Source organism: Plectropomus leopardus, chromosome 9 (assembly GCF_008729295.1).
Source record: "Plectropomus leopardus isolate mb chromosome 9, YSFRI_Pleo_2.0, whole genome shotgun sequence".
Taxonomy (NCBI): domain Eukaryota; kingdom Metazoa; phylum Chordata; class Actinopteri; order Perciformes; family Serranidae; genus Plectropomus; species Plectropomus leopardus.
In genome coordinates this window covers 4,852,854-4,997,032 of record NC_056471.1, presented here as the reverse complement: position 1 = coordinate 4,997,032, position 144,179 = coordinate 4,852,854, and the positions used below count along the sequence as shown (strand labels likewise).

The 144,179-nt window shown below is 39.5% G+C and overlaps 4 protein-coding genes across 4 annotated transcripts in view; all 4 read right to left on the bottom strand.

The window, feature by feature from the left end:
- Positions 1-33,847, bottom strand: part of aff2 (AF4/FMR2 family, member 2) — a 192,820-nt gene extending 158,973 nt beyond the window's left edge. Inside the window, 1 exon segment of the mRNA XM_042493782.1 lies at positions 33,782-33,847. Coding sequence (XP_042349716.1) covers positions 33,782-33,784 — 3 coding nt within the window. The 5' untranslated portion in view covers positions 33,785-33,847.
- Positions 33,848-45,149: 11,302 nt separating this feature from the next.
- On the bottom strand, positions 45,150-70,558 carry fmr1 (FMRP translational regulator 1). The gene is made up of 15 exons (XM_042492764.1): positions 70,126-70,558; positions 64,776-64,828; positions 64,572-64,665; positions 63,881-63,952; positions 62,839-62,987; positions 62,467-62,560; positions 60,986-61,102; positions 60,601-60,771; positions 60,314-60,392; positions 60,062-60,189; positions 59,799-59,885; positions 58,507-58,744; positions 57,317-57,511; positions 56,241-56,320; positions 45,150-55,248 (listed from the first exon to the last, which is right to left on the bottom strand). Exons 1-15 carry the CDS (start codon positions 70,174-70,176, stop codon positions 55,045-55,047), a joined length of 1,812 nt encoding a protein of 603 aa, XP_042348698.1. The 5' UTR covers positions 70,177-70,558; the 3' UTR covers positions 45,150-55,044.
- A 6,724-nt stretch (positions 70,559-77,282) lies between these two features.
- Positions 77,283-92,347, bottom strand: rab33a (RAB33A, member RAS oncogene family). Its single transcript, XM_042493361.1, has 5 exons — positions 92,155-92,347; positions 88,077-88,641; positions 81,925-82,065; positions 79,381-79,461; positions 77,283-79,286 (listed from the first exon to the last, which is right to left on the bottom strand). Exons 2-5 carry the CDS (start codon positions 88,476-88,478, stop codon positions 79,062-79,064), a joined length of 849 nt encoding a protein of 282 aa, XP_042349295.1. The 5' UTR covers positions 88,479-88,641; positions 92,155-92,347; the 3' UTR covers positions 77,283-79,061.
- A 1,908-nt stretch (positions 92,348-94,255) lies between these two features.
- si:ch211-159i8.4 (matrix-remodeling-associated protein 5) lies at positions 94,256-136,144 on the bottom strand. The gene is given in 19 exon segments (XM_042494001.1): positions 94,256-95,860; positions 96,389-97,535; positions 101,398-101,478; positions 101,827-101,858; positions 101,861-101,951; positions 102,068-102,301; positions 102,303-102,351; positions 104,303-104,474; positions 104,584-105,102; positions 105,350-105,550; positions 105,680-105,965; positions 106,079-106,347; positions 109,875-113,027; positions 115,663-115,814; positions 116,166-116,404; positions 118,076-118,205; positions 125,679-125,815; positions 127,994-128,116; positions 135,974-136,144. Coding segments are annotated over 18 exon segments (7,530 nt in total). The 5' UTR covers positions 128,078-128,116; positions 135,974-136,144; the 3' UTR covers positions 94,256-95,306.
- Between the last annotated feature and the right edge of the window lie 8,035 nt (positions 136,145-144,179).

Genomic DNA, 144,179 nt, shown 5'->3' with positions numbered 1-144,179 from the left:
TGTGCGTGCGTGCATGTGTGTGTCTGCAAAAGATAATACAATTTTTGGGACTCGGCAGCAGTACCTCTTCTTCTATGTTGCTATGGTAACAAGCTCCGGACCAGAGAGTGAGAGCGAGAAAGATGGATAGAGAGACCCCCAAGGACACACACACACAGACACACACACACACACACACACACACACACACACACACACACACACACACATGCACACACTGCATACATGCCTCCACACCACCTTCTCCTCGCTCTCTCTCTGTCTCAGACAAAGGCTTTTCCAGCCAATTATCCGGCCCCAGCACATGAAGGGTTAACAGCTGCTCAGTGTCTGTACCACAGAGATTTTACCTCGAGCCATTTGGTCTTGGCTGTAATCGCCGCACACTATTCTGCAGCGTTACATGTATGCCAACTATGTGAAATAGCATTCTCTCATTGTGGGAAATTGCAATAACAGCGTCCCAGCACACACATTACATGCCAGCAGAGTGACACAGTCTGAGTAACCGAGCAGCAGCTGACCACGCTGAGGCTGACCACGCTCACTGGACCTACAGTGACAATAAGCCATTAATGTCATTTTACTTATGTGATTAGTATATCCTCAGTGAGCCAAAATCAATATATCACTATTTTATCTCATATATATATAAATATATACATACACATTTTAGAATCAATTAGTCATAAAGTCGGTCTGAATCAATAGATCTGTGCTTATTTACAATGACTAAGAATCAAACAATTTTAGCATCACATTTCCTCAGATTTGGTAGATATGTGTTTATGTGTTGTTAACTCTTTAAAAGCTCCTGAGGAAATTGGATTTTATATTTAAAAAAAAAGAAAGAAAGAAAAGGGAAGGAAAAACAAATAACCAAAGCAAGGAAATGACCTGAAAAAAGTAATAAATGCGACTTATAATTTTGTAACATACTTTTAAATGTTATTAGAATACTAAATACAGTTTTTCCCTAGCTCTTCCCTTTTTCACCTTGACATTTTTCCAACACTTTTTAAAAATAATCTAAATCCACTTATCTCCTGTAATTTCGGTAACATTTATTGCCAAGTTGCTCATTGCTTTTTTATGTTTTTGAAAGAAATCGCACCAAATTGTGCAGGCTTCAAAGGTTTTAATACCTGTAAACGGCGTCTGAAAGCAGCACAAGAGAAGTTTAAAATGGTTAAGTTAGCAAACTTTTTTTTTTCTTTTAAATTAATTGCACATCCAGCACACATGGAGCTCCATCAGCAAATGGAATTGTGTTTCTGGCAAAAAAGAGCTTTGTCATTTTAACAGTCTTTCTCCTTTTAGCTCCTTTTTGGTCTCAACCAACTCCAGAGGTAAAATATATCTTTCTCTGAGCTGATAAATGTTCACTATCAATTTGCCAAAGTTTTGTCTGCTGTTTGGTGCTAGACAGGAAGTGTAGAGCTGCAGCCAGGGAAGTAGTTGATGAGTTACTTTGCACGGCAACCTTTATCCTTGAGGTATCACAAGATCCTGGGAAAATCACAGGATCACCATTTCCTGTGAAAATCTTGTCAGGCTTCAGATAAGGTGTTCATGACCAAATCAATCAGTGTCCTGTGAGCAGGTGTTGTTTAGCTGTGTGAGACGGATATTTGTGATCCGATCTCCTAGGATAGCGAAGGAATGATCCGCCCTGATGATTGGCTAGTACTGGTTGCCTTTGTCGGTTGTTGGTAAGGTTTAGTCAAAAGGTGTGGGATTGGTTAAGGTTATGGTAATAATGTCAGGATAAGCCAATCAGAGACAGAGTAAGGCGGGCCATTCATTTGCTGTCCTAGGAAATGTAAATTTGCGCTCAAGACAACACAAAGAGGCTTCTGTTCAAAACAACAACGGCGACTCCTGGCAGCATTGATGCTGCATTAACATCAGTTATTTCAGAACTTATTTACAAGAGAGGAAAGAACAGTATTGAGCGCTTTTCTTGATGGAAAATATGTTTTCACTTTTTTCCAAACTGGCCTGTGATAGATGGTGATGGACAGATGCATCCGATCATGTGCCAAGTATTTTTTGAAAGTGCCTGCCCTTTTCCAAACTGTTTCCAACAACAGTTTCTCAGATGCAACAAAACAGTGTGAAAATAAATAAGGCAGTGAAAATAAAGTTGTGGGCCGTAAAAACCAAAACAAGGAAGGACGCCAAAACGCTCCATGGAACAGATCATTCTCTGTGGGTACGTCATAATGAACACATTACACATTGTCATTTCATACATTGTTTATAATGATGATAATAATAATAATAATAATAATAGTAAACATAAATGCAACTTTAAATTGATTGTTTTGCATTTTATTTTCAGTTGTTAAAAATGTGGTTATTTAATCTCACTTTGACTACTTGCTCAGATCACAGAAAATATTTGGTTAAATTGAATAAAATCCCATTGCATATTTAAATTTAAGAAAACTGAATTGTAAGGTCACACACTTACAGTACAAAGTAGTGAGAACCTTAAAAGCAGTCTAGATCGAAATATTTACCAGGCGGCAGAATACAAAAATGCTGTTTCATTGTTGTTGCAGACTTTTGTCCAGATTTGTCGACCTTGGAGAAAGCAAAGCCTCCCATTTTCAGGTGGATAACTCAAAATAGAAGAGTGAGAAAGTATGAGTGCACTGGGAAAAGGAAGAGACGCTGAGTACACTCACATCCACAAAATAGTCCAGTTTTTGCCCTTATTTTGAAAAGGACAACATTCCTATTGTAATGAAAATAAAATTTTCCGTAATTTTCTGTTTATCATCTCATGCTGGAGCTGCATGTCATTTTGCTTCCTTGCATCAAAATAGGATGTTTGGACTTGTTGGACTTCCTCTTTCCTTCCTTCACCTTCTTAATAAGATTAATGCTGCAAAAAATTGTGGATATCCAAAAACCTGTTTATATCTAAGACTTTCATGAAGTTAAACAGCAGGTGTGTTTCTGTGAAATGTGGGCTTTTTTTGTCTAACCTGCATCTCTACGCAACAGTTTTGCAAACTGTTGGCGATTTTGTTTGTGTACAACGCATCCATGACAACGCACCGCACCAACCGTAAACAGACAATAGGCTGTGTGTTGCGAACTGCAGAGAAAATCCCAGTCAGGACAAATATTCTGAATTGCCTGTAAACATGCCCAAATCATGCTTCTAAAACCTGGGAGATTTAGGGATTTAGTTCTGTCAAAAACTTGAGAAGGCAATGTGAAATTTAAAAGAAAATGACCTAGAAATTAGCAATCAAAACAAGACAAAACAAAAACAAAAATTCTGAATAATTTTAAGTAAAGTTCTCTGTACATTTATTTTTTTCCTAGTTTTAAAAAATTCACTCGCAGTTCTTGCCAAGTTGCTCATTGCATTTTCCCCCATGTTTAAAAAAAAAAAATGTAATTTGCAATTTGCTTTAGGAAAAGCATCTGAATGCAGCACAAGGAGAGTGATGTCTATCCAGGTTGTAAGGGGTAAATTGGAAAATGTTAAACTCAGAGAACAGCCTGATTTGGAATATTCAAATATGCTGTTTATATGACCCTCATCAAATTCAGAATATCGTCATATTCGGAATAATATAGGCATATTGATGTGCATGTAACCATCTTACAGAGAGGCAGGGCTGAAGTCTACACAGAGAAAAGGCATTTTTGAACACATAAACCTCAGTAAAGACCAGAGCAGACAGACTGACCAGCTGGCTGCTGAGAGCCTGATACAGACAGCTGTCAGGGATCTCTTGTGAGCACTTTAATCGCTTACTGCAGGTGTATGGAAATCCTCAGTCATCTATCTTACGTCTGAGGAGCACTGCGGCCTGTTGGCGCTAACTTCAGGCGTTACCAACTTCTTTGAGAGAGTACAACACAAAGCCGGCGGCTCCACTTCGGTGTGCTTACATGTAAGGTGGTGAGGGTGATCCACGTATCATCGCCCTGCTTATTCACACAAATAGAAGCAGAGCCAGGGTGGTATTTGTTGACTTCTCAAGTGGACTCAAAACGCAGTATTGTCCGTCTCGTGGGCCACAAGCTGCTTAGGCTGAATGTAAACCCTCAGCTGATCCGCTGAATGCTGTCTTTCCTAATAGCAGGTCAGAGTCAGTGGACACAAGCCCTGAGGGTTCTGTATTATCAGCAGCGCTGTTTACTTTGCATACAGATGACTGCAGGAGAACAGGCCCTGATATGTTCTCTCTGAAACACTCTGATGACACCGTAATCCGGCCGCGTTTAAGAGGCTCCTGAGTGCCGCCGGTGCTTTAGCTTCCTGGAGGAAAAGCAATCACCTTGCTATGAGAGCATCCAAAACAACAGGGATGGTTATAGACTTCCCGTGTAACCTAACACCCCCATCAAATCTGACAGCGGATAGCCGAACCATCGAGCAGGTGGATGAGTGTAAGCACTTGAGCACTATGACCGGCCACAGGCTTCATTTTTAAGAGCAATGACGAGCAGATCCTCTCAGGATGTCAGAAGAGGCTCTTGTTGAGAAAATGCAGGTGTCTGCATTTGCAAAAGTCCGTGACACAGGCCCTTTTTTTTTTCTTTTTTACAGATGTTTTACTGAACTGGTGTCGAGGTTTGACATCATTGTCTGGTTTGGATCTCTGTCTGAACCCCAAACAAGACTGTTAGTGGAAAAATCATCAGCCAAAATCTGCCAGACCTCACAGCCGTTTACGAAGAATGATTCTTCGGAAAGACTGAACAATACCTGCAGACTCAAACCTCACACTGAGTATGAGCCGCAGCCAGTGGAGCATGTCTTCAGCTCTCTGGATTTCACAACTTGTGTCAGGAATAGACTTTAGAACATTTTGAGATGATCACTTCTGATTGTTAGAAAAATATTCTGAAGACCACCTCTCTACATATAAAAAAAGGAAAAAAATGGGGAAAAAATAAATTGGGCTATAAATATGTGTTGCTGTTAATGTTGTGATGACTTTCAGTTGTGCCTGAAGCTTGTACCTTTTCCTCAGGAAATATTCTTTGAGCTTCCCAACACATCCCGACTGCTTTGTGTTTAAGTGTCTCTGGAGCTTCTGTGGTTTTTAGCACCTCATTTGACAGGATTTCACCACATTCTACACTTCTGCTCCACATCACTGTCTACCAGTATGAATCCAAATTTAATGTAATCAGGGACATATTTCCTCAATGCACGCTTTGGAGCCTTTACTGGCACAGGTTTTTTTTTCCTACATTACTTTTTAATGTCAAAACCTGATCCATTTTGTGTGACTGCATTTTAGGCAACACTAGCTAGCTAACAAAGGCAAAACATGTTTGTCTAATATAGATAGACTGATGGACTAATAAAAAGGTACTAAACCTGCTTTGCTTGGAGGCCAGTTTTGCAACAGATTTTCTGAATTTTTTAGGATTTTAGGACTTTTTGTTTCTAGGATCTTAGGATATTTCTAGGATTTTATGACATTTCTATGATTTTCAGATATATTTAGGATTTTAGGATGTTTCTAGGTTTTTATGACATTTCTAGGATTTAAGGACATTTTTAGGATTTTTCGGACATTTCTAGGATTTTCGGACATTTCTAGGATTTAAGGGCATTTCTTGGTTTTTTGTCATTTCTAGGATTTTATGACATTTCTAGGATTTTAGGACATTTATAGGATTTTCGGATATATTTAGGATTTTAGGATGTTTCTAGGATTTTATGACATTTCTAGGATTATAGGACGTTTCTAGGATTTAAGGACATTTCTAAGATTTCAGGACGTTTCTAGGATTTCAGGACGTATCTAGGATTTCAGGATGTTTCTAGGATTTTAGGACATTAAGGGCTTAGCTAGGACCTCTGTTGGGGGATGCAGATGATCCTCCACTGGCACTTTGACCAACAAGCTCTATTGGGATGTTTTATGCACTCTGGCAGCTTATGGATACCAAAAGTAGAAAAACAATTCTCAGTGTGAATCACTCTTTATTCACTGTGAATTAGTAAAAGTTTGTGGGGGGGGAGGCCAGATTGGGCCCATGGGCTGTAAGTTGAGTATCACTGGGCTATTGTGTTGTGATTGCGTGGTGATATTCAGATGTAACTGGTTTAAATTATACATCTTAATTTGAAAATTGTAATACTATTAAGACTTATTACTATTAAGTCTTAAGCAAACCCACACTGACACAAAGAGAACATGTAAACTCCGCACAGAAGGGCGCCCCCACCCAAGGCCCAAACCACAGTGCTAACCACTACACCACTGTGCCGCCTAAAAAATGTAACTAGTTCAAATGAACTTGTCTGCCCTCCCACATAGTCAACCATATCTTAAACGTGCTTAGAAAATGTTCATTTATGGTCCCTACGCAGCCTCACTTCAGTGAACTACTGTACAGTATATCCACCTCTCTGTATTCATCAGACAACATCTGCAAGGACTTTCACAGCTCCCTCTATGAGCTCATACACACAAAACACATTGCATAAAGATGAGCTGTTAAGTTTATAGAGCTCTGCTAGAGAGATCCAGTATTATGACAAAGCTCTACTGCAATCTCTTTCATCAGTTACAACTAAAAAGAAGAGAAGTGCTAATACAGTAGCAATGACATATGTGTGCAGCAATGTGTTGGAAAAAACTCTAATCATTTAAATCTGTTGTACAATAGGTTCTTTCTGATTTTAGACTTTTCCCACACAATCCAGGATTAGCAGACGAGTACCTCAGTATAAGGCTCAAAATGTTTTCTTATTTGCCTGAAGAATATTTTTGAAAAATGTAAAAAAAATATTGAGCTTTGAAGATGAGTCTGAAAATATGAGGTGAACACACACAAACTCAGATATGGGCTTCATCTCATCGAACCATTTAAATGACGAATCTCGGAGGAGTAAACATCCTCCCTTTCTGTCTTTGTCTGTCTGGCGGAGCTGTACCTGGGGGCTCCAGGAAAGGGCTTGACAGGACAGCCGTTGTTTTCTAGGTCAGTTCTTCCTGCATGGCAGACCATCAAGGCCACCCACGTACCTGGTCGCTGCACCGGGGATGTGATGTTTTGAGGGGCCTCGTTCTTCAGCAGATTCAGACAGACAGGGACTTTGTGTTCTGTCAGTGTGAAAACGTCAGGCGGGACCTGGAATCTGTTTTTAGTTGTTATCCCTTCGCAAGCACAGGCTGGCTCATGGTTATGTGGCGCTGCAGACTAACACAGCCAGCTCCAGAGGAGAAAAAACACACACTAGAGTGGAGTCAGACTGAAAGATCAGTTTGTCAATACACTGGGCAGACTATGTCCTGTATTACAAGATAGATATTGTCCAGTTAGTGTGAGCCCTCTCAAATGATGAATTAATTGTATTGATTCAACATATAAAGGGATGATCTTAATCTTGAAGGAAAAGTACAAGATTTTAGGACCTACGCCCATTTTCTTTTCTTGTTGAGAGTTAGCTGAGAGGACTGATACCAATCAAAAGTCTGAATGATAAAATGAAGCTGAAGCCAGAAGACCATTAGCTTAGTTAGTATTTGCACAATTAAAAGGCTGCAAATCAATCAATGTGCTCCAATCCCCTTTTCCCCTTGAAAGTTTGCTGTCCTTGAGCTGAGAGGCATTGGATTCAGCTGCAAGATGAGAAATGAAGAACCCATTAAGGAAGCTTAAAGGGACAGTTCCCCCTAAAAATGACATTTCAATCACTATCTACGCACCCTACAAGTCGGGTGAAGTTTTATAGTTCACAAAACACTGCTGTAGGTTCAGGGGGAAAACCCGTTGCACTCGTCTCCCAAACACTTGAAACAAATGGTGACCAGGATTCAATCATTTACATAATGAAAGCACAAAATATCTCCATACTGCTTGTCCAAAGTAATCCAAATGTCCTGAAGCCCCAATGTGCCAAGTTGTTTTGAAAACGACATTGGCATCATATTTTTAGTCTTGTTGTAGCCTGTAGCTCCTAGTGTTCAGCTGTATTCACATATATGCACTCGCGCAAGACCATCGAGAGCTCACGGTATCTGCACGCCAGTGTTCACATGCTATCCTGAAGCAATATCGATATTATATTGATATATGGTCAAAAACAGTGATATTTGATTTTCTCCATATAACCAAGCCCTAAGACTGCGTACTTCATAAGATGGAACCTAAATCCCACGGCATGATATATCTTTACATTCTCCATTGTATTTCATGAAAATATTTAATAAAAAGACACTGTATCTTCTATGGTTGTATTTCAGTGATCCAAGATTTCTGCTGAAACACTGAAGTGATCTTAAGTGCAGCTTAAGAAATCTATTTTCAATGGTATACAACCCATTCATTCATACATTTATTCATTCATTGTCCGTAACCGCTTGTCCTCAGAACCTGTCCAGCATGTCTTTGGAATGCGGGAGAAAGCCGGAGACCCCAGAGAGAACCCATGCAGGCACAGGGAGAATATGAAAACTCCGCACAGTAGGGCCCCCGCCCATGGACTGAACCTCGTTTCAACCTGGGATTGAACCGGTGACCTTCTTGCTGTGAGGCAACAGTGATTGTATATAGCCCAAAAGCATACATTTACTAATTTTCCTTCAAGGACTTGACAATACTGTATACAAAGATGGACGACATGACAGTCACCCAAAGTGTATTAATCTCCCCCTGGTGTCTGGCTGCAGTAAATGACTCCATCATACATTTTTTCCCCAAAGATCTTTGTTTTTAAAAGTTTGGTTTTAATGAGTAATACAATTATACTAAAGGGGGCTTTTCTGCCATGACTGTTAAGCTGTGACAGCCAATCGATGTATTCGCATCGCTCACGATTGGTCGGACAGGTGTTTTGCCAGGAACGCCCCCACTGCGGATATCACTACTGCGCACAATCAGGCTCTCAATAACATCACCCTCGTAGGATGGCAACATCTGTATCTCAGATTACCTAACTTGAGCATGGGGGGGTAAGTGGGCCATCTTCATATACAGTCAAAGTACAGCACGAAACACCCTCGTTTCCGCGCCCTAGACCCTCGTTTCAGATAAGGAAAACCTCCTTCAACAAAGCTGAAGAAAGTTAATACCAGATGTGGTCGCTTAAAATTTCTGAGTTAAATTTACGCTACTGATACTGAAAATTGTCACAAATTATTACTCCTCTGCAGCTTCATATCATCAGTGTAAATATCACTCAGACTACTACTCGAGAAGCCAGTCAACAAGTGAGCAGGCAAGTTGCGAGTATCCCACACATCTCAAAGGTTACTGAAAGGCATCAAAGCAGCCGTGAATCAGGCAGCTGCTAAACAACAACCTTGGCCTTTATAAGGAACCAGCCACAGGTCTCTCAGTGATGGGAGAGTAAGTGGAACTAGAGAAGAAGTGGGACTGATGGCCATTTTGTGAAAATGAAGCATTCACAAATCAGATTTTTTTTTCTCAGCTACAAAAAACATGAGAGCACAAAATTTAAGTTACAATCCACATATCAAAACAGAGCATCAATGACAAAAAAAATGTTCATTTCTTGTGTAAAATTGCCAATAGTCCCTCAGTCAAATCATTTGTAACACTATCTAAAAAAGGTTGGCTGACTTTTTAGGGCTCACTTAGTACTTTTGAAAAAGATAAAGAAAAAAACCTCCAGAAAGTAATTACATTTGGATTCTCAGCACAGTGCTGTGTAACATTTTAGCGATCTCTTTTTAGTCTCTAGAAATAGGAAAGTTGAAAATTATCTCTGACAAAAATAACTAAAGCATGATATTATAAAATAAATGAGGAAAATATTACAAATCCCCATGAAGCCAAAAGACTTGAGTCTAAAGGATTTAGTTTGATAACATGGTGATTAAACTGAGAGAACAAGAGTGATAAAAGAGGAAAACCTGAGAGAGAAAGAATAAGACACAAGAATGAAAACAGTGGGGGAGAAAGGACAGCGTTAACAGCATACAGAGAGATGCCAGGCATTACTTGTTTATGTGAGAACTTGCGGGAGGTGGTATGTATGTTAGGCTTAGTGTTTATGTGTTGTTATTTACAGTAGCATTAACAATTTGACCTGGTTTCCTCCTTTCTTTCTTTTGAGGTTCAAGCCCCGCAGGGTCTGAGACTCGATTGTTTTTGCTCAGGTTTCTTATCCCTATTATTCTCCTCCTGCTGTTTCACAATGTCCCCCTGGGAGCCTGCAGACTTGTGTATAACCACATATCTAATGATGTGCAAATGCTTCAAAACAAATGTTGCTCCTATTTGCCAAATGGTGGCGCTAAAAATAACACAACCATTAATGTGTACTACTGCAATCAATATTTTATGGTTTTATCTTAAAGTCTATACTTTATTATTATGGTTACAGTGTCTCAAAATGATGTGCTAGTGATGACTGATTTATATTCAATGACTTCACCCCCTGGTTTGTGAATTCACTGTTAAAGTTTCAAGTTTAGCATTTTTTTTTAAAAAATTGGGGGTGTTTTGTGTGGACAGCCTTAATTATGCGTAACTTTAATCCTTAATAAAACTTAAATGGGTGAGTTAAATTGCATTTAACATGGTGGTCTATAGGGATTGACTCTGTTTTGGAGCTAGCCTCAAGTGGCTATTGGAGGAACTGCAATTTCTGACACTTTCACATTGGCTTCATTTTTACTAATTTTATTTCCACGAATTCTAATAATTTAGTATCATTATATTCTTTGAGAAATTAGGGGCAGGGTGAGGCAGATTTTCTCTTAGTAAATCCAAGGGTAGGGTGAGTTGGGTCAATTTTTTTAAGAATTGAAACTTTAGTTACAGCCCCTCTCCCAATTGCTAATAATTTTTGTACACCCCCTTAGGCTAAAGTTTGATAGGCATACACTGTGCCAGCAGGTTGTCTTTGTTAAGGATTTCTAAAAAGGCTTGAGGAATGAAGAGAACCCAGTATCATACAAGAAAATTACCTTTTTTTTTTAAATTATTTAATTGCATAAACATTGTAATTTTGTGTAACAAATGTCCTCCCCTAAGATGTGTTTTCTTACTTTGCCATGCACTAAAATTATACTCCAAAAAATCAATCCTCTTGGGGTGTTATTTTCAATAAGTTAACAAAATAGTATATTGCAGTTATTCTTAATAGAATTTATTTCATCAAGACCAAACTCATCTCAAGAGAATGAGTAAGACAAATGCTTTATAATTATTTTAAGAGGAGGAAGAAAACACACAAAAGCATAAAAGATTTCTTTTCCAGTCGTCTATTGACTATCGCACTACAAGCAACATGAGGGGGGAATAATGATGAGAACATCAAAGAGATGATTTGAAAGACAAACTAAGAAACACCAGTGGAGAGATGTGGGACTGCGGGCAACAGTAAACACAAACAGTAGGACCAACCGAGCGCACAAATGTGTGTGTCCAGTGAGTGTGTGTGTATTGACACAGACCCATCTCTTCTTATCCTGTTGTGTGTGTGAGTGTGTGTATACTCAAACACATACTATACGCTCGAAGATGACTCAAACTGGGAATAAGGAATTGTTCTCCCCAAAATGCATCAGATCCAGTTCCCAAGAGCTGAAAAATGCCCTGAGACTACTTTAAAAAAATCACACTGATGAATCATGCTTCACTTGACTTCATCTGTCATCATTTGTGTGTGCGAGCCAAACTTAATGAAACTAAAACACAGCAGACCATCAGATACACAAAACAACACCTCAGGATCAATACACATTTAGACAGCCACTACGTGGTTACAGATGCGCATACACAGACACACATAATGCAAATGTGCGCACACACACGGTTGAACACGAGCCAGACTCACACACACACTTAGCGTATTGATTGAGCTCCCTGTTAGCCATTTTCTCCACTAGCTGTACGGGCAGAGTGAAGGCTTACAGCTTGCAGTCTGGCCTCACCAAACCACTGCCATCTATCTACAGGTTAATGAGGCTCAAATAAGTTTTTTTCTTTTTTCTACTGTGCTTAGCAGTAGTGGAGTCAGGATTACACATGATTATAAATGATACACCTGGCTGCCTAGGATGTTGCAACAATATGTACAGTATTTTAAAATGGTCAGTCCTCACTGAGAAACACAGAATGGAGGAGTAACATGTGAAGTAACTATTCTAATTACCTCATCAGAATGATGAAACTTATTACATTTATTTACTTTTGTAAGAAATGTTTTAAAAGGGGTGATAGAGCTGCAAAGACCTAAAAACTTAAGTGCATAAATGATGTGCTCAGATTTGTCTCAATGGCTTTGCTGACCCACATGGTCCAAAAATACACCAAAAGAGGCATTCCTGCACAGCAAAACGATGTAAAACAATTATTGTTTTAACATATAAACTTTTTACTTAAAATATAAATTGTTTTAAATAAGTAACCCCATAATTTTTCTCATTAACTGCCCTGCAGGGAAAAAAACTGTTAGAAAACAGCTTATGCTGATAGCTGGTTTTAGTTGGTCTTAGCTGGTCTTAGACTGTCTTAGATGGTCCCGACCCAGTTCATGCTGGTCTTTGATGGTTTAGCTGAGTGGGCCACCAGCCAGAGGTACTGGTGTGACCAGCCTGTCAAGCTGCACACATTTATCTTTATGCATATCCCCTGACAGTAGACTTAACTGATGTATGCCTTTTGCTTTTCATACTTCCCCCTCATTACACTGTTTGTCTCCATACTTAAGGACGTTGATTTGGTTCCAATGTTAGAGGAGCTTCAATGCATAAACCAGCTGGAGAGACCATCTCAAGCTAGTATGACCAGCTAAACCATCAAAAATTGTGCAAAAACATACCTTATGCTGGTCAAACAGCTTAACCATCTTAAGTTGGTCAAGCTATTTTATTCAGCGTGCAACTGATTACAGTAACATTTATCTTGTAATTTAATTGATCCCCAACACTGCATGTAATACTAGTGTTGATGTGCCCGAGAAGCAACAGCAGTTTCTATGAGGATTTGTGCATTTGTGTCGTGGGCATGCTCGGAGGTCTTGACTGGATTCGGAGAATTCGGGGGTTGAGAAAGGATGGATACGTAGTATTGATGCTGGCGGAGCGTGTAAAAACAATTTATCTGCAACAAATGTTCATGCTATCCGCTGCAAGCTGTTTCCTAATGTCAAATGTACAAAACAAATGAGATCTTCTTTCCTTTTTAAGAGTAGATACAGGACCTCAAGAGCAAATTCCACCGAGGAGGAGATGTTAGAGGTCAACTTTTAAAGCGAATGCTAATGGCTATCACACAGACGCCCCGTGAACCCAGCATGGGAGTCTGCCAAAGACTCCGAGACTTTAAGACCACAGCCTGGGAACCACTCGACTGGTGCACACACACAAAAACACACAGAGACATACTGCTGAAGCAAGAGAAGCTGAGAGAGATGGGGATACGCAAGCTCCCACATTCACACAGAAAATAGATCTTTGTGTCCTGCTGGCTTTCAGACAGACAAATTGTCTGTCTCTAGATAATGGAGTCTCAGAAGTGAGGATGAGGAGTTGTGCTGAAATTCATCTATTCATAAAAAATAAGACAGACAGAGAGAGAAGATGTGGAAGAAGTCAGAATGAAATAGGAGAGAGTGAAGAAGACATCTCGACAGTAATAGAGATAGGAGGGCCTCAGACAGAGAGGGGGCATGTTAATTAGGGAGTAGGTTGATAACAAATGTATTAGCGGGCCTCTGAAGGAAGGCAGAGGAGAGGAAGAGGGGTGAGAGAGATAGGAAAAGGTTAACAGAAAGAGGAAAGAGAGGGGAGACACTGCAGAAGAAGGTAGAGAGAGACACAGGATAATTATGAAGTGGTTGATAAAGAGGTAATAAATGTCCAGGAGTGACAGAGACAGAGGAGCAGTGGAGGAGAAAATGAGGACTGGGATCCTTTTGATAATAAACTTTAAGCATCGAATAAAAAGTTATTAACACTTTTATTTATTAACTTTGGGGAGCGACACTTGAGTGGTGATGTTGTAAGATTGGAAATGATGAAATAAGGGAAGAAGCAATTTTTGGTTCTAAAAACGTTCTGAGGATGGTACAATGCAACCTATGCAATGTTTTAGTAACGTTTTTAGCAGAAGCTTTCTTTTAGTTCCCAATTTAAAAAATGTTTTTTTAATTATTGACATACATTACATTTTCATTTAAAAAAATTGTAAGGACCATTATTATTATTATTATTATTATTATTATTATTTTGGTTATTTCAAATAAATTACTTTCTATTACTTCATTGAAAAATCCACAAATGTTTTAAAATCTAAAATTAATTCTGATACACAGCTTTCTCTAGAGAATGTTACAATGGCACTGCATTGTATCTAAATTCTTAATACACATAAAAAATAAGGTGTAAAAATGCATACCATAACTTTCACAATCACAATTTGAACATGTAGTATGGAAATATGTTGAGATAGTTCAGCACAGTCTCCAATTGGAAGTCTTTCAGTTCCAGCATCATGAAACAATTTCTACCAACACACCATGCATTGCCATAATGCGCCACAAAAGATCGATATTTTATAAAAAAGTACACTTTTGTGCACTTACTGTGAGACGTTAATCCAATACTATGCTTTATTCATTTAAGACATTTCCTGCAAGAAGTTAAATCTAAATATTAATATTTCTGTTCATTCCCAAGTCCCAAACCGTTTAACTACTAATCCCTGTGGCTCTTCCCTTCTCTGGATAGCCCAGGGGACGCACAGACATCCGCACACACTAAGCTGGTCTTTGGGGAGCCGGGTCCTCTCCTTCAGGGGAAATAAAAACCACTGAAATGTCTTCATTTCACCACTTAGTAGTTTGCTGAGTGTAGTGAGAATAGAGAAACAATAGGCTGGATCATTATAGTGAAAATATGCATTACCTTATCATCTTCCACTTCATACTAATGTATTGTAACATACTGTAGGTGTTGCAGCATCTTGCAAATTTTAGAGTTCATGAGGTTTTTTTTTCTCTATCTTTGGCTTTTCCCATGGATCAGCTGTCAGTCAAACAGCTTCTGCACTGTACTTTCCAGACATCACCTGCCAATCAAAACTTGTGTGTGTGGTCTTTTTATTCAGTTTTCTCTATTGGTGGAGTTTGAATTGCTGTAGTTGGCGCTCTTTTCTTTGTGCAGCCATGCAGCTCATGCTAATCTTCTCTTTAAGACAAACTAATGGCAGACATTAAACATAACTTGGATTTGCAAAGAAATTTGTCGAACAGCTTTCTCGTATTTTGCGTCCCGGTGATTGAATAACCTTCAGGACGTACTACAGCTTAAGGGCATCGTCACACATAACCGAATACAAGCGAGTAACTATTGCCTGCCGAGGTGACATTTGTTTGTATTTTTCATGATCAATATCGCACAATGTCTAATACTGAACACGGCAACAATCAATATCTCCTCCGCTCATACTCCTTTGTTTTTTGCTATGGCTGCGACTTTGCTGGTTAAATTTCACCAAAGTGCAAATCCCCATGATGGAAATAGGCAAACTGCCACCAGAAGTTTGAATGAAATAAAAAGTGAACAGGAGGTAAATATTTGCCAATGTTATGCACACGTGTGACCATGCCCTATTGTTTTTACCTCCTAGGGAGAGTTCTTTAACTAGCTACGTGGTGCTTGGTGATCTACCAGTACATGGTTACTTCCTTTTGTGCGCTGATACCAAGCAGCAACCTCTGCAACTAAAAACTGAAGCCAACAAAGAAGTGCCAAAAACTACTTAGAGCCACTTGAAGCTGTCTCCAAAGGCGGATCAATCCGCACAGACCCCCACTTTTGTTCTCAAACTAATTTTCCATTCATGACAATTGTATGGGGGGTGAATCTTGAAACTTTTTCAATAAACTCCTTTGTTTACATTTTATCAAGATTTAAAATTATGCATAATTAAAGGTGCGCAGCTTTGAGTGACAGACTGTGCTGAGAGTGTCGCTACATCGATTATTCTTCCAGTCTGTGGGTGATACAGGGGTATATGTGGTGCTATACATTTCTGACAGAGACAAGAGGAAAATATTTATTTTTTAATTTGGGTTGAACTGGCCCTTTAAAATGCTTTTTTAAATTTCCCTTGTCTGTTTTTTTTTTTTTTTTTAATATTTTTTAATATATTTTTTAATTCTTCTTTTCTGTAATGGTGTGCTATCTTGGCCAGAACTCTCTTGAAAAAAAAAAAGATTTTAATCCCAAGGGACTTCCTGGTCAAATAAAGGTTAAATAAGTGAATAAATAAAATCACTTCCTGAGCTCTGCAGGAGTTTCCCCTGAAAAGACAGACCTGCATGACATCAAGCATTTACAGCAGCAAATAATAAAGCTTTAATAAACTGAAGGCCACTTTTAAAAGCTGCTTTGTAAAGAGAATAATAAATCATACGATTGTGCAAATATGCTGCTGATAATTACCAGAAATTGTGATTTTACTTTTTAAAAATGATCAAGTTAACGTCCCCACAGCGGTGAGCTGAAGCAGTTGACTTTGCAGTGTACAGTCCTAACTGTGCTCAAAAATTAAAACATCAAGATGTTGCGGTAAAACATCTCTCTATGGAGAGCAGGACAGAGCGGTCCCATGTCAAAAATGCAGGTGTTGTGCTTTGATAAGAGCATCATTAGGCAGTGTGTTAGCAAATGTCTTCGGGGTTCTCGTGTTAACACTGTAGACCAATTACAGTCAAACACACGCACTCTCTCTCCATCCCTCTCTCTTCTTTTACTCTCTGCGTTTCTCCGAGGTCTCGCTGCCTCTTTCTACCCGCTGTAAATAATGTAATTTGTCACAGACAGGCCTCCATGTAGGAGATGACCTTTCGAAACCTCACAGTAAATTGGCCACGGCTAGAAAAGCTACGTCATTAGCCCTCTCTGTCTCCGTCTCTGTCTCGCTCACACTTCCTCTCACGTCTCCCTGCTTTCAAATTCAGTTTTATTATTTCTGTTTAATTTTAAATTCAGTGTTTAATCTACTGTCCTGTGAGGCTAACTAGCTCTATAGCTCCGTCTCTTTCTGTCTCTCACTGTGCTGCAGTCACACGCACACGCACAGAATCGTAAAGCCTTAACCTTTCATTTAATGGGGGTTTTGATTAGCTGATGTGACCAAAGTGTTTTCATTGAAACACTCTCAAGCACTTCGCGCTCTGTATTAAGTCCGTCCTTGTGATATTTATGTAAGCCGATCATTTATTTATTTATTTTATTTCTGCAGAATTTATCCATTTTGTCTTGTGTCAGTTTGTTGACTCTGTATCCATCTACACATTAAATCGTGTAAAGCCCAGTTTGCACAGGACCAGAATTACCTGGGGACTTCTAGTCATTTTTAATAATTGCTATGTCTGTAATTTTTAAAGTAATAATTCCAAAATATCTACCATATTTCACTAAACACAGAGGTTATGCGATAATATTATTCCCTTGTGAATCGGCACCTCAGTGATTCAGGGTCGTATTTGTAAGTTTTTTGTTTTTTTTACGTGCCTCATTTCTGTTTCTTTCCCAATTGGGAAGTATAGAGTCTGCATTGGCAATTATAAATTAAAGTTTGACAATATTTTAGGTGCAAGGAGCTCATCACACTACACAGCATGGAGACCCGTTTGCAGAAACACCACACTCAAAGCTCACTTTTAGAAAAAAAAAGAAGAAGAAAATGATTAACATTACATCACTGTGAGCTGTACTATGTATTATTTCTGTGCTAGTAGAGTGGAGCTCCTGATGCAACATATCTGGGTAGGGCTGTGTATTATTTAAAATAATTAAGATACCAGTGCCAGCACCAATACTTGTAAAATGATATAAAAAAATAGAGTCCTTCATTCAGTACCCATAGCCAAATGGAGTGGCATGAAGTATAGTCATACTTTTGAATATTTTTGTGGTGAAATGACACGTTGAACTGCAAACTCAATCAATCAAATCAATCAAATACATCACACTCAGCCTCACCACAGCTGCTGCTGAGGGAGTGCTGTTAGAATCACGCAGCTTATGTTACCTATCAATGTATAAATGAAGAAAAGGGGTGAGTATGAGTTCAGCGTCCCAGCATTTTAATTTAATATTTAGAATTTGTAAATTTTATCACAACCTTGAAAATTGTCAAGGTCTGGAGATTTACAGAAGACTTTAAAAAGTCACTACACTGGGACAGCTCACTGTTGGATAGCACAAAAGGTAAATTACAATTAAATTCAAGGTGTCATGTCAGAATATTTAAATGAATTATGATGAATTTTAGAAATACTCATATGCCCAACACTTTGGGGGGCATTTTTTTGGGTATCCTAATTTCAACATGTAGGTCTAAATTCAGTTTTAAATATAATGAGATTTATAAGAAACAACCCTTTAAAAAAAAAAAAAACTCCTGATGTAATTTTTACAGTAACTGTAGAGCATAAACTCCCTCTAGGTTGCTGAAACTTTTCCAGAAATGTATCAGATACAAACATGGAGGACACGACTTCAGTGCCCTCAGTGTTCGCTCTGCCTGTGGTGCCTGCCCTGTGCAAGCTGTGTGTAAAATTATGCGTGACTTATCAGAGGTCTGAGTGTGTGGCTCTGCCAACAGGCTGCTGGGATGAAACACGGAGGATGCAATAATTTATTTAAAAAATAATATCATTATTATTGCAGATGCGGGTTTACAAATGTGGACTTGCGCAGACACATCACAGCATCTTTGTGTTTTTAGTTGTTTTTTTTTTTTTTACCATAATGATGGTGGACAGAATGAACCTGCTAAAACATTTGAGTTCAGAAGGCTAAAACATCCTTCTATCAGACAGCGAGACAGGCTTCCAATGTGTCTGTGTAAAGCGGGAATCAAGTCGGCTTAATGCCACCTTAAAATACTCACACACACACACACACACACACACATATACAGATACAGTCACAAAGTGGGTATCAGCAATATCAACTGCCAACTAAAGCATAGAGTAGCGAACTACTAGAGCACTGAGTTCAAGGCAGGGTGTGTGTGTGTGTGTGTGTGTGTGTGTGTGTGTCTGCATGTGTGCATGTCAAAGAAAGAAAGAGAGAGAGTGTGTGTGTGTCCGTGTGTGTGTCTGTGTGCATGCGTTATCATTCCTCAGCACCATGCTCCTCTTGGCAGATGGCTCTGCCAACCTCGGGGGCCTGGGGTGTGTGTGTGTGTCTGTATGCGAGTGTGTGTGTGTGTATGTGTTGTGTATTGTCTTGGTATCTTGGGGGGGCACGAGGGCAGAAGCTACCTGGTGTTGACTGCCAAGACTCTCGCTCTCCTGAGCTCTCTCTTTCTCTAAACCCTCCAACACACACACACACACACACACACACACACACACACACACACACACACTCACACACTCACACACTCACACACTCTCCTGCTGATATGCCTTGCCCAGTCACGACTTTTATTATGTACAAGACTGAATTTTGTTTTTTTAATATAGTGCAAAGTAAAAACTCTTTGAAAGCTACTGTAATAAAGACTATCATTGCGATTATTATTTGGATTATAGAGCTTATTATTTTTGCGTGTAGTATTAGGAGAGATTGAGTGAATACCTCAGTGTTATCACAGAGAATCACATCATAAACATCATCATGACAATGCTGCGGTCTGAGTTAGTGTTACAGAACAAACACTGTACTCCACTAACTAAATACTAATCAAAATTCCAAAACAAAATTATGGAACTCTACTTCAAGCAAATACTTGATTAACTAATTAAACTTAATTAGTTTTAACAACAAATTAGAGAATGTAATTCCAAGCAAGCTCTTCATTAACTAATTTGACCCATTCCTAATTCAGCTCTCACAGCGATGAATGGATATTATCAGAGGCAAACAGTTTACTAGTGAAATTAATTCATTACCCAAAAAAAAGACACATTTCATATTACCATGCACTACATATTGCAATGAGCACCAATTTCCAGCTACTGTATGCTGATACATATCCGATGGATGTTCCAATTTCTTGTAATTTTCACATCATTTTCTCTGTGGGCTTAAAACTCAGCTCGCCCTCCCCCTTATCTCTCCGCTGTGTTTTCTCTGATAAAGAAAACGACCCCAAAAGTAATCTTTAAAAAAAAGACAAAAAAAGCACTCTGGAACAATAACTACACAGATAAATATGAGTATTAAAAGGTGGGAAACTCTGCCAATATTAGAACAGCAGCTACAACAGTGATCTGATCCCATGGGGGAGATCCGGTGCACTTATGCGCGCTATTCTGCTTTATAGTCTAATTAGTAGTTACAAGGCTTTTAGTCACATCTATTGACAAAGCTATGGCATTTTTGCACACCATTAACTGAAAATAATATCTGCACACAGTGCAACAAGCTCCATCTTGTATTTGGTGCTCTGACAGCTCACATGTGAACTGTTTTAAGCAGCCTCTGATGTGGGGAACACTCACATCTCCTCCATAAGTCTTTTTTAATAAAGATATTGCAGCTCAGAGAGGCATACCTCAGTATAAGTACTTGAGCTGCACTCATGAGTGACTTTTTATTGCACCTCATTGAGCCACTGAGTGCCTGTTGGGTCTTGTCATGGTGATTTGCTGTGTGTGAATGCTCTTTTTCTTTTTCAACTTCATTATGTTTTTGAATTTTTAAGACATTACTAATAAAAAAGCACATGAGCAAAATCCCCTATTTTTCCATTGATGATAAAAGATGGAGAATTTGTAATTGTCTCGCTGGAAATTTGTTATTTTTAGTCCAAAACTTACATAGTAATCTTGTTTATTTAAAGATTTAATGCAAATTCTTCTCCAAGTCAATAAACACAGTAGAAGTTTGAGGTCTGGGGATAATGACGTTATGGCTAATAGGCATATTGCCCTTTGCTGAACCCTACGGCCTTTTGGCTAATTATCCATGACGTGCAGGCGGAGAGTGGAGTGTGCAATAATCATGGGAGCCTAAAAACATATATCCTGTGATATCCTCAGCCAGTGCTAGCATTTATTGTTGCAAATAATAAATACATCTGAGAACCGGTTCCAATCAATCCTTTCAATTCTGAGCAAAATGGCTTGATTTCTTTAAAAAAAAAAAACGTTGAGAAGGCAACAAGCAATTTAAGAAGAAATTACCCAGAAAAAAGCAAGAAATTAGTAAAGAAGTACAAGAAAATTACCTGATAATTATTTTTAAAAAGAAAAAGGAAAGAAAAATACAAACAAACCAAAAAAAAAAAGATCAAAAGACAAAGAAAATAAACAGGGAAATAACCTAAAAAAAAAAAGAGTTGTTTAAAAATCCTAAAAACTGTGTAAAATATTTTTAAATATATAAATGATAACTATAAATTCAGCTCTCTGGAAATCTTTCCCCTAACTTAAAAAAAACCCAATTCAAAATCTAATCTAGTTGCCCATTGCCTTTTTTTCCCCATGTTTTAAAAAGAAACCAAACCAATTTGCCGAGGCTTCAAAGGTTTAAATACTTGTTAAAGACATCTGAGTGCAGCACAAGAAGGTGATCCAGGTTTCAAAGGGTTTAATATTAGTAGACAATCACAAAACTTGCTGCTGCATTATTACTATAAATGAACTTTACATAAAACAATCATTTTGACTGGGTATCTAAAAATTTCCAAGCCTTGTGGCATGTTGATTTTCACTTTTTGGTGATGGCAGTAGGATACTTCAGCTAAAACAATAAGGGTATAACACCAAAAATGGTTGTAGGATGTTGCATCTTATTGGGAACTAGTTCCAAACTGTCCAGTCCATCAGAATTGTACGCCACCGAGCTTTATTATTTCTTTAATCAACAGCAGCATGTTTTTCCCTTACAGCTTTGCAGTAGGCCTTGGCAATATGGTAAATGTAATATTTTTGACCAAGTACCTTGTTATCCATAGTGATTAGCAATATTTTTGATAAAAAGGCATCAGTTATGTGGATAAAATGACTAAGATGATAAATCTATGGCAAATTAAAAAATAGTCTGATAAGTTCTGAAAATTACATCACTTTCTTGTAATGTAGATCTGGGTTGTATGACTTATAAATAATATTAGGTTTTTTTAAGGCTATTTTGTGAAACAGGATATATCTCGATATTTCAAAATCTCCTCTAAACTACTGTTTAGACTACTAAAGTACTAAACTACTATATCAACAACTGTTATACTAAAGTTAGGCAAAATTAAGTAGTGTTATTAAAAGTTAAATGATGTACTGTTAGAAAAAAAATAAAGTAGGGTTAAATAAAGGTAAATAAAGTACTGTTATAGTATATGCTGACTTTTTAAGTACACGGAAAATAATTGATCAGGATAACAAAAAAATCTTACTGATAAACAGATCAATTACCATCTCTATTTATGTGACTGAGAGACTACAAACATGTTCACATGTTAAAGAATGTCAACATTCAGGGCTAAAGGAGCAAAGGAGGTGTTTGGTCCAATCAGTTTCTTTCAGATCAGGTTACCAGAGTTCCTCCTTCTGTAGACCGGGTAAGATTACATTAAACAGGAGCAGGTAAATCACACCTGTGCCCTTGTCCAGTGATGATTAGATTTCATCATTTCCCCGAAAAGGAGCACAAAACACTTGACAAGGTGAAGTCGATGCTCTGGGAACGCGGCATGTAACAGAACATATGCGTTACTATATCCTGCTGAGGTGCAAATTATGGCTGATGGAGCCTCCAAGACCTTCGACACCCCTGAAGAAGTCGCAACATTCAAATCTTCCTTGGAATAGACAGATGGCCGACAGCATGTTTCTGGACATTTCCAACTCGATACATCTTGAATAGTTTATTCCTTAATGCAATTTCTTTGTTTACATGCTCAGCACACTTCTACTCTTGGCTTGGAATTACTGCATGACTTTGAAACGTATCGAACCATGTGCTGAGGTGTAATATCACAACATGTTTGTGTTGGTGTCAAACATTATAAACCATAATATATGTCAGGTTGTTTTTGCAGCCAAGAGCTACCATATGCTTCCTTAATTTGATCAAAAATAATGTAGGATGCTTTTTAAGCCTTAGGGACTTTGGGGGCACAATTTATGCACTTTGCATTCTTCATTTTTGATAATTTTGACTGTGTTCATGCGTATGGCATCAGTTTTGACCACATTGAGAATTTTTGTTTAATGTTGTAATTTCCAGCTCAGCTCCTACAATAATTCCAAAATACACTGTTGAAACAAAACTGTTGCATTCATACTGTTAAGTGCAAAAAATGCTTAATGCATGTATAAAAACATGCATTGTATTATTCTTGGGTATCATTCTGGGCTTTTATCTTGGAATTTGTCATTTTTACTATTTTCCACCTTATTTGCATGTAGTATATTGAAAGGAATTAATTTTTTAAAAACATAAAGGCACCATTACAAAAACCTAGCATTTAAAGGGTTAAAATCCTAAAAATTAATGAATATTTGATATTTATAATTAAAACTGATGTTGGTTGAAAAAATAGACTCAATGAAAGTAGAAAATCATATTAATGTATGATGTTTTTTAAAGCTTGATTTTGAAAAGCGCATTTTGTGCGTGGAGCGATATGAGTTAAAGCATGCCCTAAGGGTTAATGAAACTCTACTGAAAGTTCAGTCAGGAAGACTATTTTTTGCATGCTTAGCTATTTCTCATACCATGTGCCATTCACTCCTTGCATGCATGCTCATAATTTCTCGCGGTCATTGTCGGGGCTGTCAATTGAGACACCAGCTGCTGTGTCAGCTGATCACAGTTAACTGTAGCACAGTGACACAGCTTCTCGGTCAGTCTTTCATTTTACTGCTATTTGTTTTACATATGGTTCTCTTCTTGCCTGTAGTTCTTAATGCAGCGGTTGTGTGCACCCTCCGCCTCCCCATCACGGCCAAGTCTTCACAGTTTGATCAACCTCGTTAGTCATCAGTCTCACAGTCATCAGCCACCACCACCAGTGTCTGGACTCCCTCTCCAAGTAGTCCAGGCACCAAAGACTCTGTCAAATTTTAATCATCACATCATCAGCAAATCTGCACACCTGTAATCTGCACTAAGCAATTATCTTTACTTCATTCACCTGTCTTATCTGAAATATCCCTTGAGCCTCATTCCCACTGCACAAAAACCCCGCCAACACCGGCTTACATCTGGCTTTTTAATGCAATGAGAACGTGTATGATCACCATTCACACCTGGGTCAAATGACTGCAGAAGTCACAGGTTTTTATCACCTCTGGCTCTGATCAGCAATCCCTGACTCCTTAACCAGCAAGATGCAAAGACGCACCATGATTAATTACCGCTCATACTCCTAAGCAGTGCTACCCTGCACCTGTCCTACTGCCTGTCCGTGACATCCCACAGACACATCAACAAAACAACCCATACACACACAAAAGCTGACAGAAAAGCAGACTCGTGCACTGCAGCGGTGTGTTCACTGGCAGACGGAATGCAGCCACTTACCCATATTTAGCGGGTTTACCCGTGTTTGATAAACTCGCTTGCATGCACTAACTTTGGTGGGAAAGGGGTATTATACAAGGTCATCATACATCTGAGGAAGAAATGTAAAAAAAAAAAAAAAAAAAAAAAGATTTTCCTCACTTTGTCTATGAATACTGTGATAAACCAAGAAAATATCAGACAAAACTTTTGTCAAAAGGTTCAGTTTTTAGTGTTTCATGAGTTGAATTAGTTCAGGATGTTGAAAGTCCGTTCTGATAATACTGATATTTCAGTCTCCTTTTTATTCATATTTATTTTCCTCTGTAACAAAAGAATGTTGCCTCAGAGTTAATAGAGACCATCATTGCTGGATTAGCTCTAGCATCCACTTTTAAGGAGCAATTTTCAAAGCTTAATTACTATTGATGAAGCTATAGAAAACATACAGAGAAGGAAAGCCCCTGGACCAGATGAGCGTCGCAGTAGCTTTGATAAAGAGTTTATTGAAATTATATGTATTATAACTCATTTCGTCTCATCTTTAAGGGATGCTAATATTTCTTTTTCCTGCTTTTTCCCAGTGTCAGAAAAGATGGTGTCATGCAGGCCAACTGCTTCCATGTGAACTGAAGGTGGGAGGAGGAGGGGGGCCGCCCTCTCCTTACATCTCGGTTGGGCAGAATTTCACTGATAAAGATAAATGTTCTGCTGAGGATTTTATATCCCATCCAGATGGCTGATATTTTATTTTCTTATAAGACACTTGAGAAACCGAACAGATGGCTCAACTCTTTATATGTGGCAAGTGCAAACCTTAAAATGTCTTTTCTCCAACTCAGCCCTAAACAGGGGTCTGAGTTTACACAATAATAAAGTTTTAACAGTTGACCTGTGTCTAAAACCAGATCTGCAACAACCTTTTTTTATACCTTAATTATGGAAAATGACGTAAAAGTGTGGTCGATTAAGGTTTTTGTGTGATGTGATAATATAAATGGATTGTGTGCTGAATAATTAGCTCAAAGGCTGCTTAATTATGACTTCTTAAGATTCTTGAAATTGAGGCATTTTATTATCTCCCGTACTACTTTGATGACTGACAGCGCTGTTTCTATCGTTATTCTGCTTCAAGTGTTTCTATAGATATCTCCTGCTAAGGATAGTAAAAAAGATGTGGTAGATGCAGCTGTCAGCAGTTAAGCGTTCGCGACACGTGAAAGATATCAGTAAGAATGAACGTACTGCATGTAATCGTGCTAAAACAGTTCAGCTGAGAATTACTAACATCCCTCACATCTCCTCTTGAGATATGGTGGGCGCTTTTTTTTTTAATCCTAATATGTCACAGATGTGGTACTTGAACTTGTTGTTTACAGCCTTGTGTCATGTTGCAGTGATGCTGGATCTAAATCCTAAAAAGAAACTGAGAAAACATTTTAAGTTGATTTGGGTATTCTGTGTCGTTATTACGTCCCTGTTAAAAGGTATAAACAGCTGGAACGACATCTGTATAATATTACATCCTCTGCAGGAGAAATTCAGTCTGTAGTGGATCACTGACAAGTCCTCGCAATTACTCCTTGGCCCAGAGTTGAATAAATACTTCTGGAAAACATCAAATCCACGTGAAACCGGAGACTTTTTAAAAATCTGGAAACACTTTCTCAAAGCAGCTCCAATCAATATTTTTTATATCAACAAAGGATTAAACTGGCTGTGTTTAAAATTGTTAAATATATGACAAACCAAGAGAGAGTTATCACCAAGCTCTGCTTTTTCCTTCAGCTCTGCACAGCTTTTTAGTATCTTTGAGTTTATTGAGTTTGTTTTACTTTGTTGTTTAAGTTTGGTCTCACAGCTCTCATCAGCTTTGTTTTTAACCGCAGCAGCAGGGTGAAACATCAGGAAATAGGTTCCAGGGCACAGATATGCAAAAGGCCCCCTCAACTCTCTGACATGAAAGCAAGACACACACTTTATAGTTGTTTAGCCTCCTTTTCCCATTGTTTTGCTTTTTTTTAAAATTACTTTTCCACATTGTTACATGTCCTTTTTGCAATTATTTTGTGTCTTTTTTTTGGTCTTTTTGTCCCTTTTTGCAGATTTTTTGCATGTCTTTGTAGTTCCTTTGCAGCTCTTTGTGGTCATTTTGAATCTGTTCCCAGTCAATATGTATTATTTTGAGTGACATTTTGCAGGTGAGGGCCATGGGGCTCCCCCTTACACTACAGGCCCCTGTACCTCTGCCCAATGTACCTGCCCAGCACCAAACCAAAAGACAGAGTTGGCAGCTTCATGGTGGACATAGCTGAGCTTTTCGCAGCTATAAAGCTAAAAACACGTTCAGTCGGAGGAGATCAAAAGTAGAGCAGTGTGAATGTTGGACATTCATCAGCATATGTTAATTTGGCAACATCTCTGCCTTTTTTCCTTTAAAGATGACAACATATTGGCATTTACACCTTGCTGTAGTGCCCCCAAGTGGCCAAAAGTCAACTAATGTAATTAAATAGTAAACTATGAACTGTCTTTACAAACGCATTTTTCTATATTAGTGCTGAAGCAATGAGTTAGTTAATAGATAGGTCAATAAAGAAAATTAATCTCCAACAATTCTGGTAAACTGTTAATCAATTAAGTGTTTTATCATGCAAAAATGTATAAAACACTGGCAGGTTCATGTATAGAAAAAATTATTACTTGCAATCCTACCTCTAATTTGATTTTTTCTCTTGTTGGATTTATTTATTTGCCACTGACTTTAAAAAACACAAATTTATAAATTTGTTTTTTGGAAAACATTGAGAATGTGTGTCCTTCTAATTACTACTTTTTTAATCTCCATTTTGTAACAGCTGACAGAATTTGTTGTTGGTGTGAATATTTGAATTTGTTTGTAATTATTGGTATACATTTGTCTTTGAGTTATGGTTATGTGGCATTAGTTTTTTTATAAATACTATAGTACAAACTAAGTACAAATGGAACTCACCGGATGGATGTTTATTTTTTCAGGTTTCAGAACCACGGACAGCGACTGCTTCCTCCCAGATGGACTCTGGGTGATCTCACTGGTTTTCCCAGCTTCTTCTCTCTGGTTCACACCTGCTGACAGAGCTCTCATTTTACAGCCCTGAGGGATAATTGTCCCACCAGTATGGGATAAAGAAGGATTTCTTCCAGAAAGAAAGCTTCCTTTACTGTTATCTGCCGTTAGTTTTTGAGCATTTGTTTGTGAATTCTTGGCAGTTTGGGATGAGACACAGCTTCCTTTCACAGCCTCTGAGCTGCTGGTGATGCTGGTGTGAAGTATCATCAAGAGGAGCTGGTTTGGCAAGCCGAGACCCATCACACGGCACGGATGGAAATTTCAGCGTGATGAATGATTTTGTGCGTATTGAGCTTGCACGTGTGACTGAGCTGATTGAGAGCTTGGGAGGATTGACGGGCAGATGGAATATTGGACTGTGAGATTGAACATTGAATGCATTGACTGCAAATTGACTCTGTCACCACTTTCTTTTTTTCGTGCATACCCTGTCTTCTTCACTTGTGTGCTTATCTCTAGTTTTTTTATGGTCTGGAAACAGCATTATGACTGCAACTGCACAACACTCCAATTTTTACATTTTAAAGCAGCATAAAAATAAACAAAATAATTTGAACAATTTAAAGCTCCAGTCATAATAATAATAATAATAATATTAATAATAATCAGAGTGTCTTCCTACATATGTGAACTTTTAAGCTCCAAAAACACGCAGCTGGAATCTCAGAATTCTATGCTGACGGTATGTGTAATCAATTCCCTAATTAACTACTTAAACGGTTCAACCAATCACCATCAGTGTCAATTAACAGTCAAAGCGATCTCCCCCAGATTCCACTGCCATGATTAGCCGGCTACATGATGGGCAATTACAGCGAGCAGTGCACAACATTCAATGCAGGCCCTATTACAATTATACAAAGCCTTCAGATCTCCAAGCGAGAGAATGAAACAAGGAGCGAGATGGGAGGAGGAGGAGGGAGAAAGAGCAACAAAGAGGAGAAGAGATGAAAGGGTATTTCTTCAGGAGGAGGAGGAGGAGGAGACCTACAGTGTTGGATTCGTTCAGATTTAACAAAGGCGTGGGGAGCTTCAAGATTGTTTTCTCTCTCTCGCTTTTTTTTTTCCCTGAAAGGGAAAATCCACTGTCAAACAGGAGCCGCACATCAATGGCAAGTGACAGACTTTTAACTCCAATCTGACTGATTTTCATGGTTTCTATTGAAGGTGTGTGTCAGCTTTTATGCCTGTAAAAACCATTGTAAAATCTGAGGGAAAAGAGGGTCCATTTGAAAATAACGTTTCTTTTTCCCCCAGTGGAGGTGTTCTCCTCCTCACAATCTTGGACAGTTGAGTCCATTTTAACATTTATTAGTGCTGATATGGCAGCTATATCAAAGCAGCTTTTCCTCAGTGGCTAGTAAAAGACGCTGGTTAGGCTGCGGTTTGGAGCAGCAACATCGTGTGCAAGACTGGCTCCATTCCCAACCAAATACATGTCATCATGTTTTCTCTGGCCTGGAGCGTGCAGGAATTTGTATTTGTCTGATTTAAGGGGTTAGTTTGCTTGAAATGAACTATTTTGTACAATTAGACCACGTTTAAAGGCAGCAGTGCTAATACCTGCTCAGAATGGTTTAAAGATGCTGCTGTCACATCCTCCTCTGGCTGCATTCTGCTCCTTCACATCTTTCCTTAGTCTTTGTAGTCTCAGCACAATGCACTGAATAAACGGGGTTAACAGTTCACACTTTCAGACCTTGAAAGCTTTTATGGTGTGGCACTTGTTTGCACATATGAAACATGGTGGAGGGAGTTGAGAGAGGAAGGTAATAAAAAAGGTTTTGTAAGGTCAAAGCCAACTTTGCCCACCTGCCAACTTTCAGCACATCCAGCCCGATCTTACTCCAAACTCAACAAAAACAGTCGTTTTGGCAGTGATGTCGGCGTCAGACAGCAATGCCCATGCCCAAGCGTGTCTGAGGAAGGGTTTGGGCTTTGACTTTATTTGTATTTTTGCACCTGTTTTTGTTTTGTCCAGCACCTAGTCTTTACTGCTTTTGGATGTGCACAATGCTAAAACTTTTTTCTAACTGATGCAAAGAGACACATTTTGTAGCAGTATGACACACAAGCTGTGGCTGCAGTTTGTAACACCACTGGCAATAACATGAAGAGCTAGAGAATCCCTATTGAGGAGCGTTTAGGGGTTGGTGGATGGGTCCAACAACCCCGGACTTTCACCTGGGAGCACATTGTGCTCTTCCCGTGTGACTGCTTAGCCAAAATACAATGTTTTTTTGGTGGATGGGTCCAACAACCCCGGACTTTCACCTGGGAGCACATTGTGCTCTTCCCGTGTGACTGCTTAGCCAAAATACAATGTTTTTTTTTTTTTCAAAACCTAACCACATTACACAACAATGTAAAAAAGGCTATGTCCTTGACATAGCTGCAGCAGGTTTGACTCCAAATTGCTGCCCTTTGCTGCATGTCATGCCCTCTCTTTCAGCCTTTCATGCTTCACCTGTACTATTTAATAAAGGCAAAAGCCAAAAATACTGAAAAAAAGCAGCGTTTCACCTAAGTTGTGTATTCTGAAAAATAATGTAACTAAAAAAAAAAGCATTTCCTGTGAAAATGTAAGTGTATTTTGAAAAACCAAAATGCATAACAAGCATAAATTGTACAATTGAACATTGTTGTCCCAAAACCCACAACAAACACAGGTGGGTTCCCTGCCTGTCATTTTTAGACGTGAAGGTTCAATGACAAGCACTGAATTGAGAACGCAGAAATCTGGGATGAGAATGCACCTCTGCATACTTGTTAAACTATTAATTTAAAAGCAAACATTCAGAGAAAAAGGAGCATAATTCTCTGCAGCGCAACAGGTTTTCTTTCTTTTCTGTATTTTTTCACAGATATTAAAGAGATTGTTACCATGAAATAACAGCATGGGAAAATCTCTAAAAATTTTACAATAAAGTATATGCCATCATATTGTCCAATTCTACATAAACACAGATTTTTGAGCAAGTGCACAGAGCAGCAATTTCCCTGCTAAGGACCGTCTGAAGTGGTGCATCTGAGTGAACTTGTCTTCACTGGCTGAGGACATCTACAGGAAACTGACAATAAGAGTCCAGACCCTGCTTCATTATGCCCGACCATGAACACGCAATCAAATGTCAAGGAGCATCTTCTAATCAGGTTTCACCTTTCAGTGCATCAGCAGCTCCGCTTATTGTTGTTTTTTTTCAATCAGCTGTTTTTGGCACGTTCCTGCAGTGTTTTCTTTTCTGTAATGAGCACTTTTTTTTCTTTTTTTTTTTTACGCGTGAGCCTAATTTCCCATCAGGATCCACTGACAGCGGCGGCGTGATGGAGTGGTGGCGGGGAGGGGGCGTTACATGTGTAGACACCCTGAGCTTGCTGTTGAGCCCTGAGCGGCTCCACTCCAGCAGCGGGGGGTTAAGTACCTTGCTCCAGGGCCTTTCCGTGGTGGCTGCTGAGGGACAGCAGCGTGTGTGTCACTTTCCTCGCTCACATTCTTTCCCCGCTGGAATACAGATTCAAAACAGCAGGACAGTTGCCAAGTTATTGTGCTCCCACAACAATACATAGTTGAAGTGGAGAGGCTGACTATTATACAGTGTATATACTGTACCTCTTACAGCCATTTGTAGGATTTTAGCACTTTGTGAAACAGCCCAGAAATACATTCTATACAATATTTATCCAGCACAAAAACCCTGCAGTCAAACATGTCTCATGACACATGCATTTTTTCAGTTTTCTGACAATGCATGAACTTCATATCACCTTTTATACCCAAAATATATCCCACACAATATTTGTCCTGCCTGTAGAAATTTTTAATAAAATATGCCCCCTTTTTTATCATGAAACACTGCAGAGGCATATTCTTATTTCTATTCATCCCAAAGGAATTTCCTAACCACGGATACACTCCCCATCTCCTTATATCACACTCCTGCACAGAGCGGGACGGCTGCAGCTCAGCAGGTAGAACGGGCCGTCCACTAATTTCAGGGTTGGCTGTAAGTGGGCGAAATTGTAAAGGGCTTTGGATAAAAGCTCTATATAATTGCAGTCCACACAGTAGCCTAAACTGGGAGCTGGCCAGTGCAACCAGGGTCCAAGCTGTCAAGCTGTTCAACATTTTCAAACAGTCCCTCGGTTACTTTTTATACATCTGATTTCTCTGCAAATCAGTGTCGTAATAAATTTAAAACCATGCAGAGAAATAGAATTATTTCACTTCTGTCAGCTGGCGGCTTGTCTGTACATCGTTTAGTCCTCCCGGGGTTAAAAGACTTCAACAGCACTTCTCAGCAAATGTGAGGCTTCTTATGTCCTCTGCTGCATGTACCATTACCTCACTGAGGAGAGTAATGTTTGGCAATGCAGCATTATACAACACAAATCAGGGCTGCAACTGACAAATATTTGTATTGCAAATTATTGCCCTACATGAGGGCTGGGGGATATGGAGAGCATCAAAATCACAATATTGTTCTTACCAAATAATCGTATAGCAAGAACAGCCTGGTAAATTTAGAAATTACACCACATGACTGTAATGCAGCCTTTAAATCCAGGAAAAGATGTTTACAAAATTATGATACTGAAATCTAAGATGATATATCCCAATATAGATATTGTATCAAAATATACCCAACGCACACTGAATTTTTGATACTGATGGTGTAATTGATATTTGGGAGTTTAAAAAAAATAAATCCGATAACAATATATGGGCTGAATTTTAATTTTGTTTTTGTTTACATTAACATATAACATAAAGAAACAGTCTTGATGCAAATCTGCTATTTTTTTCCAATGTGATAAAGATATACTGAGCAGAGATTTTACAGCGTAAAAATCTGCTTGTCAGTGCCCTCTTGTGGACAAACCATGTAAACAGGAGACTGAGGTATTTATCGGCCAACATACAGATACTGATATGTTTTCATATATATCGGCCATCGCATTAACCAAGTGTCCAAGGTGACATCTCTAAATGTCCAGATTTGTCCAACTGACAAACTAAAACATAAATATTTCATATCCAATATAAAACAGAGGAAAGCTGCAATTCCTCCCATCGGAAAAGAGAGAACCAGAGAATTTTTTAGTGTTAACCTTCACAGACAAGGATTATCAGTATAGCTGCTGATTCATTTTCAAACAATTGATTTGCCCACAATTTGTTTCAGATCTATGGATCAACAAAGAAGTCACTCTACTAACTCCATATCAGCCAGCACATGACGGCAGCATGTGAGACTGCATATACAGACCATTGTAGCACATTTAATGAAAAATGAAAACATTATTGTATATACAGCCTTCTACTGTGAAATGGAAGGTTTGCAGCAACACTGCGGCTACCCTTCTGTCCAAATGCTAGTTCTGGGAAAATGAAAAAATAATGCCTGATGATGTAAAATCATACAGCAGCCTATTGTTTATCTGAACTGCTGTTTTGGCTGGAAAAAAAATTACAGTGTTTTACTGTACTTTGGAAAAAGGTATGTTGGAACATGTTTGTATTTTTACAGCAAATTGTTACTTAATTTCTAGTATTTATAAACTAAGCAGCTTCATTGCTTCAACACACATCTAGGCTCCACGGACATCCCAGAATCATCACAATCCAACTTCACTCCTTCACAATGAGTCCATGTCTCTGTGTGCCCCCAAAAAACACACCAACCACCACCTCTGCTGCAGGTGGAGGCTATAAACTCAGCTGAACTCTGTTTACCAACACATTTTCTTAGTAGCTTTTTTGTAGGAGAATGAAATAAACTGGCATCAAAGTGTCAAACTTAGCGTGTTACCCAACATTTATTCACATTGTCTGCTGTCTGACTCCATCCCTGCTGCTCCCTCTGTCACCGCTCTGTCTGTCACACAACCTCTCACATCCTCATCAAACATTCCTCAATATCACAATGAGACTGTAAAAAAAAGCCGGTGTGTGTTTGCGTGTGTGTGTGTGTGTGTGTGTGTGCGGGCTACGTGTGCCTCCCGGTTCGTCTCAAGCAGCAGCAGCAACAACGGCAGCTTTACGGTGACAAAGAGAAAGACGGTTTGCACGATTTCACTTTCTCTCCATCTCCAAACAAACAAACAAACAAAAAAACGCAATTTCACTCTTGGTTTTATAACCAGAGCGTTCGTGCCGTGACCGCTCACCCCCTTTAAAACAGTCCACATGAAACACGTCAGAGAATAAAGCAGTGTGTGCAGGACTTACCATGGTTGTTCAAGCTCCCAGTCTCTGAAAAAGTCGAATTCAAAGAGATCCATAGCCGCTCCGGCTGCTGCCGCCGCCGCTGCCGCCGCCGCTGCCGCTGCTGCTGCTGCTGGTGGTGGTGGTTAAAATCCAAAGCTGGTGCTACGTGGTTCTACATAGGCTACTGATACTGAGTGTGTGAGTGTGAGTGTGTGTGTGTGTGTGTGTGTGTGAGTGTGTGTCAGAGAGGAGGGAGAGTAGACACAAGCGGCTGCCGCTGCCAGGAAGCTGCTACGTGGTCGAGGCAAGCTGACAGGCAGGCAGGCAGAGGTGGAGGGAGGGAGAGAGCGCGCGCGCGCGCGCACGCACGCACGCACACACACACACTCACACACACACACACACACACGCGCGAACACCGAGGAAGGCAAGTCACACTGAGATATATTCACTGCAAACATTTTTTTTCTCCATAACTAGCAAAGCTATATTCATACTGCAAGGATCTTACAAAAATATAAACCTCGTCTTAGCAGCTGAAAAATGATTTTGTTTAAACGTGCACTAATGTTTGGTGTGTAGGAAACCACGTGTTACAGTCAGTCACATATACACTTATGATATGTCATCTCACTATCACCGCTGATGCAAAAAGAATCTCACTATCCATAAAATTTGATTTTTTTCCTTTTTGGCACCTAATCATATTCTGCAAAGGTGCACTTACTCACTGAGTCATGACAATTCTTTGTTCAGTCACAGGTTTTGTAGTAGATGTAAGGCCATGCAGGGCCGTAAACAGGATTTCAGAAAGCCAAAGGGCTCATTTTGGTTCCTCTAGCCCAAATGTGGTCACTTCTGGCTCCAAAAATCAAAGATGGCGACAGCCAAAATGTGGGACTCCAGGCTTCCATATATAACATATTTTTTTCAAAATCCCATTAATCACTGGCCAACTTGTCTGTTTTTAAGAGGCTTTACCAGGCTGAGTTTTTAAGCTAGAGTGATAGTACTGTTATCACATAAAACTAAAATACCTGAGGAATTCTGTGGTACTCTGTCATGCTCACTTCTCAGCAAGGGGCCAAATAACACTCCAAAATTAGGCTAAATTTTAGCAGTGGAAAAATGGCTATTTCACGGGGGTCCTTTGGCTACTGACTTCTGAATGAAAATGGGTTTTATGGGTACCCATGAGTCTCTCCTTTACAGACACACCCACTTAATGTTAGTCACATACAGTTTTTTCCGTCATTTTAATCCTAGTCAAGACAATCTGGTAAGAATAGCTTTACCCTGTCAATATGGACTGTTTTGTAATGCAAAATAATGGAAGTGAAATCATGTGACTGAAAAGTGCGATTAATCGCAATTTAAAAAAAAAAAAAGTTTGACAGACCTAGAAAACACACAAACCCGTTTCAAACATTGTTAACGCCACTGCATTCATACTTCCATGCAACCTTTATGAAAGCATAAATACGCTATATTATGCTTCAGCAACAACGTTGGGGGATGAGACAATGTTATGAACAGTAACTGCCATTCGAGCGCAATGCAGAGCTGCAGCAATAAGATAGCTAATGGAATATGCACAGAAATTTAAATGCGCTATCATGCGCTCGCCGCTGGATCGATTACCACAACAACAAACAGAAAATCTTGGATTACAAACCCTACAGAGGGAGCGTGACTTCATTCTCTGAGGCCTCATTTAAAAAACTGTGAAGAGTCCACACCAGTTTTTTCCATATGTTCAAATGAGAACATTTACAAACAGCAAAAAAAAAAGTGATTTGTAAAACCTTGCGTACACCTGCCAATGCACAGTTTTCCCTTTCTTTAAATGTCTGCATGTGGATCAGCCTCATACCTCGCCCTCTACACGCCCACATTCAGCCATAAATGGTCAATGCAAAGTGCCTCATGCACACTGATGCATAGAAATGAGGCTGCTGATCAATGCTTGTTTACAATGAATCACAGACACGAATGTCGTCGCAGTATTTACACATTAACAGCAGTCACTTAACAAGCTACCAAAATGATTGCCATTTCAGTTTGATAGGTGAACACAATTTATTTCAGTTTTCTTGTGATAAACTTTGTTGGAGTTTAGTTTGGACCTCATGTGGAGGATATAGAGTGTAATGATTGCGAGAGCGCTGTCACTAGCTTTATTTCCAGACTTAATTTACACAGTCCATATGTGCAGGTGATGAGGATGTTCATCAGGTGACTAGAGAATGCGGAGTGTTTGTGCCAGCCACCGTCATGTCTCCAGTGTGTTGTGTTTGCGCAGTCGTGTTCACTGCAGCGATTCTACACACAAAAAGTATCTGAAATCAAAATACTTGGTGTTACATGCACAGTATTAGAATATTGAAGACTGCTGATGCTCTGTTCTGAAAATTATTTTATGCTAGTTGATTTTATCTTGAATTTCTACATCCAGTGATGGTAATTTAATCAGGTCCGTGGTTGAGGTGAAAAGGACTCAAAATGGCAACCCAGGTTTGCCTTAGTCCTGCCCCCTGCCATATTCTGGCATCATCCTGGCATTTCAACAGCTGTGCGTAACACAACTGACTACGGCTGTCAGCATCACACAGTGCAGCCCTCTTCTCTGTGAAACAGCGCTGATGAAATATTGAGGAGAAATTGAGATTTGAGTTGGCTAACAGTTTTCACATTTGAAAGGTGCTTATTGGCGCTTTAGGCCAGCTTCTCTTGGCGTTCTCACTCAAATGTCAGCCTGTTTTCATTCCAAACTCATAAAACAGTGTCACTTTGTCAGTTCTTTTGGTGTAAGAGTGCAACGCTAAAAGGCACCTTCCAAGCGTGCGTAAAACGCAGCTATATGGCATCAATGGAGAATGCAGTGTGAGTATACAACGGCTGATGGCCAGACGTCACCTGCCGTGTCCGCCTGATACACGCATGGGTGGCATCACGAACGCTGCCAGTAACGGCGTAATACAAGGAGCGTGATGGCGTCTATAGGACAGGTGAGAGGGGAGGTGGGTGAGTCGAACAAACCCTGTCTTTGATGCGGGAGAGTTATGTTTGCTCCATGTGTGCATGTGATGCTTTCCCACCCATGTGACTCCTTCCCCAAATCCTAATTAACCGTGACTTTATTGCCTAATCTAAAACATCCAAGCCAGCATGTGTGTTGTTGACATCCTGATATTGGTTGCCATGTGCTGCTGTTCTGTAAACATAATCACGTACAATATGATCCCACCACGTGCTTGTATTGACATCACGGTAGCAGCATCCCAGAACGTAAACAGCAGACGCAGAAGTATACCTCAAACATAATATTCAGACACATAAGTATATTGACAAAACTGTGATATGACAAGTTGGGAAGAGAATGTGTTGCTAATGTCCTCACCATACATTCCACCCCAACATTTCCCTGTTGTTTGATTATTTAAAATGTCAAAAATAAATAAAATAAATTAATTAATTTTGCAATGGGAAGATCCATCACTGTGAGTAAGAAGCATCATCAAATGGATAATGATTCCTCCTTCAATTTATTCAATCTGGCTTCAATTTACCACCGTGCCATCTATGTCGCCAATTTCCCCTGAATCCAAAAAGTTTGTACACATGAGTCAGTGTTTCCATACAGATGCACATATTCTCTTGTCAAGTTTATTTTTATAGATCCCAACTTCTGCGTGTGAAGAGGTGTACGCCTTTCAGGTCTCGTTTTGTGCGTACGTAGTTTACTGCTACATCAGTGCTCTGAATATCATATGGAGCTCCTTTCAAGTGTTAAACCCACAAAGTCACAGATACAATACTATGGACCCTTTGTTCCTGGTGTAAAGTCGTACCATTTCTGGTGTTTGTCAAGTTGAATGAATGCAAAGTGTAGACTGTAAACCACAGAATTCTGTATAAGAAGAAAAAAGAATTGGCAATAATAATTCCTTTTTAATCAGTTTTAATCACAAAGTAAGTCTGCAGTACAGGAAAACAACCCATTCTGAGGAGTTTAGTTCCGACAAAGGGGCATTTTTCCATAGACAGAAAATGACTCATCGAAAGTGAAGCAAGAGCAAAGAGTAACCACACATGGGATTACAGCAGCCCGGGTTTACTGGACTGAACTGGCTGTATTTTGGCCTTACCAAGTCTCCTGTAGGCAAATGGCAAACATGATGCCATTGTTCTCTAGTCATACATTTAAAACATTTTTTTTTACTGGATTATGAATGTTGTGCACATTTGTCGAACTATTGTTCAGTACTGTGAGGTTGCAGTTTGAACTTTTTTGGTGCAAGTTCATCTTTCTAGTCAGTAGGTCCACTGAATCAGTGCTGTCACACAAAAACGTACCTTTAGTTTATAGGACACAACAGTTCAGTACAGCTTCGTTTTATTTTTAGGTCATCAGTTAAGTTGGGTATGATAACGCTGTGCTCCACAAAGTAATTGCTGAGGTCCCAAAACACAGCGATATTACTAAAGAAAATTGTCCTCAACTGTTGCACCACAGAACGATGAGTGCACACAAGTTAAATGGGTCAAAGTTCACAGAGGACGTCGGGCTGAAAGCTGTTGTGTATGTTTACAGTGGAAACTTTCTCAGCAGTTACATGAGATGAGAATATGTGTTATAATAACTGTTAGAACATCTTGCCCCAAAATAAAACCCAACAAACCATAGTTTCCTTTAAGATATATTTTTGAATGAAATCAAATATTGTCTATGTATTTTTTGTGCGATTTGTATAATGCAGAGAGTGTATTTTCAAATATTTGCTTTTTACCTATATATACACCTTGCTCTTTGTCATGTTTTGCCATTTTGGTGAACGTTCACCACTCTCATCATGGTTTACCTTCAACCAGCACTGCTTTGCATGCACTTCATGTTGTTTGTGTGCTTAATTTTCATGATAGTTTTTAATTTCTTTTAAGTACATGCACCTGATACTTCATAAATGTATTTAAACTATATGTTAAAGGGTGACCTGTGAGAATCACTGAGCCTGCACAGTTAAGAGGGAACTGTCAGTGCTTGGTAATTTTCTGCATTACAGAATGACACTGTAAATGTTTTGGGTTTTTTTTTATTTTAGGTGTTAACCAGGGAAGCTCCAGTCAGGCAATGTTAAAATGCTGCTTGTTTTGACCAATAAAGTTCAGGAGCTAAACATAAAATGATGATGATGTGTCCACCAGAGTATCCCTCCACTGGAGAAAATGCATGTGACAACAAAGGTGTCCTTTGACAAGAGAAAACTTGCACCCTCCAGTAGAGAAAACCCAATTCAGTGCCCTATAGTGTGTTCTTCCAGTGAAGAAAACATGATTAATCGCGCTCTAGGGTGTCCTTTCAGTAGAAAAACGCACTGAAGTACCACCAAGGGTATCCTGATACTAGAGAAAACCTGTGCCTCTTACAGTTTTCCTTCCAGTAGAGAATACCCAGTGAAGTGCCTTCCAGGGTGTCCTTCAAGTGGAGAAAACATGATGAAAAGCCCTATATAGTGTCCATCCAGTAGAGAACACGCAATGAAGTGCCTTATAAGGTGTTCTTCCAGTGGAAAAAATGTGGTGGAGTGCCATCTAGGGTGTCCTTTCAGTAGAGAAAACACTGTGATGTGCTCTCTAGAGTGTGTTTTCAATGTAGTTAAGTACCCTCTGTGGTTTCCTTCCAGTGGAGAAAACTGTGATGAAGTGCTCTATAGGGTGTCTTCCAGTGGAGAAAACATGATGAGGTATCTAGGATGTCCTTCCAGTAGAGAAAATGTTTAGTTCCCTTTAGGATGTCCCTCCACTGGTGAAAACATGATTAAATGCTCTACCGGCTGCCCTTACAGTGGACAAGAAATGATAAAGTACAAACTTGATGTCTTTCCAGTAGAGACAACATGGTGAAGTGCCCTCTGGGGTGTCCCTCCAGTGGAGAAAATGTAATGAAGTACCCTGTTGAGTGTCCTTCCAGTGGAGAAAACATGATGGACTGCTCTCTAAGACTTAAAATTTAGAAAAAATTAAGAAAATATACTTCAGTGCCATGTAGGCAGGCCTGCATACTAGATGTTTTATTATTTTGCCCCTGCCCCTCAGACAGCCTGAGTCCACCAGTGATTTGCACACAGTTGCTCCTGCAATCTGGTGCCACTAGTACAAAGTTGCCTTGTGTAACTTCTGTGAAAAGAGTCTTCTGCAGAGACAAATCAAAGCAGGATGCTAGTACTAACAAATGTTCACCAAACATTTTACTCTGCACAGTTCTCAGTGCAGGTGGTCTTTGAACCAAACAAAAGTTTGTCACCCGCTTTTGTATCTTTATCCGACCACTTCACCTTTGTGTGAGATCAGCCGAAGTAGCAGCGTGTTAATAACAGTTTAGCAGCCCGCCATCCTCACTCTCTATCATACACTTGCTGCAACACATGCCCAGCGGCACGTTTTACTGTTTACGCCTCGCTATGAATAATGATTGACCAGATGGTTGAAACTTCTCGCTCAGCATGTGCTGTAGCTGTTACTGTGGTGCCTTTGTGACATCACTGTCTTCTCCTTTAAAAAGTCCTCCCACGCAGAAGGCCGCGTGTTTTTACTCGTGATGAGAGAACGCGAGAAGTCCAAATGTATCGGAAGTAATATTTTGAAGATATACTGCAGGCGGTGTGTGTGTGTGTGTGTGTGTGTGTGTGTGCTTGTATCTTTGTTTTGGATGGTGTGTCTCTGTCTGTGTGTGTGTGTGTGTGTGTGTGTGTGTGTGTGTGTGAGAGTATTTTGGTCTGGTCTGGGGCAACATGCCAGCACTACTCTGCATCACACTCCGCAAGTACAAACAGCAGCCTCAGATGAAGAGAGGAGAAGAGAGGAGAGTTAACCATAGAGCATGATGGGAATAAAACACTGCCTGCCATAAGCAATATTGTCTGAAAGTGCTGTTTCATGACCTTGATCAATTCCAGCCATTTCAAACTCACAAATCAATACTCCAGACGTCTCCGGACCTTAAAAACACCACATCAAAATTCAAACAATTTTCAAGGATTTTAAGCACCTGCAGGAACACTGGTTTTGTGTGCGTGTGTGTGGTTTTCTGTGTGTGTGTGTGTGTGTGTGTGTGTGTGTGTGTGTGTGTGTAAGAAAGGCTGTCCAAAACTAGGTCAGACACTGAGAGACAGAGAATGACTGGAGAGAGGGAGAGAAAAGGAAAGATGTGGCAGAATTTTAAAAAGCAATTGTAGGATGAGTCGATGGAGAATGAGATGACAAAAAAAGATAGAGAGGCATTAAGATAAAACACAATTAAGGGCAAATACACAGAGAGCTACACACATAAATTAAATTTCAATTCATTACACGGCCCTTACTGCGACCCAAGTAGCTGTTTGTTCAGAGATTTTTCTCTTTTTTCTGTTGGTGTCTTTTGCAGTATTCTTAAAGCTGTGCCAGTAATTTATATTTAAATGGTGACACAGAGAGTTAGAGTTCTCACACAGACAGAGAGCCCAAAAGAAATACAAACTGATAGAATAGTCAGGAAGGACAAAGTTCTCAGCTTTTAGCTCATTATACTTGCTGTGTATCTTGCACAAGTTGAGAAGTGCATGTCATGAATTTTCAATAGGAGCCCAGGCTCTCTGATGCTCCTCTCTGTGGTTCATGAGGCAGCAGTGAATCCACACAGTGCCACAGCTCCCCCATGTGGCTAACAGTAAGTTTTACACTCTGAAAACAAACGAATATTTTTTTCTTTTTTTTTTTATCAAACCTTTGGAAAAATCTTTGACATAACCTTTAGCGAACTTGCTGAAAATCAGCAGTCTAACTCCACAGATCATTTTACAGCAAAACACTGATTTACAGAAGTTGTTACTGTAGATAGATGCATTTTCTCTCAAACTTTAGAACATGAGGCCTCCCTGAGAAGTGAGTTACCTGATCTCCCCCGTTTTCCCTTTAAATCTTTCAACTTATTTTGGGGGAAATTTATTACAAGTAAAAAAGTTTAAATCAAAGGGCACTAAAATATCTCATTCAAATCATTTTACTTTATAAAAATACAGACCTATATCAGCTTTCTGTCGCAGTTCCCAGACAAAGAACCCCAAGAGCTTGACTCATTAACAAAGCAGGGAGTCTTTACTGAGCAAAAAATACAAGGACACAAAATGATCAAGCAAGGTAACAAGGGTTGCGCTGAGGCAGAATCTAAAAATGCACGCAGCGCTGAAATCAAGTTTAGAAATCACGAGGCAGATAAAAAATAAAAATACTGGAACACTGAGGTACGGGGAACAAAGACAATCTGTCAGAGCTGAAGTGGACCAGTAGATATACTAAAGAGCTAATGGCTGAATGAGGAATAAGGGAGTGAATCTACTGATGAGGGCAGACAGTGGGAGTGGCAGAGTTATAATTCAATGTGCAAACAAAACAAGTGAATAAATGAATTATAAATAAAGTGTAATTAAAAACCAGAAAACCTGACAGAATGACCTATGCCACATTTAACTATTTAACCAGGAGGTTGTCCATTCAGGTAGATTTCTGTACCTGACAGAATAACCTACATCAAATTTAACTACATCTATACAGGAAGTAGTACATTCTGATAGATATTTGGACCTGCCAGAATGACCTACTTCAGCTGACAGAATTACCTCTGTCACATTTAACTATATTAATACAGGAAGCAGTGCATTCTGATAGATTTTTTACCTGGCAGAATGACCTATGCCACATTTAACTTCACCTATACAGGTTTCAGGGATTGAGACTAAATAGGTTAATAAGTTTCAAGAAGTAGGACTCAAACTGCACATATGGCAGAATGGTAGAGCGATCACTTGCCATGTACCATGCCATGAGCTTCTTTGCTTTGCATTTTTCAAAACAAATACTGCTTTGCTGAAAAAGTAAAAAAGCTTCTACAATTACTAAATTAGCATTTAGAACACTTATTATGCTGTCAACTCAAATAATGTAGAAATGATTTCAAGAGTTTTCCTTTGGTCCAATTTCAGAAATAAGGCAGCAGGAGACATTGGCCTTGGTTTGATTGTCACTGCTAATAGAGTGATATTTTATCCTGAGCATCCTTGTGGTCATTTCACTAATGGACCAAACATGCTGATCCTGTTCAAGGCCACAATGCTTTGGCACACAAGGTTGCAATAAGGGGAACAGAGGTGTGTCCTTGAATCAGCCATGGAAGGTAGAAACCCCTGAGGTCCTACTGACCATCCCAAGTGCCACCAAAAAATTACAGTATGGTTGGCTATAATGGACATGTTTCAAGCAAGACATTCAAGATATCACTTTTATGTCTTCCCCCGTTTTCCAAAGCTACTCTCCAATACACACTTATTGCTGTGTTCCAGAGCAACAAGGGCTCTTAAAATGTGATTGTTCGTTCTAGGTGACTGGATGAATGATACTTACAGAAATGCATTCAAGTTTTCTTAATGTTCCCTGAACGTTCTTCCTAAAGTTTGGGCAACATTCTCTATAAACATCAAAACATGTGTTTTCTAAAAGAACATTCTATGATCTGTCACCTCTTAACATCACCAAAACATCTTCAGAAGGTTGCAACATTACGTCTTAGTAAACATTTAACCTTACAGGGACATTATTTGAAATGACAAATGTTCTCTGTACATACGATTAAAATAGTTTCCTTAAAACATTATTACAACTTGAAAGAAACGTTAGCCAATGTTGTGGGAACGTTCCCTGCTAGTTGGGTTTGCGCGGCGCAAATGGCTGAGCATGACCAACAATCAACAACACTGATTAAAGACGCACGCTGCACGTAAATACGCACAAACCGACGCAACAGCATTAACAGCAGCGCTGCCTAAAGGTGTACAAATAGGCCCAAATAAACAACAACTGACCAGCATGACCAGTAACACTGCTTAAAGCGACACAATCAAACAGCAGCATGGCCCAAACCATTGTCTACAGGCACATTAATGCGCACCAAAAATCACAACAGCTTTGTTTACACTCGCCCAACCAGCTGACCACAGGCACACAAATACACACAATACAGAGAAAGCACACTATAATGTACAACAACGAAAGGAAGACGCCAGATAAACATGAAAACAGAGGACTCACCCTCTCAGTCAGAGCTGCTCTGCTCCTTGTTGACTAATGAAGCTGGAAACGCCGTTTTCCCGTAAAATTGAATCTCCTCAACACACAGTCCTTCCTCTCATCCTCGCACTTTTGGTTTTAGTCCTTTTAAAAACTGAGTTGAATTAGCTTTGCGCGGATAAAACATACTCCATAGGTGACCGCTAGCACCTGCAACTTCTCGGCTAGCTGTATCCTTGGTTTTCGTACATCCATTTTTTATTTAAAACAGAATACTGCCACTGCAAGTTTCTCTTTTGTTTGTTTACATAGCTGCTCCCGTTTCTACCTTTTCGAAAACTTGAATGTTCGCTGGCCGCGCGCAGAGCGTAGGCAGATGGACGATATGACAGCTCCCCCAAAGTGTAACTTTTCAATCTCGATCGCTCGATCGGCCCCTGGTGTCTGACTCCAGTACAGGTCGCCTACTAAAAAATAAAAGTAAAGTAAATAAAATTTTCCCCAAAACGATTTCTGTCACTGAAGGTAGTTCTCATCACCCTGATGTTTGTTCAAGTGTTTGTTTCTATAAGTTCAGTTTTAATGAGTTATTAAATTATACAAAAGGGGGCTTTTCTGCCATGATTGACAGCTATGACAGCCAATTCATGCGCTCACATTTAATGGTGCTGTTCAGCTCAGTAAAATATTATCTATAAACAGAAAAAAAAGAAAATAAATATATATATACACATATACAGAAATATATATATATATATATATATATATATATATATATATATATATATATATATATATGTATGTATGTATGTATATATATATATGTGTGTGTGTATATATATATATATATATATATATATATATATAATATATATATATCTATATATATACTTTGAGCACCACAAGCCAAGTGCCATCTAGTTCCATTATACTTGAGAAAAGGCAGACATCTCTACTCTATATATCTCTAACAATTGGCAACTCACACCAAAACAGTCTAGACAAAACAACAGGTGAGAGAAAAAATATGTATTTTCGATTACTACTATTAGTTGAACAGTCCGGTTAAGGATGAGTAAGGTCAAGGCTAGAAAAGGGGGTCATCTATCAGATTTATGTCACTATACCCTAATGCCCACTGCAGGAAGTACTGATAGGTCAAAACACCATTTAAGTTGAATACTGGGCCTCTGTTAGCAATGCTCATTCAACTTTTGACATATTCTACTGGTTATTGATACCTGATGGTGAAATCCGACAATTCATTAAATGCAAAGACCAGTCGGAGCGAACGGAGGAAGATCGACCTTTATTTATTGAAACTGCTTGCATACAAAATATATTGCACTATAACCAGACATGTCAACCCAAACATCTTAAATGCTAGTAGTATGTACAAAAGGAAAAAAAAATGCCCAAAAGTGCACACGAGGTTTACAGCTTTTTTGACTACCCTGGTTTAAGTATCTACAGATTCTCTGCATGTCTTCACTTTCTGGCACTATACTGTTAAACAGCCCACAACGTGTCTAGTTAGTATTTGTTAATGTTATATACATTCTGCTCATGTTGCAACCCCAACTGGACAAAAGGCTTAGTGAGGAAGGGATGCAAAATGGTCACATGGGACTCTTACATTTAGAAGGATTGGGACTCTCCAATTCAAATTCTTGTGCTGTCTGCATTATCGCTGTATGTTTGACATACACAGTATCTTCTGGGATATCAAGTCAAAATCAAGGATGGTGGCAAAGTTGCACCTACAGTTAGGCCATCTGACCATATTAGCAAGAAAAACACAACACAGTGTTGTTGTTTAAAGAGTAAAAATTGGTCTATTCAGTCAAATGCCTTGTTCAAATTTGAGCATTCCTTGGGGCAGATTAAGAATGATCAACATTCAAGCAAAATGCATATCACTAGCATTCCCCTTCTGCAACCCACTGGATCATGGGTAAAAGATACACTCTGTTCACCAGAACATTAGAACAGCACACAATCACAACAACCAGATATCAAGAAAACCTACTATCCCTTATTTTGCTGGAAAACACCCTTAGTAATAAACATATCATAAGAAAAACAGTGAACAATCCTACAACTATCATTGTCAATTGACATGAAAGTTTTCATTATGTGAACAGCTGCCAAAACATATGACTGTGAGTTAACAGTGAATCATTATTTTAAAGAAGCATCGCTCATTCAAAATTCACCTTAAAGTATTGAATGGTTTTGGTAGTGCTGTTACACTTAATCGGTACCAAATTATATGTTACTGTTCTAATGTACTGGAGACAGAGGACTGTGTTTAAGGACAGTATCATGCCAAAACAAACACAAGATAGTGCAACTGAGTAGCATCTGAAGAACAGTACACCTGCAAAAAGTGGATGTCCTCAGCAGTGTTCTTCATAGTGCCATTGGGTATCCCATATGACACCTTATATTGTCAGGATGAGTCAAAATGTACACAGCACAATCCTGGGAATTAAATGTGCACATGCTGTTTCTTGTCGTAAACTTTGATTTGGGATCCCAAATGGTGTTGTCGGTGTATGTTTCCTCGCCAACTTTCCATATAACATTTGCAATGTTTTTAGAAAGCTAGAAACCAGACTACAGACGCTACATTGACTTTTCTGTCATGATCTCTACCATAATCATATTAATGTTAGTTGTTTCCATGGCAGGCCTCTGGAAAACAGCAGGATTTGATAATCATGTCATAACCAGTCAGTTACAGGAGACTCAATTAAAATCCCCATTGTAGAAATGCTTCATTAGCACCAGTTCTTCATTGACCCCAACTGGTCAGCATGCAACACTCCTCCCTTATCTTTTTTCAATTTACATTTTCCACTATTGTACAAGTCTTGTCCTAGCATTACAGCTTGTTAGTAATCCCGATAAAAATCAAACCAAAGCATGAAAAAATCCATTAAACTGCTTCTGTTGGTTCAAAACCAGCTGTTAAACAAGTCTCGCATACACTCTAAACCTGGTGTTTGGAGGCACAATAAAATACACCAACAAGCAGGTTGAAGCAGCCACAAATGCAAAGAAATTCATTGTCTCTGGTGTGACACAACAGAGCCGATGTTGAGGGTTGAACCTCTGTAGACTCAGCAGTAGCTCTAAGGTCTGTAACACCTTCCCAATGCTTAAACTTGCATGTGGTTCTTTTTGTCAATTCAAGAGGAACCCGCTTTTGGGACGCAAGTCTCACCACCAGCACCTCGTTGGCTTAACCTTATGAAAATTTTATACTAGTCAAAAAGAGTAATAAAATGTTAATGTCATTATCACAGGTCTGTCATTATCTAGACCTGTGATGACTTAAGGAAAAAACAAGCTGGGTCTCTATACATGAGAGATGACAAGTCCAGGGAATGACCAAATGTACAAGACACCTTTGTACCCCAAAATTAAAGAGAAAATCCACCATAAAACATTATTCACTTAAGTTACTTCAGTTACTGTAAGAGGCTAACCTTCCCCAAAGCTGTAGTGTGTTACATGCAAGAGGAATGACCAATACATGCTTTCTTATTGATGTTTAAAGAATTGTTACTTTAGAATATACAGAGTTAGAGGTCAAAATGGATACCACTTTAGTGTCTGAGTGTAACAGGGTGCCAGGAGAATGAGTTTCCAACCGAAACTTAAAAGAAAACATGTTGACTCAAAGTCCACTTACTAGCTTATTTTTTAGAGCTTTCAACTGTACCACATGATCTTCCTCTACATGACCTAAGCAAGCCCCCAGGAGGCTATAAGCCAATCTGACATAGTGGACAAACCGTTAAATTACAACTTCTGGGTCTGTCAGGTGATGAACTGGCTCTGTAAGATTTTCCTCATATCCCAAATTATGAATAATATAATATGGTAATCAGTGGATACATTTTTGAGCCCACCCAAAATGACTCGTTTCATTATTGGGATTTGATCCATTCAGTCCAATAACAATTTAGTGAAGGGATAAACTGAAAGTTGGCTACTTTTATGAGCCCAACAATGCAGAAGACCTGAGAAATTTTATACCTGGGACGTCAAAAATTTTTGGCTTCATGCGCCATTGAGCAACTCTTACTACAATGAACGCTACCTTGCCTCCAAAGCTGTATCCAATTGTCTTTATACATCCATGCACCTATGAACAGAACATGTGATAGGGTTGTGTTTCATGACCAAAGATTTCACGACAGATCATGAGATGTGTTTGAAAGCGCTTGAGAAGGTTAGTAAGTGAACTGCTGAGTGCATTTTTCTGGGCTGTCCCCAACTTAGAATTAAATGCCAGTCAAATTGGATTTGGCTATTCAATATGATTAGGATTTGTTTTGTTTTCATACAATATTTTAAAGTTTGAACGGGCTCCGTTGGATGTTCAGTGTGACAGCGGCATTCATGTAATATAGTAAAAGCTAACGGTAGTAACATCGGATCGGAAATGTGTAACAACATTTTTTATGACACTAGATAGCAAAAATTAAAGCCAGAGGCTGTGTCGTATTAAGCTGTCGTCAGCTGTAAATTCACCACTTCTGAGCAGGACCGTCCTCTATACTCCTCTGTGTCACTGCCTGCATGTCCACTGTAGACTGTATCAAAGAGCAGTGTAAAAGTCAAGAGCACTCACTTCGCAGCAAAATCTGGTGACTGAAATGTCCCCCAAAGTACACTGCACAGCACCCTGACTAGGAAAAAAACAAAAACTACTGTGCATAACCCGATGCAAAAATTAGTGAGTTTTCATTCATGAATTTAGTTTTAGGGTGGATTTTCCTTGTCAAATATAAAACAAACTCCTCCTCTGTCAGTAATGTCACACTACGTTTTAAGTTCTGCAGCACTATGGACATTTCATTATTAATGACAGCTGTGTGTGACTCAACCCTGCTATAGAGGATACTATTTTTTTTCACACATCATTTAGTTTATTATCAAGAGCTCTAGCATCTGACTGATATTAAACAGCAAAAAAAAAAAGAAGAAAATATCAGGATAAGTGCACATTTGAAACAATAGTACAAATCTTTTCTCAGACAAATAATGACATCATTATATACAGTATGCCACCCGCCCTTCTTTTTTCCACCACTTTTTTTTTTAAACAATACAAAGCAACTCCATACTGTTGATGCTCTATTGACAATATAGAGGTTAACTTTTGAGACATTTGTCGATGCACTGCAGAGAATGCTTATCGGAGTAAAAACGCAACATGGCTGCAGCATGAACGGCAAGTGAAAGCAAAGGTCCTAACAGATCTGTGAGAGAGAAATGGACACCAATAATACTTTTCAGAAAAGAAAAAGATGAACTTTAAAAAAAAAAGCCTGTTTCGTGATTCAATACTCATGTTACATAACTGTTTCTTGTGACATTTTCTAAAAGGTAAAAGTTCCCCATGTGTCACTGACTGAGTTGATGGTTGTCAGAACTCATCACTGGCTACTCCAACTGAACTCAGGTCAAGGAGAAATGGGACAAAGTAACACTGATAAAAAAAACCCCAAAAACTAAACTGCCTTTCTAAAACACGTGTCCGAACCTACTGAAAGTCTCTAACGTCCATAATAAAGATGTACATGCATTGCAAGACTAGAAAGGTACACTGATCTCTGGTAAAAGATAAGACCTGGCTCAACCTCTGACAACTTTTTGGTTACTTCATTAGTTACGTTCCGAGAGAAAAAAGAGAGACAGGTAATTAAGTTACCCTGGATCACATCATTTTGCATCTCGAGGTAAAATTTTAAGAGGGGGTTTGTGTGGAGAAATGGCGGCCTTTGACTTTGGAACTGAGCCAAAGTAGCCACTTAAGGTCTTGAACTGCATTGGTCTACAAAAGTAACTGAATCCACTTCACAGATCAGTTGAACCAGGTCAGAAGCTACGGGCTTATGTTAATCGACTGTACAAGGATACAACACCCTTTGAGTGTTTTAAAAGGATCAGGTGGTTAAAGCAGGTAGTGTCCTGGTGCAATTAACACCCACCCTTTGAGTTTAAAGGAAGCTCAGAAATGCTCGGCTTTGCCAGCAACGACCCGCAGTGAATCAATGATGCCACGGCAGGAAGTAGCCATCTTTACACATCTGGTCCGTTATGAACGTCTCATCATCCCTGATTTACATGTCTAGGTTGTGATACTAGCCACAATTGAAAGGCACATGTCACATAAAATATGGTGAGGTTTCTCTGCGCATTTGCAGCTTTCTAGCCAATAATTCAGCGTACATTATGCATAAATATGTATAACTGTTTCTACCACATCATCTGATGAAAATGGGGAACACTCACTGTTTTGAAGTCTAGTATTTTTTTGTGTCTGTCTGGTTAAAAGTTGATTTTTGTTTTGTAAAGTAATATGCTGTGCCCATGAGCTAACATGCTTTTTAAGAGGAATAGTTCAACATTTTGGGGAAATTCGCTTTCTCATAGACATTCAATGAGAAGATCGATACGACTCTCATTTTTATGTGTAAACAATGTGGTATCAATCTGGAAATACACAATAATATTGGCACGTCATTGGTATCAGCAGATAATGGCTTTAAAATGAAATATCAGAATCTGCTAACATGCTGATTTCTGCCGATAACACCAATTTTTTTTTTAATTGACAAAGAGAACATGTAGGAAACATCAGCCCTAAGTTGAAGTATTTTTCTTATTTTGCACAATCAATGAATATTACATACACTGAAAAGCATTGTATTTTACGTCTTTATCTGAGTATGCAAAGTATGATCTTAATTCAATTACAGAAGAGACCTGATGATCATGAACATTAGGTGGGAAAAAAAGTGGATGTATTGATATCTGTATCAGCCAATGAGTTATATGGAGGATATTGGCAAAAAATCCAACAGTGCGTTGGATTCAATCTTCTCATCTAACTTTTTGCAAGAATACGAAAAAGTGTATTTCCAAAAATTTCAAAATAAACCTTTGAGAGCACCACAAAGAGGAAAGTTAAATTTAAAGGCCAACTTTACAAGGTTACTCTTAAACAAGTCCTGTATTGATTCAATGCGTAGATTTAACCTAGTCCTACTAGTCCAATTATTGTGCTGGATACTTAAGAGTCCTTTTTTTTTTTTTAACGCAAAGACAATAAGCCCACGTATGCACAGAGAAACTTCAAGATTTTTTTTGCTTTACTTTTTGTTTTACAGTGACTTTCTCACATTTCCCAACAGTTCTTTTAAAATTCTTACTAATGCTATTATCAATCTCACTTCAATAAACCCACAAGAACTTTCTACACTAACCCGTCCAAGTTACTGCACTCAGTTTGAATCTAGGGTGCAATTTGGGACAAATGAGAGTGTACATGATCTTCAAAGGCCTTTGTGCCACCTTAAGTGTTTTCTATATATTTTGATGGTGATGATGATGATAAAACACGAGGTTGGAACCTTGAGATGAAGAGCTTGAAGTCAACATGTTTTGTCTGATGTCCCTTTTATGTCAGAACACCTGTGCTGTCACTTTCAGCTATTAGGTGATGAGCGTCTCTTATTGTTTGACTCTGCGTTGGTGTGTCACAGAGGCAGAGGACTTTGGAACAGTCAAAGACTGGATCTGTACATCGTACACCATTGGGCCTCCCCAAAATCATACTTAAAAATGTATATAAGGTCAGAGAATCACCCATGCAAGAAACATTTATGTCCTAAAAAACAGACAGAAGGGGTGTTACGGTGGGTTTAGACATACAGAATAAAAAAAAGTTTGATCTGTTCAGAGCAGTCAGGTGCTTTTCATGGATCAAATTCACAGAAATGGAGAAGCATACATCCAAGGCACTAATTTTAGCGGCAGACTGGACTTGTGGATGAAAACCTCTAACCTGATTTTATACTCTGGCTTAGAGTGGTTTCACTAAACCTCGATTTTACTTTTATTTTCTCAGGTGACATGCACAGTCCTGCTATTTAAAAGCAAAAACCAGAGCAATGCACAATTCAAATCATGCATATTAAAAAATGCATTGCACCCTTCATGGATGGTTGCAGAACAAGACCTGGAATTGTATTTTAATAAAGATTACAACTTGATCTAATAAAGTACGTTTAAGGTTAGAAGTTTGACATCGTCATCTTCCCTACCACTTAAAAAATGCAGCCATCAGGAAATAACAAAAATCTATAAGATTAATATAAAAAATGTAATATGGGCCCAGAATAAGTTGGAAAACCAGGAAGAATAAAACTTACAGCAAATTTTTATTTTGTCAAGATATAACTCAACGAAAGGTTTCTTTTACAGTAATACTTCAAACAGGTTTCCTAACTGCAAAACAAAAAAAAGGTTAAATACAAAGGTTTTTATAAATTAAAGAAGAGCTCATGTGATCAGGCGACGGGAGTTCTACATTCACAATGTAGCCGTCTTGATCCTCATCAGGTTTGTCTGAAAGCAAAAGTTAACCGTACTAATTTCCCTGGTGTCCATCCAAGAATGTTTTGTTCCATTTGAGTGGAATTAGCCAGAGTAAGTGTATCTTACAGCCTGAGCCCTCACTGTGAAATATCCCACTGCAGAGGTTAAAAGGCTCTCATTGGTCAGGTGCAGGTGTGGGATCCTGACAGCTCTTTAACCAATGAGATGAATGACTATTGGGAGAATAATTTAGTCAAGGCTTGAGCCACTTTTTCTTTTGTATTGTGAATATACAGGTTTTACTTGTCTCTGGCCATTGTGTCCTAAATTTAAAATATCAGTGTTGAGATTTACAGTAGCTACTAAGTTTTTGGTGTGATTTCACAAAGTGTCAAGGCCAATCCACACAAAACACACATCATCCCAAGACTCCTATGTCATTTTTTCCCATCTGGTGCCCTGTGAGCAGTGATGTTCCCACAGACGGCTGACAGAATCACACAAAACTGCTTTTTATATGTTCTGTACAAATGATCAGTATCTGTAATGCTCATTGTGAGCTTTCTGGCATCACCATGGAAAGACAAAATATGTGTGTGGAACCAGAGCCAATGAACTGATGAATAAGAAATACTTTTTAATTTAATACTTTAATTTTCATGCTGCCCATGTAAAGGTCCAGTGTGTAGGATTTAGTGTCATCTAGTGGTGGGGTTGCAGATTACAGCCAACTGAAACTTCGCCTGTGTCAAATGTGTAGAAATACGATGGACGATGCGAAAACGTGAATGGCCTTGTCTGGAGGCAGTGTTTGGTTTGTCTCTTTTGGGATACTGTAGAAATAACATGGTGGACTTCGTGGAAGAGGACCACTCCGTATAAAGATATAAATGACTCATTCTAAGTAGGGATGCACCATAATATCAACATGTAATCGGTATCGGCAGATACTGGCTTTAAAATTAAACATCAGAATCGGACAACATGCTGATTTCTGCTGATATAACAAACCTATATATTGCTTTTTTGATTTATAGAGAACATGTACAAAAAACCAACCCTAAGTTTAAGAATTACATACAATGAATATTACATACATTGAAAAGCACTGTATTTTAAGTCTCCATCTGCCTGTGGGCCACCACAAGAGTATGCATAATTTGATGTCAATTCCACTACAGAAGAGACTCGATGATCTCTAAAATTAGGTGGTTAAAAAGTGCATATTCAGTTGACATCGCTATTGTTTATCAGTAAATTTAGTTGTTATATCTCAGCATATCGGATATTGGCAAAAAAATCCTATATCCTGCATCCCCAATTTTAAGCTAACAAAAACACGATTCTTAGTTCTAGTGAAAGTTATGAATATTTAATTCCATTTCTACATATTTATCCCTCTAAATCCTACAAACTGGACTTTCACTGACTGATTTCGTAGAGTAAATTTCTGATATTAGTCAGCCCGCTGAAGACAGTTAAGCCGGTCGCTTTAACAGACAGATGGTTCTGAGTGCAGAGATGGTTGTTGGGGTTTGAATGGATTTAATGCTTCAGTTGTGCTTATGCACTGTTCAAGTCTTGCATTTAATGTGAATTCCAAGTCACTGTTGGCCTAGTCGTGTGTCCTGGTCTGTTCATTTTGGATAAGTGCATGTTGTTTTGTCCCGTGTAAAGACTCTTAGGAGTGCCTCAGATTTATGTTTCCCCATTGGTATGTCTAATACGCCGTCGAATTCATGCTTGGTCTGACGGTCCAAAAGACTGAGGGAATTTTACATTATTTTGGCAACAGGAAACAAAATACAGATGACTTAAATCATGAGATACATAATCGTTGGCAATTTAGTTTCCCATGCATACCTGTTTGCATTTCACCCAAAAATGTGGACCCAAATCCAGGTTTTACTTTCTCACACATCAATATGCTGAGAAGGATTCAAATTACTATCCAAAAAAAAAAAAAACCCAAAACACCTCCTCTCAGCCTGAAAGCTCTGTGTGTTTCCTAAACAGACTTGAAAAAGATGTTTGTTTGTTTGAACTGAGCTCAAAAGTCTCTCTGGAGATGCACCTGAAAGATGCTAAATTACTCACTATGGTTACAGTATATTATAAATGTAATGTTGTGTTGCCGCTGACACCCAAGTGTTGAATTTTGGAACTTTAGAACACCAAAATAAATTCTCAACCTGTGGGGAAACAATGACCCCCAAAAACCGTGCACGATCAGGTCTCTACAATAAACACCTGCAGTAAAAATATGTTTTAGGTTTAGCAGGAGGAGGGAGGGGACTCATATTTCATCCTGCTGACTGAAGTGGTTTAACATCTCTTTTTCCTTGTCAACCAGTAATTCCCTTGATTTCATTTTTTCTGGTGTGATAAAGTCCAAATGAGTCAGTGGGAAAAAAAAAAGAAACCCTCAAATTATTTGCCTTTGATGGGATGGGGAGCATGTTTGGGGTTTATGCCGCTGTGAGAGATGAGCTTTAGTCAAATCCCTCCTCTTCTTTTCCTTTTGTCCAAAAATGTTCTTTTATCTGTCACTCCAGAAAAGAACAGAGGATCAAACCAGACCAGTCTGCTCAAAGAGCTTAACAGAGCCGACCAGCAGGTGCCAGATTGCCTCTGGTCTATGACTTCACTACGGTAAACTCTTCCTTGCTGATGGAATATGTGTATTCATGACAAAGACAGAAAGAAAAAAAGCGAGAGAGACTCTACGATGGTTTATGACGAGTTGCCTGTGTGTGTCTACGTGAGAAGGTCCTCCAGTGGCGGGTCTACGACACTCCGTTCACCAGCGGAGGAGCGTCCTGTTTGTCCTTCTTCATCCCTCGGTCTCTGATGGGTCTCTGGTGGTGATGGCGAGACGGGCCCTCACCGCCGGCGCTGACGCCACCCTGGGATGAGGAAGGCCCTCCTCCTCCTCCTCGTCCGCCCGAGGAGTGCTGCACGCTACGCTCGTTGTTACCATCCACACGGATCTGTGGAAGAAAAGAAGTGAGTAGAGTGTGGTTCCAAACCTCACAGCTGTGAATGGAGACATAATATGATCAGATACTTGACCACTGATGAATTGAAAATAGAGTGTAAACTGACTCAGCTGTCATTATAGTATTGCATCTCACATGTATTTTGATTATTCATGTGTTGCACTGATGCTGAAAACCTCGTGAGCCCTTTGGCACGCTACTCGAGTAGCAAAATTGAAACTACTCTTTCACTGTCTACATCCTTTATTCACTGAACCCTGTTAACCCTTTGAAAACTGAACAAATTGGCTTGATTTCTTTCAAAAGCATGGAAAGAAGGTAATGAGCAACCTAACAATAGTGGAAAGCCGTGGGAACAGAGGTCCGTGGAAGCTTTATACATCTCTCTTATATATTCAGTCTGTCGTTGACACTCGGTGCAGACTACTTTGGATCGATGTTTCAGTGCTGCTTAGGTGAAGATTAAGGATAATTAGTGGCGGTGCATCGTTGCATCGCGCCCGTTAAGGAGCTGAAATTACCCAATCACCTGGGCGCTGTGTTCCTATCAAGGCTGATTGGAGCCGGAGGCAATTAAAACCCGTGTCCACTGCAGAGTCACTTGATATGGGTGTGAATGCCAATCGTACATATTCTCACTGCATTAAAAAGCCAGATGTTAGCAGCTGTAAGCAGGTTTTCTGTGCAGTGGGAAAGAGGCTTAAGGTTATGAGTTCGAGTGCTTGCTGGTGCACAGGAAACATGCTAATGCCTACTTAGGCATTGTGCTGTGTGGATTAGAAACTTTTAAAATGTTATTTTGAATTCTCATTTGTATTCAGTTATTTTTTTTCCTTCCTCCTCCTCAAACTGCCATACCTGATTCACTGCTGTGATTCAGTTTAAAATCAGGCGGCTAAGAGTAATGTTGAGATGTGTCCTAGATAGTGTTAAGATTTTAACAACTGAAAGAATCATTTCAGTGGTGGATGTGTGTATGTCACCTGTAGAGTGTCCTCTTGCGCTCTTGTCTTGGGGTCTCTGACATGACGAGGTCTCGGCTCACTCCACTGCATGTCGTCACCTAAACCATGACAGAAAAATCCTGAGTCTCAGCTTAAAGGTGTCATGTTCGTTCCCATCACCTCGCGGATGATAAAAAGGTGAAACAAACCGCAAATAAAAACAAAACACTCCCTGTCACTGTCATGCTGCTTAAAACCTTCAAAAGCCCCGACAGTCTGAGGCAGCAGATCGCTCACAGGTAGCATCGTACGGACTGGGTTTCACATCAGGGGAAATTAGTTTTTCAATATAAATGTGGATCTTCTTGAACAGCAGACTCAAAATGAGAATTTACGAGCAAAGGGAGCCTGCAGGGATCTCATTATTCATTCCAATTCTTCTGCCTATAAACTAATAAAAAGCATCTCAAACTGTTATATCTTTCAAGTCACTTAACATTTATTTCTCAGTTATGTCTTTTTTTAAATAACAAAAAAGAAAAAAAGATCATCTCCGTTCGTTATCTTCAAAATTATCTTCATCTCCAGTTAAGTTAACCCTTTGATACCTAGAGTGACATTGCTTTTCTTGTGCTGCTTTCAGATGCCTTTCACAAGTATTTAACCCTTTGAAACATGAGCATATTGGTGCGACATCTTTTGGAAACATGGGAAAACGTCAATGAGCAAATTGGTAAGAAGTGATCCAAAAATTGCAAGAAAGGAGTTTTAAAATAGCTATGCCTAAGTATAGCTATGCCGAAAAAGAAAAAAAAAGGGAAAAACTAAATAATGATCTTAATTACACATCTAAGTTTATGTTACAGAATTATTAATTTCTTGCTAATTTTTGGGTCACTTCTTTTGCTGCTCATTGCCTTCTTCCCATGTTTTTGAAAGAAATCAAGCCAATTTGCTTAGGTTTCAAAGAGTTAAATGGTAGAAAAACGACGTTTAAGTTTATCAAGCACTGACGAGCATTTTGTCGATATCTGACCCTCGTCTTCTCTGTTGAGGACAATCCTAAAGAATCACTTCAGAAACATCAATGACAGCCAATGATAATTACTGCCTACCTTTATACCCTCCTCTTCCTCTTCCTCCTCGTCCCCGCGGCCCCCCTCCGCCAGCTCTCTTCCTCCCATCTGTCCGTCTGGGCAGGGTCCCGCCTCCCGTCATCAGCTCCTCGGTGGGGGCCAGCGACCAATCGCTGAGCTCGTCTCTGTGGTCTGACTCTGTCTCTGAAGCGTTGGATGCCTCCGAGTTGGTGCCTGCGAGGGACAAAGTGCACGAGCCAAACCTCATTTAAACTGCAGCAGAAGGACAATGTTGAATTAATGTTTGAATAAGTGTTTTTTGTTTTAGAACAAAGTCTCCGCCTAAGAGGAGAAACTCTCCATTCAGTGCTGTAGCTTTATTCTAGCTGGATGTTTCATGTGCTTTCCATTGAAATAGCAGAAACACTTACTTCAGCCTTAAATGGGGCCACAGGGCACAGAAACTGAGGTAATTACCTTTCATCAAATATGGCTGAAAATAACCTTAATCTAAAACAGAGAATCAGCTCTTTGCTAAGTCATTGTGCCTTTAACATCCAAACCTATGAGACACACTTACACTGTGAGCAAACTGCAACTGCCAAACACTTGAGATGAGTGTTTTATATTAAAGCTTCAGCTCATTTAGTTTACCTTTCATGTGTGCAAGTGCAGTGCTTGAAAACCAGACATAAATATAACTCATTTAACCCTTTGAAATGTGAGCAAATTGGCTTGATTTCTTTCCAAAAATCAGCAGGAAATTTGTGAAATGTTGCAAGAAAATTATCTGAAAATAGAAATAAATAAATAAATAAATAAACACAAAAAGCAAAAACAGAACAAAAACAGGAAATGACTTGAAAAGGTGCTAAAATAGAATAAAAAATATTATATAATAAATATATTTTCTGTTATCTAATTTTAAATACCCTAAAAGAATAATTATATATAGTTTTTTTTTAATCTTTAAAAATAAATACAACTTTTTTTTTGTTTTAGGTAATTTCCTTTTCCCCTTCAATTTTTATTTTTTTGCCATTTGCGGGACATTTCACCCTAAGTTGCTGACTACTTGATACTTGACTACCTGATTCAAAGGTTTAAATACTTGCAAAAGGCTACTTAACGATGTACAAGAAAACTGATGTCCGTCCAGATTTTGAAGGGTTAAACACATTTGAATGAATTTGCTTGTTCTTTATCAAGGTGTAGTGATTTTCTCATACCTGAGGCAAAAGCTGCACCTCCTCCTCTTCGCCCTCTGCCTCTTCCTCCCCCTCCTCCGTAGGGCTTCCCTCCTCCTCCGCCTGCTCCTCTCCCCATCCCCAGCCCCATGCCGTTATCGAACACGTAGGTTTTGTCTTTAAGGGTTCGGGGGCCCGTCCCTCCTCCTCCACCTCCCCCTCCTATCTGCCTCAGCTGCTCGTCGATCTGAAGACGCTCCAGACGCAGCTGATCCACCTCCTGCGGACACGAAGAATGAAGAAAACGTGAAACTGAGTACGTCTACACACAGACTATTAGCCTGGTTTTAATCTGACTGTTGCATCCTGGGAGGAAGGAGTGAGGACTCATCTCTTGTAAAACCATCAGCTGATCATCTTAAATTCAGTAGTCAAAATTTCCCAATTACAATTTTGTTCATCTCATATAAATAAAATTAAAATGGTTGAACTGCAGCAGTAGTTTAGTTTAAGTAACTTGCAGAAGTTGAACACTGAACATAAGTGGTTCAAAGGTTTAAAAAAAGATTTAGATTAAATAGACAATGCTGGATTGAAATTACATGTTAAAGTTTGGATTTTTTGAAGTGGGGTTTTCTAGGATACTTATCCATGGACACTTCATTATATACAGTAGATGTCAGTCCGCATGCACCCACTTTGGAGAAGCAGGCTGGAGTCTGACACGGAAGCTAAGCAATGTACTGCTGTGGAGGGGATTCAGCAACACAATGTATTTTTATGTACACAATGTATATTCTACAAAACAGTTTACTTGGTGAACCGATATCAAATATTCATCTTCATAAAAGTCAAGTGGGTTGAGTCTGTCTCTCAAATGACTTTGAGGAACTTCATTATTTTGCTCAATCCATCTCAAAAAGGCAGCCATTGTCAAAGTTAACCTCCTCAGCTGTAGGTTTTAAGTTAACCCTGGATTACAGTTTAAAGAGTTTAGAGTTTTGGTACAACAGACTATATCTAAACTAGGTTTAGAGTAACCAAGAGCCTCGTGGGATGGGTAATGCTGTAATCTGCCTCCGTGCTGAGATCTTCTTTATACATAAATGCTCTACACGGCTCATTGTAACCTCATGAAAGCACTATTCTTTGTTTCAGTAAATTATTCATTAATGAAAACACAACTATGAATATTCCATTTCTGCCAATAGATCCCCCTGAATCCTACACACTGGACCTTTAAAATATTGACGTGTTAAATCACACACAAAGAGATTGGTCTAAAATGAAAACTGTTGATAAAAGATGTTATTATTTCTGGTGATTATACATACTTTAAGATAGTTGAGGTGATAGTCCAGCAGTACTGTAGCATTGGAGATGCTTTCCTTGGTCCCCACAAATACAAACGGCACCATTCCCTGTGAGAGAGGTTCAGAGAGAAAGTTCAAATTCAATTCTTTTGTCTTGCACCTGATCTATTCTCAAATCAGAGGTCAATGACTCAGGGGGATGATGGCTGAAAAAACAAAAAGACGCTGTTAGCTGTTTGTTGTGTTAAGTAGGTAGAGTTGTTGATCTTTTCTTTCCCACTGACCTCGTCTGCTGCTGCCGCTGCTGCTGCTGTGGGCTTTTTGTCATTCTCAGGCTCAATGCGAACCCGAACCACGCCAGACTTGTCAACCACTTCCTGGATCAGTTTGCCGTTTTTGCCAATTACCTTCCCTATAAAGGCAAAGACATCATCAGTCACACTCTGCTCGAGCTTTGAAGTTAAACAGTTATTTCCTAAATAAAGTCAAACCATTGCATTGAAAAACCTCATTTGTCAGCCGATGGATTTTCTCACCTACTAAGTTCCGGGGAACTTTGATAACGTCTTCAGAGAACTCCAGGAAACTCCTTGCTATACGGACAGCATCCTGGTCCTTAGACAAACAACAAGCATAAAACAAAAAAAAAAAATCTCTACCTCACCTCACTCAAGATCAGCTTTATTATAACAATATTACTAAAAGGAAGCTTTGGAACATGTTTTTACAGACCAAAGGCAAACATCTCCACACTCAGGTCTGTATATTAAATCCAGGCACCAGATGGATGTCAGTTCATCTATGTAACATCCAGACATCCTACCTCTCCATATATGTGAAAGGTGCAGGTCTCCTCGTCCAGGTCTATGTTAGTGACTCCGGGAACTTTACGCGCTTGCTGTATGTTGGCCCCGTGAGTACCGATGGCCAGACCCATCAGATCATCCCGAACCGCAAACTGCTCATGAAACCGTGACGCCAGCTGTCTGGAACTCTGTAGAAACAAACAGAATAAACATGAACAAAAACATTATAACTGAATAAGTAGGAGTTAAGTGATTACTGATCCTGAATCCTGTAATAAAGCTATTCTCACTTTTAAAAGCAATAAGATCAAATTATACACAAATATTTGAAGTTCCAGTTGTCCCTAAGCCTCATTTTTATAGTGCATGTGTGTGTGTGAGTGAGTGTGTGTAAATATCTACCTCCAGTTGTCTGTTGGCCTCTTCGTTCCTCAGAATGAGTGACAGTTTGGTGCGGAGGCTCCTGAAGTGCATGTCACTCATCATATTGGCCCGCTTTGTAGTGACCTCATTCACAGACTGCCAGAACATTAACAGGTTTATTTACACAAAGTTGCTGACTTTGAAATTTTAATTGATATAGTTTAAAGTCAAACTGCAGGGTGTCCCAATCAGACTGTATCAATGACAGTAAAGATTTAGACTATGTGTATAAAAAGTACTTGAAACAATGGTCAGACAAATTTTGTCTTGAAGTTCTTAAAGCTACAACTGGTAACTTAAAAAAACAAACAAAAATGTGGTCATATTTTCTCAATCGGTCACTGTATCCTGACAGTAGTACATGAAACAGTCCTTGAAAAAAGTCATGTTTCTCCTCATAGTACTGCAAATGGCATTGACAATATTCCACCACACCTGAATGGGATTGAAAACTCACTAAAGCAGGTGTCAATCCTAGCTCATGAACTGCAGTCAAACTGTCAAAGTAGGCAGTGCTGACCAAATACGAATCAAGATTCTGTTACTGCATTGCCTTTTTTCTCACCTCAAGTGTTTTCAGAAACATATTTTAGTGTACTGTTCAGCTGTTGGAGTAAACGTTCTCATTTAAAAATATAAACAATAACAAAGGCATAACACGTAAATCTCAGTCATTTACTGTCTCAGTTATATGACAGCAGACACGACCTTTCCCTCATGCGGCCCAAGGTCACGTCTTTCCTGCTTTACGTTTTACAGTGACCTTATTTTGGGGTTGTTACTACCTCTTGTCCTGGCTCATAGGAGAGCCCACTCTGCCCCCCGTTTCCACGATCAGATGTTACATACAGAATGGCGAGGCAGCACAACAGTGTGATATTACCGCCTTGAATAAGCAGTGTAAAAGCGGCTGTCTCATGTACTTTTTTTTTTTTTTAAAGATTATTTTTATGGGGTATTTTCTCTTTATTATATAGGATAGTTTGAGAGAGACAGGAAAGGTGGAACAGAGAAGGCGGAACGACACGCAGTAAAGGGCCACAGGCTGGACTTGGGAACCTGGGAAGCTGCAGGAGCCTGGGGCATATGGGGCACACACTCTACCCTGTGAGCTAGAGGCCGCTCTGGTCTCATGTACTATTGTCAGGATAGTGACAGACTGAGAAAATATTACAAAAGTCGATTTTTTTAAATTAAAAGTTACTCCCTAGTTGACTGACATTACTGAAAGCTGAATTAGAGGCCTAACCTCTACTTGGTTGTTTTTCAAAAGCCGTGGTAGACTTTAACAAATGCCATTAGAATCACTACAATGAGACAGAGGAACGCTTTTTTTTTTCACAAATTATTTGTCTCATGTACTACTGTCAGGATATAGTGATAGTTTCAGCAACTACAACAAAATGTATTTTTTTTAAGTTATTAATTACAGTTTCAAGATAAAAAATATTTCAACTAACCAAAATGACCAGCTGCTTTTTCTCAGAGTCGTAGGTGACACTGAATGCTCCGACAGCCTTTTTAAAGTCCTTGTGTGCCGATTCCTTGGAGCACCTGTCAACACAGAGGAACACAAATAATTCATGTCATCTTAATTCATGTCCCTAAATAATTCAGTAATCATTACTGATTATGCTCTTGAAATGGCAAACTTTGAAATGTCGTGGTGTTTTTGCTCCCTCACCCCCACCCATCATCTTTGCTTCACTTTCAGCTTGTAGAGTCAATAAAAGTCAATGAGCACAAAACCTGTTGGAATTAATCTCACCACAAGCTATGTCACATGTCCTAAGGTGTATTTGCTGGGTATAAAAGCACCACATCAAACTTACATCTGCCGTAGATCCTCGGGTACATCTAGTCTGATCTTGATGAAGGTGGTTTTGGTGGCTGGCTTGTTCGGGTTGACCGGCCGTAACCGCTCCAGCGTCACTATCTCATTTAATGTAGCGTCACACGCAGCGTACTCTATTACGTAAAACTAGAGACACAGAGAGACGTGGATAATGTCAGGGTTGGAAAAAAATATGCCTAACAACTGTGTATCAGCACATACAATATGAACATCAGTTTCCACAACATAATTAAAACTTTCTGGAAAGAATGAGGGTAAAAAAAACAAAGAGAAAAGGAGACAGAGGAAGAGAGCTGGAGGCAAAAAAGACAGCAGATGAGATAATGTGTGAAATCAGGGCAGAGAAAAAAAATGGGGAATAGAAGAGAGAAAAAAATGCTCACAGCATTGAGACATGTCTGACAGGTTAGCCTAAATTTAAACTTCCAATCGCTTGCTCAGAAGTTATTTGGATCCTGATGACAGCATCTACACTGAGTCACTTCAAGAACTTTCAAAGACATTTATAAAAGGTGATCTGCTCTTTATGAATGCACACTTTTGGAATATTGGTAAAAAATTAACAATCAATTAGTCTATTAATTGCTATTTTAAAAAAAACCAAAAACATGTAAACAGAATCAAACAACACCAAATGGGTATGGGTTCTTTCCCTCAATCAAAGCTCACAGAAACATAAGGTTCAAGGCAGATTTATTTGTCATTTTTCTTAAATGTGGTTTAAGAAGAAATTAAATGAAAATATTAAATCAAATCAGAAATTAAGCAATTAAAATCAGAAATTAAATTTATTATATTGCATATACTTTGACAGAATAGCATGGCCTAGTGATCTATTCAATTTCACATGCTCCATTAATTTCTTAACCAACTGTTGATTAATTGTTGTCATCCCTAAAATCTATTTGTATTTTCACGTTGTCACAGTGCTACTTGCTGCTGTTTTGATTTAGCTGATCTTGATACCCAGCCCTAAGTTATAGGCTGATACTATGACGCAGACTTAGAAAGAGCCCTACCTCTCCTTTGACCATGCGAACTTTGGCCAGCCACCATCCACATGGCTCCTTGTCATTAGCCCTGGAATATACCTGGCAACACACACACACACACACAGAAATAAAAAGCAAATCCGAAAATTCAGTGCATAGTTTAAATGAAACAAGCTTATTTCTAATTCAATCCTTTTTGAAAGGAGACTTTTAGCACCTCTGAGGCCAGGACTTCAGAGGCCACGTAAATCAGATCAGTAAAAAAAGCCCTTGATCGGCCCCTATACTGATCTTTCAGATTGAATCAGGACATACATAATTATTTTGAAATGAATACATGCTTTTTCTATGACCATTTTTGAGGTAGAAAAACATCAAAATACTCAACACACATGGTCTGTTTTCTTATGATTCCACCATTTTTCCTTAGAACCACATGTTTTCATTGTAATTTAACAAAAACAAAAAAAGGAGGAGACAGTGACAGCCTTTTTTTGGCTGGAACCATATAATCAACAAAAAAAACCCTAAGTTCATTAACTCTTTATTCCCAATTCCAAATGTTTTTCTGTGAAAATCACTGAAATGAAAAACAATGAGTGCCTAAATAATGTGGAGAATTTTACTCTACTGCATTTCTCCTAACGGGACTGTCTCTGCTTTCCACATCTGATGTTGATGTTCTGAAACTTCTGTGAGAGTACTGCATCAGTCTCACCTCCACCTCATCGCTCTCATTGATCTCCTTGCAGAACCCTGTTGGAGGAGGAAAACGCACATCCTGGAATGGGATTTGACGCTCCGGCTGCCAGCTGGAACACACAGATACATACACATTTACAAAAATAAGTGTGAACTTCATCACTGGCAAAAAGGGTAAAAAATCTTACAGTATAATTTGTGGCGTATGCATATTACTCACTTGTTTTCAAATGCCACAGTGACTGATCCTTCGTGAACATCCTTCACAAAGGCCTACAAGGATAACAAAGGATAAATAACGAAAGTGACAATAATCAGGGTTTTCCATTCCTGGCCTAAAACTCATAGCAACAGCCCAAACTCTTCTCTTTGGGCTTGAGTCAGGTCTGGCTCTGACTCTCTCTGGTTGTATATACTGCCATGTGTGTCAAGTACTGCAAGTAGGACATGCAATGCCTAGAAGGAATAGAGTGAGACGGGGAGTCTACTCTCTGGGTTGCTTTCGCCTGACAAGCTAACTTTTAGCAATGAATGAAATGAGGCAAAAACTCCCAAAAGGAGAGCTTCCCAAAATCTCAGATGATTCAGAGAGAACTTTTCTATTGTACTTAAACTATAACTTCCTTGACTTTTGACTTTGAGATCTGTGCTATAGTACAGTGTGGTCGTTAGGCGCCCTGTGTGGTGTTACTGCCAGATTGACTTAAGAGGGGTGGCTTGTTGGATTTTATTTTAAAACAGCAGTTGTGAAGCACTACAAACTTTTACAATTTATCGGTTTTATTGGCATTGTTTTCAGGGATTCTCACAAATAATCCGTTTTTTTCTTGTTTCAGAAACAAACTATAAATAAACTAGGATTTTCTGTAAAATTGTGGGGAGGATGTCTTTTCAGAGCAGGGGACTCTTCTTGGATGAAAATATCAAATTCAAGTGAAAGTCTGCTCTTTTCAAAACAAATTTGGGCACTAATATTGTCACAATAATGGATTTTCTTACGCCTGGAACACACTGCTTGCATGAGCATTGTGGAACCTTTTTTTTCTTCTTGAGCGCATGTTAACATGTTAGAGCAGCCACACCGCCCACCTGAGCAGCGCTGGTCAGGTGCTTCTCAGCTGCCATCTAGACAAACTGTGGCTGGCCAGTTTTTTCCGATGTGTCACGCAGTTGTCAGCAAAACTAGACAGTGAAAATGGTGTTTTGAAGATTATATTGACTTTATGCCACCTTTTACTACAGTTTCAATGTCTTTATCTGTGACAGAGATGAGGAAATAAAAATATATGTTTTACTCAAACTTTTTTGTTTCTGTTAACAAAAAAAACTCTCTCAAAGTATATGTTGACAGAATCCCATCAGTTGTTGACACAAGGCATTTTATAGTGAAACATTGGCAGGGCTGTGTCGTTGACATTGCAGGAGCTTACACGACTTCATAAAAGAGTGGAATATTTGCTTGTAATAGTGGAACTACAGCTCTCATAGCAGCAGGCAGTCCGGCACAAGTGTTGCAGCAACATCGCTGCCACTGCGAACACTACGGCTGGATATTGTCACGAATCTCAGAATTCAATTCAATTTCGATTCTTTGGGTCACGATTCGATTCAAATTGATATTGATCCAGTGGCTTCGATATCGATTCAGTTATGTGTGTTGCTGTCAGAAATACCCAGATAATTCATTAGAATACCTTTAGACATGCGTTCAATAAAGCGTGTATTATCTGTATTGATTTAAAACAAACTGACATCAAAACTTATTTTACCATTACATTATTCTTCATTGAATAAAAATTAAAACAAAAATACACTTAAAGTACAGAAAAGTTCACAGGTATTGTTGCAGTGTTTGAACACTGACTCACGAGGCTCACACACAACGTAACTACTATCGACTTTGTGTATCCAAACGTTGGCTTTTAATGTTGCCGGGGCTGATTTTAATAACTGCTACCTTGCGCCACTGTCGCTACTTTAATGAATAAACTACAGACGTCAATCACACTCTGGTGGCACTCACACTGCCGCCACGATTTCAGGATTTTATAAATCGTTATTAAATTGGCAAAAAAATATTGCAAAGCATTGATGAATCGATTTTTTTACCCAGCCCTAGTGAACACCACGAGCGTGCAACACGCTGCAGTTTGGCGAGGTTGCTGTCACATGCTGTTCACAAACGCAGTGTTCCAGGCCTTACTTCAATGATACCTTCATAAAATATAGATTTTTAATATCATTTCTTTACCACAGGGAAAAATTTACAGCGAGGGCATACATATTTTTATTTAAATCAAGATATAAATATGAAAGCTATAACATGACAGCGAAGACTTTTCTCCTTTTGGTTTGTAGCAGTAAATAAAACAGAAATAACTACAGTAAACATTAACAATAAGAGAAAGCAAGACCGCCCAGCTGGTATCGGTATATCAATACTCCAGAAAGTTAGTATTGAAAGCTCTACAAATATTCAAATTCTATCAGGAAGCAATGAGTCCTCTGTTTATTGAAGACAAAAGCAAAATTTGAGTATTACTTGTGATGCCAAAGAGGAAACTGTGTTACTTTCCAGGTAACAACAAATGACTAAAAGCCTTTTCATCACTAAGACAGTACGACTTAATGGAAAATGTCTAGGTCAACCAGAACTATTATAATCACTCACAAATAAACAGTAATACTCAGAAAATCTGCTTTCAGGTTCAAAACTTTTCTGTTCATCGACAAACTCTTCAACCTTCAACCTATTTGGCTCTAATAAACCCTGTAAATGTGCCAAATTTACCACTTCTGGGATTAGCATCCTGGACCCACACATCCACTTTCTGGCCAAATGAACTACTGCACAGAACGAGAGAGGCTGACAGAGAAACACACACCTCTGTATCCCACAGACCTACTTACACTGCAGGTCACAGCTAAAAACACTGATGAAATTTCAGTACAGAGCGGTTTCCATCAAGTTATATGTTATTCATTGGGACATTAACCCTGTGGGCCCGCTTTAATATCACACACACTTCTGTCGCTCTGCACAAAATGCCCTTTTCAAAATCAAGCTTTAAAAAATATTATATATTAATGATATTTTCTATTTTTATTGTGTAATTTTTAACAAACATCAGTCCTAATCATATATATCATATATGCATTAATTTTCAGAACTTTAAGCCTTTCAATGCCAGGTTTTTGTCATGATGCCACTGTATTTTTGAAAAAACAAAACAAAAAACATTTTCAATACACTACATGCAAACTAGATTTTTTTTGATTATCACAGCCTGGGATATGTCAATGATTTGCAGCAACACTGACTGTAACAGTGCACCTCGTGGAAATAGCATGTATTTTCTCCATATGACAAATATAGTAAAAAAATGACCTAATCAGGCAGAAAATATTAAAAATTACAAACTCCAAGGCAAAAGCCCAAAATGACACCCAGGGATAATAGAATGCATGTTTTTATGTTTTGATGACTGTGGATATCAAAAATAACAGTCTGAATGGGTTTCAATGGCGCATTTTTTTGCACTTAACAGTATGAATGTAACATTTTTTTTTAACACAGATCTAAGATCAAACAAAAATTCACTGTGTGGCCAAAATGTATGGCATATGAATAAACACAGCCAAAATTATCAAAAAATGAAGAATGAAAAGCGCATGAAATGTGCCAAACAATCCCTAAAGGTTAATCACAGTCCAAGATAGCTATCAAGTTGACAACATGTACTGTATTATACGTACTATAACTTAAGTCAAGAGAGAATTTATTATTTAACATTGAAATTAATAAACTCAGGGACTGACTTAAAGCTAGTGAATGCTTCTCTACATCACAGCCCTCCTTTTAAACTTAATTTAAACACTGTAGAATGTATTGAAAACAAAATGGCAGTTCAGACTAAATCTCTAGCTAGCTCTACAGCAGCAAGCAGCAAAGGTTGAGCGGTTGGCAAAGTGATGATGAAAACAGTGCATTTTATTGAATCTCTTATAATAAAAAAAAATGCCTTCAAGAGCTATAATTCATTTCTAATTAAAGTAACACCTGCCAGATTATAAATGGCATTCAAACTTTGCCAAAAACACATCTTGGCATCTATAAAATTATGCCTGGCCAGTGCCACACCCAACTAAAACAAGTACATCCACTGCTGATGTTGCAACCTCCAACTTGTCTTGTGGCCAAAAAAATAAAAAATAAAATAAAATAAAAAAATCCAAAAGTATAAACTTTTCTTGATTTCTTTCATCTTTCCAAATGATTCAGGTGGTACTGAATGCAGCATGAGAGTCTACAATGGCCACTGCTACAGTGCAGTGCAGAGCAGGTTGGCAGGATGGTTTGCAGGCCAACTCAACACTCAAAATGCCTTCTGATGGTTTTACTGCACATTCATTCCATTATTCTTTACATCAGTTTGGCAGCAACAGAGCTCGTACTTCTAGGAACGTGACAATGCTTACAAGCATTCACAATTCAATCTCACTAACTAATAATTAACCAATCTCTCAAACTCACTATCTCACCAAAACCAACCAAAGTAGTGAAGCAACTGTTTATCTTTAATATATTTATATTTTGGTCTGCAATCAACTTTGGAACTTGGAGTGGACATTGGATGAGAGCTGGTGCCATTTCACTTACTGTTACTAACGTCACATTCACATGATTGTACAAAATATGACAATTTTCTTTCTCTCCTTTTTTCCTGCTCTTCTATTTTCTCCCCTTTTGCCCTCTTTAACCATTTCAAAAGCAAAATTTTGTTTTACAATTAGTTTTGTTACAATCACGTTAGATACTTAAGTATATTCTATTCCAAACCGTTTTTCACTATTATTTTTTAATATTAGAATTAGTATCTTTCACTTGTAACTGATGTGTTTTGTACTTCTTCCAACACTGATCATAAAATCAACACCTGTATATTAAAATCTACCCATTGATCCACCAGCACGACTCTCAACCCCTGCCTTGAAAAAGGCAGCCTCCTAGCACACTCCTTGTGCTATAATATGATCAAGGCGCAAATGCACCCCCCCAAATTCCTGTCCGACCTACTTGTTGACTCTTCAGAATAACCCCTAAATCTCAGAAGTCGTTATAAAACAAAAGCTACCTTCCCAGTGGAGAAAACATACAGGCAAAGCAAAGCAACACCCAAATTTGCTGCTGTTATGCTGAATTAAGTTAGCTGTTCACGTTACTTTGTCAAACAAATTATGAATTTCACACTTGTGCCTCTGCGACCAACCCCTACCCATCACTTGACATGTGACAATTACATTGGCTTAGCCACGTTACTGCAAGTGAATAAAAACATAATAGCTAGCAGCATTGAGGTTACAGCAGCATCTTGGCGTTAGCTTTGTTTACAGATTTTCAGGCTGCACGTCCCGGCGGAGGCTGGACAGCAGCACTGAGGCCCGGACATACAAGCTGCTATCTACTCGCCAACGTTCGTCCGGCAAGACAATTTCTTGTAAGTGAGCCTCGCGTTTGTGCATGGTGTGGTAACTGATATGACAAAGCGTAACAAAAGTCACCAACTTACCTTATAAAAAGCCCCACTTGTTCCCCTCACTTCCACGACTAGTTCATCCATGACGCAAGTTACTACAGCTCGCTAGCTAGCTAACTACCGTTAGCGACGTTAGTAGCTAGCTAGCTAGCTGGCTGGCTAGCCTGACGCTAGCCAAGGCAGAGCTTGCTATCGTTGGCTTCGCTAGCTAACCGAAATAGCCTGCCAGTTGAATGCGAGAAGAGGCCACGACAAATGTGTGTGACCGTAATGTTGCTCCCCGTTTTGTCTATGAATCTCGCGTTTGTTTCTCGCCGATTTTCAATTGCGGATGTATGATAAATCAAAGGCGGGTTAAGTAGCAGGCTGTGTTAGCTTGCACTAGCTAGTTATGTTAATGTTGTGTGATTAGTGGTGAAGCAGCTACTGCTGGTTGCATCCCTCCATGTGACGTCTCCGCGTTCTTCCTCTGCTCAAATCTGAGGCTGGCTACTCTCACCGAGACTACTGCTGCTCTCCACAGGTAATAGATAGGAATGTCCTTTTCACATAGCAGATCAATTCATCTTAATAAAAATGACCATTGTGTTTACTCTGTAATGAACCTTACCTCACGTACCAACACGAATCAAAACATAATATTATTCCAGCGCAGTCACTGACTGAGAGAGTAGAGACATATTTTAGGCTAACTAAAAGTTACCTGGCCTTATCTAACTTATTCTTCCTTGGTTTTCTTCCTGACATCAGTTAATATATATTCACCACAATTAAGCTTTAAGGGACTGTTCTTAATTTATTATAGGAGGGGGGTGTATGAGGTGTGAACTGAGTTTTTGATATACTGTTTTTTTTACTCCCTCTGAAGCTACAAATGTTTTTCCTTGAGTCTCCCTGAGTGACTGAGGGGAAAATGTAAGACCCTCCCTCGACCATAAACAGGCCCTAACCATTTTTTTCTTCTATTTTTGCATCAAATTGAGGTATTGGAGCCAATGCAACGAGCAAACAGCACACGGTTGAGAGTTAACACCAAAAGAAACAAATTTCATAAGAAACATACAAATCCTACATGCAGATCCTATCATTATAACACAAGCTTTCACAGTTTCTGACTTTCACATGCAGTGTGGCAATACATTTCTCATCCACTGCCGGTCAGCTGTTTGGGTCAGAAAGTGCTGTTAACAGCTGGTTCACGATCCCACTGAAACAAAACTTATTGAAAACACTCAACACAGCGTCCACTTAGACTGATACTGTATGTTTATAGGTAGGGCTCTTTTAAAGTGGCTAAAACACGTTTTGATGTCAGCCCCTCTGTACAGCATGGTAATGCTGAGCGTTGGAGTGCACGCCCCATCTGAATCCATCCTCTGTCCCTCCCACCTGCCCTACAGGTGCCCTCGTGTTCCTTATTTTATGTCATGGTTACCAGCAGTATTTCAACCTGATGCCATTTTGTGGTGTATCATGCGCAGACGAAAGTTTCTGTGTATAATAACAATGTGATCAGTTTGGCTGTGTTCTCAAGTGATCTGAAGTGATGTCGTCATATTTGTGAAAGGTGCACTTTAGTGTCGGGATCGCACGCCAAAAGCACCATCAATGCAGCGGTATTTAATGAGTTCAGAATGAGAACAGGCTGGAATGTCCCTCCCCCATGCCACATCAAAAAACATAACTCCCTCTCACAGGGATCAAAAAGTATTAGAAGTGTCTCCCCTATTTTGTATCACCCCTTCCCTCTCATAAGTAACAGCAGTCCCTAAGAGAGCCAGTTATCAGTGTTATTTCCCACATCTGCTTCAGGTGTTCCATGAGACACTTTACTTGACTTTATTTACTTTGTCAGTGCTCAGATCTTCCTCCATTTTTATTTTTTATTTTTTGTCGTATTTTCCACTTATCACAACTTTTTGATGGCAGTCACTGGTGGTCTGTTTCCGATCAGTTGTTCGTCACTCGATAGCTGACTTTCCAAACCACATCATCCGCTCCAAGAAATGTTCACCCACACAAAAGACTTCTCTGGAATATCTTTACATATATACATTTATAGCATGCCTCAAAACCCCCATATTTGAATGTCTAATCACATGCTCTAAGATGTCATGTTTTAAGGATGTCTTTGATGCTTTAAGACAGACTGTAGATGCATTTGTCTCAATAATGTTCCTTCACTAGTTGACCTGGAGAGTCAGTAAGAAGAAGATAATTAAATAAAAGGTTTCACCTCTCTGATCTTCTCACACTCTCAACATTCAGCAGCACTCACCTGCTACACTCATTAGTAGACACATGATCTACTTGAGAATTTAATTGTTTTGCCAAAGACATGAAACAGCCACAAGACGCATGTTTGGGGACAGAGATGGAAAGGAGGAGACGGAGAAACAGAGAGCGTGCTATAGGGAGCCACAGACGGAAATTGAAAGTATGATGGGTCACTGAAATATAGAAGCGCTGACAGTGAGATATGAGACGCGCATGGAAGGACTTAAAGGGCTAAACTAAAGAAAGATTAGGACAGAAATAGACTTAAAGGGCAGGAGAAACAGGGAGACAAATGAAGGGTGAAATAAGATACAGGACAGAGAGAAAGAGAACGGAAAAAACAGACATGAAATCTGAAGTTCCTGTGTGGGAGGGAAACAAGCTCAAACAGTAAATACCTAAGTCCGGACACACGGCCAAAACGGACATGTTACTGAAAACTTCTTCATAATAATGCTTAAGGGACGCATAAACTCAAAAGACAACCCAAGCATTCAGAGAAAAGTTTATTGAAGAATGACTAAACTGGTTTCCAAGGAATGAGGATCTAAGTAGCTTCCCTTGCAGTTTTATCAGAAATCCCTTTGTGAGATTGTAATGACAACAGTGTTACATATAAAACATATGAGACAATCTGACACAGACGGAAATAATAACGAACTCTCAGCCAGAAAACACTGTCATCTCAGATTCAACAATTATCATAAAATGACAACAACATCATAAAATCAAGTAACACCACTCTTAAGGCTTTTGTTAGAGGAGTAAGTTTGTATTTTAACTTTTAGTCTGAAAGGGTTTGTCATATGGACTAGGTAGTGTGTACTGCATTATCAGGAAGAGGGTGCAAATCCCAGTTGGCAAGCATCCATTGTGCTGAAAAGTTGTTGAGTAAGGGCTACTGATCTGTAGCTGACTGACCACCAACTTCTGCAGTGTCACATTAAACTCAGCGTGTAAACAAAAATAATTCCATATTAACTCCACGTAATTGTTACCTATAAAAGTGCCAATAAAAATTGGGTTTAGCTAATGGAGTTTATCCTGCGTCAATCACACAGGTTGCTACAGGTGGCCACTTGGCACTGAACCCAAAAAATAAGCTCTAAAAGCACTGAAACTGAAAGCTAAGAGTGACAGTTAAAGAGTAACAAAAAGCAGATAAAACCCTTTTTTTTTAAGTCAATAAAATTTTAAATCTGACTTGTTTTTTCTTGTCTCAATCACACAGCTGGCTTTCATGTACATGTAAATATAAAACACATGTTACCCTGTGTATGTTTTTTCATGCTGGTATTCATGTTAACAATTTAAAGGTCCAGCCTGTAGCATTTAGTGACATCTAGTGGCGAGGTTGCAGATTGCAGCCTACTGAAACTTCTTGTGTGTTTAAGCATGTAGGAGAACTTTATTGGCTGACGCAAAAATTATGAATAGCCGATATAAAGCTTGTTTTTGGTTTGTCCGTTTCGGACTACTTTAGAAACAACATGGCAAATTCTGAAGAGGACCTGCACTTGAGCGTGGATGCATTAAAGGGTAGTCTGGATACAGCCATGGCGGTGAGGCCTTGTTAATTCCTATGAGTGCTGCTCATTGGTGCATCACGAAGCAGACAAAGCTCTTTTTCCGTGTTTAGAATTGTACAAAATGCCCAGATCTACTGGCCCATAAAGCATGTGTAGTAGAAATTAACGGCAGCTGAGCACGGCAGAGCGGGTAACTTCTTGATTAGCGCCTTGCTAGCTTGAATGGCGGCCTAAAAAATTTAATCTTGTGGATCTTTTAGATTTTACAAATGTTATTGAACCAGGTGGTTTAAATCTAGATAGAAGACGTTTCATGGGGGTTTTGACGCTCACAAAAAATGTATTGCTTTATAGATGTCATTTTCCAAGATGGAAGTAAATAGGGAAAAGTCACATGACTGACTCAAATGGTACAATTCCACTTTGGCCACTATGTAAAATTTGCATCAACGCCTGGTGAACTCCCTGGGGGCTTGCACTTGGCTAGATATAAACGGCTCATTGTAAGATGACAAAAACGCAACAATTCTTAATTTCAGAGGATTATACCCTACAGAGCACATTATTATGAATACTATCTTACATATCTGCCAGTATATCCCCTTAAGCTGTACACAAATATTTTTTCTCCTTTTTTTTTCAATTTTGTTTTTCCCCTTCTAGTTTTGCAGTGTTGAGCTTAATGCGACACCTTTAGAGCTCCCTCTGTGGAGAGGAAAGGTCATGTCCCAACATACATTAGTAGCCTAAATAAATAAAATAATAAAATAATAAAAAAGTGTTAAAATAATCTTGAAATCAGCAACAGGACTGCTGCAGGCAGATAGTTTAACTGGATGCTGAAAATAGCCAGTTGACAAGCTAGATTTCACTAGCACTATTATATACATTACCTTAAGGGGTTATGCATATAATAGTAACCTGAAAATAAAGCATATAACCAGTGTTCTCTGAGTGAGGGGAAACCCTGCTCATGTGTTATACCCTGAAGGATTGCAACTAGCTCTTTTTTTATTATTATTGAATCTATTAAATATACAGTGTGGACAAAAATAGTGAAGCGTGACAAATTTTTGCAAAGTCCAATTTGACTTTTCACGGTTAACAAGCTGAAACCAGAGAAAGCAGATTAATTTTCTTTCAACTGATTGATCATAGGACCCTCAACGACTCATAAAGAGATTGTAATCTCATTACACAAGGACCCATTCCCAGCACTGATATTTTTTAATGGCACATACAGAAACAAAAATACCAGAGTAAATTTCAAAATGTCAAGGCATCCTTTTAAGAGCAAAGGTGGGTTATTAAAAACCATAAATAAACAGCAAAAACAAACTTAAAAAAAAAAACAGTATGTACAGTACAGAGAGAAAAGAAGGGCAGCAAACACACTGTACATTTGTATTCTTAACTTTTAGATCAGGATAAAATACAAATTGGTATTGATTTCAAATGTTTGAAAAAGAAATTTGATAGAGAGCGTAATGTAAAATGACAAATTAAAACTATGATGAGTGATAAATAATACTGATAACTAACTTACTTGATTAATTACTTTTTCAGTCATTTGAAAACAAGTCAAATGTTATTTTATTCAGATCTAGAGGAAATGCAGGCACATTCTTCTTTTTTCCACAACATGTTTTCCTTCTTATTAGGCTAGTGCAATCGTCTCAAATGTATTACAGCAACTAACTTAGCCACGTTATGCTAACCTAATGGTAAACAGAGAAATAGATATTTCGCCACCTTTTAATTACAAGGTTCTATCTACGTTCTGAGCAGTTTTGAGATATTGAGCTTCAAGGTTCTGCATTCCCAGTAGCATAAATGAAATTAACCTTTTTGATTTCTAAATAAAAAAGCCCCAAAATGCAAATAACTTAAAAAAACACCTTTCACAATGTTAATAAGTCACAGAATAAGAATATATGAATACAAATTTTGACAAAAAAATCAGATAGAACTTAATATCTAGGGTGATGATTTATTAAAAGATTGAACAGTTGTAGTGTGTGTCCCTCCTCTCATGTACTTTGTGCTGGGATATGACCCAGCCCCCAGAAACCCTGAACAGAGCACATTTAGAAAATTGATAAATTGATGTCTTTGTGTGTGTGTGTGTGTGTGTGTGTGTGTGTGTGTGTGTGTGTGTGTGTGTGTGTGTGTGTAACCTCTGGCTCTGGGTTGTATGCCACAAATTTGCCTGTACATACAATGCAAGTGAACAGAGCGTTTCCTGGTATTGTACAGTAATGTCATTTTATTCACTTCTAACGTCTGCTTGATCCCACTGCTTCTGATACAAATGTGTCTCAATCTGAAGAATTTCTACATAAAAATAAATAAAACCTGGTACAGCTCAGACAATAGCAGTATGGATTTCGCATGGATTTGCACAGTGTTTAAGATGCTCAGTGGGATGAATTAATTAGGTCATCAGACTGTCAGCTTAGAGGGAACACCAGACTGAAATGCTCACTGATCTGAATTTTTTACACGTGGCATCCAAATACATTTATAGGATTGCTATAAGTAGGCTACAGTGTTAAAATAGGGTAAGATTCGGTGAGTGTGCTGCCATATCAAAGTGACAACACCACGTTCAGGCTTGTGGATTGAAAATTGAAAAGACTTTATAGCTCCAATACTGAGATAGTTCTGCATGTTATTCCGTCCACAGCCCAGCTGGGAGCTCACTCAGTGTAAAGCACTCTGCATCTCCGTGCACAGTAATAATGAATATGGCTTTCAACAGTGTTTTATATAGCCTGTATCATCATGGACTTATTCCCTTATACAGAAATCAAGCTAAAAAGTCCAATTGTACCCTACACTCCGGCTCTGGCTGTGAGGCAGTAGACATATATCCAGTATCTATACAGGGATCACAGTTTCTATCATGTTTTTCTGTCTTCTGCGAGACTGGAGGCAGTGATATTGATGTGGCAACACATTCTCACTCCCAACCCGTCAAATCCAGCCCTTGATCAGTGGCCACTTCAAACTATGATGCTCTAGCTATACCGCATGTGTCAGTTTTGGATGCTGAGGGATGATGTATCAATTTTGTCCTCTTTTAACCATAGCGTCTTTTCAAAATAAACCTCCGTCTTCACAGCAAAAGTAGGTTTCGTCACCAAAACTAATTTTGGTTTAGGTAACAGAACCACTTACGTAATTGAGCTAACAAGTGCATATGACGTAAGTATGAGATGTCTGCAATGCGACACATTTCTTATGTGAAGTTAACCAGGTGAAGTAGGTTTCACACATTAAATTAAGAGCAATCTCCAGGATGAAAGTCCTGTGTTTGTTTGACCTATCTGCACACACAGGGACTTTGTCACTCTTTATCAAGCCCCCAGGAACAGCGCCAGGCTTTGAAGCCAAGTTTTCAGGATTTGATCCATTTGGTCCGATATCATTTGAAAAGCCTAGAAGAGCCGCAAAATTAAATCATTGTGTCTAAACTGGAAGCTTAGCCACGTATCTGTTTGGCTGGCGGCAGAAAGCTGCTTGGACGCACTCTCAGTGGCCCTTGGCCACTGTAAGTCTCTGGTGCGCATGTTCTACGGACTACATATTGTGGAAGATCTGGGTACTTTCATACTGCCGAAATAGAGTGTTTATTGTTTCAAGCACTACTGAGCATCTTTCATAGCAATGAACTGGGTCTCACTCCAATTCTGTATCCAGGTCTCTTAAAACATCCATTCTCTTTATACTATGTCATTGCCGCAGTCAGTTTACACTGGAGATGATGCCTGGTGCATTTCATTATAGATGCTAAAGGGTGTCTTGTGCGTCACGATCATATGGCGACGGCCACTGACAAAGCTGCTGTATTCAACGCCTTGGGAAACAGAACGGACTGGATGTGGAGAGTACATTATTCAAACCAGAAAGAGTGTCTTTACTTCGAAAAATTGTCATTAAGGAATATGGAATTGCTGTTGCTGACCGGCTATTTTGAGTTCATACTGGATGTTTTTACATTTGCACACAAAGGGGGAGTTGGATAAGCCACTGTGCTAGAGGGTGAGCATAGAGGGGATATGTTTCCACCAGGATTAAATGAGAAAAGGGAGCCTTGCCTTGATGGCAAGGCTCCCTTTTGGCTCTTCTTTGTAGGAGAGTACATTTGTCCTGCATAAGGGTAAGAGGATCTTCCAGCCTCTGAATCAATACGTGACATGCTGTCTGACAACCTCTGGATGCTCCATTTTCAGGAAACCTTCATGTCAAGGTCTTCCTGCATAGGTCCTGTGAGCTCATTTAGACCTTTATGTCCCATATTCCATCCACATTAAGTTTGTCTAAGAAGTGTTTTCCCATCTTTCCCATGTATTTGTGATCTCACAGTGATTTTAAGTCAACTTGTGAAGTACTGACCCAGATACCTATCAGGTACATTAAAATTCGGAGTCAAAAAGAGTCTCATTCAACCTTTTAAATAGTTGATATTTCTACATGATCTCGATTGGTTAAAATACTTAAAACCTCCTTGCTACTTATGCCTGACTAAGTCCTTAAAACCAAGACAGAGGCAGCTTTTTAAGGCAGTAGGAAAAAGGTCATGAAATGCTGCTTTCAGCTCAGATGTGGATGAATATCAAAGGCAGCAAAAATAAGACTCTTCTGATATGTTGCCTCCAAATGTTGCTTAGCAATGGCTGTCATAAACACCAAACAGGGGCAGGGAACAACAGCCTAGCATCAAGACTGTTTGTTGTAGATCCTTAAATGACTCATCGCTTGTGTTTGCCTGTTCACTGGGCAGAGTGAAAGAATTCACTTTATGTCTGTTTTGAATAAACGGAAGAATTTCTACACTATGTTGTAGTCTAAAAGGCAACATCGTCTCATTTCTGAATTGTTAATAAATCTTCTTTCGTCACCCCTCCTCCCTATCCTCATCCTCAAGAATCACAATATGTATGATGTTTACATCCCCTGTCCTCCTCTTCCTTGAAACACGTTGCTCTAAGAGTCAGCCTCAACCTCCCATTTCCCCTCCCAAACCAGAAAAGTTGCACTTAATTTAAAAGACTCTTGTTTTAGCCTCACTCTCCCATCATCCCTCCTATCCTCTTCCTCCACATGCACAGTTACTCTTCTCTCTTCCCCTTCCATTATGCCTCCCACTCCTCCTTTTTCTCAACACGGACAATTACTCTTTGTTTCAGTCTCTTGTGTGAGTCGGACTCTCCCGTCCTCTCTCTCCACGTCCCGGTAGAGCAGGGATTTCTGGGCTTTCAGGCGGCAGGCCAGCGACATAAAGATAGAATCGACGTTCTGACTCTCTCTCGGGTCCTTGGCGGACGTCTCAAACAGCAGCATGTTGTGGGAGTCGGCGAACTTTAATGCAGTGTTTGAGGGCACCTAGGAGAGCATGAATGTTAGTTTGTAAACCCTATTAAATCTATAGGGTGGTAAATAATTTATTGTATTGTGGTTCTCCCTTGAGTACGCTCACCTGTATTTGGTCCACGAGGTCACACTTGTTTCCCACCAGGACTCGAGGCACTGATGCCGAGACTCGATGGCCATTACATTCCTGGAGCACAACAGAGTATAGCTTTATAAACTTAAAAACTGTGGCCACGTTCATGTAATATGTAAGCATCAATATCAGCGGCTAAGTGGAAAAAATGCCTCTTGGCTGTAATTATGAGGTATTTATGACAGCTAAAATATGTCCCACTTGGTGAAAAAACTTGATAGTGCCAAAATGACTGAATAGCTACCATTCCCAACAGCTCAATTTAACTAAAATCCAATACTAACACTAATAGAATTGATTCAGCCAACTTCAATAGAACTATAAAGCCTGCCCAGTGTGTTTATACCTGTAAGCTACAGGTTGAGCACTGGAATAAAGCATCTTAAACAGCTATACTACCTCTGCAACCAAAAGAATTTGCATGTGATGTAGGGGTGTAACTTTTTATTGAAAATCAAACTATGGTGCAAACTTGAGACAAAATGCCAGTAATATCATTTTAAAGCGGGAGCTCAGGTTACCCCTTTGAGAATGGCCATGCCAGTTGTCCCTCTCTTAAAATGTAGCCTATAGAGCATTATTTTGCCCCCTTCCCGGAAAGCTATGCCAACATGGTACCAGTGCCTTAGGGGCCAATTGCACTAAGATGCACTGCGCCAGGCGTGACTGCTCCAAAAATGCCTTGGAAGCACATCTGAAGAAAACAGCTGCAGCACCTATGGGGCGGGGCTGTGTGCGTATACTGCGTGCACATGGCCAAAAGTGACAATGACAAGTGGTGTGACCCTGCACCTTGAGCTGAAAAGTTACAAATATTTAGATAATATATTTTCACCTTTTTGCGTGCACAAAAACTACCAGAAAAACGCATTGTGCAGTAGCAAGAGAGAAGCAACCGACAGGCATACTTTACCATAAGGATGCAATGATTTTGCTGCTGACGCTTTTCGAGTGAAGCATCTCAGTGTAATCGACCCTCTAGATTGTCTATTTTCACATTACAAATTAAGATTAAAAAATGTGCACCCATTAAAGACAGGGGCAGCAATTGCACCTGTGTGTTGCTTGGAAAACATTTTGCGAAATGCACTACATGTCTTGGGTGCAAATGATTTTTGGTTAAAAAGAAATTATTGCTCTTTAGTTGCTGTGTGTTTATCTTTAGAAATATCACCAGATATATGCAGTGAATGTTCTATAAAAGCAATATGATTCCCATAGCTGTGCTAAAATCACTCTATACCACGGCCTCTCAGGGCTTATTGCTTAATTTTACAACGGCTAGTTAAACTACTCTGCAACCAATACAACTTGTATGTGATCTATAGGTTCAACTTTTTATTTGAAATTCCAGCTATAGTGTGAACTTGGAGAAATAATTAAATATCCACTCATAATCATCTTTAGTGGTGGGTGTTTGTTAATTAGTTTAATCACTGAGCTATTACATACCCAGCCGTCCACAGCAAATTTAGTCACTGTTGTATGAACGCAAAAAGGAGAACTAGCTAGCCATGTTGAACACTCAATCGTGACACTAAACATCTGCAAAGTGATAGGCGGAAACATTTTGGATTCAACATCATAGATTCAAAAGTATTCGAAAAATGCGAAGCTGTTCTCTGTCTTTTAAATGTTACAGCAACAATAACAAATCTTAAGTCACCTGTTAGCATGTGACTTAAGTGGAGGCTAATGGAATCAAATTTAAAATGTAATGTGACTATAGACTATGTTACGTAATTTTGACTCATCATGGCAGGAAAAGCACGGGTTTGGCTACTAACATGAACCATGACATGCAAAACACCAGAATCCACAAAGTTGCTAAATAAATGGAATGTAACTGCTAATTAGCATTATTTATTACACCTGTGCTTTCACTGTCAAAATGGCTGCCATGTCAAAGTAACTGTATTACTGTTGCAGACATTGTTGTTTTACAACCACTATTGCTGTCTATGACTACTTCTACCTTTGATAGTAGCTAAAAGAACTACTTGCTACTACTAGTATGACCAATTACTAACACTACTAGTAGCCTAGTCATTTTAATAATATTAATACTGCTGATGCAACACTTAGTGACTAAAGATTGTTTATATTATTTAAACTTTTAACTGTAGGAGTAGCACACACAGGAAAGATGCTTCCTACATACACATCTGCACAAACCACTTTAAAAAATGAATTTTCTGAGTGAAGTCACAGTGCACCTTTTTGTTGGCTTGCTCACAGCAGTTGTCAGACTTGCTGCAGCATTAGCATTCAGAGAAGCAAAGGGTGCTTTGTGATGGAAACATCACAGTGTCAACTCAATGGCTAAAATATAGTCTTGGGGTTGAGCCAGTGGGAGCATTGGAAACTGGAGAGATGCCGATGATGCTCAAGAGAGCATTACGTAGTGCCTACAACAAAGACATGAGTTACTATGGTGCATAGTAACTTGACATTGACCCTTTCTGTGCTGACAAAGACTGTTTGATTGTTTCGTAATGTTCTGAGGCAGTTACCAACCTCTATCCATGTCTGCAGGTTGCGGAAGGAGGCCATCTTGGTGACATCATACACAAAGACCACAGCATGGACATTACGGTAGTAGTGTTCCACCATGGATTTCCGAAAGCGCTCCTGGCCTGCTGTGTCCCATACCTGCACCTGTGGAGATAGACAACATGAGACTGTGTTAAATATGACTCAAGAAAGGTGAGTGCTTTCTGTTTTGAAGTGTCTGTGGCTCTCAGAACATCCAGACTAGTGATAAACATGTCATGTTATAGCAGAGTTCACTGCACATCATGTAGGTGCAAGGCTATCAAAAAACAGCACAGATGAGGAAAAAATGTAATGCTTGCACACTTTCTCCATACCACACAAGTTCAATTAAGCCAACGTTTCGATCCTATTGGATCTTCGTCAGGTCCAATGTTTGAACAAATGAAATCACACTTATATTTATACATAATGCACACCAATAGGCTCACAAGCTCTATGGTGGCAGGTGTATTTAACCATCTGTACCATTTGGGGTGGTGAAACAATTAAGAAGCAACAATCAAATAAATGACACAGAAAACACTTAAAAAAAAGAACACAGGAAAAAAAAAACAGTACTGTCAAGGCCACAGTACAAAACATCAAATCTATCTCAATTGATAAAAACACTATATTAAGTTTCTTTATATCAAACTTCATCTTTATATCAAAATACTTCGTGTTAAAATCCATCATCAGTCTACATCACCTACGTTCAAAATTGTATTAAAATAAGGTTAAGGGAGAACGGACGTAATCTCCAATACAGACAAAAAAGAAACCACAAAAACAGATCAAAGTTCAGTAACAGGTAGGTGTTGTCCCTCATCGGGATTTTTATTCCTTTATTGGAGCATGCCCTTTTTTCTTTTATTGGAATCTGACCTTTTTCCTTTAATGTCACAGCAGAGAGACAGAATCCAGCCACCTGAGGTTATTACAAATAAAAATCACAGTAAATTAGAATACAACTACAAATATCAACCTGGCTACAGTGAGTTGTCGAAGCGTATAAGAGCTTACAAGAACCAGTACATAACACTGTACCATGTCATCAGGAAAGAGTGATCAGTGGGCTTTCTGCTTAATCAATTACAAGGCCACAGGCAGGTTTATTCTGTGCCTAGGCAGTAATTATCATATACTGTATAATGATAAGCAAATTCAATCATATTCACAAACAAACATAACAAATTGTCATTATAATAATCACTGTTTCTAGTATTATGGTGTACTGCAGTTTTGCATGTAGTTTGATTAAGTGGCATTACTGTAGAATAGCAGAAGCTGTTGCTCAACTGCTGTGGGTACATACAATCTTAAACACTGTAATGTCTCTGTTTCATAGCCTTCAAATGTATTAAAAAGCAGAAAACTAGAAACTGGAAAACTGGGCTCGTATGTCTTAAAAAAGTCAGTAAAACCACAGTATAGTAGGCCATGTCATGAAAACAGTCATAAAAACTTTTTCTGTATTGCCATTAATCAAATATAATACAAGTAGTTCCAACCAAGCAATCTGATTGGTCCACAAGACATTTAGAATGTGCTCAAATATGCATGACAGCAAACCGAATCACTCCGCCATTTCTTTATCGCTGCTCTTCAAGAAACCACATGATAATCGTACCATTTGAGGCCAGGGACAAGGAGCGTTTTAGAACAGCAACAATGAACATCAATTTCACTACATCGAAGAGTGAAACTAACAGCCAACTCACTAATAATATAAACTATAAACTAACACAAAGATGACAAAAAACAGCATAAACCATCATGTTCACACACATTACTACAAACACTGACAAAAAGTGACATTTGCGTGTATGAATATTAAACAGCAAACTTCACTGCAAAAACTACTCAGTCCAGACCTAGGCATGATGTAAAATATAGGCTAAGTGATTGGGGCCACGGTGAAAATGGTATTTTTGAAAGGCTTAAACATCATCAAGAAGCAGAACGAAGCAGAATATTTCATTTGATAACATGTTGTGAACTTTGGAAATTATTTTCTTTTTTTTTCATTCATTTTGTCTTTTGGATTTTACCTTGCTCTTGAGTTATTGGAAATGTTTTTCATCCTCCAGTATCCTCCATAAGCTGTGCTGTGACACAGAGCTACAAGCTTAAAAATACAGGTAAAGTTTGTAGATGTGGTAGCAAAATCTGTGTATGAAAAATGATTTTTTTTGTCAGCAGATACCTTATTGTAACAAGCAAACTGAGGATTTCTTTGTTTATATCTGGTGTATTTATTTAGTTTGGGATTCCCCTCAATCTCTAGAAAGCATAAACACAAGTTGGCCTGCGGACTCAACAGGGACTAGAAAATGTGTCAGACTGTGTATTTCCATGAAAACTGAGATAACAGTCACAAAAAGCTTATCATTTTGAGAGCTAATCGCCCAAAACATGCATACATTTTGATAATACATTTCTATTTTGTTGGTAATAGTTGTAAAATTGCAATATTACACTTGAGTGTAATAATGTGTAATCAGCTCCATAAAAAGGCACTCAGTGAAAACTTTTGACTCAAAATGCTCTCAGATGGTCAGTTTAACAGCAAAGTCTAAAAATAATGTCCCTGGCACTATCTCTCAGTCAGTACACCTGTGGAGCTTCTCTACAGCTGTGCAGCATTTGATGCGTCAGATTTAACCAGAGGAACAAAGAGGAAGTGAGCCCCTCCCCACCATGGCTCATGCTAGGTCACTCATTTTAATAAAAGATGAATAAATAATAAAAAGTAAAAGTTCCTCCCATGCTGATACGTTCTTTGCACTTTTGAATTAGTTAATTTTATCTGTGATCATTAAAATAAAATGCAGATACAGGTAATCTGCAAAATGCGAAATATTGGCCCCGATAATCAGTCAGGCCAATAATTTGCCGACCCCTACTTTTTATACAAATAAAAGAACATAAGTGGCCAAATAAAGTCAAATTAGTCAAAATAATTAATAATTAATAATAACAAATCTCATTGTGTGGACAGAAGTCTGCCTGTCAGTATCCATGAATCTCAAACTTGAGAATCATTGCCCGAATTTTAACACCTTACTCTGTAATCTTTATGTAGTGCTTTACTATTTTTAGTCCTCTGCAGCTCATAACATTTGTCGGTGCCAGTCTGTATGCTGCTCTTATTTACCTGCCAGAGGACAGGAGAGGAAAGACAATCACCTAGCCACAGTATATCTATGTACTGTTAGTTTTAAGTAATTAAATAATTATTACATTATATCTAAACTGTAAGTTAAATTTGACTCGTGTTGCCACAGAGTCAGCTCATAACCTTTTTAAAAGCCCTACTGCTCCAGTGAAATAGCCTAGTCTTTATACTTCAGAAATGAAAAGTGAAAGTGTCCACTGCAGAGGCCATGAAATCACCATCTGGATGACACTGGAGTTTAGCTCTCCTGTACCAGTTCTGGCAATAAATGACCCTGACGCCTGCTGGATCTAAAACACCTGCCTGCTTGTAAACCTTCAGTTCACACAATACAACCACCCGTGTTGACGTGATGCAAGATAAAATAAATCTTTTACTGAAACTTGTCAGCCCTTGAAGCAGCAGTTTTCAAGACATAGGACATTAAAACAGAATAACCAACACACTGAGAAGTTTGCTACTCTTAGAGCCCTGCCATAAACATCTTCAGTCTGTCCTGACTACATCTGGGATCATTACTATGAAAAGGACATACTCCCAGGGCTGGCCCTAGACTTTGGGGGGGCCCAGAGCAGGATTTGGTTTATGGGGCACCCCTCATTGTAACATGTTGACATGACACTGAATTGACACTGATTTCGCATGCCACTGAGCTTTATTTTCACTAGATTTTGGCAAAAACAGCTAAAAATATTGTCAGTTTTTGGTTGGAAAGGTTAACGTTTTTGTTATTGTCTCCTGTTCATTAAAAAGACCTTTCTAGACCAGCGGGCCCTAAGCGACGGCCTATATCTATTCATGAGTATGAATAATAATGCATATTCCCTCGTGGGAGTAAATATGATGATTCGGAAAGTGTACATTCCTGATAATTCTCTTGTGAAGTGGAATTGTGTCCTGCAGTTAAGGCCAGGAGGTCACCAAGAAGTCCTGATTGATGTTTTTTTTTCTCACCATTTTCTGAAATTTGATAAACCAAAAAAAAACAAATCGACTAATCAAGAAGTTCAGTGACAAATCAATTAGCAATTAAACTACTACTGCATACTGTATGCGAATGTGTTTTGAAGAGAATTTGAATGATTCAGACACGCTGACCTGATGCTCAGTGTGTGAGTCAGCATTAGGGGGCATCTGGAGGTTGCAGACAGACTGTTCCCCTGAGACAGACGGGCGAGGGGGGAGCACGCACACACATGTGCATGTGTATGCGTGATGTAGAGGTTTACCAGCTCAGTTAGGAGGGGGAAGCTATGTACATTATTTAACAGAGTAAGAAATCTATTTAAAAAAGTCTTATACTCAGTTACAGGTCATCCAAAGAATAAATGAAGATGTGACTAAATGCTCAACATATGAAAGCTTAAATCTCGACTAATCTTATCTGCTGTCTTAGCCTGTTATTGTTGCACTTAAACTGATGTTGCTACATCTGCCATGAGCATCGCTTTAGGGATGCTGGAAATCATTAAAATTTAATTCAGCATACAAGGATAATATTACAGTACTATGGCCTACATTTCTAATGCTGTTGGTTGTACATGATATGATATGTGATGCATTACATTCTTACAATAGATGGCTGATCTTATTTATGTGTTTTAAAGGGCAAATTGTTCATACCATTAGTTACTTTGTCTCTTATAGCTAGAAGGATTTTTCCCCCAATTTATACTTATACAGCATAGGTAGGGTAAAATTTCTTAAAAGGTATTGATCTGGAAATTATCAAAAATTTGAGAGATTTTTTTCGGAAAACTATAGTAATAATTCTTAAAATTATTTCTATAATGGATGGTGGAAATCATTAAAAATTAACTCAGAAAACAATACATGCTTAACTTTTTAGCACTTCCTTGATGTTGTTTATTTGTTTTCTTTTTTACTTTTTCTTTTATTATTTTCCAATTTTTTTTTCACAAGTTTTTTCTGATTTATCTGGGCCATTTCATGTTAGGATGCTCATCACCCTCCAATGTTATAGAAAGAAATCGAGCCCATATGCTCAGGTTTCAAAGGGTTCACATAAAAAGACAACACAAAATTGTAGCTTAAAACAACCACTGTCAAACCTGTAAACACACATTCATTTCTCCAGAAAAATATCCCAGCTAGCAGGGAACGTTCTTACGACATTGGCTAATGTTACCTAGAAGGTGCAATAATGTCTTTAACAAAATGTTTTAATCTAATGTTCAAAGAATGTTTTCAGGAAGTTTATCATTTCAAGTAATTTTCCTATAAGGTTAAATGCTAAAACATAACGTTATAACTGCAACATTCTGAGGATGTTTTGGTGATGTTGACGGGGACAGATCATCGAATGTTCTTTTATAAAACATTCCCACAATGTTACCTGAGAACAAAGGAAGAACATTTTCAAAGCAACATTCAAAACATGTTATTGAGGCCAGAGACTACAGACCATTTTTTAAAGGAAAATGTAATATAATGTTAACAATAAAAACATTTTAAATTGTTTTTTTTTTTAGATGTTTATAGAGAATGTTGCCCTAACTTTAAGAATAACGTTCTGGGAACTAAAAGAAAACTTGCTGTTGAAAACATTACTAAAACATTGCATTGGTTGCATTGTACCATTCTTGGATCGGTTTTAGAACCAAATTTGCTAGCTGGGATGTCTCCCAAACACCCACTGGATCATACAAATAACACTCATTGTCTTTTTCCTCTGCTACAAAGAATCACTGTTGTCCAAGCGTGTTACATTTCTACAATATAATTACAATTCGAATTGAAAAGTATCAGTATTGGAAAAGGCTCTAATATGTGGTCTGATGTTTAGTGAGGATGAAATGAAAGAATAGGCCGTGTGTGATCCACTGGCAGACTTTGAGCTGCAGCTGATCAACAAAAAGAAAAGAGGAGGAGGAGGAGGAGGAGGAGGAGGGAGGAAACACCGCTGCTCCACATCCAGCCCCTCTGTTGCTTTTACCTTGATCGTCTCCCCTTCAATCTCCACCGCCTTCTCCCGGAAATCCACGCCGATGGTGGCCTCGGTCTTGTCGGGGAAGCTTCCCCCGGTGAAGCGGAAGGTGAGGCACGTCTTCCCCACGTTGGAGTCCCCGATGACGATGATCTTAAAGATCCGCGTCTGGATGCTCAGCTCCAGGGAGGATGTGCTCAGATCCACGGAGGATGTGATGCTCGGGGCGGCATCGTTGCTGCTGCTGGCTCGGCTCCGGCTGGCTCGCTGTAAATCCATGGACGATGTCAGGATCGTCACATTGTCGTCCGCTCGGTTCCTTCGACTGATCACTTTCCCTCCTCCACCACCTCCTCCTCCTCCGCCGCCGCCCGGAGCTCGGGTCTCCTCCTCCGGTGAATCGTTGGTCATTGTGCCGGAGGAGGTGATGCGCAGATCGGTGTGCGTGTGTGGAGAGCAGAGGGGGTGGACGGATGGATGGATGAGTGAAGGGAGGGGAAAGGAAGAGGAAGGAAGGAGGAGACCAGAGATGTAACAATACCAGCGGTGCGCTCCTTTAGCAGCTCAGTGTGGCCTTAAAGGGAGAAGCATTGTAAAAGAGGAAAATCAGTTTTATTGGTGTAGATGCTAGATAAAAAATAATAGTTATTTAAAATAATTATTCTCCAGATGAAAACGTATGCTATAAGAGACAAAAAAGTACCCATAGAAATCAAAGTGAAGTGACACAATGGTAGCAACATGTAGCCTAATATAAAGAGCCTAAAATCACTAAAATGACACTACACTGTAAAATCTGACAAGTTCATTTTACTTAAAATATATATAGGAAACAGATTGCACTGAAAAATCTAAGTAGGCTATATATAACTTATAGTCTTAAATTATGTTTGCTTTATATGTATTGTCAAGGTAGCTTAAAATTTAGTGATATTTACTTAATTTTATGAAGTTGTTGCAACTTAAAAATGACAAGTTTAATTAAATCAACCTTTCTAAGTTTCAGTAACTTCAATAAACCAAGTTTATTGTAGTATAGATCTGTAAGCTGCTGATCGCAAACCAGCAGTCATATTTCTATATTCTTACACATGTTAATGTGTTGGCTGTCAATCAAAGGCTGACATAATGTGGAACTGCTTTGTGTTTTTACTTTGTTAGAAGTTGCCACAATATTATCAGTTTCAGAGTCACGCCATGGGTACCACAATTTAAAGCTTCTCATGGATTTGTTTTCCAAGCAACCAAGGGTGGAACGTTTGCTACTATCAGCTGACATTTTATAAATATTACAAAACACAAAACATCTATTGACAAACTTGAAAACACATACTCATTTCACAACCATAATCTGTCCAAAATCATTTGTCTTAATTTGGTAGTACATCCAACCGACCTCACAACCACATACTCCTTGGATGGAGTATCTTGGAAAAATAGAGTGCTCACTGACACAGATTATATTTATCAAATGCATGAAAAACTCTCTAACTGAAACTGGTGAAAAATGAGAGCAAAAACAGTGTTGTGTGTGAATTTTTGTCCAGTAGGCTGATTCTGTTTCTGGTAATTTATAGGCACTTGAATTTTACTGGAGTATTTCAATTTGATGCTATTTTATTCTCCTATGCCATGCATTTAAGAAGGAATGTTATAAATGTCTAATCCACTCTATTTATTTAACAGCAATAGTTACTTCAGATTAAGAAAAACACAATAAGCTTATAAAATGTATTGCTTTGTTAAAGGTTAAACCAGAAGGTCTCTACCTTTCTGGGTTGTTGACCCCTTGCAAAAATCACTAAAAAGTGTGTTGTTGGGGACCCTTGCCAAATGTCCATGAGTTGTTAGCATATTATCCACCAAAGAATGATTTCCCCTCCAGGCTGCAGTTAAAGCCAGGAGGTCACCAAGAAGTCCTTCAATATTTTCATACATTAATTCAAAGACTTAATTCCAAACACTAAATGCAAATTTGTGTTGCATGACTTTGTTATTTTTCTCTCCTGTCCCATTAATCACCAGGCAATGCATCAGTCAACAGTGACACATCAGTATTAACAATAGTATTAGAATTAAATTAAGTTCTAATTCCAGATAATATACTAGAATAATCCACAAACTGTATTTCTGACTATAATTCAGCTGAAAATAAAATAAAAAATCCAACAAAAACAACAACCATAAAACAATGTGATTGTGGCTACCAGTTGTTTTAACAGAGAGAGAAAGTGAAACAGATTTTCTCACACTTTCTAGTCATGTGACCTGCTCAGCTGGTCATATTATCACATTCCACAAACCAACATGGCTGTAATGAAATGGCTTGCAGTGTCAGGAGGCCTGATCAGCTTGCTCATCAAGATGCAAAGAAAGGAATACATAAGTCCTTTTTTAAAAAAGTAACAGCTGAGGGGTTTCTCACACAGTTACCCGACATGATCTGTTTTAGTCCGTCCTTATTTATTCAGAACAAGCAGGTGTCATGATGCAGAATCAATACCTGCTCGCCTGCCTGGCTACAGAGAGGGCTGCTGGGTAAAAGCTAACAAGGTCAAACTGCAAAGCACTAACACATGATCTTACATCTTATGTTAGGTCATGTTGAGCAGGTGCAAAGGAAGGAGGACAACAGGAGCTGAACCTATGATTTTTGTAGTTTATGAGATGAATTTACACAAAATGATTTGAGTTATACCCCTTTCCCACCAAAACGAGTCTGTCTGTCTTCTGTGTGTGTGTGTGTGTGTGTGTGTGTGTGTGTGTGTGTGTGTCTGTGTGTGTGTGTGTGTGTGTCTGTGTGTGGATGGGTGTGTATGTGGGTTTTTTTTGTGTGTGTCTGTGAGGTGTCACAGACAGGCTGGAGAACAGGCAAACAGTAGAAAGCAGCATGGAAAGAGATCTGTGGAAACTTTACAGTGGTTACTTCTCTTTATATATCTCTTACATATTTACTATCTCTTTCAAACTCGGTGCAGACTGACTTGGAGACTTGGAATAATATTTGAGCGCTGCTTAGGTGGAGACTGAGGGTAATTAGTGATGCCGCATCACTGCATCGCGCCATTCGAGGAGCTAAAATTACCACAAATACCACCATCGGAGATGGAGGCCATAAACACCATGCCTACCGCAGAGTCATTTGACGTGGTTGTGAGTGCCAATTGTATACATTTCCATTGCATTAAAAAGCCAGATGTTAGAAGGTGTCAGTGGGTTTTTTGTGCAGTGGGAATGAGGCTTTACTGAGTCATTATTGGTTTCAAAAAGTACATGGCATTGCCATCCAAAATTATAATATTTTAACTCTTTGCCATTCTCTGAAAATGAATTTCCAACCCAATGTCACATTTCTTCACACAAAGAGAAAACACAGGTGATCTGGACAATTACTGGCCATTACTGGCATAATTACATAAAATAATTTTATTTAATGTATTTAATTTTCATTTTTGTACACAAAGTGATGTCACAAATGCAACATATCTCCATGCTTTTTGTTTTGCTGTCCTACCATTCCGTCGGGCTGTTTGTTTTTCCTGCGAGATGTCCGTCTGACTTATTTCATGTGAATGCATTCATCCTGAGGGGAACATGGCATGTTTACCAAATGTTACTCCAGTAGCTGTTATGACTGATGAACAGAAATGTCAACCTTATGATACCCTGATTTGAAAAAAAAAACCGAGAGGTTTACCAGAGTCATTAAGATTTGTCTTCTGTGCAAAAATGTTGGCAATCCATTCAATAGTTTGGACCAAAGTTGTTGGCTAACTGACTGAAATGGCCTTTCTGGGAGCCATGCTGCTAGCTTGGCTAAAAATAATATTTCAGCCATAACAATTAACAGCTGCCTTTCCTGCAGTTTTGTTCTCAGTCTCTCAGTCTATTAATATATTTCCCCCTCTGATCAGTATGTAAGTAACATGCTTGCAATTAGCCAATACTCTTTCAGTGGTGCAGATTCTATCCATTATGTTGATATTTGATGATGGGAGATAATGTGGAAACAGCTTTTTCAGAATGTTTGAAACGCTGATTTTGGAGGAATTAATTAAATGTGAGAAAGAAAGCAAATGTCACTCACCGTGTGATACGTAGCTGCGTGAAGTGCCGTCGTATGTTAGAGCTGCTTTGCTTTCATTTTGACTAACAGCAGCCAAAAAAAACAAACATGAAGTGCACACTCACATGCACTCATACAGAACGCACGTGTATACACTCGCCCTGTCTGTTTATATCAGACTGAAATGCAGACAGAAATACCAAACACTTGTCCTGTTTTCCCTCTCTAAGTCAATGTCTCTCTTACACACACACACACACACACACACACATTAACAAAGTGACACACACACAGGCACGCCGCTCACTGTGTTCAACAATCCCTCACACACAGACACAATCTCTTCCTCACAGACATCCACACTGTCTCTCAAAGAGACACACATAATCTCTTTCTCACACACACACACGGACACAACAAACACACACACACACACACACACACACTTGCGCTGTGTTGAACAGTCCCGACGCTTGTGTCTGACAAAGCTCCCTTCTTCCTCACTCAAAGACCCGTTTGTCTGGAAGCGAGGCTCAGTGGGACATTCACATTCTGGTGAACACAAACCAAGGGTGAAATATAGCATGCATTTACATACATACACACATTTGGATACATGCATACATGCCAAAATAATGTTGTGGTTTCACACTTGTGGCACAACAAACACGTGTGCCACATACAAACTAAGTCAACAAGTAAAATTATGTGTATTTTGATTATTAAAAGCATTACCTCAAGAACAAAATAGAACATAGCCTATGATAAAAAAGTAATGCCATGATTTTACTGCTAACATCTCAAATTAAATTTGATAACACACAGGGTCTGGTCACACAGGAAAGTGGCAGGGTGAAATAACCTGTGCCCCTTCACAAAGAGACGTATATAAAGATGGACAAGGTGTTTCCACTTCCTCCGACTGTACAAAAGTTAAGCTTAAATATCCCAGACGTGGCTGTTGCCATCTTGGATCTTTTGGAGCCAGACTCTGTGCTGTAGCATTTGGGAAATGGAGCCGTGATATTAAGTTCCCACCCACAAACCTGTGCGACGCAATCACGACAAGTCCCATTGGTCACTAGCAAACAGATTGACACATACAGCTGTCAATCACCCCCTTTTTTATAGCATTTAAGTGCATTAAGAATTAGCCTACCTAAAATGACAGAAACCATAATTTGGAAAAAATTTATTTGACGTTCACTTGATTGCTAAGTTTGGTCCATGTCCCATTTGCTAACATGGAAGGGCAGACTTTATGACATATACTGGAGCCAGCCACCAGGGGACGATAGAGATAGCTTGGCTTCACTTTTGGTGAGCTGTCGTGTTGTCCATCTTTATATACAGTTATTGGTCATGGTATCTGATTGTATAAGCTTGGTGATGTAGTGACAGTGCTCTCTGGGCTAGTAGGTGAACTTCTGCAGCAGGTAAGCTAATCACTAACACGCTAGCTAGCCAGGTTTATGCTAGTCAGCTGTCGGAGCTTCTCTTTATTTTCTTTGTACTTTGCTGTTTACTTCATCCTGGCATTTTGTTTACCATTTCTTTGTTCAATATAAAGTCTTTAGAGCTCTCAGAGCTAACAAGTTTGCTAACTCATCATTAGCAAGCTCATTAGCTCATCAGCTTAGCTTGGTTGCTAATGAGCAAAAGACCTATTTGTATCATAGACTCCTGTTTCAGAACGACAGTATATGTCAACCATGTTTCTAACTTTTCACAGTTTATAGCAGTTGGGACTACTTATGTAATTTGTGCACAAATGAACAAATCCAGTAATTCTATTGGAATTGTTTTTGCCAGGAAATGTTGTGATTGTCAATGCTTGTGTAACAAGGCCTTAACAGCTAAGCTGAGTTTCAAAGAAGCTTCATGAAAAATTGTGAATACTCATAATTTCAGTCTGACTTAGTTGTTTTGATATAGCAAAGATGAGGCAACTGGCTGATAAAAAAACATACCTGCATGTTTTATTATAATGTTTCTTATAAATTACTACATATTTTTGTTGCACCTTCGTTTTGTGTTGATGCCCCTCATGTTAATAGCTTCTGTAAGCTCACAACATAGATATTATGAGTAACTACTTTCCCACCATTATGAACATGAATAAATGACATTGATACATACAGTAATTAATTCACTGATACACAATGTAGAGCAGTAATAGGTGCCTTTTTTATCCTTATAGAAGAGTCATTGCTCACTTAAAGTTCATAAAGATGGCACATCATAAGCACATGAGTAAAATAGTTAAAGACATACTCATGTTCAAGAATAATGACACTCCACTTCTTAGTACTGCTTGTTAATGAACTGTAAGGTGGTGAAATTTTACTGTAAAGTTCACAGGGAAAAAATTCTTTGGTGTTTACTTAGGTGTCTATTTTGAGATGTGAGTAATGCTGTATAGATATGAAATCACTGTAAAATGTAATTCTACCAGCACAAAGACAATAATAATTATATAAGTGGAACACATTACACATCAATCTCCAGAGAGAAGTCTTAAGTTATTTCAGTTGCAGAACAAACATTGTCATGCTTAAGAAAAATTGTACTGTGAGGTTACATTTTACAACTTCTAATGCTGTATGGGAAATGTCAAATTACATCTACAGTGTAAAGCAAGAGAGCAAATTTCTGTTTCCTTAAGATCGCAAAGGCATACTCTCCCTCTGACTGGCAAGTACTTATCATCTTAGTTGGTTGGCTTGGTTAGGTTTAGGCAAGAGGAGTGACATTGGTTAGCATTAAGGAAAGGCAGAGTAAGGCGGGTCATGCCCTTTCCCGGGAATCAAAAATTCGTGGCCGGAAAAACAACGCTTTGAGCAGTGAGTTCAAAGCACACTTTAACATTCACTTTAACAAGTGAAAATACATTTTAAGGTCCATAATGTATAAGAAAAAGACATCTGCAACATATGCACCATAAAATAAACAAAAAAGGTGATCACCAAAGTATGTAAAGTCCATATTTGAAAAAACATTGTTCCGTGGAAACCTCTTTGCAAAGTGTTTTAAGGCAAGCTGCCAATCAGGCAGTTTTAGGTCTCTCTCCAGGGTATCTTTATTTTGCAGAATATTCAAATCCTGATGGAAAAGTCCTCATCCAGTCTTAATTCTGCTGTGACACATTCCAAAAGAATAATTAAAACTGTCACTCAGACCACTTGCAGGTAAGTGGATTTAAAGTCTGTTCCAAGTGCGTTTTTAGCATTGCATTTGTAAATGCCAGAGTTCATGAGCATAGGGTTCTGTATGACCAGACTGCCCTCCTCTGTCATGTGAATCCCTCCTTGCACTGTAAACCGGTTATGCGGAACAAGCGTTGTACGTCCAGGCAACGTCCATGAAATATCCGGCTTGGGAATACCATTTGCAACACAATTTAACTTCACTGGTGATCCCCGGTTGACTCTTGTAATTGAGGTCAGTGAACTGGCGATACGTGGTGGGAAAACCATCACTGCAACTGGGTAGGATAGTGTTGAAGATCCAAAAGAGTTAGAGGCCTTACAAATGTATGTTCCTTTGTCAAAGGTGGCGACCTGTCTGAGTTGGAGGGTCCCATTGGCAAGAAAAGATAACCGGCCAATGGTTTGAGGTTTGTCCAACACAAGACCATTGGGAAGGGTCCATGTGATTGACGCCTGGGGCCAGCCATCCACAGTGCAGGGTAAATTGAGGTTGAGGCCGTAAGTGATCTGCATTCCACCTGAAAAGTAAAAAGACAAAAGTGAGTAAATTTGATGCTAAATTATACTATTTAGTTATATACCAAAAAGATACAGTACAAGTGAAGCCATAGGGCCAGATTTCTCATTGATTCTTCATCTGCTTTTAGTGTGTTTTCAAACCTGTGTTATTTAGTGTGTTTGAACTGGGTTCTGGTTTGGTTCCCCCCTCAGTACAATTTGTTTGGGCAGGAAAATCATCCTTGGTGACCAAAACAAAACCCAAGTTCCTTTAGAGGAACCAGTCAAAAAAGAACTGTGGAGTGGTTTTTGGTGTAATTTTGGTGTAATCTTCAGGACCTTCTCACTTCCACTTATGACAGATCAAATCAAGGAGCAGAGCAAATGTTCTTTACTTTAAAGCATTTTGGTGTGAAAAGAAACCAAAGTTTACCCCTTGACTGATTCGGACCAGAGGAAACAAACTATAAGTTTAAAAACGACTTAAGTCTCCTACTTGCTCAAACGAAGGTAACCTTTATTTCATGAATTTGAGATGAAAAACATACCTGTAGATCCTCGGATCACTGGCTTTCTGCCCGCCTCCAGTGAATAACGTTTCTCTGCTTGCCCTGCCACATTTTTTGCTATGCACCGGTACACTCCCTTATCACTTGCAACCGGTTGAGAGATCTGCAGAGTTCCGTTACCAAGATGATGTGTGAAGTGTTGGACTCTTACACCAGGTGTTAACATCATGCCATTGGGTAAAATCCATGCAAACTCTGGGTTTGGCTTTCCACGAGCAGGGCACTCCAGCATCAATGCCCCACTGTCTTGCTTTATTGGTAAGATTTCAATATTGGGAACAGCAAAACTTGGTTTCTCCGCTATTGATGCCACGTCTAATTCAACCAAAAGTGAGGCTTCACCCAGATTGTTTTTAGCGACACACATGTACCTCCCTTCATCTGTTTTCCTCACCCCTCTCAGCTCCAAGCTCCCATTCCTGTGGACTTGGAAGCGACCGCCTAGGTAGGGTGTTGGAAGTGAGTGGCCGTAAGGAGTAACCCACCAGACTCTTGGTTCAGGTTTTCCCCCCACTCTGCAGTCCAGGAGTGCTGTTTGGTAGGAAACAGCCAAAACCTTTGTGGTGCTCCTCCCTTTCATGCCATTGATAAAGGGTTCCTGGATTTCAGCTTCAAGTCTTATGTTTTTAACATCATCACCAGCAGAATTCCGTGCCACACATGCGTATTTCCCTTCATCAGCCAATATTACTTTATTCACTACTAACATGCCATCGTCCATGATCTGAAACTTGTCTGATGACACCGATATCACATTATTTCTTGGTGAGATCCACATGATTTTTGGTGTAGGGTCACCTGTTGCCTGGCAACTCAATTTAGCCGACTCTCCCAGCTTTACTGTAATAAGTGATTGTGATTTAAATCTAATTTTTGGAGCATTCGGTTCCACTTTGACACTAACTTTTCTTTCATCCTTGCCGAGTTTGTTCTTGGCATAACAAGTGTAGTCACCCTCGTCTTTTTTGCCCATTTGCTGGAGAAGTAAAGTTCCATTGCCAAAAATAACATAGCGGCGGTTGCGAAGGCCACTGTCATCCGACTGAAGGGCATTGTTGATTAAAGTTCCATCTGGTAGACTCCAGGTAACTTCAGGGTCAGGGAGGCCTGTTGCAACACAGTCCACCTAAAAAAGAAACAAAGGAAGGAGAATAACTGGATGAGGTAGAATATTAATGTAAGGCTTAGCCTAGACAAATTTCTGAATAAAGACCTTGTTGGTTTAGGGGTAATTATTTTTTAATTATTCAATGTTCAGCACTTTTACCTTAATTGGAAGGCTGTAAGGCTGATTTGCTTAAATTTTTTTTCTTTGAAAAAAAAAAAGTTATTGAATGTAAAGAAGTTATGCTTTATATTGTAAATATAAAAAAATGACACTGTAGAATCCTTTGAATATTTCTATCAGGGCTGTCAGCGTTAACGCATTAATCGCAATGCAATTAAGATCCGTAATTAACGTATTCATTTTTCAAAATCCCTTCAATTGCTGGCCTACACTTGCATCTTTAAGAGGCTGTACCATGCTGAGTTTTAAAGCTAGAGTGATTATACTGGTATCATATAAAACTAAAAGACATATGGAAATTAGTGGTACAAACCATGCCATGCTATCTTCTCAGTAGGGTGGCAGAATAACACTCCAAAGCTAGACTAAATTTTGGCGGTGGAAAAATGGCATGGTCATTTCTCAGGGGTCCCTTGACCTCTGAGCTCAGGATATTTGAATGAAAATAAGTTCTGTGGATACCCACAAGTCTCCCCTTTGCAGAAATGCCCACTTTATGCTCATCCCATCTAGTTTTTTTTAGACAACCTGGTAAGAATTGCTTCACCTTGTCAATATGGACTTCAAAACTGTTTTGTAATGCGAAATAATGGAATTGAATCTGTGTATCCTTTGTTCAATTAATATTCAATTGAGAATCAAAAAACAATAAATTAAACGTGTTGTTTTCTGTTTTTTCCTTTTTGAAATGAAAACAAATTAATGAAAATTAGTTTGTTTTTCAATATCCCATCAGGATCAAGTAAAGGAAAGTTGAAATACGGGTCACAGGCTGAATTTGATTTTATTATTTAATTTGTCTGATCTGCATAACCCGGAAGTTTGTATTTTTGATGCTCCGAAATGAGTGTCAGAAGATTCTGTGCTCAGCACGGACCCATGTGAAAAGGGCACGTATCGGACAGAGAGCTGTAGAAAATGGTGCATGGCTCAATATTTGGGGCAAATGTTCTTGTTTGTTTAGGTCTACAGTTACTCAGCTGGTCTGATGTTCCGTGCATAGCCTATTGTCTATGAATTGAATTGTTGATTAAATGGCTCTTTCTCTTATAACAGACGGGCCCATCTTATGGAAGCAAGTTTATGACTGGCTGTCTGTCTTCAATGGAAGTGCCATCAGGAGAGGGTCGAGTTGGAAAAATTCTCAGAGACATTCATCAGCCGTATCATGATTTCCAACAGCAGGTAAACAGAATAACAGGCATTAAGCGGAGCAAAGTGCTGTTATAATTGGCCCCTGTGATGTTCCTTGTTGTAAACATTTGTGAAAATTGTAGTCTAATGTGACAAAGATGGAACCTTCATTAATCATAAAAATGTAGCCTACATTGCTCCGTTTAATGTCTGTTATTCTGTTTACCTGCCGTCGGAAATCAGTCATGTTTTAATTCATTCATATTTCAACTTTCCGTTATTTGATCCTGATTAACAAACGGGATATTGAAAAACAAACAAATTTTAATTTATTTGTTTTCATTTCAAAAAGGAAAAAACAGAAAACGACCCGTTTTTTAAATTTAATGTTTTTTGATTCTCAATTGAAGATTAATTAAACAAATGATACTGAAAACATGCAATTAAAATTTGATTAATTATAGAAATTTCGCAATTAATCGCAATTAACAAAATTATTCCCTTGACAGCCCTAATTTCTATACTAGTTTACTTTGCATTTATTTAAATGTATAGCCACACAAATTCATATCTTTATATTAAAATATCTGGACACACTTACAGTCCTTACATTTATACATACAGCAATGAGCAGAGAGAAAAGACAAAGGAATGAAAAACAGGAGAATAATTCCTGTTTTTATCAAATGAAGTCCAACTGCCTCATGTACATAGGAAAGAATCCAGTTGTAGAAATCCAAATCAAAGTAAAAAGGGACGCTGATGTGAAAGTGCCCAGCTCGACACCAGTGCTCGACTTTCCAGAGCTGTAAGGCACATGAATAATGCCAGGATTTAAAAAAACAATGTGGCAGCTACACAGTGACTTTAAACTAAGAAACTGGTGGAAATAAAATGTTGGTTGGAATTATTTGTACATAGATTCTGTCTGAAACAGTTTAAACGTGGTTTTAAACATCTGAATTGGCTCATGTGTGACTAATGTATCGTGGCAGAAACAACATCTCACGTGTCTCGTAGGATGAAAAATCTCGTTGTGTCTTTTCCATGACACCTTGTGGGGATTTTTTTTTTCAATTAGTGCCCTCACATGTGCTGTACACTGCATTCTGTCACACAGAGCTCTAAACTAACTGCTGTTAAATTTCTGGGTGATTTAACATTGTTCTTCAGACAACTTTATGTGTGGGACAACATACATTGCCTAGGCTGTTCAATTCAGTCGATTAAAATACTTGGAAAATTTGTTGCAGATAAGTTTTCTCTTTCAAAAGTCAAACACATTTACTAAGATAACATGAACACTGTTACAAAAAATGCTTTTATCAAAATCTAGATGTTTAAGTCTTCTGTCTGTGTTCACCGCAGGCTTTATATAAAGATGGACAACATGACAACTCCTCAAAGTGAAGCCAAAACACCTGGATGGTCTCCTGGTGGCTGGCTGCGGTTTAGGTCATAAGGCCCGCCCCTCCATGTTAGCAGAGTAAGTACAGTTTTGTGCTTTTATACTTTTACATCTGTCTCTGGCGTCCTTAATATGTTGCTGTCTCTGTTGAGCCGTCTTTAGTTTTTAGAGGCCTTAACAGTGGGAGTAACAAGATGCTTTCTGTCACTGAAATCAGTTCTCATCACCTGATGTTTGTTCAAGTGATCCTTTTAATGATAAGTTTGATTTTAATGAGTTATTTAATTCTACAAAAAGGGGATTTTCCTGCCATGATTGACAGCTGTGTGAGCCAGTAAGTGTGCTAGTGTTCAATGGTGCTGCTTGCAATTGGTCAGACAGGTGTTTTTGCGGGAACTCTACCCCTGCGGAGACCGCTACTGCGCAGACTCCACCTCCGAAAGATGTCACAAGATGGCAGCCGCCTTATCCGGAATATTTTAGCTTCACTTCAGCATAGCGGAGGTAGCCTATCTGTTGTCCATTTTTATTTGCAGTCTATAGTGTTCACATACAAAAATACGTTTTTGAGTTTTGATTTTATGGCTGTGTAATTTGAAAAGGGTCGCTTGTAGTGAAGAACTACTAGATTATTAAAAACAAACCTTGCAGTTTCCTGCTCAACAGAGCATTTTGGCACCTTTCAACCCATTGTTTTGGTAATGCAGCCTGCAGTCGCCATCCTAATCAACCTTGGTTTTAGCCATGAAGAAGCTCTGATAAACCCACTGTACACTAACCGCCCAGCACCAAACAGCAGACAGACAAAGTTAGGAGTGGATTGAGACCAAAACAGAAAACAAATCCAAATGGATGGTAATGTTTTTAGCTGCAGAATGTTTCAATAGGTAACTGATGCTAATACTTCTGCTATACACACATTATAGAGTGTTAATATATCAGTGCTGTGTCCATGCCCCCAAAAGGCCAAAAAAATCATTAATGCTTTAATTACGCTTTTGAGAAATCAGACCTATATGTCTTATCCTAACATTATTGTATTCATCATTATAGATTCACAAATTTTAGGGAAAAATAGAACATACTGAAAAAAAAACCTGATATAGAAAAGTTCACAGGCTACATTAAATAATCTCTGAGCAAGCTCCCCAAATTTACCTGGAAGTTTTCTCCAAAGGTGACCCTGGTCTGTGCAGTCCTCACATGCTCAATTCTGGGAGGGGTCATTAACACCTCCAACTGATGAAGGAAATACATAAAAAAATGACAAAATACATAAAACCTTTAGTGTGAAAGTGACAGCTTGGAAAATACAGACTTCAGCCAAGTATTGATCACTCAACCCTGCTGCTACAGCTATTGCCGAACCCATTTACAGAAAAATTTAAATCCTATTTTTAACGCCTTGATTCTTTAAGGTAAAGACATGTTAGACGTCTTTACAATATGATTTTGACACTCACTAAAAAAGAGAGGAATTTTTAATGAACAAAGAGTGTTCTCAGCCAGAAATGAAATGAAGACTACTGGAAAGGAGCTGGCAGCAAAAATGAACCTGCCTGAAGTCGTTATCTGTCCGGTTCATACCTGGAAGAGCTCCATGTCCTCCCCATTGGGCCCTGAAAGACACACAGATAATTTCCACCATCTAGCTCTGTTAGCTGAAGTATCCTCAGAGTCCCATTATGGAAAACTTTAATTGGTCTCTCGGACTGCAGGCAGATAGGGGAGAGAAATGAGCCTGATATTAAAGCAGTCAGTGATGTTGAATGGAAACTAAAACATTTTAATGTATTGATAAAATGATCAATGTTGTACTGATTCGTACATTTATAAAAGTAAGTTACCTGTATCGATGTTCCATGATGGTCTTGGATGGTAGCTGCCAGATGGTCCCTCTTGCTGATCCGATAGATTCTGGACAGTGGAGGTAGACAGCAGAACCATACATAGCTGTGACAGAGTGCTTTCGGGATGGCACTCCATGGTGGTGGGTTGGAGGGACAGGGAGAGGAGGAGGCTGGTGGGAGATGGAGGGGGAATCTGCCCTCATCTCCAACTGCCACAGTTCTTTTGGCAATGCCCACAGCATTAGTGGCCAGACACTCGTACCTGTGGAGGGATTAACAGCAGCCTTGACTTTTTAAAAAAAAAAACCAACTTGCAGCTTAGTATCTAAAATCAAGTCAACAAAGAATTTTTCATATGGCCTAATAACTTTGAGTTAGTATTTGAATTGCTTTTAAAAGGAATACCATGCTTTGCCTGAAGGTGCAAAACTTCACCAACTTCATTTTCCTTTATGGTTTCAGCTCCACCTCCATTAATAGACTCCAACTAGTCCAGAACGCAGCTGCCCGACTCCTCACCTGCACCAAACCTTGGCACCACATCACCCCAGTCTTAAAAAACCTTCACTGACTCCCTGTCTCCCACCGGAATACCTTCAAGATTCTCGTCCTCACCTTTAAAGCCCTTTAAAGCCCCTACTTTTGGGGACAGAGCCCTCTCCAGGGCTGCTCCCAGGCTCTGGAACTCCCTCCCCCAAGTGAGTCCCTCGCCCAACTTTCAGTCCTGCCTCAAAACCCATCTCTTCTCCTCTGCCTATTCCTAGCCCCCAACCCTGTTTCTTCTTTTTGTTTTTGTTTTTTTCAGTTCAAAAAAGGCGCTATATAACTCCAAAGTATTATTATTATTATTATTTTATTATTATTATTATATTATTATTATATTGTTATTATTATTATTATTATATTATTATAACAAATCTACTATTGCTGCATTAGTGCTGCCCCCAAGGGTGGGTCATGGTCATCCTGATACAATTGCGGTTAAAATGATTGAAGGCCAATATAACTGTTTTTTAAGATGCTAGTGGGCACTGAGGTTTTGCTAAAAATCATGTACCAACCACATCAGCAACGCTTATTGGGAAGGTGATTAAATAAAGCTGCAAAGTTAGGTTAAATTTTGGTGAGGGAACAACTGGCATGGCAATTTCCACAGGGGTCTCTTGAACCCTCACCTCAAGATATCTGAATGATGGGTTCCAGTGGTACTCCCAGTGGAAGTGGGAAAATAAAAAAAAATTCTGCCTTAAAATTGACCAGGCCTCCCAGTAATTGTTTTGCTCCTTACAACCAATGTTCTCCTTCAAATTAAAGCTGTATATATATATTTTTTAAGGAAAAGAACACCCTATTTGAAGAACAATAATCACTGTGGAACTATTAACTTCAGAGGTATAAGTCTTTGCACATCACATAATTAGTCCTGAGTCTTCCCCGGGGTCTCCTACCGGTGGGACGTGCCCTGAACACCTCACCAGGGAGGCGTCCAGGAAGCATCCTAATTAGATGCCCGAGCCACCTCATCTGGCTCTTCTCAACGTGGAGGAGCAGTGGCTCTACTCCGAGCTCCTCCCGGATGAACGAGCTTCTCACCCTACTGTATCTCTAAGGGAGAACCCAGCCACCCTACGGAGAACGCTCATTTTGGCCGCTTGTACCCGTTTAGTAATATTAACTGTAAAATAGTAAACTAAAATATAACTATTTGATTCCTTAACTCTCCGTATTGACATAGTTTTCAACTATATACTTCAACAGCATAACAGAATTCCTGGTATTCAGTTATAGTTTTTGGTTTTGTGGTGCCACTCAAAGACCTTCAGGGGCTCTATCTGGCCACCCTAATTAAAATTTCTGGGAGCACCATTGTGCTTTATGCCAGTTAAAGTCAGTCAGTTGGTTGAAAATTTACAGTTGGTTGGTCCTGAATTTAAATATGCAGCTTTGTGAGGCTGATGGGAATACCAATAATTTTGCAGGTATTTGGTCAACCAAAGTATTGGACTAACCCTAACCCATAAAGCTTTGATGAGAAATCATATGTAAACTGAGGGGAATATTAAGCCAGGTTAGGAGAACACATCCTGATTTAACTAGGTATGTCAACCAAAATGAGAACTTTGACATATGATACAAGCATACATATTTAACCAGACATCTGACAAGTGCATAGACAAAAAGACTGAATCATAATCATAATGCATGTATCATACCTCCCAGCATCAGCTGGCGAAATACTCTTCACATACAGCGTCCCATTGGGGAAAACAAAGAGCCTGCGTCCAAGAAACTGTGATGGCTTGACATGGACGCCTGCTGGGAGTGTCCATTTCACAGCAGGCACTGGTTCGCCCTTCACAGAGCAGTGGATATACACACTCCTGCCTGGTTTAATTGGATTTTATTAGTTTAGATTATGAACATACTATTGTATTTCACCATCCCTATGATGACGAAAACTTTCTGGTATGGGGAATTTAGGGATATACTATACCTGGCTGAATGACCACAGTATCAGTCGCTCCTTCACTGATGCTTGGAGGCAGAGCTGCTACATGCAGATGATAAGTTATTGTATCAGCACCCGCTGCATTGCTTGCGATACATTTATAGTCCCCTTTGCTGGAGAAATTAAGAGAGTGAATTTGAAGGGTTCCATTTTGAAGAAGAGATATTGGTGAAAGGGGAGAGTGAACAGTCCCGACTTCACGTATAAACGTCCTGTCGGGAAGGATCCAGGAAATTTGGGCAGGCGGTTTTCCTGAAGCAAGGCAGTCAAGAGACACATTTTTTCCTAAGTAGGCTGCGATCTCTGTGGACTCAGGCAGCTGGATATTGGGTGCCTGAGTCTGGACAGCTAAGGTGATGACCATGCGATCAGATCCAAAGCTGTTCTGGGCCGTGCAGAGGTACTGGCCTCTATCCTGAAGCTGAATGTTCTTAATAACAAACGTTCCATTTTTGAAGACTTCAAAACGGGGACCATGCTTGGTGTTGGCTGGGATAGTGGCCCCTGAGGAGGGAAAAGAAAGGATATGAATTCTGAATCATGATTCACATGACTACTGCATTTGAACATTTCTGTCTCTGTCTTGCCAGTGATAGTCTCAAAAAAGATACAGGCAGCTATTACCCGGTAAGATGTATGATCTGAAGCAACACATAAACCTAGGACTGTCCCATTTTCCTACATTCTGTAGTTTTTTTGTCATTATTTCTTTCATGTCTTCCTCTTTTTAAAAAATGTTTCTCCTGATTACCTGTGGAGACTTTGGTCCATGCAATGTTTGGTTCAGGGTTCCCTGCTGCTTTGCAAGGCAGGAACACATCACTTTCCGCTAGTACTGACACACTAGCTGTGGTTACTGTGCTAATACGGGGCTTCTGCCCACCACTTCCAGCGCCCCACACCCATGGGAAAGGAGGTGCGGCTGTGGGCCGCCGAGAGCTGATTCGTCCTGCTACAAAAACACATTAATACAACAAGAAATGATTTCATTATGACAGATTAAAATATCTAAAAAATATACTGCCCATTTTCCATTATATATACTGGTACATAGCATATGTCGTTGCACAAATGTGCCTACCTCCAACAGGCCACCGACCTTCATACAGAACCCCAGGGGTGGTAGGGTGGTAAGGACGAGGGGTCGGGATGAAACCAGAGAATGATGATGATGAATGTTTAGCAAAGTTTGGAGGTTGCAGATTGTAAGTGTCAGAAACAGTGGGTGCTGGTGGTTTGGGGGTGTAGGGTTTATTTGGAGGCAGAGCTTGGGGTTTAGGTGTAATGAGGGATGGAGGATTTTGGTAACTAATGCGAGGTTTGGGTGTTACTATCCTTCCCAGCTGAGCGATACGATCAAGTTGCGCCTGGAAAAATCAAAATGTCAAATTATTCTAGTATTGTGTTGAATACAACACAATGAGATCTGTAAAGAGATTGATCACATTCTGCATGCCCACAAAACTATCTGTCATCATACCTGTCTATATCTGTTTCTCAGCCTTGATAGAAACAGTTGGTCTCTGGTTTGGGTCCTGCCATTCACATGATGATTTTGATGATGGCGATGATGTGACAGATGAAGGTTAGAGAGTGTCACTCTGGAGTTTCCTGTTGTTCCAGACACTGTAGGTGTGGGCTTCACTGTTTCAGCTGTGATCTCTGGTCGGTTGGTGACAACTGGGATTTGAGCCCAGGGGTGAGGGAGAGGCCAGGGTCTATGCGTGGGCACAGGGTTTGACCCAGGACCTAGGAGGGAAGGGAAAAACTTTGATAAAAACATGCATTCCAATCAGGATTAAATTGACAGGCCATAACACCAAGACAACTATTGCACAATTTAAGAATTAAGCATTTTCCACCTAGGTGGAAAGAAGTTCAGGATGTGGTTAGGCCCACAAAGGCTTCTTCGGCCCCAGGGCCTAATGGAGTCTCCTACCGGGTTTATAAAAGTGCACCTGACATCCTTACGTTTTTGTGGAAACATCTCAAAATTGTTTGGGAGAAACAAATTATCCCAAGAGCATGGTTCAGGGCAGGGGGTGTCTTCATCCCTAAGGAGAAGGAGTCCTCAGATCTTAGCCTTAGTAACTCAGAGAGATTAGCTGAGTACTTAGAAAGGAATGGGTTAATAGACCCGACGGTGCAGAAGGCAGGGATACCAGGTTTTGAAGGGTGCCTAGCGCATACAAGCATGATCTGGCACCTGATTCAGGCAGCTAAGAGGGAGAAAAGAGACCTGCATGTAATATTTTTAGATCTGGCTAATGCGTTTGGTTCAGTGCCACATACCCACATTTAGAGTGCTTTTGAGTATCTTAGGGTGCTGGGAATAGTTGTCAACTTTGTGAAAGCATATTTTCAGGACATTAGATTGTGTATAAGTATGGCAGATTGCACAACAGGCTGGCAGAGGCTACAGATAGGTATTATGGCAGGGTGTACAATTTCGCCATTAGCATTTACAATGGCGATGGAAGTAATTATCAGGGCTTCCGAATGAGATGTGTCTTCCACCAATTAGGGCTTACATGGATGACATGACACTAGTAACTAGAACGGTGCCATGTAAAAAGAGGCTATTAGAGAAGGTAAATAAAAATCTCAAGTGGGCCAGTATGAAGATCAAGCCAAGTAAGTCTAGAAGTATTTCATTATGTAGAGGGAAATTAAATGATAGGAAATTTATCATAGATGATGAGGAAATTTCAACAATTAGGAAAAAGTCAGCGAAGAGCCTAGGTAGGTGGTACAATGTGTATTTGAATAATGATGAGCAGGTTGTGCAATTTAGAAAAGATGTTGCTGAAGGACTAGATAGAATAGATGAGTCAGGACTCCCAGGAAAGTTGAAGTTGTGGTGTTTGCAGTTTGGGTTATTTCCTAGGTTAATGAGGCCACTGTCAAGTGCACCAAGGTCAGGGTAGAGCTGTTGTTAGCCGGGAGTAAGGATGTAGTAGTTAGGACTGTGGCTCTAAATCCATCCAAGGGGAGAAAATGGAACCCAAGAGTGGCAGTTCAGGACGCAGAGGCTGCGCTTAGGCATGCAGAGATAGTAGGTAATGTTCAGTTTGGCTGGGGAGGCTTGGGGCTTGGGCCATGCAAACCTGTGTGGAACACAGCAGGCCCCAAGGATAGAAGAAAACTGGTAGTGGAACAGGAACGTAGGCAGGAGGAGACTGTAAGGGGTGCTAAGGCAGTGGCTCAGGCTAAGCAGGGTCAGTGGTTGAATTGGGAAAGTGTAGAGAGGAGGGACCTTAGCTGGAGGGACCTGTGGAATATGGAGGACAGCCACATTAGATTCCTGATAGGGACTACATATGATGTGTTGCCAACCCCTCAGAACTTGAAGCTCTGGGTAAATGGTGACCCATCATGCCCACTGTGTTCAGGTACTGCAACCTTAATACATATTTTGTCAAGCTGCAAAATTAGTTTGTCACAGGGCCGGTATACGTGGCAACTTAATCAGGTATTGAGAAGCTTAGCTGCAGGTACTGAGGGGAGTAGAAGACACGTGAATTCAGGAGGTTATAAAAAAGAGAGTCCAGATATCCAGTTTGTGCGTGAGGGGGAGAAACATAGTTGCAGTAAGTTAGGGAGGAGGCAAAGGTGCGGTTGCGTTGAAGGAGCTTGTGATTGGAAAATGCAGGTAGATTTAGGAGGAAGGCTTGTTATTCCCCAGGAAATAGTCTGTACTAATTTGAGGCCTGACATAGTGCTGTGGTCGATGAGTCAGTGGATCATTTATTTATCTGAGCTAACAGTCCCTTGAGAAGCCTCAGTGGAAGAAGCCTATGAAAGGAAGAAACTGAGGTACACAAACTTACAGGCAGAAGCTGAGAAGAAGCCCAGTTGAAGTGGGATGTAGGGGATTTGTAACTTGAAGCTTGCACAAACTCAAACTGTAAAGCAAGTGTGATGATGTGCTCGGGAAGGTAGCATCGACATGGTCACTACTGGGAGCTCGCATAAATGGAACCTGGGTCAGTTGAAGGTGGCATTGCTGTTTGGGCTGTGATAGCCATGTGATAACTAGCCTAGCTAGCGTGGCTAGCCTAGCTTAGCTTTAGCCTTGTATTTGTGATAGCCATGTTGTAGCTTAGCTTAGCTTTGTATCTGTGATAGCTTTCTAGTAGTTTAGCTTAGACTTGTATCGGTGATAGCCATGTGATACTGCCATGTAGTACTGCTACTACCTGGAGCTTGCATAAACAGAACCTGGGTCTGTTGAAGTTGGCAGGGCTGTTTGGGCTGCATAGGAGTAGTGAGAGCTGGTACTAGGGGAGTGGCTTTGGGATGCCAAAGTTCATTGCCTAGCCTCCTGGAGGTGTTGTGGGACCAACTAGGTGAAACATTGATGAAAGGAGGTTCCCACCTGATGACCCCAAAGATGTGTTAGTCTTCACTGCTCTCTGACTTTTCTATTACTGCTCTTTGGCCTTTATATTTATAATTGCTGATTAGTGACCCTAGGTTCTTCATTGAGTGCTTATCCTTTTCTTGAGCACAAGTTTCTTGTGTTTTAGTTGAACACAATATTAACTAATCAAGGCGATGGCCCTGTTTACTCTTGGTATTTACAGTCCTCTAGGGTGATCCAATTACAATAGACAGCACTACATGGAGGTGTAAACAACCGCTAAGATGCTTATGATCTGATCAAACAAACCACTTGCAGAGGTGGTCTGGGACACATTTTACCACATATCTTTGAAGTGTAAAAGCGAATGCATCCTGATGCGTCTTTGACAAGGACATGTCATCAATACAGGGCATTGTGGTAGCCTACTTATGCTCTAAAACGTGCCTATTTTATGAGAAGTTGGATGAAGTATTGCATGACCAGCCATCCGCTTGCTTTATGGAAGGAAACATGTTAAACTCTGCTGACAGCGATATCTCCATCTGTACCGAGAAAGCCACTAATGTGGCTGGTGAGCATGTTCGCAAGCAGCTGGCGAAAGTGTCGATGTAATACCTGCGCACAAAGCCCTTTGACCCTTAAGCAGTGACATAGGCAATAATGAAATCTCAACACAAACAGTCAGCTGTAGATGCATAATAGATACAGGTGTTAACAGCAATGCGCCTTAGTTGTCCATTTGTGTTCAGATCACTGAAACACATGTAGATACCAAGTGTAAACAGGCTTAATATAATTGTCTTGTTCTTCGTCCTTTATCTGTTACACTTTCTGTTAATCCCATTTATCACAACACCTCATTTCAAAACAGTATTTCATGGGAAAAGTATGACACATCAGCTTTATTTACCTTGCCTTGGATGAGAAAATGACCTTTGACCTGGCCAGGAAGGGTAGAGGGGGTAGTAATGATGGTAATGATGGTGAGATGGCCAGCGGGAGGTCGGGGGGACTCTGGGAACCTGGGAATGTCTGCCTGGATTCACTTCCCCTTGACTTCCTATATTTCTATTTTGATTAGTATGTGTCGTCCTGGGAGTTGTAGTTTGCCCTCCTCCCTGTCTGTTCTGATGGAGCCAGGGGTGAACCGGCTCTGGGAAACTGTGGAGCTCAGGCTTCGTGTTTGGCTTGTCTACATCTTTATCCTCTGTCTGTGTGACATCTTCTTTTGTTCTGCCTCTTGTTGAATGTGAATTAATGACCTTAGAAGATGAAGTTCTTGCTTGGGTTGGTGTGTTTTGTTCTGGTGAAGGTTGAGTGTTAGGTCTTGTTCTGTTTTGTGTTGTTAACCGGATGCTATCCAGTCTCTCCTTTTTGGATTTCTCTGTATCTTTCTCACTGCCCTCTGTATCTGTTTTGTGTGTTTCTTGACTTTCCATTGCTGTTATATTTCTCTCACTCTCTCCTGCAAGATCTTGCTTGTTTCTGCCATTTTCTTCAGTTTGTGTTCTTATTTCCTCACTCTGATTTTCAGATTCCTTTAGGTTTACAATGTTGTCCTTCTTTTCTTCAATGGTCCTTTCAGTTGGATGAGGGGTACTATTGAGCTTTGGAGTGACAATCGTCTTAGGATCAGGTGGAGAGATACCTACATCTGTTTCTCTGGCTGATGGAATTATGGTCAAAGTATTGTAAATATCATGAGTGGTATAGGGGGTTTCAGTGTTTATCTCTTCCTTGGCATCCATGGTACCACTATCCTTGTAATTATATTCATCATAGTAATCACCTTCATCTTCCTCTGTCTGATACTCTGCAGATAAGGTTTCATGGTTTTCCACTGTGGTTGGAACAGGTGTAGTTGTAGTAGTGGTAGTAGTAGTGGTAGTAGTAGTAGTAGTAGTAGTAGTAGTGGTGGTGGTGGTAGTAGTAGTGGGGGTGGTTGTTGTTGGGGGAACAGTTGTTTGGGGCTTGTTTGATGAATTGTAGAAGGGGTGTCCATGCGGTCTGACTCTCCTCACTGGGGGTTTTCTACGTCTATAAGGCGGCCTTCTCCTGTTTGACTGACCATGAAGATATTTGTTGTTTCGTCTTCCCTCTTCAGAGGACTTATTTTCCAACTGATCAACTGGCTGTGGAGTTTTAACAGCAGGAGGGTCTGTGATAGCCTCTGCTTGTTCTGCGATCCCATCCAAATGGTTTTGGGTTGGTTCTGTACCTCTGGGAGTTGGAGGGTGTAAAACCTTTGGCAGATTTTCCAGTGTTTTAGAATTATCCCCTTTCTTCTCTGGAGAGGAGGCCTCTGTCTTAGCCTTTGTGTTAATGGGGAAGTATGGAGGCCTTGTACTAATATCGTGTGGGGCATTAATTAGTGGTAAGTTGTTAGTAGTAGTCGGAATTGTAGTAGGAGTTGTAGTAGTAGATTCTGGAGTGCTTGTTTGGATGGCTACAGTGCTGGGTTCTGATAGTGACTGCTCTGTGGGCAGGGCAACATTCGGTTTAGCATTAGCTTTAGCCAATATCTCTGCCCAACGATTCGGATCTAATTCTTTAACAGATTTATTGGGCTTTCTCTTTGACTCTTTTATTCTTATCCTTTTTGAAAACTCATTAGAATTCCTTTGCTGTGTTCCTACCTTCTTAGGGAACTGAGTAGCAAAAGGTCGTATAATTTCCTGGTAATCTCCCCCTGAACCCTCTCCATCCTCCACGCCAACTGGCAAGATCTGCTGCTCTTTCGTAGTCTGTACTTTGGACTTATCAGATGCCTTTTCTCCTGTGACTTCCACCATGTGTGAAAGCATATCAACTCCATACAGATTTGAGGCCAAGCAGGTGTATTCCCCTGCATCTTCTTGTGTTAACCTCCTTACCACCAAAGTCCCATTTTCCATCACCTCTGTCCGTCTTGTCCGTTGCGTGGGGAGGAGAATTTGGTTTTTGGGTAGGTACCACATGGTTTGACTGGGTTGGACTGATGTCACCTCACAAGGGAGAGAAAAAGAGTGTCCCTTTTCAACTATGAGTTTCTGACCATTGAAAGCAGTGGGGCTGAGTGAGAGTTCTTTGATGGTGAGCCTAATTGGCATCAAGTCCACACCAGCTTTGGTCCTGATCATACAGTGGTAAAGGCCCGAGTCAGACAGTGTAGCATTTAAAATCACAAGTTCTCCTTTCTCAGAAATTTCAATTTTGTCAGTTCCATCTTCCACAATGGCCAAATCTGGAAGCATCCACTCTACTTTCACCTCCGGATTTGACGTGACAACACTGCACTCCAAGTTAACCTTTGAACCCTCGAGAGCAGTCCGAATCCGCCCCGCTGTCCCTCTGTGGATTAAAGCCCAGGACACAGTGAGGTCGTCATCTTCTGCCCCCCTATGGCTATTGAGTTGCTTGGTAATTACAGTAGTGAAATCCATTACCAGTTTCTTGGTTGTTGTCTGCTGCCTGTTTAGCCTTAAAGTAACTCTGGGTTGAAGCAGCCACGAGGGTTCTGCCACCAAATACCCTTTTAATTCTGTGAAATATGGGGAATTTTCATTTACAGCTTGGACATATTGATAGGTTACTCTGCTTGCATTTCCTCTCTGTTGACCTCTTTCCAAGATAGCAGGACTTTCATAGTAATATGCAACCAGTTGCCATAGATTTTGCAACTTCTCCCGATCAATCTCACACTCCAGGACAGTCGCCAGGGAAACATTGACAGACAACTCCCCAGGTGATTGTGGATTTACTGTCCAAGTCATGGGGGAATCGTCTCCAGGGTGTCGCACGTCACATGCCACGTGAGCACTGTTCCCATGGCTGTCGGAAAGAACGACGGTTAGATGCCCTAAAGGCTTCTCAAAGTCACGGGTGTATGGGAGGTCAGGCTCTGCTTCAGATTCAGCCCACACTGGATTGTCCCACTGTTTAAGGGTAGAGCGAAGAGCTGGTCGCTCACAGGGAAGCTTGTCCGGAGTCAATCCTAGCAACTGGGTCCCATTCAGGGGCTGAGGAGAGGCGCACTCGGGGCAGATCTCACTGGAGCCACGTTCCTTCTTGCACTTTATTACACCTACAGTAGGAGACATATGGGGAGCGAGGAAGGACAGAAAAGAGCATGAGAAGGAATGATGGATACAATCAGAGGGATTGGAGGGAAAGACAAAGGAAAACGTTTAAGAGGGTAGGGGCATTAAAGGAGATGTAGATAAAGACAGCGTAAGGAAAAGGTAAGGAAAACATTTAGGCAGGAGATGGGAAAAGAAGGGGAAAAATAGAAAATGAAATATGAATTGCAGACATAATTTTATCTTTTCATGGGTTTGATTTCATTAAAGGTTTATGCATCCACTAATAAAGTTTTGGCAGTCACAGAGCCCCATTTTCAGATGAAAAAGGCCATAAACACAATGATGTATTATCATCTATTCTGTTGACACAAACAGCTAGCATATGGGACTTGTTAAAGGTGATTCACAACAGCCTAACAAAACACTGACAATTGAAACAAAGCATATGTGGCACAAAAATACTGAATCAGAAAGAAGGATAAAGAAAGAATAAACAATGTAATTGATTTTGTAGACTGCATGTGGATCAAATAGAGTCAGTTTATTAAGAGTAGCTGTGTCCATCATATGTCGAGGCTAGATGGCACACATGCAACATTTTCTGCAAGTACTTTGTTCTACTTCTGGACAAAAACATATGTCTGTAGCCAAGAACCATTACTATTTGCATGGGTAAACAAATAATATAAAAATAAGTTACAACCACCACTTATTAAGTTGTCTTGTCTGTAGCTAATTAATTTTATAGGTGCTCTGATCAGGATTTTGGTGGCTGATCACCTATCACTGGAAGCACTATTGTCCAAAAACAATCAAGAGGTCTATTTCAAGCTTTCTGTTGTATTCATTTATAGCAATATGCTAATAATAGCATATTAAATATTAAACTTAAGAGATTAGAAAGAATCATGAATTGAAAACGGTTTATTTGTTTGCAGGCAACGTGCAAAATATTTAATTCTCTCTCTCTGAGACACTCTCCACTAGAGACACAACGTAAACCATTGCCGCTTAGCCTTGATTTGAACTATGTCAGGCATCTGTTTTCACTGAAAAAGCTCTAAAATCCCACTGTACTCTACCTGCTCAGCATTAAACAGCATACAGACTCAGTTAGAGACTAGCAGGTGAACACAGTAGAGCATTTAGCAGCAAAAAGGCCAAATAATTCCCTCAGGAGTTGAGAGTTCAAAGAGAGTGAATATTGAGCCTCATTTCCACTGCACAAAAAACTTGCTAACATCGGCCTTTTTAATGCAATGGGAATGCGTACAATCGGCATTCACATCCGGGTCAAATGACTGCAGTAGACATGGGTTCTTATCACCTTTGGCTCCGATCGACATTGATGGGAACACAACACCCGGGTGAACACAGTAATTTCAGCTGCTTAACCAGCGAGATGCAATGACACACCGTCACTAATTATTGTCGGTGTCCACCTAAGCTTTTAAGCACCACCTAAACACTGATCCAGACACATCTGCACTGAGTGTGAAAGGACTTAATAAGTAAAAAAGATAAATGAGGAGAAGAAATCGCTGAAAAGTTATTAAAGACCTCTGTTCCTACTGCTGTCTGCTGTTTACCTGTTCTCCTGCCTGTCCGTGACTTCACACCGTACACATGCACGCACGCGCGCGCACACACACACACACACAAGCATGCATGCACGCACACACACAGGCCAGCTGACAGGAAGTCTGACTTGCTTTCCAGCTGTAAGTGTGGCAGTGGGAATGCAGACATTTAGTAGGTTTACCTGCGTTTAAAAAACCCCGCCTGCACATGGTGGGAATAAGGTATTGGATTCATATTTTTCAGGTTGTCAGAAACACAACTCCAAATGAAAAAATAATGTTTCTCTGTAACTGCTGGATGTGTAATTAGGTAACTGTTTTCTGTCATGTTCAATGTATCAACTTTGAAGGTGTCAATCTTGAGTTCACAACTTGCTTTTGCTGCCTCCAAGTGGCCAAAAAAAGAGCAGTCATTGGAGGTTAAAAGCTGTACTAAACAATGATTAAAATTTTGCTATGACGCTTTTATATGTAATGTGAAAGGGGCAGCAAATAGTGACGAAAGAAGTGTATTTATGCCTCTATTAGCTAATTGCCTTGGTCTAAGGGCCAAACCTCTACAGTTTTGGTTTACCCTCACTGCTTTAATAAACTTGTGTCCAGTCACAGTTTGCAGCTGTTATTTGAATCAAACCATTGATAAACATATTTGTCCAGCACCAAATAATGCGCATACTAAAAAAACAACTCACTGGTGAACAAAGTAGAGCAGTAACAGCTCAAGACCTAGATATTTCACTGAGGAGTTGTTGAAAACTAAAACTGAGTTAAATGGAGAATTCATGGTGGACACAAACACAAGCCCACATTACTTTATGAGCTTTATAAGGTAATAATAAGTCAATGTTGTGTTTGTAGCTCTTTGCCACATGAAGCCCTAAAAGTCAGGAAATGCTTTTTAAAAGTTTCTACTGTCCCCTATGCACCTTTACGTAATTGTTTAGTCATTTATCATCCGCTGTCAATGAAAGTTTTTGGCACCAAAGAATTGGAGAAGTAAGGAATCATGTTCTTATGAGAGAAAATGAGATTTCAGTATTAATTCATGTGTCTTTACCTTCATGTGTGGAGCTCCATTCTACCAGCCAGTGGAGTTGACAGTCACAGGTCCAAGGATTACCATGTAGAGAGAGGAGCTCCAGCCTGGGAGCTGTCTTTAGTGCTGCGGCAGGGAGCTGCTCCAACAGATTGTCTGATAGGTGTAAGTGTCTGAAATGTAAATATATAATTTCCATCACTTTTTGGTCTGTAGGGTGACACTGGGATGCTGCCTATCCTTGAATGTATTGTGCAGAAGACAGGGAAACAAATACACTGCAGTATCCATAAGATACAAAGTGCAAAGCAATTGTAAACCTACAGTATAAGCAATTTGGGGTATGTATGCATTTTTAACAAGAGGAACTCTTGTTATTATTTCAGTTTTAATGAGATTCCTGTAAGCAAGGACACGTCTTCTTAAGCAAGTCTTAGTGGTTTCAAAGCTACCTTTCTATTTAAGATATAACCTCAGGAATATGGTAAAATAAGATGAACCTCTGTTGTCTTTTTATTTCTTACTTTAGTCCAGAAGTCCAAAAGCTTCCTAGGAGTGACACCGTTATGAAGGTATGAGGGTGGATTTCTTTGAGAAGGTTCCCTTCCAGCTGCAGGAGTTTTAGTGAGGTCAGGCCAGAGAAGGAGTATGGCTCTATGAAGTCAATGTGGTTGTGGTCCAGATGGAGACGTATCAAACCAACAAGGCCCTCAAACAGACCAGGGTTCACTGATGTTATCTTGTTGTAACTTAACTTCAAGATCTGAAAAAAAGAGAAAACTTAGTGTAATACAGACATTTATTGAACACTGAAACTACATTAAGCTATTAGCAAACTAGGGGTTGATAAGGGACAGAAGGAATCCTTACTAATATCAGTCCATACTCCAATCCTGGGTAAGCCCAACAACTCAGTAGAACAACATTGTCATCCTTAGCTTGATAGATGATCAATTCAATCTTTATTCAGCTACTTGTTTATTTTGTATCTTTGCTTTTAGTGCTAGACAGATCATGTACACTTGGAAATGGCAACTTCATGAAACAATAAAGGTGACAACCAGTGGCCAATAGGTGTAGAGCTGGAAAGAAGGCAGCACTTCAGGGGTATTCCACAGCATGAACAACCCTTTCAAAGGACTTCAGTCTTAATTTAATTTTATACTGTGTTCCAGAAGCGATTATGATCACTTATAAAAGGTGCTTTAGGGTAAGATTTTTATTTGGAAACTTTATCAGTCTACATTACAAAAGAGCATCCGATCCCCATTATTGGAAATCCTTTGGGGACTGTCGTTCCTCCATTAAATCAATGACTCAACCAAATCCAAACTGTGACTGCTTCACATCCCCTTCTGAAGAACTGGCATTGCTCTTCAGTTTGTTTAGAATGCATATTTACATTTCTGATTGGACCCATCTGGACCCAGTAAGACTTGCTGCATTTTCAATCAAGCAAACAAAGCCCAACTAATTATTGGCTCAAATGTGGTTTAGGTAGGGGAGCTTTGATTTGATTCTGTTTCTACATACACTGTGTGTTCCTCAGGTGTTAGCCAGCCACAGCCCGGTTCACTACTTTTACATATGTTTTGCTTTGAATTGCTCTAACTGCTATTTAGAGTCATATATGAAGGGATAATAGATGCAACACTCAAGAGAGTTTGACACAAATTGAAGACATGGCATCAGCAACCACAAATATTTCACCACTTTGTCTTGACTTGGATCTCTTGGAACCATTGGACCTGAACAGAATGCCGAACAAACAAACCGTAGGCCCCTGCTGGACAAAGTCCAATAAGTTATGGGATTTAATACATTAATGAAGACCCATCAATAGAATGAAGTCTGTTTTTTATGTCCAAAGTACTTCTTCCAAGATCCATTTGGCTTGATCAATTCAGAGGCTATATTTGAAATGTCTGCAATTTCTTTTTACAGCCTTTATACATACAAACTAGTAAAGAAGTTTTATATTTGTTTCTGTGATTCGAACACATGTAGACAAATGAGACACATTGCCTTTCAAACCTGTGTCTGTCATGCATCTCCAGCTGACCCCTTGTATTCAGATTTTATTATATATGTAATTTATGCTAGGAGGTAAAACCTGTGCACAATTATAATGTCCACCTGCTCCTTAACTGCTTGCTAGCATGCTTGCAAACATGCTTGTGGTTGTGTCGGTGCAGCTGGAGATATCACTATCAGCTGAATTCAACATGTTTCCTTCCATGGGGAAAAATGATGGACTGTCACGCAACCCTTTGTCCAACTCTTTAGAAAATGGGCAATAGAGCATTAGCTTGATGACATAGTCCTTGTCACAAGGATGAGAAAACCTTGAACCCCCCCCACACACACACACTCACTCACATGCACACACACACACACACACACACACACACAGATACAGACACACAGACTCTACCTGTAGTGATCTCAGGCTGTAAAACGCCCCAGGGTGGACTGTGCTAATGTCATTGCCATGCAACATGAGCATTTCCAGTTGCCGTAGTGACCTGAATTCTGACCCCTCCACTTCAGTCAGGCTGTTATATCTGTAAGAGAGAGAGAGAGAGAAGAAACAGGACCAGTTAGCAGGATGAAAGAGGAACAGAGGACTATAAGAAGGATCAGAGGGATAGAAAACTAATATTAGTTAACAGTCGGTGCTCTCGCATGTCTGTCTGGGTAATGTGACCTCTGAAATCACAAGGAGGAAGATAGCCTGAAAAAATGGACGGAAATACGGAATAACGGATTACAAAGCGACCTAAGTCAACCTTTGACCTGCACTTCTTTCATCATTTGTCAGAGGAAACACACACACAAACACACACAGATCAAGAATTACTATGCTGCATCTACTAGCGCTGTCAATGTTAATGCGTTAATAATGATGGGATGAAGGTTGGTGATTGAACTTTTCAATTTTTAAGAGGCTGTACCTAGCTGAGTTTTAAAGCTAGAGAGATGACACTGGTGTCATATAACACCAGAAGACCCAAGGGATCCAGTGGTACCATGTCATGTTTCCCAGTAAGTGGTCAGAATAACGCTCCAAACTAAGGCTAAATTTTGGCGATGGAAAAACGTCATGGTCTTTTCACAGGGGCCCCTTGACCTCTGAGCTCTGGAAAGCATCATTTGATTCCTTATCAAGACAATCTGGTAGAAATTGCTTTACCATGTTAATATGGACCTCATAACTGTTTTGTAATGCAAAATAATGGAATAAAAAAAATTTGATTAAAAATGTGATTAATCGCCATTATCTATCATCATTGAATCATTGTATCATTTGACAGCCTTAGCATCTTATTAAATTTACAACCTTCTCAGAAAGCACCATTGCACAATAGATGTTGGCCCACCATACATTTAGCAAATTAGTAGTTTTGCCCTCTTGAAAATAACAGCAATGTAACACTAAAGCAATAGGGTCTATGTGCACAGGATTCTGCTACATATCAGTATGAAGAAGTATCGAAAAAGGAGTCTTCAGGTTTCAGCACATTACAGCACACATCTATCAGAGTCAAACTGATTGCCAAGCACAGCATAGAGCAACAGATGACAGAGCCAAAGACATTATTCATCAAAGGAACGCAACAAAGCACGTTTTCTAGTCGCAGAAGCCAACAGCATTTCATAGATTTCAGTGAATGAGAGTCAGGCCTTCCAACAAGAGGAATCATTATTGTCTAAGAGTCGACTATCCTGTAGTGAGCTCCTAAACAGTAAAACATGCAGCATTCCCCGGGTGCAGTTATCCCTAGCCAATTGAACACATATGGTAGTATGTGCGTTTTTCCACTGCTATCAATAAAACAGTTGCCTCACAGTATATCATCTAATGGTCACTTTCATCCAGGGTGATTTTCAGAACCATGATGCACATATTTTAAGTGTAGGTTTCCCTATTGAGAGCAAAACTTTAAACCCTGGCAGTGTTGGTACTCTGCCACACGGTGAAAGGCATTGCATTCCTTCACTATACAGGAGCTCCAATCTTACACAGAGTACATTTCATGGCACAATGAAGCTAGTTTAATATTTGATGATCATCTCATTGTTGACTTCTACTTTTGTGTTGTCAGACTATATGCAGTGACTTGTTAGGCAGCTTTGTCCTGAAAGACTAACTCCTCAGTTATGCTTTCCACACAGTTGCACGGACATGGGCTTATGTGGAATCCTGACTAGGAAACATTTGGCTCTTTTATACCCAATGCGGCAAACTGACATTCTCGCAAACTGTAGGGGGGCAGTGTATTCCCGCACAGAATCCCAGCAAAGGGGCTTTTCTGAAGATTAGACACTCATGACTCCTGCAGATGCTTCAAGCATAAATCAAGCATAAGTCACCTTGGTTTACACTGGTTATAACCATGGACTGTTTATAAAGATAGATAATGCGTCTCAACTTCCTTCCACTGTACAAAAATGAAGTCAAGATATCCCAGACACAGCCAACGCCATCTTGCACTGGTGACAACATTTGGAGCCAGTGTCCTCTGTGCCGAATTCCCACCCATACACCCATCGAACCAGTCACTAGTACTGATCACAAGCAACACCTATTGGCTCATGCAGCTGTCTATCATGACATCAAATCCCCTCTTTCTACCATCAAATAACTAATTAAAACCAAACTTATCAGAAAAATGCATGGACAAACATCAGGGTGATAAGTACTACCGTGAATATCAAAAACAATCTTTGAGAAAATTTTATTTGACATGTACTTTAAGTTTCTAGTGTGGCTCATTTCCCATCTGCTAACATGGACTTCATGACCTATACTACAGCCAGCCACTAGGGGATGATCAAGATGTTTTGGCATCACTTTTGAGGAGCTGTCATATCATCCTTTTTTTTTTTTTTTAGACAGTCTAACAACTAGGTTTGCAAATTGTAAGCACTTGCCTTAATCAATTAATCATCAAAATTAATGATTGAATAATTGGTATTTGAAAAAAAACCCCCAAACTTTTCTTTCTTAAACAATATCAAAGGCGTTTTATCCCCAGTCAAAGCTCACAGCAAAGTATTGCATATATTTTGACAGCATTGCACAGCCTATAATTGATTAAATTTCACACGTTCAATTAAATCCTTAACGACTGATTAATTGATCATCGATTGATTGTTATTATCCCTAATAACAACTGAGAAATAGAACACGGTTAATATTTGTTTTCTTGTCTTTATTAGATAGCAAAAAGAAAGTAAAAAGATGAAAACTGGTATATACAATACTGTATATGTCAAGAAGTTGACATCCTTAGACGTAGAATTCAGCATTGTTTGAAAAGTTTGGCTTTCATAGCCATTTTTCATCCTCAGGCACTGTTACTTACAGTATTGTAGTTTTTTTTAGTAACAGCTGTTTTACAGCTGTTTGCAAGTTTGCAGTCTCTACACAGGTAATTGTACAAATGGGGTAATGGCTTATACTTGGCTCACTCAAAGACATTCATGGTGGTGTACTTAAAAACTGTCTGAGGTAGTTGGTTGAAAATTAAGTGAGGAGAGTTTCAACATTCCATATTCCTACCTTTACACATCTGGCCAATCACTGTGCGAATTGGGCATGTTTTCCGGCTTGTTTTCCATCTCTTTTCTTTAGAAAGTTACACAATTTCTTGGATGCCCCCCCATGCAAGTATTTAGATTGAGCATATGGACTCGAAGTGTACAACTGCACCCAAAAATAAGTGAACTAGACCATGCAATAGAGACTCCCAAAACCACCAAATTAGATTAGTAATCTGTGGAGGAAGTTAATTTGATTTCAACTTTAATCATGGCAGACTAGTCTGTGCTCTTTTCCAAAATTCAGAATTACAGTATCGTGACAGAGCACATGGAGAAATAGCTGAATCCTAAGCCCCGTTGTCACTCTGCCAGGTGCTTACAGTAGGTGGTCCATACCACCCTTCACTTCACTCACTGCACAGTTCCTCTTCAGTCAAAGAGCATTGCTTCAAAGAGCACTATACCAAACTAAAGGGAAGCAGGCTCCAAAGTGTAAATAAAACACTCCAAACATGCCTGGTGTGAACATATACCAACAGTTTTGCATTAAGACACTAAATCCCTCTGGTCTGCACCCCAGTCAGCAGGGTGGTCTAACGTCAGAGCCTATTAGCTCCCTAGAGGTTTGGTCCCCTTCCAAAAGTCTGCTCTGCTGGAGTGTCCTTGAGAAATTTGTTTTATTCCCATTGTAACAGACAGTGCCTCCGATCCCACACAAACAACAACCATCAGGAATCAATAGGGAATCAGAAATAGAAAAGTGCAACTTCAAACAGTTGAAGCCATTAGCATAACTGACAGCAGCATGTGCAGTTCTGCATTTGACAGTTTACTAAGCCTTAGTTACTGTTGCTAAGCATATCAAGCTGTCATTCTCACGCTGCACAAATGTTGTTTACAGTGATGATGGTGACTCAAATGTTTTTGTCATTTTTGAAACAATGAAAGAGATATTTCAGAAAGAGATAGACAGATGCAGCTTTCTCATGTCTAACTGGTATTTGCTGATTGAATATAAACTGTGACAGGCAGCCAGGGCTAGCGACCTAAAAAAGCTAAAGTTAGCTCCATAAGCTGGTTTGAAACACTATCTTTACCAACCTTTTATGTTTGCAGCTCACTTAAATTCTGAATCAGAAAGTTTTTTTCCAATAACTTCCGGGCGGGAAGTCCTTGCATTGTATATATAAAATTACAGTGACGCTGAGCAGAACTACCTCAGTTGTTTAGTTTTTGCAACACGTTCTCATCCCAACTTGTCACATTGAGCCACTCTGTCAGTGACTTTTAGCATCTACTTAGGATGTTTTAGGTATCTTTATGCATCAGATGTTTACACTCCAGTATGCCTTTATTGAGATGTCAACAAATGCACATGGTGGGATGACGCAGCATGGTCCTTATGTCCTTATGGCAACCAAAGTCACAATGGTTAGGATTAGGCAACAAAGTTATGGATGGTTAAGTTTAAGTAGAAAAAAAATCCTTGCATCTACACAGGAAGCGAACTCCAGACTCTGCAAGTTATATTACATGGTTACTAGTAGCATTTTTACCTGACTCTGTCTCTCTTTCATGTGCATGCGACTGGTTCCATCCAGCCGTTGCGTTCTCAAGTGATGCTGCCTGTGTATGTTGCATGTGACCAGTGCTCTCCGGCCATCCGTCAGTGTATAATAACAATGCCACTGGTTCTGTCCAAGCACGTTCTCCTCTGATGACACTCAGCTGCATTCTAGTTGGAAGTGGAAAGTGGCTTTTGGCATTTTGCGCGTATGCCGGAAGCACTGGCAGAGTGGATGTATTAAACAAGTTCAGAGTGAGAACAGGTTGGTTTTTAGCCACCTAAAACATTTGATAACAGTTAAACAGTATGCAGCATTTAGAAGATTTTCATCGCTTTACCTTTTAGTTAGACAGGGAATTCCAATAGGGAACTAAGGCCCCTATCTCAAAGCCACCAGACTCCACTGACAAAAACAGTAATTTTACTTTGCAGAACATGAGAGTTGCTGGTCTTGATCACTTAGTGTGTAAATAAAGCAATGAAAATATTCCAAATATAGCATAAATTTAAACTGATAGTGACATTTTTAGGTGGGCCTTTTTAGGAGCCTGAAATAAATGTTTTCCTTGGGCCCAATCCACAGCAGTACATTACAAGAACAAAAACAGTTTTTGATGAATGTTGTGCCATTTTGTTGCTGGAAGTGTGAAAACTGTGAAAAAAAAAAAAAAAAAGACAACAAAAAAACAGTGTTCCTAACATTATCGAACAGTGTGATATAGTCGCTTCAAGGACTGGCTCCCACACAGAGGGAGATACATTGAGGTTTTTATGTCCTTGAAGGTAACACTGTGTTAGGTCACTGTAGGTAGTAAGCTAGTACACGCTAACTTTTTAAGCTTACATCAATGCTCTTTTTAATCCATTTCTTATACTTTTGCCCTTGTGTTTTGGTTTTTGAGAGGCTAAAAAAGACAACATCCTCCACAGTCTTCATACTTAGAGAAGCATTTTTGCTACAATTCCATGCACACAGGCCTGCATAGTTGCTAAGCTATGATTGGACACTTACTTTTTGGGGGAGGGAGTCAGCAATTTGTCAAAAAGAGGAACCCAGAAGCCTCTCACTCATGATGCTGCCATGTGAAAATCACGTAATTATGTCATGCATCTGCAATGATATATTCCATGCGTTTATTTAAGTGTGCCATGTCTGTTTTTGGGCTGTTTCCAGCAGTCTGCACTATGTTTTTAAAATGGTAAGATCAGATCCATATAACAAAGGCAAAAATGACCTATAGCTGTAGGAATCTATCACTTTATCCAATTTGACCTGAAGGGGGTGGTGTAATTTAATATTTATTTAACACTTGCTGTTGCCAAACCCTTTCTAACATAATCCCTGCAGTGTAATGCTGGCTATATAAAATAATATACGCATTCTGTTTTGGTTCCAGACCATGATTACCTAGAACCCACTGATAGCTCCTACAGTGCAGGAGCACATATGGAGACAGTTTACCTCCTGTGGACTGAAGCTTGGCGCTGCACTGCAGCTTTTGTGACTGTTTATCTACTGAAATACTCTATCACATCCCAGCATTATATCCAGCTATGCACCCCTCTCCCACCAAAACTGAACATGCATGTGGGTTTTTCAAACACTGGTAAATACGCTAAATATAGGCAATTGCCTGAATTCCCATTGCTCGAGAATACCACCCTGCAGCACACTAGCCTGCCTTTCTGTCAAATGGTGTGTATGTGTGTGTGTGTGTGTGTGTGGGGGGGGGGTTGTTTTGTTGGTGTGTCTGTGCAACATAATTGACAGGCAGGAGAACAGGTAAACAGGAGACAGCAGCTGGAAAAGAGGTCTCTGAAAATGTTTCAGTGGTTTCTTCTCTTTCTAGCTGCCTTACTTATTCAGTCTCTCTTTCAAACTCGGTGCAGACTAATTTGGAATAATGTTTGAGCGCAGTTTGGGAGGAGATGGATGGTAATTTGTGACAGCACATCATTGCATCTTACTGGTTTAGGAGCTGAAATTACCGACTTCCTTTTATGGTGTTCTCATCAATGCCGAACGGAGCCGGAGGCAATAAAAGCCCAGGTGTTTATGCCGATCATACGCATTCCCATTGAGTTAAAAAGTCAGATGCAAGCGGGTTTTTTGTGCGGTGCAAATGAGGCTATGAAGTGAGCCATTCTTAGCACAAATGTAATGCACCTGAATTGCTGTGATAATGCATCTGTTCTCAAAATAAAACCCACCATGCAAATGAAAAGCCTGCTGCAAACAATAGTGTAGCTTTGGCTGCTGCTTGCCAAGTAGATTGCCATGTAAATATGTATTGTTTGGAGACAGTCATTAGACAAAGCACTTTGCTACATACAAAACAGTGGCTGGGCTATTTCTCTGCTTTGCTGGAGGGCAGTGAAGGCTTGGTCCTCATGGAAGTGATTAGGAGATTTATTCCCTCGGGAGTCAGTTTGGTACCACATGCTGGTACTAAGCCCTTATCTGCTGGGTTCAAAACAGATGTCACATTAAATGCCCCGTAGGCTGCTTGCTGATTATCCTTCTGATGGGACTGCCCTCTTTGGTGTAAAATTGCCTTCTTTTGTTTTTAGGAAAGGTTGACTTATGATAAACCAATGGCGTGCAGCAGTATGTGTTCATGATTTCACCCTCTAAGGCAAGACAGTAAATCCTTTGTTGGATCCATGGCATGGAGGAGTTATCTCAAAAGAAAAGTTTTGACAACCAAAAAGCACTTGCTTCAGCGCTTTGGTTTGTGAGTTATTAGAGGCAGTGTTGATCATTTGTAGGCCAAAGGAAACACTCCTGTGACAAATCACCTACTTCACATTCCATACGGTTTCCTGTCGAGTGTTTAGTTTTCTTCTCAATGGGCTGCCATAGATGACAATGTGTCAGTGCCTCTGTGAGCATGTGTGTTTCTGCATAGTGATTGAGTCTTACCCGAGGTTGAGCCTCTCTGTGTCTTTTGGGAAGGTTTTTGGTATGGCGGTGAGGTGTCTGAACGTACAGTGGACCTCTTTAACACCCGGACAGCTACAGCTCCGTGGGCAGGATGGGATGGCATGTATGGGGGGGATCTGCAGAGGAGGGGAGGAAGAAATGACCAGTGGGATGAGAGGGAAGGTTAACAACAGAAAGCAATCAGATTGAGGTTAGGAATATAATGAAAGAGAGAGTAGAAAAGATAAATGAGGGTAGGTATGATACAGGAGGTACGAGAAAGCAGTGAGCAGAGAGCAAATTCAGAAAAGATGAGATAAGAGAAAGAGAAGCAAACAGATGAGTTCAGACCTGTGCAGGCACTGGCAGTTTGGAAAGAAATCAATTCTAAGTAGAAGAAATCGACTTGAGGCTTTTATAAAATAGACCAGGTGTACTCACATTGTGCCCTCATATGCCCCATTCCATCAAAATAAATGTAAGATTTCCTCAGTAGATTTAGAAAATGTATATTTTATTCCTGTTTTTATCCTTATGTCGTGTTTTACTCAGCCTCATAACGTTACCAAATTTACACAGCTGAACTGGGGGTTAATATATGTAAGACAGATTTTGAACTCTTAAGTTGGATAGACTTTAAATTTTGGTTGTAATGGCAGTCAAGTTGACAATATTGTAATTGTCCTAGAACAAGAACATTCCACATAGTGTAGATGTTAACATTATGACTTTTTGCAGATGCTGGGTTTTGTTCCCCATACTCTGACGAAATGACATTATTTTACCTCAATATGACATTGGCATGAAATGTTTGGAAGAGGTTGGATTTTGATTACTTGACAACACAACTTAAAACCCCCAAAAATATCAACATCATCTGTCATCAGTATTCTATGTAAAGTTGAAGTTGATATTAGATGTTATCTTGACATTGAATTTTGGTCACATCATAACCAAAATTAAATCATGTGTAAGAGCACTGGTTGCCAGTTGGGTAATAATGACTGTGAGATTGGAAACTGATATCCCTTCTCTACGAACATGGAACCAGTTGTGTCCTGGTTGCCATACCTAATTTTGAACTGTTAAGAGCAGTCAACAAAAAAGAAATTGGTTCAGAACCAGAAAAGTTGGTTCTCAGCTTGAACCACAAAATATCAGGTTTTCTTAACCTGAAATGTGAACCGTAATGAGATAAGTGCATGTGTCATATTTTACAAGTTGGAAAGAGAGGAGGGAGAACGCAACAATGGAGAAGTCTAGTGAGAAATCATCAGAACAAAAGAGCATGCCTTGGTCTCATTTATTGTTGGTGCATGCTTGGTCTTTTATCGTAAAAACAAGTATCTGTAATAACAGAACAAAGGTTTGCATATAAAAAATGAAATCCATGATTTTGCTAGTGTTGTTTACTTCCATTGTGCATAGTGAAACATCTTCAGTTAATGACACATCCTTGATTAAAAAGGTTCTGCTCAAAAATGTTAGAAACCTGGGCTGGTTTGGGCACCAGGGTTTCCTGAATTAAAGTAGTTCAAAAACCAGAGCTGATTTGGTGGAAAAGGAGTATGGCTGGTTTCCCAATGAAAACAGACTCATACAACAACATTTTCACATTTTCCTCATAGCCAGCAAACAGCCTGTAGTAGGCTGGCTCTTTTTTATGATTAAAAAAAAAGTTATAAGCTGATGATATTCCCCATTAAGTTTTGCAATTGAGTGCAATATGCCCCGCATCTGATTGCAATTTACTCATGCAGCAAAGTTTTGCTGTTGCCTTTTATGCCAAGAACATGCAAGGCAGAACAACGACAGAGAGAAAAAAGCCCTGAAATTTTTAGACTGTGAGCCACAGGTCCTGACCGACTATGTGCAGAGATGCTCTTTAATACCTCAGGCAACAGATTTGATTATTGGAAAGTCTGGACATGAAAACCTTTATCAATGCACTTCAGTTACTGCCATTTCTCTGAAGAAGCTAATAATTTCACTGTAACTGTATGTAGCTATGGGAGCTGATCTTTGTGAATTGTACTTTTTGTAGTGAGGCTTATTTCCATAGAAAGTGACTAAATTTGAGCCTAATTTAGAAATGTGCAAATAGCACAGAAGCATTGACATGCTTTTTACCTGGCAGCACATTTAGGGTTACATTTCACCTTTTGTGGGTGCTTTGAGAATTACATGGTTTCTTGTTGTGAATTTACCCTTTAGTGTGATGTTGTAAGTGACTTTTATCTGTCAAGCTTTGCTAATTTAATCAACTGAGCACTGGCTACTTTAAGAAGTTGAGAGCTTCTGCAATGAAGATTTACCATTTGCCATAGCAGTGATGAGATGAGCAGGGGAAACCATGTTGTGGCCAACCTGCAGATGTTGGCACACCACCACAGCGCCATGACTGGATGGCTGTCTGAAGGTTCACGTCATGAATACATCTGCAGGAAGAGGGTAAAGCAATTTAGATGCACAGATTTATGCCAACAATAACCAAACATTAGAAGCACAGCATGACTCAGTGTGATATTGCTGTTGATCTATGTGCACGGTAATTGCAGGTAAATGACCCACTATGCTGCCTGTGCAAGCAGTTTTTAGAATGGATGGATGGATGGATGGGTGGATGGATGGGCAATATGAAGAGTTTGGTTCAGTGGATGGATGATGGATGGATGGATGGGCAATCTGAGTTTGGTTCAATGGATGGATGATGGATGGGCAATATAAAGAGTTTGGTTCAATGGATGGATGAATGGATGACAATATATTGGTTTACACATCCAGCAGACATGGAGAAATATCTAACCAGCAGCTAAATGCTCCAATATGTTCATTAACTAGTCCCTTACCATTAACCAAAGCACTAAAGTTGTGGGCCATAAACCGAAACAATGACCTAAAAGAGGCTAAAAATCATCACAGAGTGGACTTGGGTGATAGCTATGCATTGGTTCATTATGACAAGCAACCGCTTTCACTTACACATCTTCATATGATCCATTGTTACAGTAATACACACGACACCTGTATTGAAACCTGATATGTTCTGGAAATGGTAATACTTGACTCTTAAATTTGGTATTTAACTTCAACTAAACAGGATGAAAAAGAAAATTTACCTAATGAGTAGCAAAATGCTACACATTTATTACCACTTTTCACATGCCAAAGCTAGTACACCTGCAAATGTTAGAGAGGTAAAGAGAAATAAATTAGAGAATTGAAGAGAAAGAAAGACAGAAAGAAAATCCACAATACCATAAGTTAGACTGAGAGAAAAAGTTAAAGCAGTGAGAAAAAAATCCCTATGGCTGAGTGAGTTGACAACTGTAGCAGCTCTTTGAATACCAAACTATTCGCCCTCAAGGTTGATAAAACATGTCAGGGAGGTTTGAACACTCGATTAAATCCTGCCCTTGTTCACAACGCCTCTTCATTGGGGACTCAGCAGAGTGTAAATCCTTTTTTATCCAACATAATCATGTCCAAAACTACAGGTAGGAATATGTGTATATTCTAAGACACACAATACACATTATCTGTCAGCATTGGGGATTAATGACTCAAAGTCACACTCAGGTAGCTCAAACAAATTCTGCACAATACACAAGATAGTACACAGTAGAGTAGAAAATAACCACTTAACACTGGCAGTTGTGGTTTGCTGCAGTGCCAGATTGTTTGGCAGTCAATGTGTTGGTTTAAATGTTAACACGCTCTTTTGAGGGAATTACATACTAATTACATACACACGGGCGCACACACACACATACTCACACTCACAAACAGTCTAATAGTTAAACTCAGAGTGGAGAGAGAAATGGGTGGAGCAAGAGAAAGAGAAGCGTTCACAGATAGAACAAAACAAATCACCTACATATTTTGAAGTCATTAGAGGCCAGTTTGGGGTTTCTGGTTTTCACTTCTATCTCTGCGTTCTCTCCACACAGGGAGGCTAATTCACCTAACAGCTGTGTGTGTGTGTGTGTGTGTGTGTGTGTGTGTGTGTGTGAGAGAGAGAGAGAGAGAGAGAGAGAGAGAGAGAGAGAGAGAGAGAGCGAGAGACAGTCAGGCTCGGTCAAATTCAAATTTAAATTGAAATCAGCTTTATTGACATGAATGTTTGTTACATTGTTGCCAAAGCAATGTTATTAAATCTGTTATTAAATCTGTTAAGGCTCTTTCTCTCTCACTCTCACTCTCTCACTCTCACTCTCACATATACACACACACACACACACACACACACACCGTTCTGGACTTCCTAATCTGACAAACACATTAACCTACATAGAGGTCAGTCAAACTCTGCATTAATTCGTGCTGACAGTTCAGCTCAAATGAGTTGTTTCCAACAGAAGGATTATCTTCAGGTTCTAACAATTACTCTGAGTGATAGCTTGTATACCGTTGTCTACAAGGTGTCAGCCAAGGTCATGTAGGCTTTGCTATATGATGTTCACTACTGGGATGACTGTTAGAGTGAATGGGAAGTGTATGTATTCTGATTTACTTTACATTATTGTCCGGTTGACAGAAGTGTACAGACAGAGCAGCCCTTTCTCATTTCAAACTCTTCAGACACTGCCGCTTTGACAGTGATTTTGGTGTCAGTTCAAAACGGCAGAAGGCACCTTTTAATGTGTGTATGAAATGCTGCTGGATGGCGTCAGATAAGAACGTGGTCGGACAGAATGGTCACGGGGTTATTATACATATATTATATATGCATATTAAATGTGTATGGCCGGCTGCTGCCTAATACTATCACAGGTACTGTCACTTGAGAACGTGGCTGGACAGCACCTGTTACATCTGCATGAAACGCAGCAAAGCGTTGTCACATTGAAATGCTGCTGGTAGGTGGATGGGTCCAACAAACTCTGGACTTTCATGCAGGAATCCAGTGTTTACTTGCCGTCCAAATGTGTTGTTTTTTTTCTACACCTTACCATTAGCTTTGTTCCCCTAACACTAATCATCTGTGCCAGTATGTGTGTTTTTTGATTTAAGTGTTGGTTGCCATGTGCTTATGTTGTCTAAACATAATCATGTGCCGCATTATCTCCGCCAAGTGCATTTGTTGATATCATGGAAGCTGCATCCCAGAACATAATGTTTAAAAACGAAAGTCCACTTTAGATCAGCAGCATGTGAGAACATGTCACAAGGCAGCCACGCTGGCAGCATGTGAAGGCACATTTAGGCACAGCAATGCTTTGAGCTTAATGCTAAGGTTGGCTTACTAATGTGCTAATGTTTATAGAGTATATTTTGTCATCATGTTCCCCATCTGACATGTTAGTATGCTAATTAGCATTAAAGACACAGTAAAGCTGGGGTTGTCTTAGTTTTACAGAAATTTGGTCATCAGCAAAAGTATTGGGAAAATAAAAAATTTAAAAAAAAAAGACCTGATGATTAAAAGTCAGGGGCTCACCAAATAATAACACTTCATCCTGAGGGACAAAAATGTGTTTACAAAAGGTCATTCACCTCTTGTTAAGAAATAACAAACTCAGCCTGGTCTCACAGGAATATGTGAAATGACCATGACAAGTTAAAATCCGCAGTATGTAGTACTAGCACATATTGTGTTGAAATGACAAATAAAACAGGGATCACAGAAACAATGTAGTCAATTAGGATCCTCAGGGTGGTGGATGGGTTAACAAACACAGGACTTTCACCCTATAAACCACTTTTTAAGTCCCATTTGAAATTCAAAGTCAACATGACCCTCTCTTTACTTTGTGTACTTACATTTTTTATGTAGTTACATTATGTTACATGGCATACTTTTGTGACATTACAAAGTACTTTAGTCCTGTATATAACTAATTTAGTTACTTTAACCAAAAACGCAATCTTTTTCCTACCCAACCAAGTTGTTTTAGCTCTTAAACCTAACTGTGCCACCAACATGTAATTTCAACACAATACATGCCACCACTATGTACAGAACATGTAAAAAGACTCAGTTGTTGGTATAGCTGAGGGGAGAGGCAGAATCGGTTGATAATTCTCTGTTGGTTTGTCACTGCGAGCAACACCTACAAACACGCAGTCATTTGAAACATTGTTAATTAAAAATATAGATTACAACACTTTTCAATGAAAATTGATTTGCTAAATTGTACGATCAAGAATCAACTTTTATACTCAAACAATAAGCAGTTGCTACAGTATACTGTATGTATATTAACCACCACTATAATAATAATCATTTGTTGATGCACAGAGGGGGATCCTTTCCTCTTGCATCCTCCACAGGGAGGTCAGAGGTCAAAGGTCAACTAACAGAAGCTCATTGTTCTGGTCAGTTATAATCTAGCAGCAGGAGGGATTCTCCATGTCACAAGAGCTTGAACTTCTGTTCTCAGGTCTCTAATGACTTTGCCACCTTGTGGCCGCAATCATAAAAAATCATGCTCAACAGTTTTAAAAAGCTAGTATCTGACATTATCTGATATTCTATACCAATGGCACATGATGGATGTCCCATATTGTCTGTGTAAATGTGGTTATCAGTTCTATAATTTGAATAACACATTGAGAGGATATTGGATGCATTTTATGAGGTGTTACACAGAGGGACCCTCACTTACAATATTGCTCAGGTAGGACTAAAACCTGCAGCTGCAGCAGCTCATACCTTGACTTTACACAGCAATAAAGGTGTCTATTCAGTTAGTCTCCAGTATCAAAGGTTATGATGATCACAGGTAAAACAATGTAAATCATCTAGTTCTCTGCTCCTGCTCTCCTCTAATAATAGCTTTACCAGCTCTCCCATGTTAGCACTTTGGAGACAAAGGGAGAAGGCAGGAAAGGAAATGAGAGGAGAGAGGGTAAAAACAGAGAGGAGGATCAAGGAAGAGGAGGGAAAGTATGATGAAGGAGAGGACAGCAAAATGGAAAGAGAAAACAGATGAGATGAGAAAAGGGTTCCCCTGCTCAATAAAATCACTTAGGGCCCTTACCAGACCCTCACCTGACAGAGATAAAGTACTTCCAGTCAGAGAGTCAGGGCACTGTCCGATCTCCTGCTTATCAAACTCATATGTTCCCTGGCACATAGGGGTTTTCCTCAATATCCTGCCAAAATATAGCCTTTCTTCCTTGGTGTCTTTCTATATGATTCTGTTTTCTTATCTAACAACTTTAATCGACCTGTATTAAGCAAAAACATAGGAACCTTAACAGCAGATTATTGACTAGTTCAAAGTGGAGTATTTTTTATTTGGTTTAAAAGTACACACATTATAGTTGATGTATGAGAAGTATTGAGAAGAAGAATGAAACTGTCTATAATAAGTAACTTAACAAATGAAAATCATATACTTCACACATATACCTTGTGGTTTTTAGCCAGTTTTGGTTTCACTGGCCAAGGATTTGAGATCCCCACCCCACAGACTTTTGCCACCACATTACAAAGAGCCAAAATAAATTTTGATGCTTATCCAGTAGTGTAGTGGTACATAGTTATATGGGGAATACCCACAACTTTTTCTGGCCTTTTACACCGATCAGCCAAAAAGCCATTGAAATATATAGGGGAGTATATCCACGTCTCCATTAGTAACATACCTATCTATTGGTAGATAGTTGTTATGCTTACCTATGAGTATAGTAGCCAAAGTAAACCAACATAGGTTAAAAAATGCCATTTCCCTTTAAGAGTTTTGGCATTATTAGGTAACTTTGGTCTGTGGGCAATTTAAAGCTGCTTTGCCTATAGACTAATACCTGTAGCCTTCACCTATCATATTATTGTATTAGTGCTGTAAGCTGTTAACCTGAAACATCATTATGACTCAACGCAGTTGAACTGTTGGCATATTGCACAAGGCCTACTATTACTATTCAACAATAGTTTCTGATCGCTAGGCTGTTTATGTGTGCTAGCACAAGACTAGCTAGCTAAGGCTTGTATCTTGCAGTGGTTGTGTTTGCTTTGTCCACATTTAGGTGGTGGTGAGTATAATGTTATGCTAACCTAATTCAGCAGAAACTGTGAATACCAAGATAAATAAAGTGCCAGAAATGTTTAATTCTTCCTAGCTTCCTACACCTTGGTAGCCAAAGGAGAGATTTAAGCACCTTTTTTTGCATTGTCGTCAATGTGTTTTACATGTTTTGCTTGCTTCCAATGCACTTTGGGTGCCTACCCTTTTATACGCAAACAATGCAACCTGTTGTTGTTGTTGTTGTTGCTATTATGTCCCATTCACAGACATTGTTAATGGTAACATTTGTGTTTTTACTACAATGCTTTATTGACCAATGGAGGAAAAGGTTGATGTTTGTGTTGTTTATAACATAGAGCTATGCGATCTAATAGACTTACATTACATTTCAGTTATTTTAAAAAACTCCTGAAACATAGCTGCTTTGAATTGCTCATGCTGGCACTAAAGTAACTGAAAGTCAACTACATTTTCCTAACACAAGCAAGACATACTATTGCCTTTCTCAAAGCCTAAAACACAATGGTGTAATTGGAATAATACTAGATGCAGTGAAGAAAAACATTACCATGTGTTTTTTTTTTTAAATGTCCAGTGACCGGCACTGCTGGTCAACCACTTTTGGCAAATGTTGGTGTCTTAACTTGACCACTTAAAACAGATCAACAGCCCAACCAGTCTCCCTAGTACATGGTGTATTCCTTTAAGAATGTCTGAGGTGAGGCCAATACATCTTCATGTCAAAAGCATTACGCTGACTGCCAGCCAAGTCAAAGCTGCTCCATTCAAGATAACACATGTCAAGAGAGGACTACAATATGATTCCCACATGTTTTCATGCAAGTCTCTGATATCATGTGCTATCCATATATACTCATTCAGAAATCTCTTTTATTATAATGTGTAGAGCATTGCTGTCCTATACCAGCTATGTCTCCAAAGGGTTATTTAGTAAGTTGAACAGTTATGCTTCATGATTCACAGACATATATTGGAACACTTACATTTAAAATATTCAAGGAAGTAACATAATAGTCCCACTCATTTCACCAGCGTCTGGCTTATGGTAATTTATTTAAATTTATTGCATAGAAACATGACTTTTTCATTTTCTTTAGAGACTTCGGAGGGTAGATAGAGTCCACATTGGTTTCAGGAGTCTTTTTTTATAGGCGTTATGAAATATGTAATGGGTAAAAATATGGAACAAATGTACTTTTTGTGTCATTAAAGTAAAGTTTTCACTTACACTAAATTTATGGGATAAGAAAGAAAATCCTCTGACCTTAATTGATCGCTTAAACTATTTAATAGGCAGATTCCTTTGAGAATTCCTTCCAAGCACTGGCTGTAAATCTCTCAAAGTTTATCATGGCTTGCTGCAGCGGCACGGAGAGAAGCTCAGGTGGCTTTTTTGCAAATCTAAAATACTTTTTATTATCTGGGCAAAGTCTAGCAAGCTTTCTTGTGTCTGTTGCTTGTTATTACTGAAAGCTGGTCTTTCTAAGTCAGTAAAACAAAGCTGTGTGTAGCTAATAAATACTTAAGAGTATTTATACAAAGTGTCTGTTTGCCTTAAGTGCACATTGGTACCAATATGATTGAAATGAAGTTTGCCAAAGAACCCGGTTATAGTAAACAGACAAAAACAGGCTGTGTTTGACAGCAATGTCTGTGTCTTGCACACAGTATATCAAGTATAAATAGTTGCAGGTTCAGATGCTATTCATATGGGAATCTTGTGCAACCTTTTTGGTAGATGATAGGCAAAAAAGGTTACAAATAGGTCAGAATTACACAGGAAGTTTTAAAGATGAGCTCTAATTTCACAGTTTCCCAACAGTTATGGACAAAGAGATGCTCAGTAGACCAAAATAAACAGCTCTGCACTGCTGTCTCTTGCTAATTTCTCTCAATTAAATCAACAGAAGAGTTACTGTGACACCAACCACATATGTCACCGTATAAAATCAGATTTCAAAGTTGCAAAGACAAATGTGGCTCTAAAAGTGTCACTTCTGCAACGTTTTGACAATCAGTAGACGACCTCAACATATTTCAGCTGACACTTTCAGATGAGGACAATTAGTCACCACCTGTACATCAACTTTTGTCAGCTAACTGTTGGAAATGACACTCAACCCATGCAAATGTTTATGCCATTGCATCACAGCATGAGAGATCAATCTTTAATAAGCATTCCCCTATTAAAACCTGAGTAACTAACAAAAACTTTAACCCAAACAATAGTCTTTGTTAAAGCTGCTTTGACATCTGGCAGCATTTAACAAGTTCTCATTATAAAAACCACAAGAGACTCACCTGGAAATTCCTCCAGAAGGGGTGAGAATAAACAGTACAAAACAGACTCCAAACAAAGTCCTTAAGTCTTCAGGGCAGGCTGGAAAGTCAGAGTTTTACAAGAAAAACAGGCATAAAAAGTATCCAGTTGATGTTTTAGTCCTTTGGTTGTTTGCTGAGTTGTAAAGCCACTGAGCGTCCCAAGGTCTGTGAGAGAGAGAGCAAGAGAGGGGATGGAGCGCCTTCTGTGTGTGTGTGTGTGTGTGTGTGTGTGTGTGTGTGTGTGTGTGTGTGCATTAGTTTGACCCTCTGTTGGTCCTGAAAGCATCTGGATTTCAGATTAACTTCTTTCCCTCTTTCGCGTCCCGTTCTGTAACTGTGCGGTCAGGAATGCTGCTTCTCCATCCTCTCCTACACCTACGCTCCTTCCTTCACCTCCTCCATTCATCTCCTCTCCCACTCTCTGCTTTAACTATCCCTCGCCCCCCCCCCCCCCTTGCTCTTGACTTCCATTTCACAGAAGTAATCCTGGTGGAAACATTATCACTATTCTTTCCTCTTCGCTGTTTTTCTCACTTTCTCACTCCTGTGTGTCTCTTTCTTTTTCGCCTCCTCTCTCTTATCTCTCCTTTCTTCCTCTTTCCCCTCCCTGCCTGTTTTTCTCTTCACACGCTCTCACCTTTCCAACCCTCCACCTCCCTCTTCCTCTCTTTTCTCCCTGTTGAGGTGCATTACAGCTTTTGAACACAGACAATTATAATAATCTGCCTATAGATATGGAGCCTGTGCCGGCAGCTACACACTCTGACACGTACTTTGCAAAAGTTGGCAGGCAGTCAGTATCATTCATGTGAGCTGCCTTGATAAAATTTACAGTGAATCCAATAGGATGGGAAGGTTTTAAAGGTCCAATTGCCTATTAAGCCCTGATGCTGTAAATAATACCTACAGTGTTGAAACACTAAGGAACCATACCTTGTCTGTGTTGACATAGTAATTTAAAGGACTGAAGACAGTTTTTGTCATGAACAAATGTAAAGTCGGGGCTTTTCAGAACAACACCGTTGGCATGCATTGGTTAAATACAAGTCATTTTGCATTTTGACTGTGTTATAGGTTTGATCTTGCAGCTAACATTTGGAAACACTTAAGTCGGTGACCTGCTCATTTGTTGCTGCAGTCAAACTCTAAACAAATCTATATGAATGGGTCTTTTGTAACAGAGCTCTTTTGTTAATGTACCCACTTTTATGTAGTTTACTTCAGTTAGAGAAGAAAGAGATGGAGCCTGTTCATGTGTGCTACACAAGCCAAAGCTTGTAAAACATGGAGCAAACGCCTGCTGGTAAATTGTTGGAGCAGCTGAAGTTGTTGTTCTGATTTCAATCCTTTTATTCCAAATACCGCCCCCCCCATATTGTAGCACAACTGTATACTTTATTGTATTACTTGAGGGAAACTCTCTTTTCCTCCTCTACTAAACCTTAGATAGATAGATAGATAGATAGATAGATTGATAGACAGATAAAATACATAAAAATGAAAGCAGAGTGATCTGAGGAAAAGAGAGGATGGTTGTTAGTTTCAGGGTGCAGTTTTTCATAACTATATTGACTCTTGGTTCTCATGCGACATGAACAATGGTCTCCTGGGTGAAACTCCTGAGTTTGTTTGACCCATCCACCTCCATTTGGGTGGGCATTTGATGAATTGGGAGTGAAACCGGTTTGCAATAAACAGACATCTGCATATTAATACAAATAAATGTGGCTAAATTATCATCAAATGATAGCTGATGGATGCTGACATTGCATTCCTGCCAATACACTCCACTTTTTTGACACTCCACATGCCCCTAAAATATGAATGGTAAATACTATTGCTACAAACAGAAACCAATATGCTTATAAAACCAAGATTTTAAACCATTGCTTACAGATTCTGCATACATTTGCAGGTGTCTGCAATAACTTCAGTTGATTCCATTAGTTTAACACCAGCCCTCTGCCAATACGATTTAACTGCATATGTTTTACTTTACTTACATGTTAGTGGTTTGTGCAAGTATTACCTATACTTTAAATTTTACGGTCTGTTTAAATCATTCAGTTTGTAATCTAATCTCCATGTTGGTGTTGAAAATAAATACTTTTCCAAAGAGGATCATGATCACCCATAAATAGAATTCCTTTCATTCATTCATTGTCAATAACCGCTTGTCCTCGCAAGGGTCGTGGAGGGGCTGGAGCCTATCCCAGCTGTCATCGTGCGGAAGGCGGGGTACACCCTGGACAGGTCGCCAGACTATTGCAGGGCCGACACATATAGACAGACAACCATACACGCTCACAGTCACACCAAAGGGCAATTTAGGGTCACTAATCAACCTGAGCTGCATGTCTTTGGACTGTGAGCCGGAGATCCTGGAGAGAACCCACACAGACACGGGGAGAACATGCACAGAAGGGCCCCCGCTAACGGACCAAACCCCGTTCCAACCCGGGATCAAACCAGGGTCCCTCTTGCTGTGAGGCAACAGTGCTAACCACGACGCCAGTGTGCCACCAAATAGAATCCCTTTTCTGCTTTTATATCACATTTTTGCAGTCATATTTGACTTTCAGTCCAAACATTGTTTACATGCATACTTTTTTCCCAATTTGATTGAAATCCATCTGATTGAAGATTTTGGGTCAACTGTTTACATGGGCTGTCCTGTAATAAAATCTGGTGTTTACATGTGCCGAGGCATGTAAATGGAGCAGCTGTGTGACGTGCGCAAAAATCAAGAAAATAGTAACTTGACTGGGCTGCCAATTCTCACATTGACCTGACACGTGAAAAATAAATAATGGATAACTGCTGACAGCAGCACAGTGCTTTCTCCCTCTCTTCTTGCGCACCTGAGCGAGTGAGTTACTATAGTTACAGGGCCGCTCAAGCCACTCATGTGTCTTCGGTTTGGGTTATCAAACCTATTCTAATTAGATTAGTAGGAACTATGTAAATATAGTGTGACAGGAGGTTAACACCAAAATATGTGTTTGTGTGTGTATGCTTTGTCAAAATGACACCACACATATTTATATATTTTTAATCTTAATATTTTATTCATCATGTATTGTTTGGCTCCAGGCCTTGGCATTGCTGCCCATGTCATTTTTTCAGTGATTTAAATAGTAGTTGACTCCTTCTACCCTTGATAGAAAAACAACTGAGCCAATCAGAATTTATACATCCTGTATATAGATAGCTTTGTAGATTATAGGAGTATGTCATCCTCTTGTGCCACATCCTCAGTGATATATAAATAAATAAAATGACACATAGATGATGTCAGACTGCATATTGCATCAAGATGTAAGTTTGACAGACTTGACAGGACAGAGAGGGCATTCATAACAAGAAAAGGCTCATTATATTAAGATGAAAAAAATGATGCATTTATATTGAATGACGTGCTTTTTCAGATACGTGCCAGATTCACTACATGAATTTGTTCATTCTTTTCTAATCCTCAGGTGTCTCACACAGGAGACAACTACACTTTTACATCTCTCAGCACTTTCTCTCTGCATTTTTCCGGTATCCAATGCCATTGTACACACACACACACACACACACACACACACACATTAATACACATCTCAGTCATCAGCTTATCATAGTGATGATGGTGCTTGGTGCCAGTTCCATGGGCCAAATCTCACTGGCATTCTAATAAACCCCTACATACACACACACACACACACACACACACACACACACACACAAATGACAAATTACAGTACATTCACAAATACAAATGGCTCGTTGTAAGCAATGACAGACTTTGCGTCCTGTTTTGACAGGCTTCTTTTCTCCCTTTTTGTAGTGTTATTTTGATGTGTGGGAGCATGTTTGTGCACCTGAACATTTCTACAGCTCTTCCATGTTAGAGATACGAATCTCCTTTTCTCTTTCTGGCTTCTGTGCCACCGGTAGAACGATGAGTAGAACAATAAACCCACCCTGAGCAAACTGGTTTATCACTAAACAGGTCAGACATTTTACTGAATAGATTAGATTGATGAATTCTGAGAAGAAAAGATGAAACGCAAACCTTTGACACTCCCACCCACTCAGAGCTTTGTCAGATTGTCCCTCTTAGTACATTGAATTACTATCTTGGAAGCCATCAGATGTCCATTGGAGGCAATGGCCAAAATTTCAGGAGATCTGTGTAGCTAGCAGATATCCAGGCCAACACTTCCTGTATGTACACTTCTTTTGATTAATCTCTATATACAGATATTTGCATTTGAATGCAAATAAATTTAAAAAGCTAATAAAAAGCTGAATGGTTGTCAGATGATAGTTGATGGGTTGCAGTTGGCCAATGCATTTTGCCATCTCCAAACAGACTATTAAAAGCTTGTTTAAACATGATTAGTCAATACTACAATACTACAAACTAAAAACAGGATGCTTCAGACACCAAAATCTTGTCGTGTTGCCTACAGATTCTGCACATGTCTGCAGATACCTGTTTATAGAGATTAGTGGGTTAGGGTTGAGGATGGGCAGAGGGTGCAGCAAGACTTATCTTATCATTGATCATTTATTGTACATCAGCCCTCTTTGAATTGGACTTGTATTACCTGGTGACCATTGGTAATTTGTAATACATACATTATTTATCTGGATATTTGTGTGAGTAAGTTAAATTCACCACTGAAAAAAGAGAAAAAAATGATTAAGCCTTGCCTTCATTTTTGTTTTATCATTAAAGTAAATGTTATTTAAACTGGCTGTGGAGGTAGTCAAAGAGGATTTTGCCCACACTAACTTGAACTTTGTGTATTTTCATCCTCAGCTAAAAGTTCAGGGCACAGTTAGGCTTTATTATTCTGTCTTAACCTGTCTGTGATGTAGGCGTATGCAGTCCTTCCTTTTGAAATATCCTACGGTTGGTCTCAAATTCTCTTAATCTCACAACCTCTGCAGTTGTTTATCATACAGTCTTTCTAATCTCTCCAGCTCCATATTTCTATAATCTGTCCGTTCTCTCTCTTTGTTTCTCTAACCTATATTTTAGTCCTGTAGGCTGAAAAGCAGATTTCAAAGCATATCCCCTTTGAAAGGAGCTCTTTCATTTATTTGGAGTGGCTTTAGTGCAAGAGAGGCTCCATTCCAAATATTAGCAGTGGATTAGACACTTGTTGACTGTAGCTCAACTGATTTCTTGATTCAACTGGTGCTCTGCGCAACTCCCACCTCTCACCCTAAATCTGTGATGTTTGTTAACTTACTCTGCCTCTCTTATGGAAAGCAGAAACAGCCTTAAAAAATAGACATAGAAATCGGTTACAGATGACATGTGTGCAACCAGTTACATGAACAAAAATGTGAGGAAAAAGTGTTCCAGGTTTCATTGTGCCATATTCTACAGAGAATTCAGAATATTGACAAAAATAAATGCCGCAGTCCAAATACCCAAACAAATCTCTCGCCAAATAATAGGAAGCCCCAAAGCCAGACCTGATGACAAATACAGAGTAACAGTCTAAGTAAAGCAGACTTCCTTTGCACACAGCACATCATCTAAATGCCTGGCTTTTTTCTACATTCCAGCTCTGAGATTGGTCGATAACCATTACAGAGAGAATGAAAGCCAGAGTTTGCATGGCTTTAGTCTCACACACAGACCTCTCCAAAATCACAAAACACCTTTCTTGTTTGCCTCTTTCGTTGTGTTCTTGTTTTACAAGTATCTCCAAATTAAAGTTGGTGTGGGTAGTTTCATTTTGGCAACATTGGGCAAAAATCCCATAACTAACTTCTGTGCCTTCTCTTAGCTCTGTTTTCAGGCTTCAGAAAATCTAGCCCATATGAGACTCAAGCCAGTCATAGATCATTTCAGAAAGCGGGTGTTCTTACGGGCTGTTCTACAAGTACAGATGTGCGTGCATGTACCTTTGGTAAAAAAGTAATTCAGTGTCTGAGAATCCTGCAAGAACAGTTGCTATTCCAGCACTGGCAACAACTGGCTACACTGAAAAGCAACCCAAAAAAGGAAGAGGGATTTAAGGCGCATTTCCACTACAAGGTACTCTACTGTATTCTACTCACCGTTTTTGGGTTTCCATTAGGAAAAAGTACCTGGTACCTTGTACCTGGTACCACCTTTTTGGTACCTGCTCTCCTGGGATTCCAAAGAAAGCCGACGGGGTACTATGAGGTACTAAAAGATGACGTGGACACACTGCAGACCACTGACTGTTCAGACAGAATTGTCACTGCGTCATTGCATCATCAATGTGCGGTGTCGCTCGAGAAGGTGCAAATGTTTCTCACCTTGCTGGCCAACGTGCGTATCAAGCAAGTGCAAGTCTGTGCATATGTGTGTGTTGCATTGAAAATGACGTCACAGCAGTTTTGCCCTGCATCGCTATAATGACCAGCTACACTAAAGCAGTATTATCTTCTCATGAAAACGACCCCCAAAAAAGTACCCAGTACCAAAAGCAAGTAGAGTAGAGTAGAGCTAATCTAACAGTGTTTGACAGTAAATGAAACAGAATGGGTCAATATCAGCAAAACGTTTCAAACATGGAGAAAAATGTTGCTAATAGTTTAGCGCTCTGCTAACTGGAGCCAAAGGCTAATGGCTGCAGCTTCAAGCTCATGTTAATGTAGTTAACATTAGCTAAAACATCTAATCACAATTTTTCTGCCTTACTCCCAGATGCTACAGACCACCTTGCCTGGAGGAGAGCAGGCAGCAGCTCTGGAGATGGAATCCCTTTCAGCAGTCGCAACAACCTGAATCCAGACGGTGCAAACCCCAGCTCCGGGGGACCACACAAATCCCAGCCAGATCAGCAAACTTTCTGTTGCCGCCTTAACACAGGTTAGACCCAGTGCTTTGGCTGTTTTTGAATTTTAAAACTTTTAGAACATAATGATTTCAGTAAGGGTTATCACAGGCTATTGCTTTGTTTGTACTTGAAAGTTGAGGTACTTTAACAAAATAATCCACTGATTTATCTGATCTGCCTTTTTCACAATGTAAGTCTAAAAACCTTTTTTGGGCCCAGTGGCATCATGTGATGAACCCAGAAGTTGCAATTACATCGTTTGGCCACTATGTCCGCTGTTCCTGTATCCAGCTCTCTGTAGACATCCATGAGGACAAAATGATGGACCTCCATTTCTGCATTGGAAAGCTACTTCACCAGCACTTACTGATGCCCACATTGTTAACACAGGAACCCATGCAGATAAGTTGGTGATATCTGGACACACAAATCAGGTCTCATCACTCACAAATAACACTGCATTGTGTTTCGAAGAATTTCTGACATAGCTGCAACCTTGTGGTACCTCGTCTTTCAGCTACCACTGAGGATGTGTCAGTCCATAGATTACAGAGTGATACATGGCTGCGTGATTGTGCTCTCAGGGGTTTCCTCTTCTTGGTATTTCTTAAATTCATTCTCCTCCCAGTAGGTTCACTGGATCATCTAGTCCAGCTGTGTTGATTTGTCAGCAGTGAGACAGAAGGACCTGAAGCACCTGTATGTCTCTAAACTATTTCTCTCCAGCTCTTGTCACGCACTCTCTGTCTTCTCTCCTTGGCAGAGCCAAGATTCCATCAACCGATGGACCATAAAACACTAATGCTCAACATTCTCACTATATTATGTTCCCACAAGCACAAGTTTCTGCTTTTTAAGAAAACAAACCTACATTTTTAAAAGATGACTCTTAAAAGGTCTCATCCTCTATGACATCAAACATAAAATGCATCTTAATGTCAAAATACAGTGATGAACAAATGCATAAGTGTGTGTTTCCTCCAGGCAGGTAAAACTCATTACAGAACAATTGCCAAAATGTCATTTTTTTACAATGTCCTCTTTCACTGTGACAGATCTGCAGGAGCCTCACTTATTTTATTTTCCTGGCCACCACTTGATACTGAAAAAAACTTTCACTTAAACCACCTGAATGTAAATACAGTGGTTGGTATGATTTCCTACAAAAATGCATATATGACAGTTTGTATGATGGCCTGCAAATTAGCGAGCCCCAAATGACCTAAAGTCCTTAACGAAAAGTTACATAATTACAAATTTGTAAGTTATAGAAAAGAAACATGGTGAGGACATACCTTCAGAGGACACAAAAGTCACAGAGTTTTGAACACTGGTCTCGGGGGGGTTACTACAGTCAGTACACTGGT

Excerpts from the sequence above, each read along its gene's own strand:
- rab33a (XM_042493361.1), bottom strand. The coding sequence starts at position 88,478 with ATGACCAACGATTCACCGGAGGAGGAGACCCGAGCTCCGGGCGGCGGC. Across the intron at positions 79,462-81,924 it reads ACCTGCAGACATGGATAGAG|GAATGTAATGGCCATCGAGT; the intron begins GTTGGTAACTGC and ends GTTGTGCTCCAG. Across the intron at positions 79,287-79,380 it reads ACCTCGTGGACCAAATACAG|GTGCCCTCAAACACTGCATT; the intron begins GTGAGCGTACTC and ends ATGCTCTCCTAG.
- fmr1 (XM_042492764.1), bottom strand. The coding sequence starts at position 70,176 with ATGGATGAACTAGTCGTGGAAGTGAGGGGAACAAGTGGGGCTTTTTAT. Across the intron at positions 60,772-60,985 it reads AGGCCAACAGACAACTGGAG|AGTTCCAGACAGCTGGCGTC; the intron begins GTAGATATTTAC and ends TTGTTTCTACAG. Across the intron at positions 57,512-58,506 it reads AGGTGCAGCTTTTGCCTCAG|GCACCAACTCGGAGGCATCC; the intron begins GTATGAGAAAAT and ends TGTCCCTCGCAG.